The following is a 129,085-nucleotide window of genomic DNA, read 5'->3' as shown; positions in this document are numbered from 1 at the left end:
ATTCTTTGTCAAGCCTATTTGCTGCATGATACCCATATTCATTTTGAACCCATGTGAAGTCAGGAATGAGGAATCTTAGCTATGAATTACCTGGAATTTTTGCAACATTCCTAGATTGACGATGTGTTCTAAGGAAATAAGTCTCCGTATACATTTACTCTAAGAGTATGGAAGTGCCAGGCACTGGCCTCTTTTGTAGAGTAGCAAAGGAGCTGCAGGAAGAGGATATGATACACAGAGATGACTACTAGCCTCTTTGAAGACGTCCTAGCAAGAGAGGTAGACACATGCATGGGTTATATAGGTTGAGTCTGAGAAGTATTTAAGGCATGGAAGTTGTGAAGTATGGGAGCCATACAAGGAGGAGATGGCTTAGGGGAATATATACTGCCTGGTTTTGTGTCAACTTGACACAAGCTAGAGTCATCAGAGAGGAATGAGCCTCAGCTGAGGAGATGCCTCCATGAGATCCAGCAGTAAGACATTTTCTCAATTGGTGTCCAAAGGAGAAGGGCCCAGCCCATGATGGGTGGTGCTATCCCTGGGCCAGTAGTACTGTGTTTTTTTTTTAAAGCAAGCTAGCCGGGCGGTGGTGGCGCACGCCTTTAATCCCAGCACTCGGGAGGCAGAGGCAGGCGGATCTCTGTGAGTTCGAGGCTGGGCTGGACCGATAGCCTCCAAAACAATACAGAGAAACCCTGTCTCAAAAAAAAAAAAAAAAAAAGCAAGCTAAGTAAGCCAGGCAGCACCCTCGGTGGCCTCTGCGTCAGTGTCTGCCTCCAGGATCTAGCCCTGTTGAGTTCCTGTCCTGGCTTTGTTTCAGTGATGGACAGTGAAACTTCAATATGGATGTGTAAGCCAAATTAACCCTTCCATCCCTAACTTGCATTTTGGTCATGGTGTACTATGGCAGCAATAGAAATCCTAAGACAGACATCTTGGCCTCTCTGAACCTCAGATGTCTTTCCAGACAAGGTTGTTGTAGGTGGTGGCTTTAGTGACTTACTTGAGGGAGCCTAGTCTACTGGGGGACAGATGGACGTGACCAAAAACTCTCAGCTAGGTTTACAGAACTCTCACTCCTCTGCTTTTGGTAAGTGCTGATCTTGATTTTGCATCACTCAGGGGGCAGACATAAGAGCGCTCTTCAGCCGGGCGGTGGTGGCGCACGCATTTAATCCCAGCACTCGGGAGGCAGAGGCAGGTGGATCTCTGTGAGTTCGAGGCCAGGCTGGACCGACAACTTCCAAAGACAATACAGAGAAACCCTGTCTCGTAAAAACCATTAAAAAAAAAAAAGAGTGCTCTTCATTCTCCTTCCTAGCAGTATGTCAGACTGAACTACCATAAAGCACAAATCCCTTTTTTCTATAGCAGTCCTCTCCCTGCTGAGGCCAATTCTCCTGGTTTGTCTCATCCCTGCTAAATATATTTTTTCAGATTCATCCATTTCATCCCTTAGAGATTCAGACCAGCAGCCCTCACAGTATCTGCTTATTACAATAAACAGGCTTTAAATTAAATCTTAGGTGCTCCGATCCCCTTTCAATAGAATCGCATCAAATGGAAATGTCAGAAACTGGAGGCTGTATAAACTGCTTCATAAGTGAGGACGTGACCGTGAGCTGAAGGAATTCAAAGTGACTCGCTGGGCCACACAAAAGCTGTTTCTGTTACAAGAAAAACAGTGTAGAGGATCTCTCCACCTCTCCAAAATCAAGTTCATTGTGTTCTGATAAGATCCCATTGACAGATGTAAAATATTCAAACCATGAGCTCAGAGGCTGAATGCCAAGCTTTCTGCTATCTTGCACACCGTCTTTAGCAAAAAAAAGGCAAATAGAATGAGGTTTCTTTCATAAGAAAATGACAAATTTCTTTCTGATCCTTCTGCAATGCAAACTCATCTGACCAGTGGAGGACTGACAACACAATTATTTCCATATATTTTCAAATCACCAAAAGAGAGAGAGAGAGAGAGAGTGTGTGTGTGTGTGTGTGAGTGTGTGTGTAGGTGTGTGTGTGTGTGAGTGTGTGTGTGTGAGTGTGTGTGTGTGTGTGTGTGTGTGTGTGTGTGTGTGTGTGGTCCTATGTCAACTTCACACACAAACTAAAGTTATCTGAAAGGAAGGACCCTCAGTTAAGAAAATGCATTAATGAGATCCAGCTGTAAAGCATTTTCTCAATTTCTGATCAATGGGGGAGGACCCAGCCTATTATGGGTGATGCCATCCCTGGGCTGGTGGCCATGGGTTCTAGAAGAAATCAGGCTGAGAAAGCCGTGGGGAGCACGCCAGTAAGCAGCACCCCTCCACGGCCTCTGCATCAGCTCCTGTCTCTTATTTCTTTCACTTTGAAAGCTTTAAACAGACTGTCTCCAACAGCATCAAAAGATAATCTAAATATGTCTTATGTTTCATTATTAGTACAATTGAGTGTTGTGGTCACCTAGAGAGTAGATATAATTCAAAGAAATGTTAAGTAAAAATTTAAAGAGAGACTTCTAGAATTTATGTTGCAATACAAAATGCTAATGTTAATCTCCATATAATTTAACTGGAAGACTAGTTTAACTTGAAAGATATGTCTTCTCTGTCTCTATCATCTATCTATCTGTCTGTCTGTCTGTCTGTCTGTCTGTCTGTCTGTCTATCTATCCTGCCTCCAGGATCCTGTCCTATTTGAGTTCCTAATGTGGAAGAATAAGCCAAATAAACAATTTCTTCCTCCCAAAGTTGTACTGGTCATGAGAACCATAGTGGGCAAGTGTGTGTGTGTGTGTGTGTGTGTGTGTGTGTGTGTGTGTGTGTGTGTGGTATGAAAAATTTACTGGCTGCATTCCAAGTTGTGTTTTTCAAAGATGTAAGAATTGGTTAGCCCACCTCACCATTATTTTCAAAACTTAAAGAGAAATGTAAGAATTTGGAAATGACCATAGACATCAAATTTTTTCCATTCTGTCAATCATTTGTCACTGTCGCATGTACCAGCAGACAAAGGAGTAAATAGACCAGATCAAGAGTCATGAAAGAGACACACAATTGACAATCACATTATATTTTAATGTGGCGATTATTCTTCAGGAATTGTATGTTTACTTGATATCTCTCTAGAGAAATGACAGAAGAAAACAATGCTCTTTGGAGCCCTTGGAGCAGCTATTCAAATGCTAAAGCATGGCCCTTTGGGCTCAGTGTGACACTGCTATTGTACCATTTTCAGAGTCATCCCCTGCCGTGAAACCTCCATTAAATGTTCAAGAAGGTCCTTTTGTATGTGTGACGACATCTGTAATATGAAACACTGTCCAAAAGACGGGCTGGCTTGGAGGTGCTGGATATTGATGTGAGTTAGACAGGCCATGGGAAAGGGCAGGCAAGGGAACCTCTGAAAGTGAAAGCTGTTTAACAAGCAAACGGAAGGCTGAGGCGGAAACAAAGAGCAGAAAAAGACTCCTAGCTGTACAACAGAGCTAGATACCGCCTGGGCTTTGCTTCGGGCTAGCTGAGCAGGCCAGTGTGTGAGCATCCTTGATGGTTTGATGGGAATGACCCCATAGGCAGGCTCATAGTTTGAATGCTTGGTCATTGGAACTATTTGGGAAGAATTAGGAGGTGTGGCCTTTTTGGGAATGGTGTGACCTTGTTGGAGGAGGTGGGTCACTGAAGATGGGCTTGGATGTTTCAAAGCCCCATGCCAGGTCTGATCTCTCTTTGTGTGGTTGTAACTTGCAGATCAAATGTAAGCTCTCAGTTACTGCTCCAGCACCATACCTTCCTGCCTATCTGCCTGTTGCCATGCTCCCACAATAATGGATAGGGACTCTGTCACTGTAAGCAAACCCCCAATGAAATGCTGTCTTTTATAAGTTCCCTTGGCCCTGGTGTTTCATTGCAGCAACAGACCAGTAACTAGAATAGCATCTAAGTGCCACCTTTGCAAAACAGAATAATAGAGCACAGATCCCTGCAAAGCACATAGCACAGGGTCTGGAACATGGGAGGATCGCAGATGTAATTAGCTGTGTGTTCTGTGATAGCAATTAGTGTCCTTAGGCTCAAGTAAAAAGAACCACATGACTTAGGACACCATCCTCCCAATTTACTGTAGACATTTCAGGGGACCTAAAATGCAAACAATACAATTAGTCAAGGCACACCCATCCTTGATCATTATAGAACTTCTGGCTTCTGTTTCTCTCTTTTGGGTTTCTTCTGAGTCCCCTGTTTCCAGTCTTTGCTACATGGTTGACCAGATGCCCTGTAAAGCTCTAAGATAAATGTCTTTTGGATTTTCTAGGAACCTCAACACTGGTCCTCAGATTAAGAGGTGAGATTGTCATGGAAATTGTTCAGATCAATATGCTGTTTCTTTTACACTAAATAAATAAATAAATAAACCCTAAAAATATTTGTCCTATACCCACAGGTAGGTGCAGTCATTACGTCTCATCAAGGAAACTTCTCTTTGCAACAGAAACCACTACAGAAAACCCTATCTGTCAATATGCAGAGTTGTGAAGTTCAGTAGCAATGAACATACCTTCAAAACACCTCTACCTAAGCTTCAGAGAACATTGTGGAAGAGGGGATAGAAGGATTATAGAGCCCGAGGATCTAGGAGTTCTCTGTGAGATTGTGTCTACTAGGAACACCAGAAGAGATTGTATCTACTAGGAACACCAGAAGCTACACCAATAAAGTCTCTCCAACAAGACTTCCCAAACATGAGTGGACAAGGATGACATGTATTTGGCAAATTGAATGGGGAAGGCCCTTCCAGCCTCAAACCTACACAAAGATCTGTAAACTGAGGAAAGCTGGGAGGCAGATGGGTGGGTTTCCAGGGACGAGTACACCACCTGGTTGCTCAGTGTCAAATAGTCATCCCTGAAAACACACATGCAAGTAACAATGTATGGGCTGAACAGAATATATTTAGGAATGTATGTACATATACATATACCTAGTCTTATATGTATACAATAGCAATTAGTGAAAACAGAGGTCATTAAAATGAAGGCGTATATGGGAGGGTTTGGAGAGAAAAGACAGATGAGAAAAATGTTGTACTTAAATTATAATCTCAAAAAATAAAATGGCTTTAAAAAAAGAAAGACACTCGTAAATATTTTGAATATATATTAATATATATTTATATTAATTTAATATATATTCCTAAATTACAGAAATTCTTTTTATAATAAATTTGAGTCATCTACTTTTTCTACTCCTGGACTATTTTTCTAGCCAAGCCAGAATATTCTCTCCTATCTACACTATTGTAATCATGCCTTGTTTATTTTGCTGTTTTGAATCCTAGCTTACTATTGCCAAATTGAAAACTACAGCAGCCAGACAGAAGAATGCATACAATATGTAGTCATTAAAATGGAGTTGACATACTGATCGGAATTGCCTCAGATCATTCGTATAGACAGAGGTCCTGTAAAGCAGTGTCTTGGGCTCCCACCTATATTAGGGTGAGTCCTTGTAAGATGATTCTATCCATCGTGTTGTCTACCAATCATCTTTTTATTCCTGCCCCTAAGAGAACTTAAAAAATTCAGAGAAAATATATCCATAAAATTCTAGACAACACAGGATAACACAAAGACAAATGATTCCACTCCTCAAATTGTTTCAGACTAAGAATGAGGAATAGGGGATCCTAGACACCCATGGCTCATTTTAGAAAGCACTTTGGAACCTCAGCCAACATCAAAACAGTTTGACTTCAAGATACTATGTTTAGGACCAACTAGTCAGAAAAACAAAAATAAAATGATTCCATAATTTTGTTACTGGAAAAGAATTATTTTAAATAATAGTTACAGGTACTGGTGCGTCATTTCTTTGCTTGATGTTGTGGCCAAATTCACTCCAGGAAGCAGCTATGAGAAAGGAAATGTTTTGACTCACAGTTCAAGAGACACATTCCATGACAGCAGAGGAGGCAGGAGAGCAGGCCCTACCAACCACCATGGCAGGCGAGAGGCTGCTTGCTCAAATCTCCGTGGATCTGGGGGCAGAAGAAGAACAATAAAAGTATTCAATTGCTTTTCTCTTTTCAGCTGTTTTAATATTGCCCAGTACTTCATCCAGGAAGATGGGGAATCCTCATGCCTCAGTACCCCAGGTAATCTTTTCTGGAAACATCCATGGGATTTCCCAACCCAATCACATTGATGATCAAAACTGTCTATCACAGAAGCTAATATGAAGTAGAAGAGATTCTTTCCCATATTTGCTGATCTAAGTAAAAATGACACAACCCTTTGGGACAGCAATTTAGTGAGACTGTGAATAGACCATTTCAGGGTCTCTGGCCATAAGCACAGGGAAAAAATGCCAAGTTTTCTGTCCACAACAACTGGCTTCATCTCTTTTATTTTTCTGTCTTGTAAAATCTTCTGAAAAAAAAACTGAATGAAACAAGAATTATAGTTTAAACTATCCCCGGTGACAGACATAATGGATTTTGTCATATTTGTATTAAAGCTAACATGTATTGATTCTTTACTGAATGCCAAGCTGTGTGTGAAGGCTTTTATATAGGCTAATTCATTTACTGTCCTCTACAGTCAGACAACAGTGAGTAAATCACTTAAGAGTCTCTTGAAATGAGGAAACAGAAGAGCCAGACCACAGAGTTTAACCCGTGAACAAAGTCCTAACAGTGCAAGAAGTCCAGAGGTAGGTGACTCCATGAGTGATTGGTTTACGGCTGTCACTAAGAAAGGGACCACGTGATAGCTCATCGTCTCTTCTGTGCTCAGCAGCACGATCCTTCGTGGCCATAAAAGGTCACAATAGCTCAAAACCTCATATCTAGATGCACTGGATATCCAAAATGCCTCTATGTCTCTTTGTCCAGGAATGCTTTCCGTAAACATTGCCAAACAATCCCTGCAATGGTCTGGTTAGAAAGCATTTGGATGTCGGCTACCAAACTAAGACCTCGGCTATGAGTTCCATGCTTGTTTTATCTGTTTAGCCGGAGAAGCAGCTACGGTGCACAGGCGAGTTCAATGCCTCGCCTGAGCTCACACATCTAGTCGTTAGAAAGGTTAGGGTCAGAAAGGTGTCCCTTTTGGCCCCGGCAGCCATCTTTCAGTAACTCGCCAAAATGGCAACTATAAAGCAAAAGAAGAGACGGGCTTTATGTTCTCCAGGCCTTTTAAGGAACATGGAGTTGTTCCTTTGGCCACATCCTTGCAAACCTACCAGAAGGGTGATATTGTACAGGCCATCAATGGAGAGGACACCGTTCAGAAAGGAATGCCCCATAATTGTAAACATGGCAAAACCGGAAGAGTCTACAGTGTCACCCCTCATGCCGTCGGCATCATTATAAACAAGCAAGCTAAGGGCAAGATTCTCGCCAAGAGAATTAATGTGCTGATGGAGCACGTATGAGAGCAAAGACAGCTTCCTGGAGCTGGTGAAGGAAAATGGCCACAAGGATGTCGAGGCCGAAGAGAGGGCGCCCGGGTTCAGCTAAAGCACTACCCAGCTTCATCCCAACGAACACACTTGGTAAGGACTAACGGAAAGGAGCCTGAGGTGCTGGAGACTATTCCACAGGAATCCATGGCCTAATGTACAAAAAGAAATAAAAGAACTGGATTGTAAGGGGGGAAAAAAGAAAGGTTAGGGTCAGAAGCCAGTGCTGGGGATATCTAGAGTTCACTCACCGCAGTTCTGGTACATTGCTTCTCATACAAACATACATACATGCATACATACAGTAGGCATACGAGCCACAGTACATATATACAGTTCCTTTATGTGTTGCTGTGACCTGATGCCAGACAAGAAGCAACTAAAGGAAAGAAAGGTTTGTTTTGACCTTTAATTACCTGGAAACCAGCCCAACCTGATGGGTTGCAACAATGGAGGGTCTACTGATCACAATGCCTCTGCAGTCAAGATGCACAGACCAATGAACGCTTATGATAAGCTTGACCTTTTTTTTTTTAATTCAGTCCAAGACATCAGCCTTTGGTATGGACTGCCCATGGTTAGAGTGGGTCTTCCTACCTCTGAAGCCCAATGGGGAAAACCTCTCACAAACATACCCAAAGACTTGTCTTCTGGGTGATCCTAGATCCCGTCAAGTTGAAGATCAGAATTAGCCACCACATACATATAAGGTTCTACATGCTCCAAGATTACCCAGAGAAGTCAAATCCTTACTAAAGAGCAGTTGCACACAGTTGCAGAAGTGGGAGATCAGACCTGTGACCTGCAATCTGGACGCTGGAGACTTAAGACAGTGGGGATACCATTCCAGTTAGAGTCAGAAGGCCTGGGAGCAAAGATGCAATAGCCTAGGTATCATTTCTTATAGAAGATTTTAATCAAAAAGAGTGAATCAGGGAGAGCGGCTTCCCCTTCCTCTGCCCTATATTCTATTTAAAACCCCAATGGTATGGAGGAGGCTGACCTACTGGGGGCTGGGGTGGGGACTTTGCTTTGCTTTTTGACTCATGTTCTAATGTCATCCAGAAAGTCCTTGCAGACATATCCAGAAGGATGTTTGAGCAGATGTCTGGGCAGCCATTGTTGAGGCAAGTTGATCCATGGTCAAATGAAACATCACAGCTTCTCGGGAAAACTATTTTCTCTCCCATATTGCACTTCTTGATAGGAATATTCTTCATGAAAAAGCTAAAAGCAGGCCATCAGCCACAGTATTAGAAATGCATGAGGGAGGATGTCAAGCTATTTCCTCTTCACTCTTCCTTCACTGATGCTGAGTAATCCGGGCACAGTTAACCGTTCATTCCATTAATGCACTCATTCACTTATCCAACGTTTAGTGGAATCTTGACCTTCACAAGATATGGATCCTGACTCCAACTTAAAATGCTGACTCTAGACATTTCATTATGTAATAAATGGGTCTAGAATGTAGAACAGCCGTAGAATGATTGCCCATGAGTCCTTGAATTCCATTCCTAGCACCACAGGTAATAAAGTATAGTAGTAATAATAAATGGGATGAGAAAGCCAAGGCTGTCAATAGTCCCAGTAGAAGTAGACACTACCAATTGGATGGAGATAAATAATAATGAGTTATGGTTTCTAGCCCTCTCTTGACGGCTAGAGAGAATTTTTGCATTGACCACTCTTTCTCCTTATTCTCTACTCTGAGTCCTGGGAAGAATGAGGGTTACAAGCAGGAACATTCTGTAATGTCCACTGTTGACACCTGCAATGCCTAATTTAGATCATATCACAGTTCATTCATCTCCTACCCAACATTTCTTGAATGCTTACTGAGTATGGGTAAACCATTGGATCACAGCCCCTATGAACAGAAGTGCCCGAACCTCTGACAGCCTCATGAAGCTGGCAAAAGTCAGTTCCAGAATCCCTCAATATTACATTGACATTGTATCTTCAAATAAAGAGACTCAGGCTTTGGTGATCTATGGAACGCCTGTTACGAAGGAGGTAGAATGTCAAGATACCAAATTTTCATTTTTATGGCTGATCTTCATCTGAGTGACCCCGTCCCATTGTCTTATGAAAACATCCTTGCAGGGACAGTCTGTCATGATGTTCACACTATATGTCTCATCAGATGCCCAGAAATAATGACCACCATATTACTAAGTGCCACAGGTACTACATATCTCTGACATCAGGGCTCATAACCTATGTTCATCTTCAACCAATGAACATGGCCATGGAGGAAGGTGGGAATCAGTGAAACAGGTGCCCTAAGCATAGCACACGGCTCTCCCCCAAATACCAACCTGACTCAGCCTCTGCAAAGAGACTGTCTATGATAGCCTACTGCTTCTGATGGCATGACAGGTACTAGAGAAAGCTTTTCTCAGGCTCCCGGATGCTATGAGGCAGTATGATGAGGGCAACCAAGATCCTGAAGAGGTCTGATGTTCAAAGAGGCTCAATAAAACAGAAAGCAAAGCATATGGAAAAAAGAACAGAGCAGTTCTACTGTGAGTCCTTGCTTGTACTTTGACAATTTCTGTGAGGCTGGCCTGTTTCTCATGCCCAGCCTTCTATGGCTACTCCGTCCCAAGTAGTCAGGGCACTTGGCTTACAGACCTTTTCATCACTAACTATAAAATATAGGACGGTTTTTAAGGATTTCTTTTAATTTTATTATTATTGCATACGAGCATACGAGCCACAGTACATATGCGGAGGTCAGAGAACAGCTTCATGGAGTTGGTGCTCTCCTTCCATGGGTAAGCATGGGCTGCAGGGATGAACAGGTCTCTTGGCTTGCATCACTGAGCAGCAAGAACCTTTACGTTCTGAGCTATCTTGCCTGAAGACCCTAAAAGATTTGATACATTAAAAAATGCATGAGGTAAAGAGTTATACATGGGATCATGGAAATTGTGGATTTCTTATGCTCTCTTTTATTTTTTCCCTTTTTTATTTAAATAAGAAACAAGTTTGTTTTACATGTCATTCCCACTTCCCTCTCCCTCCCCTCCTCCCCTGCACCACCTCCCATCTCTTATCTCATCCCTTTTCTACTCCCCAAGGAGGGTGAGACCTTCCATGGGAGATCTTCAAAGTCATATCATTTGGAGCAGGGCCTAGGCTCTCTCCCATATGTCTAGGCTGAGAGAGAATCCCATTATGTGGTGTAAGCTACCAAAGTCCATTCATGTACTAGGGATAAATACTGATCCACTACCAGAGGCCCCGTAGATTAACCAGAACTCCAAACTGACATCTTCATTCAGGGGGTCTGGCAGAGTCCTATGCTGGTTTCCCAGCTGTCAGTCTGGGGTCCATGAGCAACCCCTTGTTCAGGTCTGCTCTTTCTATAGGTTTCTCCAGCCTGGTCTTGATTCTTTTGCTCATCACTCCTCCCTCTCTGCAACTGGATTCCAGAATTCAGCTCAGTGTTTCCCCGTGGGTGTTTGCTTCTGCTTCCATCACCTACTGGATGAAGGCTCTAGGATGACATATAAGGTAGTCATCAATCTCATTATCAGAGAAGCACATTTAAGGTAGCCTCTCGACTATAGCTTAGATTGTTAGTTGGGGTCAAACTTGTAGATCTCTGGACATTTCCCTAGTGCCAGATTTCTCTTTAAACCTATAATGTCTCCCTCTATTGTGGTATCTCTTCTCTTGCTCTCCTCTATTCTTCCCCTGACTCAGCCTTCCTGCTCTCTCCTGTCCTCCTTTCCCCTCCTTTTCTACCCTTTTCTTTCTTCTAACTCCCTCTCCCCTCCACCCATGTTCCCAATTAGCTCAGGAGCTCTTGCCCCTTTCCCCTTCTCTGGAGGATGATGTATGTCTGTTTCTCTTATGATCCTCCTTGTTTACTAGCTTCTCTGGCAGTTTGGACTGTAGACTGGTAGTCCTTTGCTCTATATCTAAAATCCATTTATGAATGAGTATATACCATGTTTGTCTTCGTGTGACTCGGTTAACTCACTCAGGGTAATTTCTTCTAGTTCCATCCATTTGCCTGCAAATTTCAAGATTCCATTGTTTTTTTTCCACTGAGTCATACTCCATCGTGTAAATGTACCACATTTTCCCCATTCATTCTTCAGTTGAGGGGCATCTAGGTTGCTTCCAGGTTCTGACTATTACAAATAATGCTGCTATGAATGTGGTATAACAGATGTCCTTGTTATATGAATGTACATCTTTTGCATATATGCCTAAGAGTGGAATTTCTGGATCTTGTGGTAGACTGATTCCCATTTTCCTGAGGAATTGCAAAGCTGATTTCCAAAGTGGCTGTACAAGTTGGCACTCACACCAACAGTGGAGGAGTGTTCCCCTTTCTCCACATTCTCTCCAGCACAAACTGTCATTGGTGTTTTTGAATTTAGCCATTCTGACAGGAGCAAGATGTGATATCTCAGAATTGTTTTGATTTGTATTTCCCTGAAGGCTAAGGATGATGAACACTTTCTTAGTGTCTTTCAGTCATTTTAGACTCCTCTATTGAGAATGCTCTAGTTCTGTACCCCACTTTTTAATTGAATTATTTGGTGTTTTGGTGACTAGCTTCTTGTGTTCTTCATATATTTTGGAAATCAGCCCTCTGTCAGCTGTGGGGTTAGTGAATATCTTTTCCCATTCTGTGTGCTGCCATTTTGTCTTGTTGACTGTGTCCTTTACCTTACAAAAGCTTCTCAGTTTCAAGAGGGACCATTTATTAATTGTCAATCTCAGTGTCTGTGCTACTGGGGTTATGTTCAGAAAGCTGTCTCCTGTATCAATTCCTTCAAGGGTACTTCCCACTTTCTCTTCTAAGAGGTTCAGTGTTGTGGATTTATGTTGAGGTCTTTGATCTATTTGAACTTAAGTTTTGTGCATGGTGACAGACATGGATCTATCTGCAGTCTTCTACATGCCAACATCCAGTTATGCCAACACCATTTGTTGAAGATGCTTTCTTTTTTTCCATTGTATAATATTAGGTTCTTTGTCAAAAATCAGGTGTTTGTAGGTGTGCAGGTTAATATCAGGGTTTTCAATTCGATTGCATTGGTCTACTGTCTATTTTTGTATGAAAGCTAAGCTGTTTTCAGGACTATAGCTCTATAACAGAGCTTGAAGTAAGGGATGGTGATGCCTCCAGAAGTTCCTTTATTGTACAGGGTTGCTTTGGCTATCCTGGGTCTTTTGTTTTTCCATATAAAGTTGAGAATTGTTCTTTTGTCGCACCTACTGAGCAGCCTGCATCCGAGAATGTAGCGAGGTGGTCGGGATAGATGACACAGAGACCGGTCGATTGCTTTAAGAAAACTTTATGCTCCCCAAGTCGGCTTAGGAGAACCCCCCAAGAAAAAAAACGCTTCCCTTTTTAAGGACTTTTGCCATCCATACACACACAATTCTCCAACCGAGCTCTCACACACCTCTCACAGCTCTCACAGACTTCTCACCCTCCTGGCTGGTCGCTAATTCTCTGGCACCAGAATCGGGGAGAAACAGCAGGGAGCAGGAAGAAGCATCTAGCCATAGGGGGGATCAAAGTCATGGTGTTTCAGTGAGCAAGCTCTTATGGAGCCCTACCAAGAGCTTTATGACACTGAATTGTTTTCAGTAAACATTGTCTTACAGCTGCCTACTCCCAGGCCGAAGGGGAAGTGGGTCTCTGTTCAAGGTCTGGTGTCCCCACATTCTTTCAATTTCTGTTAAGAATTGTGCTGGGATTTTGATGGAGATTACATTGAATCTGTAGATTGTTTTGCCATTTACTATGTTGATCCTACCTATCTGAGAGCATGGGAGATCCTTCCATTTTCTGGTATCTTCTTTAATTTCTTTCTTTAAAGACTCCCAGTTCTTGCTATACAGGTCTTTCACTTGTTTGATTACCGTTACTCCTGGGTATTTTATGTTGTTTGTGGGAATTGTAAAGGGTGATGTTTCTCTGATTACTTTCAGCCTTTTTATCGTCTGTATATAGTATGGCTACTGATTTTTTACAAGGCTTCAATGTTTACTCTTGTAAAAAAGAGTTTGGCAAAGACCCTTCTGCTTCTATTGTGTAGAATACTTTGAGGAGAATTGGTATTAGCTATTCTTTGAATTTCTGGTAGAATTCTTCACTGAAGCCATCTGGCCCTGGACTTTTTTTGGGGGGGTTGGGAGACTTTTGATGACTGCTTCTATTTCATTAAGGGTTATAGGTCTATTTAAATTGCTTATTTGTTCTTGATTTAATTTTGTTAAGTGATATCTATCCAGAAAAATGTCGATTTCCTTAAGATTTTTGAATTTTGAGGAGTACAGGTTTTTAAAGTATGACCTGATGATTCTCTGGATTTCCTCAGTGTTCATTGTTATGTCTGCCTTTTCATTTCTGATTTTGCTAATTTGCATGTTCATACTCTGTCATTTGGTTAGTTTGGATAAGGGTTTGTCAGTCAACCAACTCTTTGTTACATTGATTCTTTGTATGGTTTTCCTTGTTTCTACTTTATTGTCTTCAGTCCTCAATTTGATTATTTCCTGGCATCTACTCCTCCTGGGTGAGTTTGCTTCTTTGTGTGTTCTAGAGCTTTCAGTTGTGCTATTAATTCTCTAGTGTGACTATTCTCCAGTTTCTTCATGTGGGCACTTAGTGCTATGAAATTCCCCCGTAGCACTGCTTTCAAAGTGCCCCATAGGTTTGGGTATGTTGTATCTTCATTCTCTTTGAATTCTAGGAAATCTTTAATTTCTTTCTTTATTTCTTCCTTGACCCAGGAGTGGTGCAATTGCACATTATTCAGTTTCCATGAGTTTGTAGGTTTTCTACAATTTGTGTTGTTGAATTCTAACTTTAAAGCATGGTAGTCTGATAAGATACAGGGGGCTATTCCAATTTTTTGTACCTGTTGAAGTTTGCTATGTTGCCTAGTATGTGATCGATTTTTGAGACGGTTCCATGTGGTGCTGAGAAGAAGTTATATTCTTTTGTGTTTGGATGGAATGTTCTATAGATGTCTGTTAAATCCAGCTGGGTCATAACTTCTATTCCTTCCTTTGTTTCTTTGTTAAGTTTCTGTCTGGTAGTTCCGTCTAGTGGTGAGAGTGGGATGTTGAAGTCTCCCATTATAAGTGTATGAGGTTTTATTTGTGATTTGATCTTTAGTAATGTTTCTTTTACAAACATGGATGCCTTTGTATTTGGGGCACAGATGTTCAGAACTGAGACTTCATCTTAGTGATGAGTAGGAAATGACCTCCTTCATCTCTTTTGATTGATTTTAGTTTAAAGTCTAGTTTGTTAGATACTAGGATTGCTAACCCCCCCAGTGCATGTTTCTTGGATCCATTTGATTGAAATATCTTTTCTCAACCCTTTACTCTGAGGTAATGTCTGTCTTTGAAGCTGAGATGTGTTTCTCCTATGCAGCAGAAGGATGGATGCTGTCTTTGAATCCATTCTGTTAGCTTGTGTCTTCCTATGGGCAAGTTAAGACCATTAATATAGAGGGATATTAATGACCATTAATCATTCTTGTTTATTTTGGACTTGGTGGTGGTGATGGAATTGTGTGTGGGTTTCCACCCCTTTTTTCTTTTGGCTGTTGCTAAAGTAGGATTATCTATTGCCTATGTTTTTCTGGTGGTAGTTAACTTCCTTGGGTTGGAGTTTTCCTTCCAGAACTTTCTGTAGGACTGGATTAATAAATACATATATTGTTTAAATCTGTTTTTGTCGTGGAATATCTTGTTTTATCCATCTATAGTGATTGAAAGCTTTGCTGAGTATAGTAGTCTGGGCTGGCATCCATGGTCTCTTACTGTTGGTAGAATATCTATCCAGGACCTTCTGGCTTACAGAGTTTCAATGGAGAAGTCAGGCATAATTCTGATAGGTTTGCCTTTATATGTTACTTGAACTTTTTCCTTACCTGCTCTAAGTATTCTTTCTTTATTCTGTATGTTTGGGGTCTTGATTATTACATGGCTAGGGGATTTTGTTGTGATCCATCTATTTGGTGTTCTGTAAGCTTTTTGTACCTTCATTGGCATGTCTTTTTTTAGGTTAGGATAGTTTTCTTCTATGATTTTGTTGAATAATTTTTCTGCCCCTTTGAGGTGGGTTTCTTCACCTTCTTCTATACCTATTATTCTTAGGTTTGGTCTTTTCACAGTGTCCCATATTTCCTGGATAGTTTGTGTTAGGGATTTGTTGGACTTAAATTTTTCTTTGGTTGATGAATCTATTTCTCCTATTGTGTCTTCAATGCCTGAGATTCTCTCTTCCATCTCTTGTATTCTGTTGGTTATGCTTGTGTCTGTGGTTGCTGATCATTCACTCATGTCTTGAACTGTTTGACTTGTTTCTTTCATCTGTTTGATTGTTTTTTCTTGCATTCCTTTCTTTCTTTAAGAAATTTGTTGAATTCTTGTATTTTTGGTTTGTTTTTTCTTTCATTTCTTTAAGGGATTTTCTCATATGCTCTTTGTGAGAGCCTCTATCATTTTCATGTAGTTTTTAAGGTCATTCTCTTCTGCTTCACCTGAGTTGGGTTGTTCAGATCTTGGTGGTGTAGAGTCTCTAGACTACAGAGGTGTCATATTGGTTTTTCTGTTGCTGAGTGTGTTTTTATATCATCTCCTTCCCATTCCTTCTTCCAGTGGGTGCAGAAGGAGTCTCTTCCTCTCCTGGTGGGTATGGGACCAAGGTTCCCTTCCAGAGGGTGCAAGCAGATCCAATACTCTGATGGCTCTCCTCTTCCCAGGGATTGAGGCAGTCTTAGTACTGGGTCCTTGACAGTTTCAGGGTGGGCTGGACTCTGTCGGGATGGGATCAGCAATGCACAGTCCCCAGGCCTCAGGGGGTTCAGCGAAGTGCACCAGAATGCATTCTGCTCCCTTTCATAGCTTTGTTCGCTAACATAAAGCCTAAAATGATGGGGACAGATAAAGAGAGATTCAAAATCAAGTGTCTTATGAGGCATTGCTCAGGATGTAAACAACCACAAGCCTTTCAAACCCAAGTTTAGGGCCAGAGAGATGACTCAGCTGGTAAAAGCACTTTTGTACAGGAATGTCCACCTGAATTATCCCACAGAATGTCAAGAGAGAACCAACTTGTCCTCTGACATCCATACACTCTCCATGGCATTCACACAACTGCATCTTCACACACGTACACACATGCATAATGAAATAAATAAATAAATAAATAAATAAATAAGATACCTATGTAGCTTGGTGAATAGAAATGCTGGGGGCTGGGACAAAAGACCTCTAATTCTCACCTAGAAAAGCAATAGTTTTTTTTTTGCCTTGTAATGTGTTTGAATCTACATGTGACTTTTTTCATTAAAACATAGGATCCTAGCATAGAGTGTAATGGTTAAATCAAATAATAGAGGGGCTGGATCAACAGCTCAGGGGTTAAGGGCAACTGATGCTCTTCCAGATAACCCAGGTTCAGTTCCTTAGCATCCACACGGTAACTTACAGCTCTCAAGCCCAGTTATGGGGCATCTAACACCCTCTTGTGAACTCTGGGGAAAGACATGTGGTACACTTACATGCATACAGGCAAAATACTTGTACACATAAAATTAAACAAATAAATATTTTTGAAAAGCAAATAATGAAGTATGTGATATATATATATATATATATATATATATATATATATATATATATAACCATGTGAACCCAATCCTGGAAGATTTACTAGATGTAAATTAATTGTTCTTATTTCCAGTACAATGAATCATTGAGAATTGATGGTCTCCAAGCTTACTTCAAGTTCTGCTGTCTTGTAGCTCGGGGTCTGTAGTTCACTCTAAGCTCATACATAATTGTTTTGTCTCTTCCCTCATGTGCCCCCCAGCCCCATCTTAGTCTGAGTAATTTATAGACAGTTAATACTGGTTTGTTGAAATGGGTCTGGAAACTGGAACGCCCAAGGTCAGGACACCCAGAAGAAACCCTTTCCTCCTAGATATTGCCCTTGGTTGTCCTCACATAGTGAAAGGAATGAGGCAAAGAAACTTCTCTGGGTCTCTTTCTTTAGGGTGCTAATCAACTCCATGAAGGCCCCAGCTTCTTAACACCATGACCCAGGGAGTTAGGTTCCAAAACATGAATTAGTTGAAAATACAAACATTGAGCCCATAATATCCCTCTAACTTGCAACTGAAAGTAAACATAGCAATGATAATTTGTCAAACACACACAGTAACACATTTCCCTACAAACAGTGAAAGCATTCTAGTCTAGACCCATCTAATTATAGTTTACATTTACATCAGAAAATAGGAGTAACCCAGAATTCCAAGTCCTGCTTTATTAGGTCTGCCTGAGCCATATTTCCATGACTGACTCAGCTCCAGTCCACAATCCCAGCTCAGAGACACATTTCCAAGACAGAATTCTAAGTGAGGCTAGGATTTCTGCCTCCCACTGAGGCTTTGAAACTGAATAGCTGTGGGAGGTTAGAGGTGTCTACAATATTCTCCAGCCTTAAAGAGAAATACTGACACATGCTGCAACATGGACGAACCTTGGAAGCGTGAAGCTAAGTGAACTAAGCCAGCGACAAAAGAGCAAACACCACACGAGTCTTCTTCCACGAGACACACAAAGCAGTCAAATTAATAAAGACAGAAAGTGTAGGCAGCTCCCAACCAAGAGTCTTCAAGCCCAACATTGTACTAAGGCTGAGAAGCCCAGCCTGGGGGAAGCCAGCTGTTTAAGAACTCTGTGTAAGAAGAAGCCACAGCCCAGCCCTCATGACGAGAAATGGACACCCACACACCTGCTAGGAGCAGTTGACTCCTAGCAGGCAGAAAAGCCACAGGCCCGCCCGGCACTGCAAGGTCCGGCACTATTATGGTGAGCAATTATATGGTGGGATATGGGAGGGAGAGGCAGAGAGAGGTTCTTGTTCTGTGGAAACAGACGGATCTGAAGACACGAAGGCGGTGAAGAGCAGACTGATTTGGGAGGCCTGCTTGCCACCTGGGGACAGGTTCTAGGCTGCTGACAAGGATCACGTCTGGGTCCATGGACCTACTGCACCCCTGGTCATGTAGATGTTTTTGGCCTCTGACCGGTCTGCGGCGTGTCAAGCAGGGTCCCAAGGGCCACTCCACAGCGGGGATCCTCCTGATCTGATTGCCCTGGGTTGTCACAGGAGGCCATGGAGTCCTTAGGACTTGATCTACAGTCAGGGGCCGTGTGTGGGTCTGTGGCCCTACCGCAGCCAGGACCTGTATTGATGCCCGGGGTACCCGTCACCATCGGGGGTCCTGTGGATACCTGGGATCTTGGCCCCCACCCTAAACCATGTGGGACCTAGGGACTACCCTGCAGCTGTGGTGATGCTGCCCTGAGGAACTGGTCCTGTGGGACAATAACTGTGGCATCTCCACGACTCGGGGCAACAGCAGGATGTAAAGAGAGGTTTCAGTAAGGGTCCAGTGATGACGGTGCGCCAGAGGGCTTGAACCAGACCAATGACCCATCGCAATGAACAGTTTATGAGCGGGCTGGTTGGACACACCGAAGCTCCGAGCTACTAGGTGGGAAAGACAAAGGTGGGTTTTTTTGCGTGTTTTGTTTTGTTTTTAACTGATGGGGGGGGAGGGATTCTCTGAGGGTGGGCGTGCTGCAGGAGTAAGGGGAAGATATGGAGGGCCTGGGAGGTGAGCAGGATTGGGAGCCTGAAGTGAAATTCCCAGAGAATCAATAAAGGAGGAGGAAGAGGAGGAGGAGGAGGAAGAAAAGGAAGAGGGGAGGAGGAGGAGGAGGAAGATAAGGAAGAGGGGGAGGAGGAGGAGGAAGAGGAGGAGGAGGAAGATAAGGAAGAGGGGGAGGGGAGGAGGAGGAGGAAGATAAGGAATAGGGGGAGGAGGAGGAGGGAGGAGGAGGAGGAGCAAGATAAGGAGGAGGAGGAGGAGGGGGAGGAGAGGGAGGAGGAGGAGGAGGGAGGGAGGAGGGGGAGGAGGAGGATGACTCCGCCTTGGGCTGGAGAGATGGCTCAGTGGTTAAGAGCACTGGTTGTGGCTCAGTGGTTAAGAGCACTGCTTGTGGCTCAGTGGTTAAGAGCACTGCTTGTGGCTCAGTGGTTAAGAGCACTGGTTGATCTTCCAAGGGACCCATGTGTGGGCACCCACATGGCAGCCCACAGCCGTCTGTAATTCCAGTGTCAGAAGATCCAACGCCCTCTTCTGGCCTCTGAAGGTACCGCATATCCATTTTACGCAACGCAGGCAGAACACCTGTGCTCCACAAAATAAAACCTAAAATAGAAAGTTTTTTTCTTAAAAAAAGAGCTCCATCTACCCTGAAATAACTTGATGAGGAACTTGAAGCTAACCAATGCTCTGACCAGGCAGAAAGATAAAATGTTAAACAGACCACACCTGTGCCAGGATTACCAACCCACACACCAGGCTCGTGAGAACGGAGAAATGTTCCAGTCCCTGCAGAATGGATACGAAGAAGAACCAAGGACCAGCCCTACATTCCTACCACCAGTGGACAAACCCAGGTGCCGCCCTTAGTTGGTGGAGCTCCAGCTGTGCCCTCCCATTCATTGGGGGAATATATCATCAGAATTCATAACGCAGAAGAAAAATGTGAGCCCGTGACATGATGGGATTCTTGTCAGTTAGTTTTGAGACAGTTCATTTCCAGTGATAGAGAACCGAATACCAGCCTGTTGATCTCACAGGAAAGATTAACCCTTAAAATTTGGACCTGACTTTGTCAACACTAGGCTCAGGCAACTGGTTCAGATTAATTCAAGATGAAGTTCAGTGGCCCACACCTGTACAATGGAGATGGTAATCACTGTCCTACAAGACACTGAGAAAATTAAATAAGATCGGGTGCTGCAAAACACTTAGGCTAATACCTAGCCTGATAGAGATAGCCACTGGTAAGTTTGATTGAATTTTTATCTCGTTTGTCTTAAGAACACAAACCAAAGATAACCTTTGTCATTTAATTGGACATAAAGTAGTTGTGTCTGAAAAGCCCCACTACTCCCCCAGCCTCATTGAAGGATCTCTTGTAAATCCTTCACAAACAGACCTAGATTGGAATTCTATTCTAATCTTACTATTCTATTCTTACTAATGGCATAATACTTAGTGATTAATATACAATGACACAAATGCTTCTGCCCCCCTCAGAATTCACATGTTGAAATCTTAACCCCTCCAGGTCATGGTATTGAGGATGGGAACTGGTTGAATCATAAAGTTGGAGCCTTCACAGTGATATCAGTGCTCCTAAAAAGAAACCCCAGAGATCTGCCATGTGATGACACAGCAAGAGGGTATTGCTTATCACCCAGAAAATGGCCCTCATGGGACACCATAGCTGCCTGTGCCACGGTACTGGACTCTTCAGCCTCCAGAACTTTGAGGAAGTTTACAAGCTACCCAGTATGTGCCATTTTGTTACAAGAGAACAAGTTGTCACTGTGATCCTGTATTTCCTCCCTTGTATAAGAAGGACAGCAACAATAATAATATACCCATCTCCAGAGGCGGTGTGCAGACTGAATGAGATAGGGATTTCTAAGGCTCCTAACATGGTTTTGGGCACCAAGGATGCAAAGCCCCCTTGTACTCTGTGACCAGTGCTTACCCACCTGCTTATCCAATGTCTAGAAATAACAGATGTAAGGAAACATAGGCACTAATAGGTCCCTTCACAACAGGTATCAAAGGAACTGTAACGTTGAATTGATGCCAAAATAATGAGTGGTAAAGGAAATGCAGACCTAGATCTCCTCTTCTGTAATAACCCTTGCAGCCAGGGAGCATTTTCAGAAAGCCAAAGAGGAAAACCCTGTGACTTTTCCTAAATCAGGACAAAAGAATCTTCTACTGTGAACCTCCAGTCCCAAAGCAGCAGGCCATGCGTCTCTCCAAGGAGCCTACCTACTGCCTCACCTGTCACCTCTTGCTTGGAAAGACAGATGGGACATGTCCATCCAGACACTTCCAAGCTGAAGTAAAGGTATGAAAAGAGCTGATACCACAGTCACCAGTGAGAATCAGCTGTCCCTGAGATGCAACACCTGTTCCTTCTCAAGCCAATAGAGCATTTGTCACCAATGGCCATGCCCTTCTGTCCCCAAGATCCTGCTCAGGTCTCCCTTTGGGAAATGTTCCATGACACCTAGAGTGAAAAAGCTTGGTGCTCAGGAAGGCAAGCAGGCACTCTGTGCCAGAGATTTCCACGGATCCCACTGAGCTCTACAAGAAGAAGAAAAGCTTTTATTTGAAAGATGGGGTCCTCTAAGAGTCAGACCAACTATTTGTTAAAAATGAGCCTCAGATCTGTCCTCAGGAAGATAAAGTTCAAGAATAATGTAGTCAGACAGAAAAAGTAACACACACACACACCATACACACCACACACTGCACACATACCACACACCACATATGCACACACACATATACTACACTCACAACACATACACAAACACACACACACATACACATCATACAACACACACATATACTACATGCATACCACACACACATCACACACACACACATATACTACATTCACACCACACACACATATGTCACACCACTCACACACACACAAAAAAACACATCACACAAAAACACACCACATACATAACACACAGTTATACACATCACACATCATACCACATACACACCACAAATACAGCATGCACACCACACTCATACACATTCAACACATATAACATGCGTATGCACACACCACACACACATATCACCATACAACACACCGCACACATAACACTCATCACATCACATACACTACACACACACACACGTATGCATGTATCACACACATTCCCACATGTCATACACACACAATACACAAATTACCACCCAACTAAAAGATCCGGCTTTGTTTTCTGGATATGGCAGTCTACTTAAAACCTTACTAGTTCTTTTTCTTTAATTGATTAAATCTGTTCACTGACAGTTTCATACAAGTATAAAATGTGTTGCTTACTCTGACCCCCACCCTCTCTTATGTCTTTCCCACCCCTGACATCTTGCCTTCCTCCCTGCAAGACCCTTTCCCACATCCATGTCTTTTTGTTTGGTTTTATGACCCACTGAGTTTAACCAGGGATGTCTGTGTGACCTTGGGTTTGAAACTACCTAGCAGAGACCGGACGGCTCACTGTGGGTTGGGCACACATCTAAAGTCGACGACCATCCCTCCTCCACAATCCATCAATAGCCAATAACTCAGCAAAGAGGAATGGGCTCCCCAAGCACCTCTGCTCTCCATCTTTACTGTTCCCGGGCACAGTGCTGAGCAGGTCCAGGGCAGGCAAGTGCAGCTGTCATAAGACCATGTTCGCAGTAGTTACATCATGCCTGAAGATCGTGTTTCACAGCCCTTCTCCCTGTTTTCTGGTTCCTATGCACTTTCCAGTACCTCTCAGTGATATTTCCTGAGCCTTGGAGCAGGTGGTCTATGTGTCCTATTTAGGACTAAACACTCAATTGTCAACTCTCAAGCATCATAAGCAGCCATGAAATCCTGCAAACACTGCCATTCACGCCAAAGAGTTTCTCTGATTGAGGCTGTGGGTAGAATTTGTCTATGGCTAAACGCGTAAATATTTAGAATGCAGTTTGGTGTCGTGATGACTTAGCTAAACAGCAGCAGGACATTCTCCTGCAGGACCTGAGACCTCCCAGGCATGGGTCGTTCACTGTGTTTACAGTACCAACCATGAATCCCCTCCCGTGGGGTGGGCCTCAAATCCAATCCAAAAGCAGTTGGTTACCCCATAGCGTGAGACCTGTTACTTCTGCTATCTCTTTTGCTTTACAGAACGCCCATTGTTCACAAGAAGGCTGTGCTATGAATGAAACAAACAAAGTAATATTTTGGGCAGCAAAGTATTTCTATACTCAAAGAATGGTGTCATGTAGACACACAAGTTTAAAATGTGAATCCTGTCCAGCACTATCATACTCCACTCGGTGATATTGCTCACTATAGCTTTTTTCTTCATTTGACAAAACATTTTCTTCCTGTGTGTGCATCTTGCTGTTATTTTTCTGATAATATGTAAGCTCCATGCAGCAGCTACTTCCCATCCTGTGTACCATGTTCCTTCTAGTGTCTAGAGAAGTGTCTGTTCCATGGAGACACCCATGTAAGTCAACGGCCAGTCCTGAGACACAACACACGTTAGCTGTTTTAAAAACTTAAAATTGTTATCTAGTCATAAAGCCATGATGTTTTTAGCTTGGTGACTACAACATTAAGGGGACAGGGGTTCCTTTCAAAGTGCCACCTAGAGAAGAGGTTATAATTAATAAAGGTTACAAGGATAAAGGTTAAAATTATTACAAAATAAAAATGAAGAAAAGGTGCCCTGTGGAGCTGAATCCTGCCTCCTGGGAGAAGCTACAGCTGAGGAAGTGCTGTCCCTATTTCCTGGACTAAGAATGCGGAATCAGTAGCGCCAGCTACTCAGGTGACATCTTCAAGATGAACGGTGATAAGGTTATCGGTGTAGGAGTTTTTAAAACTGGATTCCAGTGCTGCTAACAAAGGGTTACCATGTCCACAACATCTTAAGAGGAATTTTAAGCCACCAGGAAACTCCAGGTAGGTAGGAGCCAATGGGAAGGAGTAATATAGTCTGTGGCATTCCAGTCCCAGAACCAGGGGTAACAGTAACCAGGCTTAGATGCAATGATTTAATAAAGTTACCAGTAAAGATTTCCAAAAGTCGTAGAATAAAAGTAAAGAAAGACAAAAATAAATGGAGAAGGGAAGGAAAGACAAACTAAAGCAGACAGAAGACAGGACAGTGGGATTCGGGGTAAGAGCAATACTAGCTAAAGCTATTGACACTCAGAACATGGTAGGCTCTTTACACATGTACCCACCTGTCCTCGGAAAACTCCGTAGTGCAGGGTTTACTATTCCCACCTTATAGATGAGAAAACCAAGCCAGTGAGGAGCAGAGCCACTAATTGCTTGAATTGTGACCTCATCTGTGTTCAGCGTGGAAGTGTGTCTTTTCCCGTCAATACACAATGGCTTGTGAGGCTTGAAAGTTGGTCTTTCTAGAAGACAGAGTCCGAAGGGAAACGTAACCCTGTTCCTGCAAGCTTCGTAATGATCCACGGGTTCTGTGGTGGTTTGGGTGAGAATGCCCCCCATAGGTTCATACGTTTCAACGCTTGGTCACTACGGAGTGGCAGTATTTGAACAGATTAGAAGGCATGGCCTTGTTGGAGGAAGTCTGTTACTGAGAGTGAGCGTTGAGGTTTCAAAACACTGATTCCAAGTCCAGAGTCTCTGCTCTTCCTACTTCCTGGCAATCCAGATGTAGAACTCTCAGCTCATTCTCCAGGACCATGGCTGCCTGCATGCCACCATGCTCCCCACCATCATGATAATGGACTAAATATCTGAAGCTGTAAGCCAGCCCCAACTAAACGATTCCTTATGTAAGACTTGATGTGATTATGGTGTCTCATCACAGCAATAGAACACTGACAAGGGAATTTCATTCTCCATGCTACTGCCCTGTAATGTCATCTTTGAACTTCACCTACACGGGAAATGGAAAAGTAAACTTCACTCGGTGTCCTGGACAGCAGACTTACGGTGAAGCCACGCTGATGACATCAGCACCTCCAGCAATCACCCATGCTAAGGAAACCTGCTTCGGGAAGGAGAGGACACATTGTTTGTGACCCCTCCAGAGCCGCAGGAACGTGTGTGGACTCACCTGAGGAAATCACGCTAATTTACCTCACCAATGGCCAGCTCCGGCAGGAACACATGCTCCAGACCCTGTCAATATCCCAAAATAGTGAGTCTTCTAGTTTGCTTTCTGTTGCCGTGAGAGACACCATGACCAAACTCAGCTTGAGGAGGAAAGGGTTTGTTTCAGCTGACAGCTTGCAGCCCATCATGAAAGGAAGACAGGAGAGGAACTCACAGTAGTAACCTGGAGACAGGGACTGAAACAAAGACCAAAGAAAAAGGCTGGCTTGCTCTAGCATCGTGTCCAGCTACATTTCTCACACACTGGGAACCTTGTATCCAGAGGTGGCACCACCCACGGTGGGATGTGCCCTCTTGCAGCAATCATTAATGGAGAAAATGCACTACAGACTTGCCTACAGGCTAACCTGATGGAGGCATTTTCTCAATCGAGGTTCCTTCTCCCCAAATGACTCTAGCTCGTGCCAAGTTAAAGTAAAAAACAACAACAAATAACCAGTACAACCGTAGTGCTACAGGGGCTCTGGATCCATTCTTCTCTTATTTTTCTCCTCTGAACTCAAGTGTAGGTGAAATGCAACGCCTACTGCTGCTATCATCTTGTAATTATTGGGAGGAGCTACTATCAAAATCCTAATGTCAACTTATTCGCAGTTGTCAGAAACAAGACACTTTTTATTTAAGTCTTCTTTGGATACACAAATGTAACAGTGTTTCAATGGGAAGCATTTGAAGTGATCTGGCTGGTATGGTCACAAGGCTAAGAGCAGCAGGGAATCAGAGGCCAAGTTTTAGACTGTTGTTTTGCATACCTCTACATCAGCTTGTATAACTAGCCTAGTTATGTTCCTGTTTCTAAGATAAAATATTCAGGAAAAGTGAGTTTAGGGAGAAAAGCTTAAATTTGGCTTCCAGCTTCAGAGAGAATGTAGTCATGGCAAGAAAGGATTGCTGGATCGTGGGGCTGGCCTGCCACTCTGTATCAGCGATCCAAAAGCAGAAAAAATACAGGAAGTGGGGCCAGGCGAGTGAACCCCAAATCCCATCCCCAGTGGTGTACTTCCTCCAGAAAGACTCCAACTCCTAAAAGCTCTGTAATCTTCCCAAACAATGCTACCAACTGGGGGTCAAGTTCTCAAACATGTGATCCTGTGGGGAGCACTTCACATGCAAGTTCTCAAGCATTTGACCCTATGGGGAGCACTTCACATCCAAGATCTCAGACATGTGACCCTGTGGGGAGCACTTCACATTCAAGTTCTCAGACATGTGACCCTGTGGGGAGCACTTCACATCCAAGTTCTCAGACATGTGACCCTGTGGAGAGCACTTCACATCCAAGATCTCAAACATGTGACCCTGTGGGGAGCACTTCACATCCAAGATCTCAGACATGTGATCCTGTGGGGAGCACTTCACATCCAAGTTCTCAGACATGTGACCCTGTGGAGAGCACTTCACATCCAAGTTCTCAGACATGTGACCCTGTGGGGAGCACTTCACATCCAAGTTCTCAAACATGTGACCCTGTGGGGAGCACTTCACATCCAAACCACCACAGCACCCAAACACCTAACACATAAGAGGAACTCAGCAAGTAGTCACAGAAACTAACCAATCAATCCATTAACACATATGGTTGGGAACATAGGTACCAGCTCTGCTTGAGAATTACAGGTATTTCTAAAAACACAGAATGTATAGGCTCTATCCCTGAGAAAGACCCCAGCTCAGCAGACAGTCAGAACTATGACACAGAATGACTTTGAACCAAGTGTAAAATCGGTTGTTCTGGAAATATTTCTTTTGAGTTTTCTTATTTCTTTCTTTCTCTTGAGGGAAATTTGTTTTCTGGTTTGGTCATTCTGAAACAGGGTCTCCCCATATATCTCAGGCTGGATTCAACCTCTCAGTTCCTCTCAAGTCCTCCATCTTCGACCATCCCAAGAGGTGGTATTAGAGGCATGTATCACCACACCCAGATGGAAACACCTCCTCTGTTACTTTCCGTTGAATCCTGATTAAGGAACAGGAATGAATCAGTACACTGCACAGCCAATTAAGAATTGCAAATCAACGTGCAATCGAAGGATCCATGCAAGCTGAAATAATCAGGTGCCTCCCATAAGGCAAGCTATGGCCAAGAAGGATGTTGCTTTGTCACCCTGTTTCCAAACCAAAGAGAATAAATCCAAGCTCTATGGACAGAAAATCAACTGTCGTCTTGGATTTTAACAAAGTCCCAAAAAAAAGTTGAGATGAAAATAGTAATTCTAAGCAGTAAGGAATCATAAAGTCAGGACTTGGGCTCTCCAAAGAGAACTAAACTAGAGCAGCCTGGATGTACTCTCTGGGCTCCACCAGGACCTAAGTGAAGAGTTAAGAGAGCATATTTGGGGAGCTTGTAACAATAGTATGTGTTACCCACCTTCCACCTCTGGGGAGTCTGTTTCCCTTCATGCAGAACCAAATGTGAAAGGTTTCACGGGATCCCTGGGGAATGTAACACAAGTGTCACGTAGAATTTGGGGAGTGTGGTAAGACTCTCAGACACAGAAGAGAAAAACCTGAATTCTCTCTTGCTGATAGCAAAATGAAGATACTCTGTGCACTGCTATGTCAACGATTGAAGGAAAGTGAGCATCATCCAGGCATGGGGGATTGATTTTTGCAAAACAGAGTGGCATTTGTCTTTAATTGTGTTCAATCAAAAGCCCACCCTGAAGGGGCTGCATGGGTGGAAGAGAGAAGGATCGCCTGGCATTTCAGGGCTAAGAGGGTAGTCATAGTGACAGTTCAGAAGAGATCAGTGACTGTCTAGGGGACACTGCAGGAGATCACCAGCACCAGGCTCAGATGAAACTCAGAAAAGCTTCCTATAAAAAAAAAACCAGCCCACCATTGTGCAGTGGCCATGGAAGAATACCACTGTGAGGTGACCTTTCTCCAAATGCCCTCTCCCCTGAGGCTAACTGTGGAAGGATCAGAAACAGCGTCTGATCCATAGGAGGCAAGACGAAGCCGGCTGGCATCCTCATCACCCTGCAGCAGTGGCCCAGCCTGAAGCTGGGGTGGGCAAACTTCAAAGAGAATAGGAACGGTAGCGTGTGGATAGCACCAGACTCTACCAATATCATATCTTTGCACTAGATTAAACTGAAACTTTATGTGTTTTTTTTAAATCTCCAAACAAAGAGCTCTTTATTTTCTAACAGCAACTGAAAAAAAAAACCTGACTTGATGCAGCAAGGGACAAGTAATCCAGAAAGTCAGGCTGAAATGAACTCCGGGCACCTGTCCTAGGCGAGTTACAGGTGTGATATCCACGGGGCACCGTTGAGGCTGCCCCAAGAGGCCCTGGTTCTTGTTACCTTCGTCGTTCCTCCGTGCTCTGTGCCACCCACCGTCACATCCTTCATGTCTCCCTTCATGACTCCGTAGCCCCTTCTAAGTCTACTTAGCACATCACAGACTCTGCTGAGATGCTGAGCAGTGCAACGTGCCTCCGGGCTCAAGACCCGGCTCCACCGTTTCCCATCTGAGTCAAGACCCGGCTCCGCCATTTCCCATCTGGGTAGAAGTCCTGGCTCTATCATTTCCCATCTGGATAGACACCCTGGCTCCATCATTTCCTGTCTCAGTGGAAGACCCGGCTCCACTATTTCCCATCTGTGTGGAACACACAGCTCCACCAGTTCCCATCTGAGTCAAGACCCGGCTCCACTATTTCCCATCTGGGTAGACACCCTGGCTCCATCATTTCCTGTCTCAGTGGAAGACCCGGCTCCACCATTTCCCATCTGGGTGGAAGACCTGGCTCTACCATTTCCCATCTGGGTAGAGATCCTGGTTCCATCATTTCCCATCTGGGTAGACACCCTGGCTCCATCATTTCCTATCTCAGTGGGAGACCCGGCTCCACCAGTTCCGATCTGAGTCACATTAAGCTTTGCCCTTTGAGCTCCTTATCAAGCAAACTGAAGTGATGAGAGGGAGGCCATGCTGGGGCACTTGGGTATGTGGCTGTCTCCACTGTTTCCTCACTCACGTGTCTCTCTCTTGTGGATGCTGCGGTTTTTTGTGTGTAGTGTCTCGTCATCGTGGTCTCAGAGTCCCTCTCACAACATACCATAAATGTCTACCCTCTGACTCATCTGTGCCCTAGAAACTCAGACTGTGTGTGTAATGGAAGAGGGCTGAGATCTGGAAGAAAGGCAGGAAGACCATCCTGCAATGAAGAGAGAGGAGACAGGACATCGAGCATCCTGCAATGAAGAGAGAGGAGACAGGACATCGAGCATCCTGCAATGAAGAGAGAGGAGACAGGACATCGAGCATCCTGCAATGAAGAGAGAGGAGACAGGGCATCGAGCTCCCTCGGACACGCCCAAAACTCTACTTTCGCCATCTTCTTGACTTTTCACTGAAGATACGCAATACAAATCTCAGCAACCCGAAGAACTTCATAAAGCTGCTGAATAGTGGGGCTGGGGGCTGAAGAGATGGCTCAGAGGTTAAGAGCACTGGCTGCTCTTCCAGAGGACCTGGGTTCAATTCCCAGCAACCACATGGTGGCTCACAGCCATCTATAATGAGATCTTGTGCCCTCTGCTGTCCTGCGCAGGCAGAACACTGTATACATGATAGATAAATAAATCTTTGAAAAAAATATAATGAGGCAGTACAATGAGTCTTTGTGTGTGTGTGTGTGTGTGTGTGTGTGTGTGTCTGTCTGTCTGTCTGTAGTTCCAAGTTCAACTGCTAACTGATCCTATTCTCATAGACTACAGAGACATGGAGACATTACATTCCCATTCTTCTACCAAAGGTTTTGACAGAGGAAAGAAAATTAAATAAAAATAGAGGAATTCAGGGAAAGGGAAAGGAGGAGAAAGGACAGAGAGAAGAAAGAAGAGTCTCCCTGTCCCCAACATGTTATAGTGGCTGCAGGCACTGAGCCCCTCTCTATGCAAAGAAAAACTGAGAGATTCAACTTCCCTTCACCACCAGAGCAATGGTAATGAGGTAATTTATTCCCCCCAAGAAGCGCTATGATAATAATCCCCTCAGCTGACTGCTCTCACTAAAGCTTCCCCACAAACATATGAAAGCCTAAGCCCAACAATCAGTACACTAATTGAAATGCCAAGATGAAGTTCAATAGATGGTCGTTGCTGGGTCAGAACCATCATTACCAGCCGCTAACTGTTATATGAAAAGGCCCATGAAGAGATGCAGTTCCAGCAGTATACTTTAACCCTTCCCACACCCACTGTGGGAAGAGGAAAAGAAGGACACGCTGGGCAGGGGTGGCTGTGGTCTTAGATGAGGAGAGCAAACAGACTAGTAGTGGAGGCATCCGGGCTCTCAGGGAGCTGAGGGCAACAGCGTCACACCCACTTTCTTCACTGAAGAGTGCTTCATCAGGAGTGTCCAAGACACCGGAGCCAGACCTGGATGCCCAACATGGATGGCTTCAGAATGTTTTTCACACCTATAAAGCAAACGTCATAAAGTTGGGATCTTGGAGAATCATCCGTATGAATGTTAAGATGTGTGTCTGCCATGCAGCAGTTACTGCAGAAATAGATAGAACCATCACCAATAACAGCAAACCAGAATCCCAACCAACAGTCTTCATTGTGAAGTTGTTATAACTGGGAACTGTGTCTGTAGTTCCAAGTTCAACTGTTAACTGACCCTGTCTATTCTCATAGACTAGAGAGACATGGAGACATTACATTCCCATTCTTCTAACAAAGGTTTTGACAGAAGGCATGAAGATGAGCATAGCCTATCAAACTCTTTAAAGATTTATTTATGTAGGTTATGTATATGAGTGATCTACCTGCATATACAACTTTATAAAGGGTATTAGGTGGTGAGCTGCCATGTGGTTGCTGGGAATTGAACTCAGAACCTCTGGAAGAGCAGCCAGTGCTCTTAACTGCTGAACCATCTCTCCAGCCCCTTGGCCTATTAGGCTTAAGTCAGGAGACATTTGTCAAACACTCTGGATTGAGGATCTGTACTGTATTCTGTGTAAGTTAGCACTCAAGTACTCAAGAAAACAAGCACAGACTGAAGCTATTGCCCAGCAAGGGTTAAGAAACAGGAAGTTCAGCCCATTCTCAGGTGTCATTGCATTTCCCCCTAGCACTTGGCCTCCTAAAGTTGAAACACGAGTCATTTTAAAGCCAGCTGCAGAAGGAACAGGTATATCATAAACAAGGCATTTCAGGGCAGGGCACACTCTTCAGACAGGTGAGAGTCCAGGGCTTGAAAGGAAGAGATGCAACTTTCATCTTGCCTTCAAAGATGGGTATAACAAACAACCACAGATTCCGGTTATCTCAAGAGATGTGGTCTCTGCCCGAATCCCAAGATCTGGAACTCCTAATTCAAGTAGATAGCTAAGCCGCATGGATCCTAGGGGTTCCAGGAGTTCCCAGTGATGCTTGGTTTCCATGGCACCATCACTCCAACCTCTGTCCTATACTTAGTTGCTCCTTGCATCTCTGGGTCTTCTCTTATAGAGCCTAGAAGAATGTCATCATAGGATTCAGGGCCCACCTGTGTATTCAAGGTGATTTCATGTCGAGATCCTTGCCTTAATTACACCTGCAAAGAATTTTGTTCAGATAATAGTCACAGGATCTGAGCATTGGGGCACAGAAATATTAGAGGACGAGGGACCACTATTCAATCCACTACAGAACCCCAAGATTCCACCACGTCTGAAACTTCCTCCCATCAATTCTTTCCTCTCCCTGGCCAGCTCCATCAGTCTCTCATTTGTCTGCCCATACCCAAGAGCAAGTTATTGTCTCCTAGACCCAACCCCCTGCAGTGTTCCTCCACACAGTAAATATTAAACATGGAGCTTCAACTTCCTTACCACCCAATGTACAGCAATCCCTTTGAACCTGGCTTCTGCCTGTCCTGGTAAACTAAGCAGTTCTCTCCAAGGCCTCATCTCTCTCCACATCTCCCCTCCCTCCCTCCACCCCAGCCACACTGGCCTTTTGCTGATTCTCATCTAAAGGCTTACATATTTTATGATAGTTCATCCCTCTTCCTAGAACACCTTCTCGGTACTCCAGGGATATGGCACTAATCAGTTAATGCGTATATAGAAAGAGATTTATTTAGGGAATTGGCTCATATAATTATGGAAGATGGCAAGGTCAAAATCTTCAGCATAGTTGTGCAAAGATTCAGAAAGAATCAGTACTGCAATTTGAGTCCAAAGGACTCCCCAGTCAAACATTACTACATAAAAAACCCTCTTATGTCATCCATCTAAAGTAGAGGCTCTGGCTTGGCTTAATTAGTTATTAGGGAGCAAGACTCACTGCCCAAGACTGTCATATCATTTGCATATGCATTGTCTTATTAAGTCTCTGCCATTTCTGTCATCATCATCACTAGCTATGTGATATTGGGGAAAATTTATCTTGATCACCATTATAACCCCACTGGATAAATTATTGCATCACACACAGTAGGTCCTATGTTATCTGGTGTTAGTTTGGAGGCCAAACTTAAGATGGGAGTTCCAACTGCACAACTTGTAAGAGGACATAGCAACAAGAGCCATGGGACCAAAATGCAGCCCCGATTTGTGAAAAAGAGTTACAGGAAGAATCTTAGATTAGAGACAATCCCAACAGATTTTCAGCCAGCCCTCTGGAGAGTCTTGGAGAGAAGTTTTGCATCCTTAGGAATAGTCCTCCATCTGCAGTCACTGACTGGTCACCACTTAGAGACATGTGTCCTCAATGCATGGTTAAGCTAAAGGAAAGCAGCTGGGCTGGTCAATTTCACAGTCAACTCAGGTGAGATTATTATGTGGATGTCTTCTGTCCATGACCTGCTGCCTCGGTCCTGGCTTAAGCCAAGGGTGAACACGGCGTTCCTCTTCCGCCGTCCCTGAAACTCCCTCGGCCTCTGTGTTTGTGTGTGTGTTGCTTCTCCTGGCTCCCCTCCTTCCTCTCTAACTCTTCTTCCTCTCTTATCCTCTCCTTTTCCCCTCGACCCTGAACTAAATGTCTCCCCTGTGGTCGTCTGAATGAGAAGCATCCCGCAAAAGTGTCTGCAGATGTGGTCAAAGGGGACAAGGGTCCGTCCCAGGCTGCTAACCAAACTCGGCAGTGCCGCTGACTCGGTGCTTGGCTTTGGTGGCCTGGCCAATGCAAGAGTAAAGGAGTCATCGATTCTTCCTTCACGTTCACAGAGAGCCACTGAGGTCAGGTGCTGTGTGGCTAGGAGGAGGCCTGGAGAGGGCAAGCGACCCGAGAGGGCATCACGGAACAGTGAAAATAAAGCCTAGGTTACAGTAGAGACCCCCTAATGCCAGAGTCATGAGACACCTGCCAAGAAGGAGCTACAGACAGGAAGCGGAGCTAGCCCAAGACAGAGATGTGTGTTACAGGCATCAAGGTGGAGGGGTAGAGCCTCCATCAGAGAAGACCTTTGAGACTGAAGTCCCAGGCACAGGGCACGGAGCTACAGGGTCTGGTGTCTGACCTGCCGGGCTTCAGTCTTTCCTTGATGCAGTATTTCCTCATTATGCCCCCCACTCCTCCCCTCAGAATGGGAATGTATATTCTACGCCATCGTATGTTGGAAGTGGGTATTTTGCTTTCTGACGTTGCAGGAAAGCCAGACGAACCCTGTTTTGCATTATGATATGGGCCATGGGCCTATGGGGATGCGGGACTGGAATGTGGTGGCTTGGATGTGAAGTGTCCCCGATAGGCTGGGGTGTTTGAATCCTTGGTGGTCGCGTTTGGAGAGGTTATTGGAACTTCGGTGGCATGAAGGCTTGCTAGGCCAAGTATGTCGCTGGGGTGAACCTTGAGCTTTCACAGCCTTGCTCCTCTTCCGGCTCACTCTTCACTTCCTGTGTGTGACAGCTTGAGATGTGATCTCCCAGCTTCCTGCGCTGGCCTCCAGCCACCATACCTTCCCTACCACTGTGGGCGTCAAGCCCTCTGTCACTGTACACCAAAATCAACTCTTCCTTAAGTTGCTTTGGATTATAACAGCCTTGGCTTTTATTACAGCAAAATAAAGGAACTAATAGAGCTCCCAGAATGACCTCCCAGGCCTCCTCCTGCTGCCTCTCTGTCCTGCATGCCTCCAGGCATGTAAGGTTATTATGTGGGTAGCTCTGGCATTATTATTATGGAGCATTCTTTGTGTGCCTGGCCTTACACGGAGTTTTCAATTGTATAACCCACTCATCCTCACTTCGTCCGCGAGGAAACGTTACCATTCCATTCTAAAGACACAGAAATTGAGACTGGGATAGGCTACTTAGCCAAAGCTCGCTCATCTTAAAAACTGCCAGAATTAAAACTCAGGTATGTACAATTCTACAGTCTGTCCTCTAGTTCATTAGAAGACTGACAACGGTCAGCATTTATCCTTTCAACTTGCACGTCAAGCAAAATGCAGCCTGATGAGGATGGGTTTGGCTGGTGTGACTTAGAAGCCACGTATTACAACTCCCTATAGCCCAGAGGTGCCTGGGGTAGCCGAGCATATATCAGGTTCTTGGTGGTCACCAGGGCCACACTTGCCTGTGGAGGCACTGACAGCTCTGAAGGGGTTAACGGCTCCTGAGGAGAGGGCCTGGCTGTGGGCAATCTCTTTTAAATAATAAGCCCCTGGTATCCTCGCTAATGACATTCTCAGTGCGGCAGGTTTTACTCACAGGAGTAATGAATTAATTAGTGAATATGGGTGAGAAGCTCTTTGAAGTTCTGAGAAGCCCACAGTACAGATGCTAAGAAAAGGAACCAAACAGACGAAATCAGATGGCCTGTGAGGGCCGGATAGCTCTTGGTGATGGAGCCCCCGGCTCTCTGTGAGGACAAGGGCGGACAGAACAAAGTAAAAGCGAAAACTCCTCGAAAGGGCACCCGAGACCTGTGCATGCCTTCAGAGACTCCCTGGTCCCTTCTGGAGGCCTAGCAAACTGTTACACAGTCTTCTCGTTCCCATGAATTGGCAGTGCTTCCTGCATGGCTGTGCAGGAAAAAACGTCTGAGGCCTCTGTTGCCACCAGGCTGTGCCTTGCTGAGTTACCCCATGTTACCTAAGACCCTTTTCCAGACTGTGATTTGCCCTGAGAGACAGCGTTTGATTCCATCTGAGGATGGAAGATGACTGTGTCTACCTGTCTACCATCACCAGCAAGGCACACACTGCTAAATAACAGTCCTAAATGGACAGAGGCTGCCGCCATACAAACTTACCAAACAAAATTGAGGCTACAGGAGCACAAAGATATATTAAAATCCTCTCAGGAAAACTAAATCCAATGACTTATCAGACATAACAGACTGAAAACCAGCGTGCAACTCCCTCACCTGGACCCCGTAAAGAGGAAGGCATCTCATACTGCAACGGCCATCACCCACCGACCTGTCATCTCACCTCTTGAATCAAGGATGCAGCAAGGGACAGACAGGCAGAGGATTCCCAGGTGTCCTAGAGGGTTAAGCCTGACCTCTCTGTCGTTGATGCAGCCTGCTTGCGCCTTCCACCCATTCATCCATCCAGACCAGCCTCCAATATCCAGCACTTCACAACAACCAACAACCAAGGCCACATCTGGGGATGACTTCTTGCTGCATCAGCTATGATGGAAGAGAGCACCAAGTAAGAGAATGAGAACTGGGGGAGAGAGGGAGAGAGGAAGAGAGGGAGGAGAGAGAGGAAGAGAGGGAGGACAGAGAGGGAGAGAAAAGAGAGGTGGAGAGAGGAAGAGAGGGAGGAGAAAGAAGGAGAGAGAGAGAAGGAGAGAGGGGGGGAGAGAGGAAGAGAAGGAGGAGAGAGAAGGAGAGAGGAGAGAGAAGGAGAGAGGAGAGAGAGTGGAGAGAGAAAGAGAGAGGGAGGAGAGAAAGGAAGAGAGGGAACAGACAGGGAGAGAGGGGGAGAGAGGACAGACAGGGAGAGAGAGGAGGGAGGGAGAGGAGAGAGGGAGAGAAGAGAGGGAGGGAAAGAGGAGAGACAGAGGGAGAAAGAGAGGAGAGAGAGGGAGAGGAGAGAAGTAGAGGAGAGAGAGAGGAGAGAGAGAGGTAGGGAGGGGGAGAGAGAGACCACACCCTGCTATAAGGAAGCTACTCTTGGGAGGAAAGGCCTTGGGAGCAGGTCCCTGCATGGGAAGCTCTTCTTGCTGCAATCATACTTTTCACAAACACGTGTCTCATGAGACAGCCCATTCTTGCCAATGTTAGGCTTCTGAGCAGAGTGACTTTGATTGTTGCTATGGGAAACAGCGTGACTTGTGGCATGAGGAGCACACTCCTGCTGCCTGGAAAGCGGATCCAGACTGTCCCCGTGGATGTCACCTGGAAAGACAACCAACTCGACCTCCTCAGAGGCAAGCTGATGTGAGGACTGACATCTGAAGGGGCTGATCCCTCCATCTGGAGCTGGAAGGCCAGACTGGGAGTCCAAAGGATGAGGAATATCTCATGCAAGGAGGGGCTAGAATGTGGACCAGAAGTGACCAGACTGGCCTTTGGAACTGGGGGTCCCATTCTGTAGCACTGAATAACCTGGAACTCAATCCTAGGTAAGACAAACGCTGTCCCTACAAAGCACTCAGCCACTCCAGTCTTGAGAAGCTTCTGTATCAGCCATCATCAAGACCCTATCATCCCAACACCCTGGAACACTCTGCATGCCTCAGCCTCCTTCCTGTGGGCTGTACTAGGGCCCATGGAACTGGTACAGCACAGGGACTATGGGACTTGAAGAGAACGGCTGAAACCCATGACCCAGGAGGATGCCAAGAAGGACCTGAGGTCCAGAATGCTCAGGAACTCACAAAGGACCCTCCAACCAAAATTTCACAGTGACAGCGGGAGAGGCAGGCTAGGAGCTCCCAAAACTTGAATTACAGCATCCTGCTGTAATAGCATAAAGGGCTCAATAGCACCACCTTCTGTCCATATGAAAAATTACAAGCAGCCAAACTTGAAATCAGCATTGATAGGATGTCGAGGCCTTCGAAGATCTTTTACTAGGTCAAGTCCCTGAGGGGAAATGAGGCTTACAAAAGTCAAAACAAATTGCTGAGAGCAGGGAAGAGGAGAAACGTGAGTTTGAGATTCCCAGTTTGTCTCTGCAGGCGTCCTATCTAAGACTAAGACAGCAACTGCGTCTTGATTTTTAGGAAGGGAAGTGGAAGAGGGGGAGGGAGGAAATGGGGAAGAAGCTTAACACTGTAATGAGTAGCATGCAATTTACATTAGCAGGGCTCCCACTTTGCAAAAGAGGACCACCAATTGCAGGTCCTGGTGTATTGGGGCACAACGGGTGTTCTCTGGCCACGGGGCACCACCACCAGAGAATCATGAACTAGAACCTGGAGATTCCACTGCAGTCACCTCCTAGTTGTGTCATCAAAATCTATTCCATATGAAGGAGGGAAGGAGGCTGGGGTTCTCCAGAAAACAAATACTGGAGGCACTACAAGCTGGTCACCGTTACCAGTAACAGAGTCATCTCCACCGCCATTTCCAAAGGCAAGCGTGAAGTTTGTTCATGTTTCTTGGTGTTTTCAAACATTCTTACACAACAGTTGAACTGTGGGTCAAGCAGTGTGTCATCTTCCCTGCTTTATGTCCAAAACAGAATTCCACAAAGGAAAATAGAAATACAGGTACCCTACACACACAAAGAAAATCCAAGATACCAGAGATCCACATTCCCAAGAAGATTGCTTTGTTTGGTAGTGGGTTTGTTTTGTTTTGTTTTGTTTTGTTTGAGACATGGTCTATTATGTAGCCCTGACTGTCCTGGAACTTGCTATGTAGACCAGGCTGGCCTCGAACTCACATAGATATATCTGCCTCTGCCTCCCAAACTAGGAGTTTGAAAGCATGCTTCACCATTGCCTAGCCTTCCCAAGGGAACTGCTTTTTAAACCATGTATGATGGAGTGTCCTCTGTCAGCAGTGTGACTTGGGGCTACAGAGAAAGCGTTCTGACACCCACCATTTCCTAGAACAGTCTCTGCATTTAGCTCATTCACCCCAGTTTTCCGGTTCACACAAACTTTATCATTCCTGGATTCTTCACTTATTCATCCTGTATTCATCCCGTATTCATCCTGCCCATAACTTGTGCTTCTATCCAAACTCTGAACGATGTCATTCCCCCAGCCAATCTTCAGCCAGATCCTCTCTGGCAGGCTAGACTTGACGGTGTTGCAACTTACCTGTGTCTGCCAGGAAGACGGACACTCAGTGTGTTGAAGAGCCTGATGTACCTTCTGAGCTCAACAAGCCAGGCTTCATCCTGCTCCCACGCTACACAGTCAGATCCAAGTGGCTGCTGGCATTAATCAAATAACTCAATGATGTCAAGTCCAGAATCAAGACTGCTCTCCTGACTTTTTACTGCTCAGCACTTCGAGCTTTCATGAATCGGTAGGGAAGGGGGAAAGGCATGGCCTGCTGCCCTCTCTAGTTCATTGTTGTTCCCAGAATTATGCATAATTCTTCCAGAGAACCCAACAAACCCAGAGCCTGGTGACAGCCCAGTGCTCTTAGAAACCACGTCCTTTCTCTGTGCTTCTCTAATGCCCAGGGGAGTTCACCTCCTGGTCGTCCCCGGCTCCCAAGCCACTGTCAACAGCCCTGTCCCTGTTGTAGGCTCTGCCTGATGGTGTCACAGCCTTCCTGTGCCAAGAATATGCTTGCTTAGTTTAGTAGAAAGACTGGCGACAACCTGTAGACTAAACCACCAGGGCTTTGTCACTTTTAATTTATTAGTTTATCAGGATGTTCTTACCTGAGCTTGTGCATTGAAATGCACCCCTGACTACTTCCTGTAGAAGTCTGAGATGTTAGGGTCTAACATTGATGTCTTTAACTCATTTGGAATTGGCTTTTTGTGGGGTGAGAAAGACAGATCAAGTCTCACTCCTCTGTGTATAGATATCCAGTTTTCTCAGCATTATTTGTGGAAGACGGTGTGTTTTCTACAGTCAGTATTTTTGGCATCTTCACAAAATGTCAAGTGGCCATAGGTGAATGGACTTATATCTGGGTCCTTAATTCTGTTTCACTGATCATTGTGTCTGTTTTTGTGACAGGATCATGCAGGTTTTAATACTATAGCTCAGTGCAGAACCTGAAATCATAAATGGTATTCCTCCAGCTGTGTTTTTATTGTCCAAGGTCATCTCAGCTATCTGGGGTTTTTGTGTTTCCGTATGACATCTAAGTTTTTTTTTCAATTTGTGTGAAGAATTGCCTTGGAATTGTGTTAGGATTATGTTGAATCTGCAGGTCACCTTCGGTAGGATGGCAATTTTCATGTTGTTAATCCTACCAATTCACAAGCATGGAAGATCTTTGCTCTTTTTCTTTTCTTTCTTCTTTGATGTCTTCACTTTTTTGTGCTTGAATGTTTTCATTGTATAGGTTTGTTCCATGGTGTTTTGCAGCTCTTGTAAATAGAGTTGCTTCTCAGATTTTTCTGTCTCAGGATGTTTGTCTCTGGCACATGGGAATGCTACTGATTTGGGTGTGTCAGCTTTGCTGCCTTCCACTTTACTGAAAATAGTTATCAGCTCTCAGGATTTCCTGGTGGAGTCATTTCGTGTAGAATCACACAGTCTGCAAACAGGGATCTTTAGGCACCTTCCTGTCCTATGTGAATCCCTTTTATTTCTTTCTCTCCTATTTTTCTCTGGCTAACACATCAAGGACTGCATTGAATAAGAGTGGTAAGAGTTCCTCACCTTAGTGGGAATGTGTCAAGTTTTTCTCCATCAAATGATGGCAGCTATAGATTTGCTGTATACAGCATTTATTGTGTTGATATATGTTCACTCCTAGTCTCTCCTGGGATTCTGTAATGGAGATAATTTGCTTTTCCTTCATCTGTTGATATTATCACATTATTTCATTGAGTCCACTTATATGATAAATTATATTTATTGATATACTTGACACTGAATAGTTCCTACATGTACTTATAGCTTCAACCCCCTCTCAATACTACCTTTGTTGTATCCTGCGTGTTCTGTATGTTTTGTTTTCATTTTCATTCTATTCTATTTTGTTTCCTTCATTGTCCCATTTGTCACTATATTCATGACTTTGTGTGTTTTCTGTAGTTCACATTGATTTCTAGCTCTATCCCATTGTGATTACCTATCTATCCCAGTTCCCATATTTGTTGAGACCTGTTTTGTGACCAAGCATATAGTTTATTTTAGAAATTTGTCTTAGTTTCAATTTCTATTGCTGTGAAGAGACACTTAGACCACAGCAACTCTTATGAAGGAAAACGTTTAATTGGGGACTGGCTTACAGTTCAAAGGTTTAGCCCATTGTCATCATGGCATGAAGCATGGTAGCCGGCAGGCAAACATGGTGCTGGAGAAGGGGCTCAGAGTTCTACATCCAGATCAAAGGCAACAGGAAGACAGAAGGGGCCACAAGACCTGGCTTGAGCTTATGAAACCTCAAAGCCCACCCCCTGCCAGTGGCACAGTTCCTCTAAAAGACCACACCTACTCCAACAGGGCCACACCTCCTAATAGTGTCACTCCCTGTGGGCCTATGGGGGACCACCACAAAATGGTCCATGAACTATTGAGAATAATGTGCATTCTTTGGTGTTGGGTAGAATGTTCTGTAGGTATCTTAGTCTATCTGATATATAATGTCATTTAACTCGAGTGTTCCTTTCCAAATCAATATTTCTAATGGTGAAAGAGGGGTGTTCTGTTACTGTGGAAGGCTTAATAGTATTTGCTTTATAAAATTAAGTGAGCCCTTATATTTTTAAGGGATAAAATTTCCTCTTAATGGATGGTTTCCTTGATCAGTACAAAGTGACCCTCTTTCTCAGTTCTGACTAGATTTGGGTTAAAGGCTATTTTTGTCAGATATTAGAATCGCAACTTGCTTCCTGGTTCCTGGTTTCATTTTCTTGGAATATTTTTTCCTTCCATTCAATCTAAGACAGCATTTATCTTTTGATGGGGAGGTATATTTCTTACAGGCAGAAAATATACAAGTCCTATTTTTTAATCCCATATGTTTGTCTGTGTCTTCTGAGGGGGGAAATTGAGAACATTAATATTGAGTTATTATTTAAAGGTACATATTGACCCTGACATTTCGTATATTTTGTGGTGCTTGGCAATTCCTTGGTGTTCTTTTTTTTAATGAGTGACTCAGTATCATTTAGTTTTCCCTCCAGTAGCCTCTTGGATGCATTTATCTTTCTCTCCAATCTGAAGCATCCCCTATAATCACCCTCTGTAGCATGGGTTTCATGGTTATATATTCCATTGGTAGGTTTCTTATTGTAGGAAGTTCTTCTTTTACCTTCAATTGTGACACACAATTTTTGCTAGGTATATTAGGATAGGTTAGCAGTTAGGAACTTCCAGAGTTTGGAACACATCATTACAAATCCTTCTTGATTTTGAAGTTTTTGAATAAAAAGACAGTAGTTATTCTCATAGGCTTGACTTAATATGTAACCTGACCCTTCTCTCTTGTGGTTTCCAACATGCTCTCTTTGTTCTATGCATTCTATGTTTTAATAATGCTGTAGCAAAGGGAGTTTCTTTTCTGATCCTGCCTATTGAACATTCTGTGTATTTCTTGTATCTGGATGGACTCTTTTCTCTTCCTCTAAATTTGGGAAATGTCCTTTGGTGGTTTGGTTTAAACTGTTTTCTATGCCTTTTGTATGAAATTCCTCTCCTTCTTTATGATCATAAATTCATAGATTTTGCATTTTCATTGGGTTCCAAAATTCTTGCATTTTTCAGTAATATTTTTTTAATTTATGATTGATCTTGGCTGAAAATCCAGTTCTCGTGCTTTGCCTTCAAGTACTTATATTGTGTCTTCTGTGTGATCCATTCTTTCAGTGAGGCTTTCCAGGGAACTTTTCATTTTTATCTAATGTTTTTCATTTCTATCCTCATTGATGTTCCAGGCATCAGGCATTGTCTCCAATCAACAGGCACTACCCAATGGTTACCCCACTCTGATAACAGAGTACTAGATGCCTAAAAAACAAACAGTTGTTTGACATTGACTGTTTTAGGGAGTAAAAAGATTCTGAAAATACTGTGAACCATGGTATGTTATTTATTGGGCCATAAGTGGAAGGGCAAGGAAAAGAAAAAGAATTAAGCAATCAGGATGAAATTAGTAAATAGCATTGGATTGCTATATGGGAAGTAGAGAAGGACTTACATGAAAATAGAAAGAATAGAGGTAACGGGGAAAATGAGAGGGAGATTTGGAAACTGCGGTGGTTAGACTAAGTAAAAGGAAATAAAGCTAAGTACTCAGCTATCATAGCCATGGCAGTGTCTCAACTTTAGGAGATGTAAGGAGAAAGAATCCAGGGAAAGAAAAAACAGAAAGTTAAGAGTGAACAAGAGAACATCACAGTCAAAATCACAAACAATAGGGGACAGTGCTGGGCTGTATGACATAGGTGCAGAGGTAGAGCTTGGTGGAGATATATGATGATAACAGAGTCCGAAGCTGAACTGGCCGTCCTGAATGCTGCTCTTCATCTCCCAGGGCTGTATGACACAGGTGCAGAGGTAGAGCTGGGTGGAGATATATGATGATAACAGAGTCCGAAGCTGAACTGGCCGTCCTGAATGCTGCTCTTCATCTCCCAGGGCTGTATGACACAGGTGCAGAGGTAGAGCTGGGTGGAGGTGTATGATGATAACAGAGTCCGAAGCTGAACTGGCCGTCCTGAATGCTGCTCTTCATCTCCCAAGGCTGACCCACTACATCGTCCTCCCAGACCTCCCCCGGGTCTGCTCTTTGCTGATTCTCGCATCTTGTTCCCCTTGTGTGGATTCCTACCTCCACTCCTGTTGGTTCCTTTTAAGTAATGCTTTATTAATTATCTGAGAATTTCATGCAATGTATCTTGAACATGTTTACCATCTCCTCCAATTCCTCTCATAACCACCCTTTCTACCCTCCCTTTCCTTCCCACCCAACATTTTTTAAGCTCCATCAAGTCCAGTTTGTATCGCCCAGCTTGTTGGGAGTGGGCCATGCCCTGGTATGCGGTCACATCATTTAAGAAACCTGAAGTGGTGTCCCCCACTCCCTCCTCTCCTCCAAATCCAATCCCTCAATCTCATTCCCTCCCCCTCTGCTCTATAGACCACCTTCTGTGGCCTCCCCTCCCTCTCTACCTCATTTCCAGTAGATCATGCAGAGAGTCTCCTCCAACATTCCTCCTCGATCACATTTTTGTCTCAGCCCCCAACTTCAGCAGGCATTCCCTGGGAAACCTCCAGCCAAGCAGCCAGAGAAGCAAGAGGGGCAGCAAAGTAAATAAGTAAACTGGAATCTTCACTCTCCCTCTCCTCAAATCCAACCCTCCCCACTCCCAGTCTTGTCCACAGCTCTGGAGCAGATCACCTGCTCTGATAGCTCCTCATTCCCTGCCCCCATCCCTAGGGAACTAAGCAGATGCTAGTGGAACACCCTGCTCTCCTCCTTCCTGGACAGCCCACCAGCCCCCACTTCTAACCCATCTGCTTTCCTAAGTATCAGCTCCAATACCTAGAAACACATTTTAACCCAAACGCCAGTGGTCACACCTATCAGAATCCCAGAAGCTTTTCCTATCAGGCAACACACTCTCCCAAGAACCAGAGCAGGCAACACGAACCAAGGAACAAAGCACCCACCCAAGACAGATGAGAGCAGATATTAGCACCAATGATTACAATAGTTCCAAATACAGATGTCCAGACACCAGCATAGAAAAAAGGCAATCAATAACAATGTCCCCACTAGAGCCCAGAAACCCTACTATAGTAGGCCCTGAAAATGCAACTTAGCTGAAACTCAAGACAGGGACTTTCACATAGCCCTTGTGAATACAACAGAGGTCCTTAAAGATGGAATGAGTAGAGATATTAAGGAAACCTATGAAAACACAAAAAGTGGAAGGAAATGAATAAAGCTGTTTGAGACCTGAAAGCAGAAATAGAATCAATAAAGAAAATTGAGGGAAATCTGGACATGAAAAAAAATCTAGGAACTTGAACAGGAACAATAGAGGCAAGATTCACCAGCAGAATATGAGAGATGGAAGGGAGATAGATGGTAGAGTATTTTCTTAATTTTGCCAAATACAAATAGACTAAATTGTACCTTGTAACTCTTGCTTAATGCCTGTATAAGAAAATGTAATTCACAATGTTAAAGTTAAAACCTTCCTTTTTAGTTAGACAAAAAAGGGGAGATGGCGTGGGACGTCCTTCTGTTTGCTGCAAACATGTGTTGCTTTTATTGGTTGATGAATAAACCTATTTTGACCTATGGCAGGGAAGAACATAGCTAGGCCAGAAATCCGAACAGAGATACAGAGAGAAAGAAAGCAGAGTCAGGGAGATGCCATGTAGCCACCAAAGGAGTAAGATGTCAGAACATTACTAGTCAGTCACAGCCATGTGGTGACACACAGATTAGGTAGAAATGGATTAACTTAATCTTGAGAGTTAGTCAGTAATATGCCTGAGCCACTGGCCAAACAATCATAATTAGTATTAAGCCTCTGGGTGTTTATTCAGGAGCCAACAGGTGGGAGAGAAACCTCCGTCTACATGAGGCTTCCTGCGTTCCCAAGACAAAGCTCACACTGTCTGTCTCTTCCTCCCAGATATGCCCAGAGCAGGCACAAATGCACCCCAGAATAGCAATGAATGTGGCTCAATACAAAACTATAAGCTTAATTAAAATACTGTGTTTTCTTCACTACTCAGTTGTGAAGTTCTTGAGTAAGAACTTTACAGATAACAAACACCATGTCACAACATGAAAAGTTTGGACACTGAATGACACTGCTCCCTTGGCCTGAACTAAGCATCTTCTTTGATTGTTTTCTTTATAGGGTCCCACCCATACTGTAATACTCAGATATATTGCTTATAGGCAGGAGCCATGCTTTCTACTTGGGGAATTTGCATGTAGAAATCCAGTAATTACCTAGAATATAGTAAGGCAACAACTTAAAGAATGAAGACATTATTTCATGGACTATGTGAATGAATGAATTAATTAATTAATGGGTGAGTTAATTAATTAACGAGTGGATGAATAAATCAATGAGTGAATGAATGAATGAATGAATGAGTGAATGAATTTGTCTACCCAACTAGACTGTAAATTTCTCACAAGCTGAAGCTATGCCTTTTGCTTTTCTGGACTTCATAGCAAACAAAAGTGTTAATGATGATGATGACAGTGGTGGTGGTAGTTGTGGCAGCAGTGGTGATGACAACAATAATTCCAGGGACCATCACAATGACCACCATGAACTCTTCGGGTCCTTCACCCCTTACTTCCTCCCAAATGCATCATGCATCTGAGAAACTCTCCAGTCTCACTGATCCATTGAAAGAAGAAAATGACTATGTGTCAGAGCAACACTTGGCAAATATAAAACTTTCTCCGAATGGTTTTACCCCGCAGAGCAATCCCTAGCTTTGAAAGGCAGTGGCTATACAACCACTTCAGCAAAGATCTGTGTCCTGGAATATACCTAGGGCCTTGTCATCCGTTAAAGGGTTTCAGAACAAGAAAACATCCTGCCTAGGCAGAAATACAGTACCTTCAAAGTCTCTGGTCCTAGAGAGGCTGATGGACACTTATCTGACCAAATCCTTCTTCCTCCTCTTACTCAGGACAGGGCACTGGGACAAAGCTCTTACAAGGCCATGAAGCCTTTGTCTTTTCTGCCGGGTGACAAATACCTAGGGGGTTGAATCTGTCAGAGAATCTCCACAAGACTCTAGCAGCTATCACAATCCTGCCCCCAGACTTTAGATCAAACACTGGTCAGCCATGATTCTAGAGAAAGTATTCCCCTCTCTGACCCGAGTTTCCCTTGAACCACTAAGTCTTCCAAGTGAAATGTGTGTTCTGCACTTCTCAGAATCATGCAATAAAACATTCTCTTTCTTACTCATCTCTGACCTCAGTGATCAATTCCTGGTGTGCCTGGATCATTCTGGAAACAATCAAACTACTTAGACTTTTATAGGAGCTTTCCCTACCCTCAGATAGAAACACAGCTTTCTTACACAGTCTTGCATGCTGTTCCTAACTACAGCCCATGCACATTCCCCAAGGCTCTGTCTCTGATGCTCCACAGTACTTGGCATCTTTTAATGTGTTCCCCTTACTTACTTTGCTATCAGAAGGCAAGAAGCTATAAGGCTGGGGGGGAATAGCTGCCTGTCTTGTTCACTATCCTGAACACCGTGCCTGACACATTGTAGAAGCTCCAGGCCATCTGTTAAATGACTACAATACATGTTTACTGAGCATCTACCATGCTTTAGGCTCTGAGCCTAGAAACAGCTTTTAAAGGGCCCACAAAATGCTATCTGCACAAGAAACAAATTAAGAGCAACTCAATCCACTGATCAATAAAAACAGTAGCAGACATGTAGGGATGATGAACTCAATGGTCCAGCAGGAGAGCCAACTCATTGAGTGGGTAAGAGGGAGCAGTGACTGAGAACTACCCAAGGGCCCCACCCTACTCTGAGTTTAGTAAGATAAACAGTACTGTCCAGAGGCGGGGGAGCTGGGCAGCTTCTTCCAAGACAAAAAGAAGGCTCATTCTAGAAAACTTGACAGGCAAGACCCCATCCTTTCCTAGCAGGGGTGTTTAGCCTGAGATTCTGTGTTGAGTGAATGAGTAAGTGATTCAGATAAGAAGAGACAATGCAGACATCTTCTGGCCCTGTGGCTCTCTGGTTATGTGGCTGTGGTCCATGATTAAAACCTCCTTTGTAACAAAGGCAAGTTTGGAAGAGAAAATGTTTCCCTTTGCCCCTAAGGTTCCAGAACTGATTTTATGATAAACTGACAACAGCCAGATTAACATGTAAAAACATATTAACTTCATGGGGGAAAATATGGATGCCCAAAAGAACGGTGAGATTTAGTAGCTAAAAATAGAGAGTAGAGATGATATAGTGAATCAAGGGACAACGTCGATGTTCTTTGGAAAGAGGCCCGTTGGAAGATGGATGGGAGGTATGTTGGATGTGACCGCTGGTGTGATACCGACTTCTGTCTCCATCTCCTGTGATATAAGCTCATCTTCCTTGTTGTGAAGTGTGGTGATATCTTGCTTGTACAAATAAAGCTCATCTGAGGGTAAAAGGATGGAGCTTGTCACTAGCTAACCATAGAGGTCAGGAAGTCTGTACAGACAGACAGGAAGTGAGGTGGCTGGGCCAAAACAGGAAGAAACAGGAAGTGAGATGGCTGGGCGGAGACAGAAAGGAGAAGGCTGCGCAGAGACAAGGGTATAAACAGGAAGAAACAGGAACTTGTTCTCCTTTCCACTGGGAAGCTAATGAGGTAACGGTGGCTTTGGCTTGCTCCATCTTCTCTCTGACTTTCAGACAAGCAAGATATCACCACAGCAAGCTCCCAGGAATGAGACTGAGGACAACAGCACTCCCCCTGGATCATCTGTCCACAGGATGGGGAGGGAGTTCAGAGAAAGCTCCTCCAGGCATTTGTCATTTCCAGGTGCCTTCAGCTCAAAAGATCAATGTCCCAAAGTTGCACACTGAGTGGCATATCCTCAGCTCCTTCAATTCCCAGAGAAAGTTATCCATTTTAACACTTTATGTACAACTTTAAAGAAGATATCCTCACCAGAAGCCTTGGATGAAGCCACCTTTCCGGGAAAAACTAACGTTTTAATTACTAGAACAGATCATTGCATTAAATAATTTAATTTTCAACTTGACATAAGCTGCTAAGGGAAAGCTAGTTGTGACTTTGATGGAGACTCCAATAGGAAGAAGCAGGGGACAGAAAGATGGGGCTTCTGACTTGTTTGGCAAATCTGGTCTGCACCTGTTGGTTATGTCTGGCAAGCTAAGAGTAAGGTTTGTATTTTTAAATCACCAGCATGGAAAAATAATAATAATACTTACTGCTTTGGAACACATGAAAATTGCCCAATATTCGAATGTCCATTTTGAATTTTTTCTGGGATATACACAGTGTGTTCACTTGCTTGCATGTCATCTGTGGATGGTTTCTTTCCCTCACAAGGCCCAGAGGCATACTTATGGAGTTACAACAGACTGCACAGCCCATGCGGCCCAAGTGTTCACCATCTGCACTGTATGGAAAGAGTGTACAAGAACAGTTGGTGAATCCCAACTTCAATGGGACTTCAGATTACCTGGGCAGGTTTACAATGCCTCCATAAATCTGCTCATCTCCCAGAGACCTTTGGAAGCTACCCAAAGTCAATATCACTTACGGCCAGTCCAGCAAGATCTTCATCATACAACAAGAGCCAACGGGAGTTCACTGGGCATTTCTAAACACAAGGCATAACAAGCACTAGGCAGTGAGTTCCTTCCTTTTCCAGCCCTTGTGTCCTTGACAAGTGCCTGAGACCCTTTTCTCATTCTGTCAGTAAAACATAACAAGGGGAAGGGGGTGGCAGCCTGGCATCTCCTTGGCTACTAAAAAGGATTACATAACGTTTAGGAAGTTACAAATAACAGAGCCTCAGGTTTCAAACTGAAAAGTGAGATTTGTGCAGAATCACGCAGAGACCCAGGGAGATGATGATTACCCACAGGCATGCATTTCACTCCTTGGATGCTGCAAGCCCATTTGAAAATTCCTAGCTATTAGGTTCATTTTAATAGGTAAGGGTAGGTGAGTCACAACCTGCAAAAGTTAAAAGTTAAAGCAGGTGAAGCTACTCTCCTAAAAGTTCTCTGCCAAATTGTAGGAAAACACAACTCAGATCAAATAGTTCATGTGACAATGAATTGTGTGTGTTGACTTCGATAGGACCCAGAAAGAGAGTAACAACCTGCTATCTCTCTCTCTCCCTCTCCCTCTCCTTCTACACTTCTCTCTTCCTCCTCTTCTCCCTCTCCTCTCTGCACTGCTTCCTGGGCACTGGTACACATACAGGGATTCATTAGACAAGTGTCCACTAGTGTAAGACTAAAACAGTTCGTGAAACTTGATCCAAAAGCTCAATGAACTCACACTCTCCCCTATTCATCACAAGGCCACTTCACATGCCAAAGTAATATTCCATCAGTCAGAATTAGGTTGCCCTTCCAATTAGCATCAGGCAGCCATAATCACGGTTGTGGGAAGAACCTGTAGACATCATGTCCTGGGCACAGACCCTGAAGACACAGGCTCTAGTTTGCCAGGGTTGTCTCTGAAATGTTTAATTCAAATCGCAACATGTGAGAAGCGCTAATTTTGCTAATGAGCATAGCTTTCTAATATCCATTATGCCTGTTAATAGCCCACATATATTACCAATGAAAACCCACTTCTTAACTCGTTGCACTAATTAGCAAGGCCGCTATTATTAATAAAGGCAAAAAGGAAACAAAGGACACAGAGCAGTCTCCTGAATGTGAGGGTTCTGATTAAATTAGCTGCTGTCCAATCCTGAGACATGAACTTCTGATTGACACTGACTGGTTGCACCTAAGGTGTGATTGAGACTAATTGGTGCATATACGAAAACACATTTTGATGCCGGAGTAACTGAAAGCAAATTACCAACATTATAACTGTGTGGTACCAAGAGATGTCATGTTCCTAAATCCAATTTTAACTCCTCACCAGTTTTCGTAAGGAGACAATCCCAGCATCCAGGGACCCTCTAGCAAGGCCTCTCCTTTGGGATCACAGGAGTCCTTAGCACTGAAGGAATCCCATCAACATTGGTGCAGTTCCTCTGATGGACTCCTGTTAATAGAGTAACTCAAGCCTAATTCCTAGGACCCATGCCGAGGCTGGAAGGCCAGGACCTAAGCCTTGTCTGCATATGCCATATGTTGTGCCCCTCTGAAGCCCAGGACATAGAGCCCCACCCACCACACTACCCCCAATCCCCCCCAACCCCGCTGATCCTCTCAGCTTTCAGGAAACTCCATATGTTTGACCGCCCTCTATCTTCAGAATGAAAAGAACTCAGAGGGCCACTGGGATATGGAGACCATGAAGCAGGGAAAGACTGGACTGGATCACTGAGTATTCGAGAAGGAAGACAGAATGCCTGGGCTTGAGCAAATGAAGGGTTTCCCCAGATACGTCCAATCAAAGATGGCGTCTCAGAATCAATGAGTATAAGCAGTGATGAGGAGTGGGGTTCAAGATCTACAGTGACGAGGGGAGGCCACCATATGTTAAGAGAGAAGGAATCAGAAATGTACTTTTAGAGGCTGGGCCTTGGCTAGATTCTTACTCATGCCGAGTCACAGCCTGTCCACCTTGCTCTCAGTGAAGTGACCCAGAGAGCAACCAGAGCCATCGTCGTCATGTTCAATTCCGAGCAGTGTCACCAGCCATCTAGCCAGCTGGAGAGACAGACTACCCTTTCTCTTCCGGGGACTGTCAAAGTCTGGTTTCCCTCCTGTCACAGACCCTCAAGAAGGCTTAGAGTCCTCCCATCTGTCTCCACGTTTCATGTAAACGTGATGCTCTGTCTGTACAGAAATCTCATGCTGTTGACCCAGGATGAGTACTCACAGGCTGCCAGGCTCTGCGGCCCTCACTTCTTTCTTCCCTGATGCCATATCAACTCTATTCCATGGTCTTGAGCCTTATAACTAGAGTTTCTCTAACCAGCAGTAGAAACACTTGTTTGCAACAGAAACTCTAGCCTGGCTCGCCCGTGGCCATGTGGAGCCATTCTCTCCACACAGAGAAGTAACATTGTCCCAAATGACTCAGTGGTGGGAAAACAGAGCAGAAGCAGCAATTAATGAATGTATTCCTCTCTGCCTGTCACACCACCCGTTTATGTAAGACTGCCTGAGTTTCAAACCATCACGGACTCCCCATGTTTCTATATTTGAACGTCCACGGGGTTAATCTGATGAGTCAACTCAGTTAGGACATGGTTCCCGGATGATCCATTCAACATCAACCTGCAGGTATTTTGCAGATAAGATGAACATCAAAATCAGTAGACACCATTTCCCTCCAGGATATGGGTGGGTCTTGTCCAGTCAGTGGATTGCTTAAGAGAAAACCATCAAGTTTTCTTGTCGCAGTGTGGGTGTGGGTTCACGGGGGACTGCCTGAAGAAAGCTCAGAGACACTTTTAAGAATGAATTTAGCCATTGCAGCTGCAGGGGACCTCAGCTTCGAGGGACTGAAGTACCTTCCCTATACCATACTTTTGTTTTTCTCCATATTTATACTATAGCCAGTTGATTACAATATGCTCAGAACAACTTGAATGAGGCTTCCAAAAATACCATGTCATGCGCAAAGTCTTGATTCATCAGGTACCTCAGTTTTCCAGGTTTTCTGAACCAATTTTTACGTAGGCCTTTGTCTTCTTGGGAAATTCCCAAACAAGGTCACATAGGGGGCCAAAGGTATCCTGTCGACAAAGACTGGATTAGGCCAGGTGCTAGCTCTCAGGAGCTCGGCCAGGTGTCACTCAGTTAGGGCTAGTTGCACCAGGTAAGCAGGATGCCAGTCAACAGGAAACTGCTCCAGAAGAAGGAATCCTGCGTGGAGATGACCTTCGAACTCAAGCTGCACCAGCAGATTTTCCAGCATCCACAATCATCTGAAGTTTGCACAGAAGGGCCCACCTGGGAAAGAGCATAACAGAAGCTACAGGGAGATACCCACTCCTCGGGATAAGCTAGAGACATTTTAAAGGCTGGGTGGCCCAAAAGTTTGCCACTAACTGATTTGTACTGAGAAAAGGACATGCTAGTTGTATTTCCTCCGACAGGAAGAAGGTTCTCGAAAGAATGAGGAAGCTGATCCTTATGACATTGGCCAAATCTAGACCATCATTTGTAACCTGATTTTAGAAAGTAATTAACCAATGAAACTCTGCTGACTAGCTTGGGATAAAAACAACTGCAATCAATGTGTAAGCTCAAAGGAGGGAGGTGGGAGACCAAAGCAGCAAAGGCCATTCCACTTTAGGGAGTTTTTATGAGAATTCCAGGCCTTATCTAATCAAGATGCAGGTTAAAACTAAGAGTACGTGTTAAGATATCAGAAATAGAAAGTCTCACCCAGGTGATTAGAAGAGGAAAAGGAGACTAGAGAAAGTCTCAGCAGAGCTGGGAAGACGGCTCCGTCATAAAGTCCTGGCCTTGCAGGCACGAGGTCCTGAGTCAATATCTCAAGAACACAAGATGCTGCACACCTTTAATCTCAGCAATTGTAAGACTGGAGGAGGCAGAGACAGATGGATCCTGAGAAAGTCATAGGTCAATTAGCCTGACCCATGTGGCAGACTTCTAGGACAATGGGAGACCTTAGCCCAAACAAAAGGTGGAAGGCACCTGGACTCACACTCAAGGTTGTCTCTGACCTCCACACGCTTCACACACACGACATACACATGTGTATCTACACCCTTACGTGTACACAGAGGGAGACAGACAGACAGACGGACAGACGGACGGACAGGCAGGCAGGCAGGCAGACAGGCAGGCAGGCAAACAGGAAAACTGGAAATATGATTCTGAAAGACAAGAAAGGGGATGTAATAACTCCCCATTACCCAAGACCAAATCACCTCACATTCCCATACCCCACTAGTGTATGCCTGAAATGTGTTAGGATAAAACTCTACATATCCTGTGTTTTTCCTATGGAAATGTAGTTGGGATAAGGGTTAATTCATAAATTAGGGAGAGTAAGAGCTCCAAAACAGTTCGTAGAAAAATTATAGCAAGATACAATAAGACAGGTGCTGGTATTATCACTCCCACACTTTGACACTGTTATTTGGGGGCTGGGGAGAGCATCAGTTGAACACAAGGGCTCTGAAATCCAGACTGTGGTTCTGACCACAGAGAAAGCTACTGAGTGACTAATGGGAAAGTAGGATGCTGTGCGCGCGTGCGCACACACACACACACACACACACACACACACACACACACACACCCCAACTGCAATGGGGCTGAACAATAAATATACTATAATGTGAATTCTTAAGTGGTCAATTTTTAAATACTTTAAAGAAATCAACTCATATTGTTTTTAAAACTAGATAAGGTGCAGAAAGAAGAGTCTACCCCACCTCCCCTAAGCAAACAATCTCCCAGAGTAACCAAGTAACTGATCAGAAAAGTCTCCTCTTATTAAAGAAACTTACCTTCCAAATGAGGAAGAGTAATGCAGTCAGAACCATACAAAGAACGGTGATGAGAGCAGTCAGGACGTTGACAACCGTTTTCCCACACAGCAAAGTGTCACTTCAGTGCTCATGGTCACAGAGGGGGATTAGCAGACCAGTGGGGACCCACTGGGTCTCCCAGATTCTGTGTCCCAGAAGAACTGGACAGGGACGTGTGCATAGAACACTTCCAGGGGAGACAGTGGGCCAGACCCGGAAAACCGTCAGCTCTCTGGAGTCTGTATTCAGAGGATCCAGACCTTCAGACCACTTGCATCATATGTGCTTTTCATATGGGTGTTCTGTCACGTGTTGGCCTTGGTAAGCGTGTCTCCAGTCTTTCTGTCTACCAACTGGTGTCTTTCCTACACTGACACTATCCTAGTGTCCGAGGTCTGTGTGGCAGCTGCTCATCTCTGAAAGCAATGCCCATTGCTGCATTCCAGCGTCACTTTGTTTATAAAATCGGGCAGTTAAAGAGAGGTCATGGGCCCTAAGGAAAAGCCTACTACTATTATTTTGCTAAAGGAGCAGAGTAAGAAGATGATTCCCAGTGACATAATGCTGCACCCATAGATTGGAGCATGGCGGAGGCCTCATCTGAGAAGCTTCTTCTGCAGTAAATGGGAATTAGCACAGAGACCCACAGCTGGACAATGTGCAGAGAGTAAAAGACTTCGGAGCACACAACCCAAAACCAGATGTCTTTATCAAATCCATCCCTCAAGGCGTAGGGAACTAGGAAGACTGTAAAAATGGTGAATGACTCCAAGAAACAGTGTCTCCCAGATACAACAGGGCTGATGCACCTAAGAACTCAGCACCCAGAGGACCAACACAGGTTCAAACCAGACAAAACCAGAGCACTGCAAAGAGGAACTGGACACAAAGTATCACCCCTAACCAAGATTCGGAACTGGACACAAAGTATCACCCCTAACCAAGCTTCGGAACTGGACACAAAGTATCACCCCTAACCAAGATTCTACTTATAGGTGACACCTGCTAAGAGAGGGAGGAACCTCTTCCCTCCACTGGAGTGACACTGGGTATCTCAACCATGCCACAGGCCAGGCCCCACGCACATGAGTGATTGGCTCACACAAAGGCTTGGGGCCTTAGAGGTAGACCCTTAGGGTTACAGGCCACTCCTCTTCTGTCCTGGCTCTTCACTTCCTGGTTGACGCCATGTGAGAAGTCTCTATGTTAGTTCCTACCACCACGGCTTCAAGGTGACCCTACCTCTGTGTCTTCTGTACCACAATGGAAGACACCCCCTGAGCCATAACCCAAAATAAAAGTCTCCTCTCTCAAGTTTCCTCTATAAGCTATTTTGTCACAGCAACTAATGATGGGGGAAGTCCTTCAGTGTATATGTTGTTTTATTGGTTGATTAAGTAAAGCACTGTTGGACAATAGGGAAGCAAGATAGGTGGGACTAGGAGTCGAGGAGGATTCTGGGAAACAGAGGCACAGTCAATCAAGATGTAGGATGCGGGACAAGTAAGAGGTCCGGACCCTTTTCTCTGGTGAGAGAAGACCATGTGGAAATACTCAGATTAGCAATTATGGGTTCATAATTAAGTCAGAGCTAGCCAATAAGAAACCAAGCAAATGGCCAACAGCTTCATAATTAATATAGTGTTTCATGTATTATTTGGGGGCCGAGACAGCTCAGGACCCAGGTGACTGGCGGGAAGACTACACGTTACAAACATAAGAATATGGGCAGCGATTAGGCTCACAGGTTACTATAATCTGCTGGCCCCTGTTGTAGAATAGCGATCATCAATGTGAGTTAACATCAGGAAAAGAGAGAGAGAGGCCAGTGAGATGGTTCAGAAGTAAAGGTACTTGCTGCTGAGCTTGACAGCCTGAGTTCTATCCCTGGGACCAACATAGTGAACTGAGAGAACCAAGCCCAACGGTTGTCCTCTGGTCACATGTTCCTTGGCAGGTTAGCGCACACAAGAAAGAGAAAAGGAGGGCCAGAGGGAGGGAGGGGACAGAGGGAGAGGAGGGAGGGAGGAAGTGAGAGAGGGAGGGAGGGAAGGAGGGAGGGAGGGGAAGAGAAGAAAGGAAGGAAGAAAAAAGGAAGAATTTTAAAGAGAGTCAACCAATAAATGACCAAGCACTTCCAAACACAATAAAACTCTTATAAAAAATAAATAAATAAAAAACAAATGAAATCATATTCTGTAATCCTTAGCATGTTGGCAAAGATCAAATGATGAATCAAAATGAAAATGAGAAAATATTTAGAACTAGATGATTACAAAGACACGGATCCACCTACCACATGGCATTTAGACTAAAATTACAGCCTTTAATATTGCATTAGACAAAGAAGAAAGGTTGGAAATTAATGAGGTTGACTTGCAATCACTTTGGGAAACAACAACGGAATAAATCCAAAGAACACAGAAGAAAATATGTAATAAAGACACGGGGAAATGCTACGAAACTGGAGACCAAAACACAAAACCAGGGAAAGGAAAGCTAAAAGCCAAGTATTTGAAAAGAACAATAAGCCAGACACAGCAGGAACTGAGCTACACCCACACTGCAAACAGGCAGGGTAGCAGGAATCAAGACTGCACATTAGAAATGCTGGGAATGACGGATTGTGGAGGTCAGAGAGAAAGCTAATGTTTTGTTAACTAGTGACTACAAAGGGTTGGGATTTACTCTGCGGGTTCTCTTCTCCCAGGTCCTTGCAAAGCTTTGTGCTTTTTCGGAACACACTTTCCATGCCTGACTCCGGGTCACCCTCACTCTGGCTGACAGACTGTGTCTCCCCTGGAACCTTCCCTTTGGGCACCTCACATTCCTGAACCGGCTTTCCCATCTGCAAACCCCACTACCTACAGCCCTATTAACTGCCATTCCTGGCCGCATCCTTGGGAGCAAGAGTTTTCTGTTGCTTCTCCTTGGGTTTCTTGCTGCAGGTCTTCTCCATTCCACCAGCAACCTCATTAACACACGGGAACCAGTGCAGCCGCCTGGTAACCCTGCCCCCAGATTCCCGTCACTTAGCCACCAGGTCTCCAAGGCAACCACAATTTAACTTCCTTCTTAAAAATTAAAAAGGAAAAAAGCCATTCTCTCAAGTTCCAAAAACATCCACAGCTCTTCTCACCTGTCAGACGAAAGCCCACACTAATGCTAGCCAGATTTTAGCTTCCCACTTAACCCCTGACCCCACGTCCTCTCCTGTCTCTGTCTCCTCTCCAGGACATGGCCTTCGTGTGGGCACAGGCAACGCAGCTCTCCTCTCCCTCCCCCTCGTTAAGGACGCCCTCCAGGAACCCTCCTACTCACACAGCTCTCTCAGACTCTCTGCAACTTCACATTCCATGAAGGATCTGGGGGCTTCACTTGGAAACACTTTATGAGTGGTTTTTCCTAGTAATTATTCATCAAATAATTGTTAAGTATGTATACTTGAAGATCTTTATTAGAACAGAGTCACAGATTGATATGTATATATATATATGTATATATACATATAAAACCTAACTATATTAACTATGTTATATATATACATATATATACAGTTAATTGGTTTATGTATAATATATTTTTTTCTAATGAGTGGAGTAGGCCTGTATACCGTGGCCTATGGAATGAGCCATTCCATGGCAGTGAGAATAGACAAACCATCACAATAGTGTGAGTGTGTGTGTGGTGTGTGTGTATATGTGTAAACGTAGTATGTATGTGTGTGTATGTGGTGTGGGTAGTATGTGTGATGAGAGTGTAAGTGTAGTATGTGTGTGTATGGTGTGTGTGATGTGTGTGTAGTACGTGTGTGTGGTGTGTGTAGTTTGTGTCGTATATGTGTGTGCTGTGTACATAGTATGTGTGGTGTGTGTGTGTGGTGTGTGTGAAGTATGTATGATGTGTGTGTAGTATGTGTGGTGGGCGTGATTTGTGTATGTAGTATGTGTGGTGTGGTATGTGTGTAATATATGTGGTGTATATGTAGTATGTGTGGGGTGTCTGTGGGGTGTGTGTATAGTATTGTAGTGTGTATGTTGTGTTTAGTGTGTGTGGTGTGTGTGTAGTGTGTGGTGTGTGGTATGTGTGTAATATGTGTGGTGTGTGTAGTGTGTATGAAGTATGTATGATGTGTGTGTAGTATGTGTGGTGTGATTTGTGTATGTAGTATGTGTGGTATGGTATGTGTGTAGTATATGTGGTCTATATGTAGTATGTGTGGGGTGTCTGTGTAGTGTGTGTATAGTATTGTAGTATGTTGTGTTTAGTGTGTGTAGTGTGTGGTGTGTGTGTCATATGTGTATACAGTATTGTAGTGTGTGTGGTATGTTTAGTGTGTGTGTAGTGTGTGGTGTATGTGTATGTGGTGTGCATGTGTGTGTATGTGCGTGCGGTGTGTGTGGTGTGTGTGGTGTATGTGTGTGTGTGGTGTGAGTGTGTACAGTGTGTGTGGTATATGTGGGGGATTTTCCATGGTCCTGTTGCAGCTGAGGTCTGTGTTGATATCTGTGTTGACTCATTGAAATGCTTGACTCTGAATCCACTACTCAGTGGTGATATTTCAGGAAAGTTCTCAAGATGATGGTTTCTCACTTCCTCTGTTCCCATCTACGACATAAGCATGCACGCACAAGTGCACACACACACCTCCCCCCCCATCCTGTATGAAGACAGCGGTCTGCAGTCTGCTCATGTTTAGAAAAGAGTACAGCAGAGCATCTGGCTTGTGCTGGGTTTGGAGGCCGTGGCTGCAGCTGGTCCAGCAATCTGGTGGCAGCCAACTGCAAGAACAGACAGTGCCCTCAGTCTCGGGCTGTGAAGCACCTGCCTGACCGCGAACAGGTCCCCAAGTCTGTGGTCACATGTGAGAGCCACATCCTGATGCCACGTGTCATTTCTCACCCAAGACGTGAACACAAGCAAATAAACCATCACCAGAAAGGAGACTTGCTGCTACGGGTTGGAGAGCCTCACATCTGCAAGAAGCCAAGATAGCAACTTCCTCCTTCTTGTCCCCTCTCCAAAATCCTCAGACTCCGCTCCTTCTCGTGTCTCCCTCTCCAAAACTTGAAACCCAGTATCGTCCAGCTGTACACACAACTGTCTCTTCTCTCTTCCTGACTTCTTCTTGTCTTGCCAACTACACCGGCTTCCCCTGTCACCTCAAACTACCAACCTCGTACTCACACTCCTGGAACTTTCCATGTACCCTCCTCCTCTGTCTCTATTCCAACGTCACCTTCTCAGAGCCCTGGACTGGCCCCCATAACCAGCCTAAACTGGATTCCTAACCTGTCATTTTCTTTCCCTTTGTCCTGACCCCAGCTGTCAGAAATTGCAAGTGTCCATTATTTGTCTATTTGTTTGCACGCATGTCTCCTTTGTTGGTAGTGTTGTTAATTAAAGTTAGAAATTAGAAGCTAGAAGGGGCGGAAGGAGGAACTTGAGCACGGGTACAGAACCGGGACCGTAGAGATACAGCATGAGCCATGGAGAGTGTGTTAATCATAATTTATTATAGCGAGACCAAAAGGGGGAGACAGACATGAGAGAGAGAGAAAGATAAGGAAGAAGAGAAGATGAGAGAGAGTAAGTGGGCTGGGGTCTGTCCTTTTAAGGGGTCCTTTGCACCTGCGTCCTGACTGGTTCTCATGGAACTCTGGGCTGGCCAGAGAACTGCCTGTGTGTATTCTGCCAGGTAACAGGGGCAGGCCAGCGTAATGCCTGAACCTTTCAGGTAGGCTGGAGACTGTAGAAGAGTTTCTGTCACTCCACCCTGTATCTTCCAGGTCCAGTAAGCTACCACTAACCACCACCAAGAAAGTAGTCAGGATTAAGTGATTCATATCTGATTGATGGATTGATTGATTGATTGATTGATTGACGACTGCCAAGAGAGAGAACATTACCATTTGAATTAATTAACTAGAAGGACTTTTTCCCTTCATCCCAGGTGGTCTGGGAGGTTTGGAAAGCAATGGAAAAAATTATGCTTCTTTTCACAGTGAAAGCTACAGGGGCTGTGTGGGATCAGCCCAGAATTACACAAAGCTTCACTTGCAACACACAAGCTGGATGGACTTTGGAAAATGACTTTCTGTTGATGGAACAAATAAGGCGTGTTTGAGTTGTTGATACACTCAGAAGAAAGAAGGATTAGGAAATTATTTATAGCAAACCGTTAAAGTGCGGTAAAATTCATGAGGCCTGAGTTACGACAGTCCCAGGGCAGGCAAGGAGTGAGGTGTCTGTGCAAAGCCTGTCTGTGATGGGTTTCACACAGATACAAATTCACCGTGACACACTGGGCTGAAGCCTCTAGCCCCCAAATTCATTCCTGTCTAGAATACATGTCTTAGTTGCTTTTTCTCACTGCTATGATAAAATACCTGACAATAGCCAGGCGGTGGAGGAGCACGCCTTTAATCCCAGCACTCAGGAGGCAGAGGCAGGTGGATCTCTGCGAGTTCGAGGCCAGCCTGGTCTACACAGTGAGTTCTAGCATAACCAAGGATACACAGAGAAACTCTGTCTCAAGGGTAAATAAACAAATAAATGGCAAAGGCAACTTAAGGAAGAAAGGCTTTATTCTGGCTCACAATTCAAAGGTGTGGTCCATTATGACAGGGAAATCAAGGAAGTAGGAGCTCGAAGAAGTTGTCACATCACATGTACTATCAGGAAGAAGAGAAAGATGAAAGCTTGTATCTCTCTCTGTCTCTCTGTCTCTGTCTCTCCCTCCCTCCCTCTCTCTCTCTGTCTCTCCCCCTCTCTCTCCCTCTCCCTCCCTCTCCCTCCCCCCCCTCTCTCTCTGTCTCTCTGTCTCTCTCTGGATAAATTCTGTTTTGTTTTTGAGAAATTTCATACAGACCCTCCCACTTCCCTATCGCCCAAATACCCAACTTTTATCTCCTCTCTCTCCCACTGAGTATGGTCTGTGCAGGCTGACTACTCCTGGGCATATGGTCTACCCTGGAGTATGGTCCATATCCCAGAGATCACACCATTAGAGAGAACTGACTTCCCCTATCTCAGCAGAAATAAAATGCTCCCCACCTAGGCGTGGCATACAATGCCCACCTCCCCTGCACCATACTGGGGTGATGTTTGGCTTGAGCTTGTGTAGGTCTTACCCGTGTTGTCACAATTGCTGCGAGCTCAAATGAGCATCTTCCCTGTGGTGTCTGGAAAACAGCTCCCTCGAAGTCATCCGCCATCTCTGGTTGCTACGATACATCTGCTCCCTCTTCTGCAGAGATCCCTGAGCCTTGAGGAGGGGCTGTGAGACAGACATTCCATTTAGGACAGAGCGCTATGAACACATTCTCGTTTTTTTTTATACAGACCAAGATCCCAGCCCAGGGAATGGACCTCCCACAATGGGAGGTGAAGATGGAGAATGGGCCACACCAAGGACACTGGGGAGGGGGGTCGTATGATACTTTATTAGAGAGAGAGAAGTCACTCACATGAGAAGCCGAGAACTGAGGTCAGCGCTCCACTGGTCTCCGACCTCAACGGCAGCCCCAAGAGAGCACGACCCCTCCTTCCTTGAGCTTTATCCCACCTCTGCCCACATACCTGTGGCCACACCTATTTGGGCATGGTCAGTGCTGCAGGTATGTGAGATCTCTACATACATGGTGGTCTTCCCATGGGTATTCCCAAAGACCTTTCTTCCCCGTTAGTCCAGATAGTATCAGGTTGACAGATGAGATTAGCGATGTGTGGCTGGGAATTTAATAAGGAAGAAGGACTTTGCAGGTACTTCTTCTGTTATGATGCACAGGATGGGACTAGTGGAACCCAGTGGAGTAAGTGTGACTTCTTAAGAAGAAATTCAAACAAGAACCAGGTGAGGATGCCACTTGAAGATGGAGACAAATCGGAGTGATGGGTTTACAAGCCACGAACTGCCATCAGACATGAGAAGCTAAGAGGCCACTCTCCCCTTCAAAGAGATCACCACCACGGCAACATCTTAGTCTTCTGGCCTCTGGACCTACAAAATACACTGCTTCTTTAACCGCTGTCCATGGTGCTTTATCTGGCAGCCCAAAGATGTGCGTGAGTATGCTCACACTTGCAAGCCACCCCTTAGAGTATCTACAGGCGGTACTTACACCTCACCTTTGCCCTATTAAGTAAAACTTTGTAACCAAGGAAACATCTCTCCCTCTCAGCTTTGAGAATCTACTAAGAAAAGCTCCCAAAAAATGGTGAAGAACAAAGATTAATTGTTCCTCCGCCTGCTCATTATATGACACTTGTCAATCTTGGTGACCTAGTTCCCTGCCTGCGTGGAATGTCTACCGAGGCCACAGTGGCAGCAACCGCCATTAGCAGCTCTCTCTGTTACCTGATGACTAATCGTCAGTTGGCATCCTTCCTGTGGCACCATTGGAGAAGTTCTAGAAGGTCCCAATTGACTGAGGAGTGAGTAGCCAGGAGCAATTTGATTTGCTTCCCCTAGCATGTGATTCTATGCAGTCAACCAATAAGGAGAACGTAGTCAGTGAAACCCAACAGCCTGTGAGGTTGCTTAGCAACCAGAAAGCAGAGAGGAACGGTCAGCACTCAGTAGGAACAGAAGGGAGGGTCCACACTCCCTGTGATGTGTGAACCATATCTGTACCTGCCTCTGTTCTGGGTGGGAAAGCCTCATGCCACACCAGCTGTCCATGAACACCAATCGTCTTCCAAACACTCCTGTCTCCTTGCCATCTACTCCTTCCTCGTGGAGGTGACTTAAGTGTCCTGGTTCTTCCACAAAAGTCATTTGTCTGCACTCCTCACTGGGGAGGAGACAAATCACCAGTGGTGCTGAGTGAAAGTCATTCATCTTTTTCACTCTCCCTCCCCTCCAAGACTTATGGGCACCAGTGATGCAGGAAAGCATGACTGTTCTACAGAATGAATTTACTACGAGATTAGACCGTGAACAGGAAATAAGCAAGGCCATTTGGACTCTGTCCTACAGTCAATCTCCATCAATTACAAAGGTAGCGTTGTCCCCCACGTGTTCTTCATCTGTGTGACTCCTCAATTTTTCAGGATCAACGTGTTCAGCAAAGGTTCCATGTCCTGGGTTTTCCTGTGTCAGAGGTACAGTTTATTCTCATGACTTGAGGTAGATAATGATCTACAAAATCACTGTAATTGGTGAATGAGAAGGCACTAAATCATTTCTCCTAAGAGAAACGTGTGTGTGTGTGTGTGTGTGTGTTATGTGTACATATATGCACACCCATATAAACTGAAAGTCAGTTACATATCTATATCTATGGAAAAAGAGACTACGGTTTGAATAAATGTTCCCCAAAGCCCGTATGTTAAAGTCATGATCACCCAAATAGGGAGAAGGGATGTTAAGAGGTCAGTCCTAGTGGGAGCTTCTAAAGTCACCGGGTAGTGGAGCCTTCTTGCTTAGCTTGAAGTGGGCTAGTCTATGGCTAGTCCAGACCTTTGAGGTTGGGAGGTGCATATCTTTGACCCTGATATTGAGGCAGGGAGACACACCTTTAATCTGGGTCACACCTTCTGCTGGAAGTCTCCATAAGGACATAGATAAAGGAAACTTTTGCTCTTTGCCTGCTTGTCTTTGCCTTCCTAGATCATATACATGCAATGGTCAACCTTCACTGTCAACCTGACAGGGGCTGCCTATCAGATATTTGCATTATGACTTACAACGGTAGCGAAATTACAGCTATGAAGTAGCAATGAGATAATTTTATGGTGGTGGCGTCACCACAACGTGAGGGTTGCTGCATTGGGAAGGCTGAGAACCAACGCTCTAGTCCTCCATGAAGCAACCCCAAGACAGCATTGGACAACCAGGGGATTCACTACAGGTAAAGGATGAAGGGAAGGAGCATCAGAGAGCGGAGAACCGTCCAACAGGTGACAAAGTCTGGACACCATGAAAGGAGAAACAAAGGGAAGACGGGGAGAAGTCTCCCCGTGCTCAGACAGCATCCACCAGGACAGAGGGAGGTCCCGAAGCCCGGGCTGCCCCTACCCAGTTAACAGCACGCTCCCAAGGTCAGCCACCAGCCAGACCAGCTGGGGTACACAGCTTGGCGCTCAGGGGGTGCCAGGTGCGGGCTGTTATATCAAGAAAGAGATATAAGCAGTGTGGCGGTGCTGTGATCTGCCAGAGCCAGTGAAGGGAAGCGGAAAGTGGGGTGTGTTGGCGATAAAATCCAAGCTACACCCCCCCCCCACGGTCCTTTGCTCGCTACCTTTAACACGTTGCGACAATATTCTCCACAACCATAGCAGTGTTTTATGTTTGCAGGGTTCTCAAGGATAGTATCGTCCCGTCCCCACACCAACAGGCAGAATCAATCCAGGCCACAGTGTTCACTCCCTGCTCCAGAAGACAGATGACACCCAGAGACGAGAAGAGTGGTACCCAGCATCACACCATCAAATGGGGGGCCAGATCCCAGAATCTCTGAGCTCTATACAGGATTAATGAGGAAACAGACGTCCTCGTGCGCTGGGAGGGTCGTCCATTCGCTCTCCATACGTTTATTAAGCATATACTACTAGTTTATTAAGCATCTACTATGCGGTTGCTGCCTCCAGTTCCAGGGAAAGTAGTGAGCGCAGGTGCAGGGGACCCACCCTTGGGGAACTTTGACTCTTTGATGGCACAGCTCACAAACACAGTTCCAGGATTCCCAGGTTTGGTTCTAAATCCTCCTGGGGTTGAACAAGGCCTCTCCCTGCTGTGTGCGAGCTGCATATCCCCCCCCCCATGCCAGCGAGGTCAATTACTCTCTCGCAGTTTTGCCGTAAAGCTTTTCCAGACTCGCGAGTCACTGCTTTTATTAATTACTGTATTAGCTGTTTTACATACCCTAATTATCTCCCCCACGGCACAGACAATTGCCTTTTTTAAAGCTTTTTTTTTCCTTACTCTTTCTGGTAAAAATAGAAAATATGAATATGTATGGATTTTTAACCTTTTTCAGAAAACACGAGCGCCATCTTCTGGACAAAATGAGAAATACCGACATTGATTCACAGTCTCCACTGGAACGACAACTACGGTAATAAAAATATTAATGAGCCAGACTGTGGTGGCACACGCCTTTAATCCCAGAACTCAAGAGGCAGAGATAGGCGGATCTTAGTGAGTTCTAGGCCAGCCTGATCTACATAGCGAGTTCCAGGACAGCCAGAGCTACACAGAGAAACCCTGTCTCAACAAAACAAACAAACAAAAAAATAAATGAAATAAAAATATTGATGATAATAAAAATAATCATATATTTTTAAAACACAAGAGAGTCATAAAATTCCTTTGTGGAGTGTCTTAATTCCTTTAATAGCATAATTAATTATTCTAAAATCTAGCATGAGAACTAGGCACTTGGCAAAACATGTGGGGGAGGGGGGAGACATGGGCAGGTCTGCATTCTGAGTGCTGAGATCAAGTCTGTGATCTCCACAGCCCTACCTGCTGAGCTCTGCTGTTCCCTGAAGTTTAAAGATTTTGGAATGGAAGGAAGGGCAAATCTGGGACGTGACCTGCACAGCAATTTCCTTCAAGATAAAATTTCTACCTTGGGGGGCTGCTCTCTAATACTCAGGATGCTCTAAGAGAAGGTGAAAAGAGTTTGCTTTGCAGGTGTACTCCTTGATCTCGGAAGTCAGCAACCCGAATGCTTCAGGAAGTCCCTGAAGCCAACAGGACCCAATGGAGTCCTACCTCTGCAGACCTGTATAACCCTGAGTACTGAGAGACTCTCAGAAAAGTTTGCCTGTATAGAAGAGGCTCAACCCACTAAGCCACCTAGAGGCAGAGACAACATGAGCTGTCTACAAGACTCTTAGCCGAGCTGCCTGGATCAGGGAGATCAGTTAAGCTAGCTGCCTAGAAGAAGCAAGAGACCATCCAGGATGCCAGGAAGAGGCTCACACCCACTGAGACCATAAAGACCACTGTCAAACATGCTGAACTGCCTGCAGGCTCTGAGGTGTTTGTATGTTGTCTCCCATGCTGGGCTGGGCTTTGGGTGGGCTGTGGCTGTCTTAGAGTTGTTTCTGTTTCTGTCGGTAACACCAACAAAACTCATTGCTTCACCAAATTTCTCTTTGCTGCTGTCCTCGCTTTTGGGTCTGTCATTAGTTATCCATGTCTCCCTGGGTGCCCTAGTTAGTGATTGGTGCTGTTTTGATTTGATTTGGGGTTTTTGTTTGTTTCTTTGTTTGTTTTTCTGACTTAACCCAAACCAAAGTCATTTGGGAAAAGGAAAATTTAATAAAGCAGGCTGTGGGTAATTTTCTTGATTAATTATTGCCGTGGGAGGGCCCAGACTACTGTGGGTGGTACCACCCCTTCCTGGGCAGGTGCTCCTGGGTTCTATTATATATGTATTTAAAAGAAAAACAGACTGAGCAAGGTTCCTGTCCTGACTTCCTTCGCTGATCAACTGTGACCTGAGAGTTGTGAGCTAAAATAGGTCCCTCTTGAGTCATGTTATGCTATCACAGTCCCAGAAAACCAGAGAGCCCAGGAAAAATGTCACACAGCAGACTGTCCCAGAGAGTGTGTGGTACAACCAAGATCTGAACCTCCTTTTATTCCTCCATCGTGTGTGAGTCCAGAACACTGTGGTGGTTCCTCTATTCCAGCTGCATTCCCTTCTGCATCGTTTGCACTTCCTGGATTCCCAGGCCTCACTCCCTCAGCCTGCAAGCAAGCCGAACTTACACACACACACACACACACACACACACACACACACACACACACACAGAGAGAGAGAGAGAGAGAGAGAGAGAGAGAGAGAGAGAGAGAGAGAGAGAGTTAGTATTCAGGTATCTGTACCAGCTTTGACAGGATACGCCCTCAGCTGCGGCCACTAAGAGCACCACCTGTGCACATTCACTGTGTTCCCTTTTAAAAGGGCCCCGCCCACCTCCTCTCTCTCTCTCTCTCTCTCTCTCTCTCTCTCTCTCTCTCTCTCTCTCTCTCTCTCTCTCCCTCCCTCTCCCCCCCTCTCTCTCTCTTTCTCTTTCTCTCTCCCTATCTATCTATCTCTCCCCTGCTGCTCTAGTCCCTGGAAGCCAGTCTCCTCCCTCCCCTTTCCCTTTTTAATGATCCTTTTTTCCTTAATTAAAAAAAAACTCCACTTGAACTCTGCTGCATGGTGTCTTTCTCTCTTGTACCACTTTTTAAAAATTACAACACACACAGACACGTGTGCGCGCACACACACACACACACACACAAACACATAAACACACACACACACTGCCCAGCACTGTCTGGTTCTGCACCTAGCCACTGCTGTGTTTCCTAGAACAATGGGTATCACGTTGTTGAAGACCTCTTGCCTCTGCAACAGCCTTCAACATTCGCTATCAGCATTTCCCTGCTGTTGGGGAAACTCTTAAGATGGAAGGAATCAGGGCTGGAGAGATGGCTCAGTGGTTAAGAGCACTGGCTGCTCTTCCAATGATCCAGTTCAATTCCCTGCACCCACCTGTCTGTAACTCCAGTTCCAGGGTTTCTTGACACCCTCACACAGACACACATGCAGTCAAAACACCAATGCACATAAAAAAGTAAATTATTTTTTAAAAAGGTATCCTGAGACCACAGCCACCCAAGTCAGGCAGGTGAGTTTTCCAACAACTCCACTCGTTCCTTAGGTGTTCTTGCCTCTAAAACGAGGATAATAACGTCGAGCTGTGAAAAGCTCAGTGATAATTAAAAGAACTTCATGTTGGAAGGAGCTCCAACAGGCCTTCACACCTCTAAGTGCTGGGATTGCTCCTACACAATACCATTTTGTGAGCCACAAATCCTCCACCAACTGTGAAGCTAGTTAGAAACTGAGATTTAAAGACTGCTTCATGCTGTGAGAGTATGCCTTGTTATCTTAGTAGACGAGAGAGGTTAGGCTCCCATGGGGACTTTCGACATTCCATTGAGTACTTCCGTGTTCCGGGCTCCACTTCGATACCATTGAACACCACCAGTGTGTTCAGAATACGTCACGGTCCGGCGCTCAAGGCTCTGTCTACACAGAAGAGGGAAGATGATGCCCTTTTCATTTCTCCCACACTCATACACTAGGACCAACGGGAAGTTGGGAAGACGCCCGCCTCACCTCATCATGGACAACAGCAAAAGAGCATCACAGAGCATCGCAGAAACAGCGGCTTGCTCTCCTGATTCTGCATGTACCCTGTGTGTCCTCAAACAAGCCATCTACATCACCTGCCAGGTGAGTGTCAGCCCAGACAATGAAGTGCTAAGCAAATGTCATGCATGGCAAATGTATTGTGAACTAAGGGGGGGCACTCCCGTGTTAACATCTATGAGGCAGACTGACTAATTAGAATCTCTCAGTCATGGAGGGCCAAAGTTTCCACCCAGAACCAAATCATCTCGGGCTAGTGTAGTGGCATCTCACCTTGCCAGCGACTTTGTGTTAGTGGTCATGACCACTTTGGGTGTGACTAGAAGGTGGGGAAGCAGAAGGTCCAACTAGGAGACGAGGAGAATTTTGGGAAAGGCAGGCAGAGAGAGCCTCCAGGAGAGACCATGGTGTGCCAAAGGAGTAACAGGTCTGGGCATTCTCCAGTAAGCCAAGACCACGTGGAAGTACACAGATTTATAGAAATGGGATGATAAGACAGAGCTAGCCAATAAGAAGCCCTAGCCATCAGCCAACAGTTTTATAAGTAACATATGTCTTTGTGTGTTATTTGGGGGCAAATCAGCTTCAGGTCCAAGCTGGACAGAAAAACTCTAGCAACAGGCTAGCTTCAGTCCCTTAATGAGTACCCGTTGCCCACCTCTGTCTAATTTATCATGCTCATGACTATCTCATGAAACCTTTTAGAATGTAGGAACAGACCCACCCCCCACCAATGCCAAAGCTAAGATTTCCCATGGTTGGCCAAATAAAACTCACCTACCAGGGCTCTCGGGAATTACCTCCATTTGGTTCTGTAGATACAAAACCTGTCTTTTGTCTAAGTTGTTCTGGTATCAGTAAAGACTCGGGAGTCAGATATTGGGGTGAAGACCTAATAGGTCAAAGGAGGAGGAGCAGCCAGATGACCTTCTCCCCACACTCTCCAGCCCCAGATGGAAGGAAGAAGAGCTCCAAATTGCCAAGTTCCTCCCTGCTCCTTCCTTGGCCTTTCTGTCTATGTCCTGAGTCTTTCATATACTCTATGACTAATTCTTGTCAACCAATTGCTAGCTCCACCCCCTGATTCAAGGTTAACTTTATTAACACACTCGGGGGTCAGAGTGTGATCAAATACCCCACAACAAAAAACCTTCAAGAAACTGTTACCACCTTGGACCATGGTATATGGGGCAACCTGAATCCGCATTCCCGGACCGTGGTCACTCATTCATATCTGACTCCAGAGTAAACTCCTATTCTCTTTGAGGTGGGTCCTATGTATTGTGTTGACATTGCTGATAAGGCCTCAATTCTATTTCACCCCCTTTTCACATACTGTGAGCAAGGTCACTCAGAGCAAAGCCTACACTTTCCAGATGTTTCCGCAGGTAGGCATGGTCAGGTTCCTCCAATGGAATGTAAACAAAATGGCATGTGATAGACTCCAGGAAATTCTAGGAACCTTTTTAGAGACAGTTGGCTGGCTGAGCTCAGAATCCATTCCTCCCCCCTTCTCTTCCTGGCTGTGTTTTAAAGGTAGATGTGACTACTGAAACTCCATTCTGGGCCACAAAGGACAGTGGCTAAAGTTCACACAGTGACATGGAAAGACAAGATAACCAGGGTCCCTGAGGACTTTGTGGAGTAAGACCATCACAGAAATCCTGGATGGAACTACCTGCGTCTGTCACATGAGGGATGCATACCTACTCAAGCTGCGGTCACCTTGAATTTTCCGACGCCTGTCACCTAACATGACTCTGACACTGTTTGCCACCGCTGCTAATGTCGTGCCAGTACGGCATTCCCTGCAAAGATGCCATGCAAGAGAGCAAGAAGGAAGAGTAGACAGTCGGTGCCAACCACAAAGAGTAGACAGTCGGTGCCAACCACAAAGAGTAGACAGTCGGTGCCAACCACAACCTTCAAGACAGCTCTTATAGACTGGATATTTTTATCCAGTGAATTCCAAGTACCAGCAATTTGGTAGCGTGAGAGCCATGCTCACAGTCAAATTCACCGTAGAAATTAACCACATCATGAATAACTTATTTAATGTTGACTTCAAAGTACCTACTGCATCCTGTAGCATGAATAATAAAAACCCAGAGACAGATGTTGGGCTTCCATCTGAAGATCAGAGAAGCAAAGCCAGCCGGTAGCTCCTACTCTACCAAGGCTGAAACGGAGATCCGTCTTCCCTGTGACTGGAAACTAAATCTCACACAAGACCCTTTGCCTCTTCCTTACATTCTCTCTAGGGCTGGGGTTAAAGATGTGAGCTCTGTTTATTTTTTTAGACTGATTCACTCTCATGTAGTCCAGGGTGGTCTTGAACTCAAAGAGAACCATCTGCCCCTCTCTCCTGAGTCCTGGGATTAAAGGTGTATGCCACCAGTGCCCAGCTTCTATGGGTAACCAGTGCGGCTGGCTTTGCATTCTGAACCCCAGGCAAGCTTTATTAAATCATAAACAACATACCACTACAGCACCCCAAGTGTTAGTCTGTGTGGGAGGTAAGACACGGTCCCAGCCCTCGAGTTTCACAGTCTGATAGAAGATGGAGAAGGTTAAGTCACAGAGCTTGTGGTACAATGGGATCAGGTAAGTGGCAACACACAGGCTTGCTGGTGAGGACCACTGGGAGGAGTCGGTGCAGTCTCTTAAAGCAGATGTTCGAACATGATCAAACACGCAGTGGGCCATCCAGAGAAAAAAGAATAGCAGAACGTGACAGACAGGCAGCTGAAGGCCGAGGCAAGCAGAAGCCACCCCTACCATAGACCACAGAGCAACGCATGGGCGTGGGGGATGCCCGGGTGACCCTGTGGTCTCCCTGGGTTTCACTTGTCTGGTGACTCAAAGGCTGACGTGGCAAAGCGGTGGCCCTGGGGGTGGCCACAGGGGTGGTTTCTAACCACGACACTTCTGCATTTCAGGTCACTGGTAATGAGACATACCGTCCTTGTGGATCGCAAGGGAGAATGCATCAAAGTGCTCATGGCAGGGAGAGACAAGTGTGGGTAGACCTTCAGGAGGGTAGTCCAAACCCCATGGCGACAGGGACCCCAAGGGGGCAGCTGATTTCGTCATGGAGTCCTCTCCAATTTTCTGTACACCGGACACGTCTTGACGTATCTCAACAAGGCTTTCAGTGCCCTGCCCCGCCCCATTGCACCCCACTACCCCACCCCCACAGCCGCGCAGGTCTGCTTTCTCCAAATCTTCTTTGAGCCACTCCCACAAAGCCCCTGGCCTGACTGGAACTTACAGGAATAATCTAGGTCATGTGAAGGATGGCGGATGTCTTGAATACCAGGCACCAAAGTCAATCATTGCTGTTTAGCCTAGTGAATGACCAGAGTGATGCCGCGACCATTAGACACACGGCAGACAAGTAAACGGAAACTCGAGAAAGCCAAGAGTGATGTATCAAACTTCCAGGAACCAGTATGTAGAAGATTTACTTACCAATTCAGTGCTTCTCTGCTATGCCAGAGATCACCAGTGCGAACGATACAGGCCATCTGGGCCGGAATGGCCGGGGGTGTTTTAAAACGCCGTCCCGCACAGTCATGGTCACGACTGGTACAGTACGGTGTGAGGAAAGTGTCTTACCACCCTAGCACAGGGTCTGCCACAAACAAGCAATGGCGCTCTCTGCAAATCACACAGGCTCGATGTGCCTCCGTTTCCTGACATGCGCATGTCAGGTTTTCAGATGCATTAAAACCATGTTTCAATGCGCACGGTAGGCCTAGGAGATGCAGCTAGAATGGACTAGATTGTGGGAAGTCAACAAAGGCGCTTAAAGTGCAGTCGTCACCGTTGTTTTGTGATATGACTCCCCAAGAAACAATGGCACAGAAAGGGGGAGGGAATCTGTCAGTGTCGCTGAAGGAAAAGTCAGAGGGCCGAATCCCAAAGGGCAGGGAGCAGTCGAATGACCTTTCTTGGTTTCTATGCTGGATTTGGTGTCACTGTTATTCCTCAGGAAATGTCACCAGAGCTGTCGTTGGAACAGGGTGTGTCATCTGCTGGGAGTTTGACGTCAGGATTCTCAGGTGAGTGAGGAGATAGTGAGTAACACCATCTTGTTCAAGCTACCAATGCTCTTCTCCAAGAAAGGAACTGCAATTGCCTATAGTGGCCACCAGGGGGAGGCAAACAGGGCTGCATGAAGAAACCAAAGTTCTCACCTAAGGTGATTGGCACTAGACACGTTGTTTTCTCTCATGCTGCTCCCTTTCTTGTAAATGCCTGGCTCTAGCCCTTTAGCCAATTGTCGGCTTCCCAAATGACTTCTTTGTAGTCTAACCAACGTAAACCCCAGAGGATGGGAGAGCCATGGACAGCAGCCCTGTGCTGCTGACCTGAAATGATCCTTGACTCCCGGGGTCTCCACCCTGTTTCTGCAGCACCGCCATCCATTCTGTGACTTCCAGATAGACCTCCAGGCTTACAGCCTCCCTCCGCAGCTTGCACAATGGCTCCCCAATCCTGTTTCCTCTTTTCCCCGGGCACGCAAGACCACCGGATCTCCCTCGCAGTCAGGTCAGGAGAATTGTGGCCAATAGGGAGCTCCTCACCGCCTCTGACCTATTGCCACACTTTCTCTTCCCCTTCCACAATGACTTCAAAAGCTCCTTGGTTAAGGCGACAGTCACAAAATGGAAGGGGACAGGTCCTCAAGTCCTGCTTGTTGAGAAGACACACTCCCAACCACCACCGCATACTTAGCATCAAAGCAAACATAAGTGTCAGGCCACCAAGAGTGGAGGGGGGTTGGCAGCAGAGTCTGGAATCTACCACTTAGACTGACACCATTAGATTAACACCAGCCATAACCCCTGGCTAATCCAATTCCCATCGTCACTGGCACTGCTGTCACCGGCATGATGACCGTTAGTACCGTGGCTGTTCAAAGAGTCTCAGTGGTAATGTTATGGGATGAAGACCCAACGACCACTCAGCCTGACCAAAGTTCGAGTTGAGAATCTGTATTGCACAGGCTGGTGACTGCCTGGAGAGAAACACTTCCCACAGAGCATGCCCAAATGCTGAGCAGAGGGGACTTTTAAAGACAAACAACACGGGAAAGCTAGGTGCTGGTTGGCGGTTGCAGGGGGAAGCAAGCCGATTAACAGGAGACAAGAACACGCAGTTAGCTGGGACGTTTCTGTCTGAGTTTCCAGAACAGGGTTCTGTGCCTTCCCACTGGAATTTTCTGGGCAGCGGGTAGAAACCAAAGATGGCTTCAGCTGAGGCGAGATGGAGGGACCTTTGCCCTGCGACAGTGGTGTGTCATTATTAAGGCATTGGCTCTTGAACCTATGAGGCACCTACTTCGTACTGGGTGCTGTCACTGGGACATTTCTGTGGCAGCTCCAGTGTTTTATAGAATGATGCTGCAGTTGCGTATGACCTGTGCACATTCTCCCGACTTCCTTAAGTCTCCTCTGGATTGTTCATTGCACCTAACACAGCGTCAACACAAGGAGCATGGCGGTGACGCTTTGCCGTTTAGGGAAAACGGGTGTTCACCACAAATGCCGTGCCCCCCCCCCAGCATTTTTGATCGGTGGCACTGTCAGCATATTTGGAAGGCCGCCTGTACTGGAGACCTCCATGGTTACAGTGAGACGATTCAAGACAGTCAAGGGTCTGATTCGTGTGACACTCGGCACACAACACAGGGAACGGTGCTGCTGTTGGGGTGCATAGTCAGTTGTGACGAAGATTGTCCAATGGCGTGACTCCGGGGTACAGAGGCTGTTTCCTTGACCTCCACTCCTCTCTCTTCAGGAATTCATAGGTTTTCCTGATCTCGCCACACCCTGAAATCCTCACTGAAAGCTTGCACCCATTAGGATAATCGATACCGTTGTAAACGCCAGCCTCCACAGACACAGCTAAAGCAATGCGCATGCTCACTTCTCACTCCCACCCCAGCACCCGCCTACAAGACGGAAATGATCACCCCCGCCTCAGTGTGAGGCCTGAAAACAAATCCGTTCACGGAGCAGGCTCCTGAACAGAGCCTCTGTCCCTTCTCATGACTTCCCTGACGGTAGGGCCAAGAGGGACAGCCCAGCAGAACATGGAGCACGCAGCTGCTGCTGCTGCTGTCTCTCTCAGGCAGGATGGGAACTGAGAGTGTGGGAGAGAGGTGTGTCCCCACTTCTTGATCTACAGAGACACCCTGAGGAGTCAGGGGCCAGTGCAGACTCGCGCAACCCAACGGCAGAGATGCGCTTGTGATCACTCTGCGTCATTAGCCATCTTCTAGGGAGCTGGGACACAGTGGTCCCCGGCTTTGACACCTACAGCTTCTGTAATGTTTAACCGTTTATCTCTTAATGTCTTCCAATGTTCAGTATTCCTTCTTAAGACTACAGTTGGCCCTCCTGGTTTGTGCCTTCCGTATCTATGGACTTTAACAAGCACCGCAGAAAATATGGGGAAAACAATTATGTCAGTACTAATACGCACTGGAGCTTCTCACCTCTACCTCAGGCTCTGAATGGGCTGGCCCTGTCTCTCTGAGCTCTCACCAGGTCTCAGACTGTCACCTCTCCCTAGTGTGGCTGGAGAATGAGTGCATCATACTGAGACCTTCCTTATGTCTTACATACTTCCCTAATGCTGGGATTAAAGGTGTGAGCAAGAATTCTCTTTTAGACTGATTCACTCTTGTGTAGATCTGGGTGGCCTTGAACTCACAGAGATCCGGCTACCTCTGAATCCGGAGTCCTAGGATGAAAGGTGTGCACCACCACCTCCTAGCTTCTGGCTGCTGGGAGGTGTGTTTCACCACTGCCTGATCTTCATAGCTTGAGGCTGACTTTGCTTTCTGAATCCTCAGTCAAGCTTTAATAAATCATCAATAATACATCATTACACACTAGTGTTGTGGGAACTTGGCCGTTCGGTCTAATGACCAATGGAATGGAGTAGGTTGGCCCTATGGGTATGGCCTTCTCTGGCTGCGTGACTGGATAAGAACTGAGGGCCAAGGGTTGCACGCTCTCCTGGACCACGTAAGAGCTGGCAGAGCTACATCTTGGTTTGCATCCTCTTTTGGAACAGCGCGGTGGTGGCGGGAACGGTGACGGTGTGTTGGCTGGACCTGCAACAGCAGCTGTTTTGTTCCGTCCTGTGACTGCAATGCTTTGACTTCCCGACTTGTCTGTCAGTAAACCACACTTGACCCTGTGCGGATCGTTGCTTTACACTGGCCTTTTGCTTGTCACTACACTTTAAACGAGCCAATCGAAGCACTGTATAAAGTGGATGGGTCACATAGGTATTATAAGTGATCTGGAGATTAAAATTTAGATGAGGATGTGCATAGTTTATGTGAAAATATCCCAGCATTTTGTGGGAGGGACTTGAGCACCTGCAGATTGTGGTTTGTGAAGACTGAGAACACCCCTCCATGGGTGCTGGGCGATGACTGTACTTCCTATCAATGCCATAGATGGGAATATGGTGAAGGAGAATAGGGCCAGATGAGGAACAGAAAATTGTCTGAGAGAAATCCCGTCTCTGCTCCTTGGCACCTGGGAAAGTCTGGACAGCTTATGCGGCCCTTTTAAATCTGCACGTCTCAATATGTTTCACCAAGGAAGAAAAGAATCTACTCATCAGGCAGCTGGGAGGATCAACACCCAGCACACAGTAGGCAACCAACACATAGTAGGCAGGTAGCTGGGCGGATCAGTGCCCAGCACAAGGTAGGCAGGCAGCTTCGAAGATCAGCACCCAGCACAAAGTAGGCAGGCAGTTTGGAGGACCAGTACCCATCACACAGTAGGCAGGCAGTTTGGAGGACCAGTGCCCATCGCACAGTAGGCAGGCAGTTTGGAGGACCAGCGCCCATCACACAGTGGGCAGCTTGGAGGATCAGTACCCAGCACATAGTAGGCAACCGACTGGGAGGACCAGCACCCAGCACACAGTAGGCAGGCATCTGGGAGGACCAGCGCCCAGCACACAGTAGGCACTTCATAAACGGTGGTTATTCTTATGAATGAACAAACTTGCTACAGACAGAGAAGAACCACAAAGACTGGGGATGGAGCTCAGCTGGGAGAAAGCTTGTCTTACATGCATGAGGACATGTGTTTCATACCCAACACACACACACACACACACACACACAGAGATAGACAGACAGACAGACAGACAGACAGAGACAGACAGACTGTGCATGAGCCGTTGACAGGCCACACATTCCACACTGACACACACACACACACACACACACACACAGACAGACAGACAGACAGACAGACAGACAGACAGAGAGACTGTGCATGAGCCGTTGACAGGCCACACATTCCACACTGAGACACAGAGAGAGAGAGACAGACAGACAGACAGACAGACAGACTGTGCATGAGCCGTTGACAGGCCACACATTCCACACTGAGACACAGAGACAGACAGACAGACAGACAGACAGACTGTGCATGAGCCGTTGACAGGCCACACATTCCACACTGAGACACACAGTGATGTAACCCATGCCAAGCTGTCCTATTAAACAGTACACTGAAAGGACAGGCGACCTTGGAGGTCCGGTTAGCGCGGCTCCGGACTTGAGGTCACATTAGCACGGCTCTGGACTTGCTTTCCCATCTCTTGTTTGCCTGAGAGCTGAACTGTGCAGGGAAGAGCGATGTCCTAACCCCCTGTTTTGGTTCCTCTAGAGGCAGCCAGAAGATGCATGCCTGCCCAGAACTCTTCTGTGGGAAATAAGGCTACTTCTCAAGGCCGGTTGCTCAACCCCGGGCTCATTAACACTTTCTTCTTCTTGAGGTTTGTTTATCTACAGATCTCAACGTGCCTCAGAACATTCATTACCGCTCCCAGCACCCTGTGTGCCCGGAATCACAGTCCCCATTCTGCAGATGGGGAAAATGACAGAGGATGGGGCCATTAAGTGAGCAGAGAATGAGCTGTGGCAAGAAGGAACACAGTGACTCATGATCCACTGGGGGGATGCCACCCCACAGACCAGGTGTCCTGGAATGGACCCACAACGGCATAAGGTCACATTGTTCCCTCTGCTCGTACCGGGCAAATCCCTGCGCTCTGACGGGCATGGTATTTCCTACTTTTTTGTTGTTGTTGTTGGCTGGAAAGCCGGGGAGGTTCCCAAAGGACCATTTCTCCTTCCCATTCAGTGGCCACCAGAGCAGATGCCCCCAAAGGTGTTTCCAGTTCAACCAGATTTGACTAAGAGATTACAGCCCAGAAAAAGAAAGAGGTCTGTCACCAGCGTAAGGTGGCTAAGAAAATCGATGCGACACAGAGACAGCAAGATGGAGGACAGCAGCAGAAGATGGGATAGGAGGAGCCACAGGAGCTCAAAGCTTAGACCGGGAAGACATACAGAGAATCTTCAGAGTTCAGCAAACTTTTGAAACCCGTCCAAAACAAGGAATTAGAGCATTTGTGTGAGCCCTCAATTTACTGATCAAAGGGTCACCTCTCCACCGTTGCTCTAGGGGTTAAATTCTAACACACAAAGTTAGGGGTACATCCAAAACCCTTCAGTGTCTCAGTGAAGCCATCAAATATCTTTAAGAAGCTTAACTTCATGAAGAAAAATTCATGATAAACAAATTAGGGACTGGAGAAATGATAACTACAGTTAAGAGGGCATACTGCTCTTGCAGAAGACCTGGGTTCAGTTCCCAGCAACCACATGATCACCCAACCATTGGTAACTCAAGCTCCAGGGAATCCAATGCCCTCCTCTGGCCTCCAAGCACTAGGCACACATGTAGGTACACAGACATACCTGAAGGTAAGCACTCATAGTCATAAAAAATACATAAATCCTTTTGAGCCAGTCCTTGGTGGGATCACCATCCGTCTGTACCCTATCTCTGTGGGCCACCCATCAAGAATACCCTCAGGGCACATCTGACTTCTGGAAGATGTTCAGAATCATGCAAAAGAGACAGAACTATTAGTAACAAATAGGCATTCACACTGACCATGGTGAGCCTTGATTGCGCTATTTCAACCAAAGCATCCCAATCTGAGGCACACACAGCATGTGAGAGAGCCACTGTTCAGAGGTAGCATGCTGTGTGGGTTACACTGAAGAGAACATTACCTATCCTCTATCAAAGTCTGTCATTTGGCCAAGAGGGGAAAACAATAACCCTTCCAAGAGCCGTAAACCACTCAATATGTTGCTCCTACACTGGGACTCAGTAGCCCCAGATTTCTCTGAACAGGACAATTACCTGACGCTCTATCCACAAACTCGATTTGTTTTCTTGCTGATTTTTGGAGAGCTATTTGATTGCGTATTATGAGCTGTTTTGTTTGTGTCCCAGAGTTGCTCACTCCACCTCTGAGCTCACTGTTTAAACCTGTGTTTACATTCAGCCAGCCTCCAGCCCCAATTTCAGAGCCCAGGGAAACAGAGACACACCCAGCTATGATTGGGAGCTAGCCTTTGGCTCATGACATTTTCTCTTTGAAGCAATGGCTCATTGTGTGACCCAGGCTCCCCTCTATCTCTTCATCCTACTCCCTCCTCTTCCCAAATGCTGGGATTACTGGCATGAGCCACCATGCTTGACTGGCTCCTGACTCAACCCCACTCCTGAGCATAATTTCATCTGCCTTATCAAACATAGAAAGATGACAGAGAGGGAAAATGTGGAAGGCTGTATGGTGGCAGCAGCATACGCCTTTAATCCTAGTTCTTGGGACGCAGACACAGGTGGATCTCTGTGAATTCAAGGCCAGACTGGTCTTCAGAGTTCAAGGACAGGCTCCAAAGCTACAGAGATACCCTGTCTCAAAAACAAAACCTAGTGGAAGAAACATAGGTCATCATCACCTTATGACTGTGCTGGTCTATTGTTGCTGCTGGATTTAGTCTATTGTAAGAAGTTGTCTGTGTCTTGGGACAGCTACCAGAAACTTCCACCAGCATCTGAATCTCCAGTAAGTATGAATTTGAGGTGTATTTGTAGCACCTCTGAGTCAGTCAGTGCCATTTGTGTACACAGTGGTGAAGGACAAATATCCCGGAATCACTTTCGACTTAGGGTCTTCAGTGACCCAGGAAAGAGCACCCCACGGGCCTACTTAATGTATCAGACCCTTGTCTTCTAAGCTCAAGCCTAGATTGGAGTCAGTCTCTGAGAGCACGGGCCAACGCTGAAAAAAATAACAGTCTTCGTGAAGATTCAAGTTCTGCCACCAACAATGAAGAGCGTGGGTTTAGCATTTCTAAAGGATTTACAGGTTTTCTAATTAAATCCAAGAGGTCTATCCTTTACCTGTTCCCCTCATCCTAAATCCTCCCCAGACCCCAAATCCATCTTTAAGGCAGTGGACCATTGCAATTAAGGGATTCTTTAAGGGCTTTTGAGACAAGTTGGACAAAAAAGGAGATCTATACCAGGTAGATCTGGTTTGAGTCCTAGTTCTGACTCTCGCTAGCTATAATACAAACTCCCTGGCCTCTGTTTTCTGTTAACAGTGAGAGTAGGAATCCCTACCTGTCTGATTAGTCAAAATGAAACCTGCATGTAAAAATGCTAGAACCTTGCAGACAGCATGCTGTGTGCTCAGCTAGTAGTAAAAGGCGTCAGCCATGTGCTGGTCACAACCCTAAGAGCTCTCCATAACATGAGTAGAGCACTGGCTTTGCTCTTCATATTTTATTAGATATGGAAATAGATGCCCAGAGAGGATAATGGTGCGCCCTGTGCCATGAAAGCACTAAATATTACACCTGGAACTCGAGCCCAGGTGGTCTGGCTGAAGCCTAGGCTTTTCTCAAATACCCTCCATAAGTTAAGCACAGGGATTACAAAAACTAAGATCTAGAGCCTTCTCTGGGGAACATGAACATCAGTTGGAAATCCAGGCACACAAGCATTCAACAGCGTCATATAAGGAAGGGAAGGCTACACACAGAGCGTTTGAGGGGCTTGCGAAAAGCACCTGGATCAGGCAGGCACCCTCGGGAAGGACACAGCTGAACGAGAGGAGCAGAAGAGATGGTTTATGCAACAGGTGGGTCATTGTGTCTCCAGGAAACCATGGGAATTTGGTGCAGCCAGGACTTGGGGGGAGGAGGAAGAGTCATGCTGAAGAGGCAGAAGGTTGCTCAGGGGCTTGGTGGGAGAAACAGGAGAAACAGGCATGCTAAGGAGAGACGCCCAGAAGAGCTGGATCACAGCTGGAATTCCAACACTGGGGAAGCTAAAGCAGGGGGTCGCTCTGATTTGGAGGCCTGGACTACACAGTGAAACCTTTCTGCTTCTCTCTCTCTCTCTCTCTCTCTCTCTCTCCCTTTCTCTTCCTCCCTCCCTCCCTCCCTCTCCCCACGAGGAGAGACAGACAGACAGACAGAGATAGAGACAGACAGACAGAGAGACGGAGACAGAAACACAGACACGAGGAAATACTAAAAGAGCTCCCTCGCTCAAAACCAACATAGCCAGCACCTTGACCTCGAGTTTCCCAGAACAGATAAGAAATAAATGTCCATGGCTTAAGCTGCCCGGGCTATCGCCCCTTGTCTTAGAAAACTGTGCAGGTTATGGTGGCTCCCAGGAACACAAAGACATCGAGAGTTAGTCTAGAAGTCTCCACTCAAATTGGCTCTCAGTTTCACAGTGTAAGGGTGCGGAACAGTCTTTAGGTAAACAGTCATGGCTGCGACTTCCCTTCTCTAGCTCTCTCAGATTCATCGCATCCTCCACAAGGCTCCCTTCCTGGCAGCTCAATGATTATGGTACTTTTGACATTTGCAAGTATCTCTCTCTCTCTCTCCCTCCCTCTCTCTGTCTCTGTCTGTCTGTCTGTCTCTCTCTGTCTCTCTCTGTCTCTGTCTCTGTCTCTGTCTCTCTCTCTCTCACACACACACAGTCTGGAAAGTGAAGGGGTCAGTGGGCAAACCATATAACTTACCCTGAGCCTTGGTTTCTTCATGTGTAAAGTCAGCCTAGCTGAACCTGCCTCCCATACTTCTTGTGAGGATTAAAGGAGTGAGTTCATACACCAGCACCTCACAGTTAACAAATGCCCATGTCCCTTCCGGCCGCCCTTTAACAAGTTAAGAAATGGCAGCGACATCAAGAGTAAAGAACACCCCCAGAAACCACCGTATCAAATCTCATCACTTCCTCTCTCAGATACCGTCCATGGGTCCTCACTGCCTGAGTCACAGAACGCAAACACCAGGTCACCCTCCAACCTTATTTCCTGGCCCTGTGGATTGATCTTTCTACTCCATTCCTGAGTGGCACTATTTTCACAATGCCCTTGCACCTTGTCACTCCTCTCTGTGGCTCCGTGGTTTAACCAAATTCATATTCATGTGGAATGCTTATCTCCCATTTGTCATTCTAAGCCTGGGTTCTGGCCCTCGGGATTCATCTGTGGTCTGAATCTGTCAGTCAAGATGATTTCTCATTGCTCCAGGGCATCCGCAGGTTATCTCTGCCATCTACCAAGCCATTGTTAAAGTGCAGAATGGCACAGGGCAGGGATTATTTTCTCAACATCTAAGCCTCAGCAGATATGCTAATCAACTCTTAGAGTACATGCTTAGAATCCGTGTAACATTTTCACCATCTATCACCCATGACCTCAGCTTGCCCAGAAGCAATCTCAAGCTGTCCATGGAGCCTGCCATGGAAAGCCACGCAGCAATCCAGCCACTCTGCTCCTGAGGTTGTCTTGAGGCATGTCACCTTATCACTGTCCCCACATTATAAATGGACTTAGACTTAAACATTGTTATTTTTTTCAGGGTTAGCCAGCTTCTGCTGCAGCGACAAGTAGGTCAGTATGCTAGTTATTTTAACTGTCAGCTTGACACAGCCTACAATCACTTGGGAAGATTCTTAATGAGAAAACGTCTTCATCAGGTTGGGCATGTCTGTGGGAGACAGTATTGATTATTGGTGTAGGAAGCCCCAGGCCAGTGTGGGCAGCACCACTCCCTAGGCACACGGGCCAGTGTGGGCAGCACCACTCCCTAGGCACACAGTCCTGAACAGTGGAAAGGGGGAGAACCCAAAGGCAAGCTAGGAACAATGCAATCATTCTCTCTTTCCTCTGGACTGTTCACGAAATGTAACTAGTTTGATATCATACTTTAATATCCCCCAAACGATAGGCTGTAACCCGGGATTATAAGCTAAAACAAACCCTTTCTCCTCCAAGTAGCTTTCTGTCAGGATATCTGCCACATCAACAGAACCGAAACTAGGGCAGTCAGGAAATGTCTGCAGCTTAAACCTCAGCGACTTCATTCTCCGTGCATGCGCAGTGCAGGGAGGGTCAAACAGAAAACTTCCTCATGCTATGTGGTCATCTGGAACGGTGTCCTCCAAGGACAGGGCTGCACGAGGCATTCGCACAGATAGTCACATCTCCAAACTGACCCCAGGGCACCGCACCTGCAAAACCGTGAAACTTGAAGATAAAAGTGAGTATTTGGTGGCACTAGCTATCTCTTGTAATGCCTGGGTGTGTTGGTGTGACCTCATGGTGACATCCCCCCTTCTCTGTGTCTAGAAACCCGTGTCGTCCGCCTTAAACACTCAGCTGCAGAATCATGCATGCTGACGCTTTGGATGGAGTCCATTAACATCAGCCACTGTAGTCGTAAGTGCTGGTCCAACAACCTAGATGTTCCCAAATATTGCTTAAGAAGTCCCTTTCATGTCTAATCCTCTGGCCAAGGGAGGAAAAGAACTCTCCGTTCGGAACAGCCTGCTTGATTAGTCTGATTAATGAATTTCTGAAGTTCCTTCGGTTGGTCCTCCCAGCCTTGACGCCACAGCTTGCCTGTGGCGACTTGTGTGTGGATTAACAAGGCTCGCAGCAGCTCATGGAAAGCGTTCATTACCTTAATTACCCACACCTTCCACTGAGGGCAGCGCAGGCTGTCAGGGCACAGCAGAGTGTCTGCGCCAGAGAAGAGCCTTCTCCACCAGTGACGCTGTCCCTGGAAAGGCAAGAAGATGAGGAAGTGGGGGAAAAGTGGATGGATAGTCAGAGACAACATCACAGGGAAATATTCAGTGTGAGTACCTGATTGCAGGCTGGATGCAGCCAGAGACAACATCACAGGGAAATATTCAGTGTGAGTACCTGATTGCAGGCTAGATGCAATTAGTAAGCTCCTAGGACAGCCTGTTGAGGCAGATGCCTTCCCATATGGCTATCTGCCTTAATCTTTATACAGCTCAGGGTTTAATCTCTCCTAAATCGGCTCGAACAATCAAACAACGAAATGCCAAGTCTGTCCGCCTCCTGGACGCATCTTATGTCTCATTTCTGCACCTTGGACTGAGACTCAGTGGATTGGAACCTTCCCAGGTACCTAAGAACAGTGAGTGCCTTCCCTCCAATGACCCACTCCCCGGGGACCTAGCCTGATGTCCGGGCTAACCTGGGGAGGAAACCTCTACTGTCCTCGCTGCCCCTCCACACCAAGATGCCTGCTGCTCCTCTCAAGTGCACTTGTGCAGCGCTCTGCCCACGGAGACTCCCGATTGTTGTTCCAGATGTGGGCATGCGTGCACTTTGACCTTCCCCATCACATCCACCACTTCCGCCACTTCCGCCACATCCGCCACTTCCGCCACTTCTGTCACTTCCTTCCCTTCCACCATTTCCTTCATTTCCACCACTTCCTTCACTTCATCACTTCCTTCATTTCCACCACTTCCTTCTCTTCCTTAACTTCCTTCCCTTCCATCACTTTCTTCCCTTCCATCACTTCCTCCACTTCCTTCACTTCCATCACTTCCTTCACTTCATTCACTTCCTCCACTACTATCACTTTCTTCCCTTCCACCACTTCCTTCATTTTCACCACTTCCTTCCCTTCCACCACTTCCTTCACTTCGTCACTTCCTTCACTTCCACCACTTCCTTCACTTCCATCCCTTCCTTCCCTTCCATCACTTCCTCCACTTCCTTCCCTTCTATCACTTCTATCACTTCCTTCCCTTCCATCACTTCCTTCCCTTCCATCACTTCTATCACTTATGCCACTTCCACCACTTCCTTCACTTCCATCACTTCCTTCACTTCATTCACTTCCATCACTTTCTTCCCTTCCACCACTTCCTTCATTTTCACCACTTCCTTCCCTTCCACCACTTCCTTCACTTCGTCACTTCCTTCACTTCCACCACTTCCTTCACTTCCATCCCTTCCTTCCCTTCCATCACTTCCTCCACTTCCATCACTTCCTCCACTTCCTTCCCTTCCATCACTTCTGCCACTTCCTTCCCTTCCATCACTTCTGCCACTTCCTTCCCTTCCATCACTTCCTTCCCTTCCATCACTTCCTCCACTTCCTTCCCTTCCATCACTTCCTTCCCTTCCATCACTTCCTCCACTTCCTTCCCTTCTATCACTTCCCCCACTTCCTTCCCTTCCTTCACTTCCTCCACTTCCTTCCCTTCCATCACTTCCTCCACTTCCTTCCATCACTTCCTCCATTCCTTCCTTCCTCCACTTCCTTCCCTTCCATCACTTCTGCCACTTCCTTCCCTTCCATCACTTCCTTCCCTTCCATCACTTCCTCCACTTCCATCACTTCCTCCACTTCCTTCCCTTCCTTCACTTCCTCCACTTCCTTCCCTTCCATCACTTCCACCACTTCCTTCCCTTCCATCACTTCCTTCCCTTCCATCACTTCCTCCACTTCCTTCCCTTCCATCACTTCCTCCACTTCCATCACTTCCTCCACTTCCTTCCCTTCCTTTACTTCCTCCACTTCCTTCCCTTCCATCACTTCTGCCACTTCCTTCCCTTCCATCACTTCCTTCCCTTCCATCACTTCCACCACTTCCTTCACTTCCTCCACTTCCTCCACTTCCTCCACTTCCTTCACTTCCACCACTTCCTTCCCTTCCATCACTTCCTTCCCTTCCATCACTTCCACCACTTCCTTCCCTTCCATCACTTCCTTCCCTTCCATCACTTCCTCCACTTCCTTCCCTTCTATCACTTCCTCCACTTCCTTCCCTTCCATCATTTCCTTCCCTTCCATCACTTCCTCCCCTCCCGTCACTCCCGTCACTTCTGTCATGCCCGTCTCTCCCATCACAGAGCAGCAAGCAGCACTCCCTGCCGGCCCCTGTGGCACAAGGGCAGTTCATGACACTCAGGCTCAACCTCAGAGGACAGTCATCACAGGAAAGGGGGCTCCAGCATCTTCCGACTCCTTTTCCTCTGAGAATCCCCGGAACCTTCCAAATTACAAGACTCAGACCCTGGCAAACAAATTTTAAGTTGAGACCTAAACGTTTCAACACACACTCAGGAAGCTGTTATTCTAAAGTAAATTTGGAAAGCACAGGGAAATGACCCTATGTCCACAATAGTAACTATTCATTAAGTTTTTATAAGCTATCTGAGGCGTGCGTGTGTGTGTGTTTGTATGTATGTGTGTGTGTGTTCGTGCGCACGTGTGTGCGTGCACACATGCGCACTAACGCCTCACCAAGTCTTATGGGTGGATGGTAAACGACCACTCTAACATTGGAAAAACTGAGACCCAAATCTGTTGATTAATTGTTTTGAATCAAACAGTAATCAGTGTGTAGCAAAGCCAAGATTCAAAGCTTCCTCTCCCCGGCCCCTGGCCCAGTCACCTGAAAGAACCTGCTACAAAAGGCTACACAGCAGGTAGAGAGTGATGTTCACGAAAGAATCAATGGCTCAGCTGACAAAGTGTTTGCTGCATAAGCATACAGACCTGAGTTCGATTCCAGCACCCACACAAAAAGCCAGGCATACTTGGAATCCCAATACTCCTGTGGAGGAACCCTTCTGTACCCTGGGATTGTGTATTACTCTCATTGGTTAATAAAGAGCTAACTGGTCTATGCTGGGCAAGAAGAGATTGGATGAAAGACCCAGACTAGGAGGATTCTGGGAAGAAAAAGGGCGGAGTCTGGAGTCTCCAGCAGACGCAGGGAGAAGCAAGATGGGCATGCCGTGCTAAGAAAAGGAACCAAGCCACGTGGCAAAGCGTAGATAAGAAATATGGGTTAATTTAAAACTTAATGCTTAACCAGTAATGAGCCTGAGGGATCGACAGAGCATGTATAATCAATATTAAGTCTCCATGTCGGTTATTTGGGACCTGGTGGTGGGAAATAAAAGTTCGCCTACACAGTACAGAGGAGACAGAGACGGGCAGATCCCGGAGGTTCACCGTGGCCATCCATTCTCACCTACATGTGAGCTCCAAGCCAATGAGAAGCCCTGTGTCAAAGCACAGGGCGGATAATTCCAGAGGAACAGTACCCTCTGGTTTCACATGTATGCAGGAACACATGTGTGCCCATACATAGACACATGCACTGGCATATGTACATACACATGCATTAAACAAAATTTGCAAAATGGGGATCAGTGGTCTCTGGGTAGTTTATGATTAGTAGCAATAACAAAATCTTAAGCAGTCTCTATATGTGTTTTCCGTTTTCAGTCTCTGTATGCAGCTATTCTAATATATAACTGATATCATAAAATGTAAGGTAAGCAGCAACTTTTAAGAGGTAAAACCCAAGATGAATTGAACAATTTTGATTACTTTAACTTTATATAACAATATCTCTACAACCTCTTTGGCTTCCCATCCCCCAAATGACAACAATGAAAATTATTTTACTGCAGGCAACCACAGCTGCTAAAATGAGTTCATGCGTGCAATGGCCCTGTTATGTCACACTCCAGTAGATGGCCCTACATCATACATATGAACACAAGGAAATGAAGTTGGAGAGATGACATGACGTGTTTGGGGGAATCCAGGAGGAGTTGGAGAGGCGGGCTAAGGGATGGACATGATCAAAATATAATGTCTAGATTTATAAAGTTTTCAAAGAGTAAATAAAAATTATTTTAAAGAGTTCACACATCATAAAAAATTATTGTACTGGTAACAGTGTGTTTCTGAATAAGCCTTCCTAGTTTTCTCCAGAGGGATTTAATCCTGATGACACCGTAACTGATGGTTTCATTAAATCCAGAGTTTTTGAATTTACTCTGAATGGCTGTCACACCTGAAAAAGATGCCTCAAAAGACACCAGGTCTTAGTGTCACACATACTAAGTGCCAACACGAATGAGTGGCAACACCCCCCCACACTTAAATTCCACCGACCAGTTATGCAAAGGCTGTGGGGGAATCTGGCTGGCAAATTTCCAACTTTCCCAATGAAACTCTGACTTTCCATGCTCTTTATCAGAGAGGCTTCTTCCGGCAGCTGACGGGAGAGACCCACAGGCAGACATTAGGTGGAGAGAGAACCCAAGTGGGTGATCTCCACGGGGTCCTGCCCCTCAGAGTTCAGGGAACCCCACAGAAGCGGAGGAGGAAGGATTGTAGGAGCCAGAGGGGTGGAGGGCAGCAGAGTAGACTACAGCCCACAGAATCAATTAAGCAGGGCTCACCGGGGCTCACAGAGATTGACGAGGCAACCTCGGAGCCTGCATGGGCCTGCACTAGGTCCTCTACATATATGTTACGATTGTGTAGCTTGGTGTTCTTAGGGGTCTCCCATCAGTGGAGCGGGACTGTCTCTGGCTCTCTTACCTGACTATTGGGATGCTTTTCTTCCTACCTGCCATGTCGCCTTGTCCAGCCTTGATATGAGGGTACACGGCTAGTCTCCATTGTATCTTGTGCCGTGCCCAGTTGATATCAGTGGGGGGCCTGCTCTTTTCTGAAGGCAAATGGGTGGGTCTGGAGGGGGCGGAGAACTAGGATTAGCGGAGCGAGGGGAAACTGCAGTTGGCGTGTATTATATGAGAGAAGACTAATTTTTTAAAGAAGGACAGTGACTTCGATGTGCATGTAAATATTCCATCTGGAAGTTTAAAACAGGCTACAGGGGCTATTCCAGACTGTTTGGGAGCAGATACAGAGGTAAGAAGCTAGGTGTGGTCATTCCAGCACTCAGGAGTCTGAGGCAACCTGGGATAGAGAGCTAACCCTTGTCTTTAAAGGTAATACAGGGTGTAACACAGCTTATGTTCACCCTGCATTGCATCAAAGCTGTGTTCAACATCGCTAGCCAAGAACGGTTCCCATCACCAATGCTCAGAGTCTTCAGAAAACAAGCAGCTGATGTGTTTTTGTTGGAGAACCGTGCGTATACGCCCGAGATGCTACCCAGTGGCACAGAATTTGCTCAGCAGGCACAAGGCCCCTAGTTCAGTCCTCATGGGGCAAGAAAGAAGAAAGCAATAGTAGCGTGTATGAAGAAAAGTGTGCATGTTCCAAGAGGTGGGTGTGGTCTCAAAAAAACCCACAACAGTCTCTGCTGCGATCCTGCCTTTGCCAGCCATTCCTCAACACACACACACACACACACACACACACACACACACACACACACACACACACACACACACCTACAAGGAGAACTGCCTTCTTAGTGTTGCTCAGTTGTTATTTAATCATTCATTCATTCATTTATTCATTGTGGAGCTGGAACCAGGTTGCTTTCCGCTGAGATATTTTATCCCAGCTCAGGAAGGACCCACAGAGCCTGCACCCGTGAGGACAGACGTCTCTTCTCTGTAGACTGGCCAGTCAGCTCAGCCTGCTGCCCGCCACTCTGGAGTCAGCCAGCGGGAGTCAGCCACACTGCTTACACCTGGGGGACTTGAGCAAGGGTGTGTCTCTAGAGCCTGTGTCCTTGGAACTCTCAGCAGCAATGCTTCCTTGGTGGGTTGTCTAAGGCCTAAGTGAAGACATCAGTGACATGGAGGCATTCTAAGCCCAAATTCCGGAACTAGCCAACGGGTCCCTATTCCCGTGATGCACCGGCGGTAGGTCTTAAGTAATGTACTGTGCATTTCTGTGCTTTAATCTCCTGTAAAGCGGGGATGATGCTACCAACCCTTCGAGCCCATCACGACGGTTAGAATGAGCCAGTGTTCACGGAGTATTTAAAACAGTGCTCTGGGAGCAGCTGTCAGATAAAATCTAGCTGAAGAAGCAGAGTGCAGCAGGACACAGAGCTGCTCCCAGCACTGACGGGGCCAAGCTTGAAGGCAACCCAAGCTACATAACAAGACCCTGTCTCATAATAAATCAATACAATATATAGATCCTGGCCTCAGCAAACAAGGCGAATGTGCCTGAGGAAGAACACTCAGAGCTGTCCTCTGGCTTACACACACACACACACACACACACACACACACACACACACACACACACACAAACACATAAATAAATAAATAAATAAATAAATAAATAAATAAATAAGAAGAGAGGACAAGAGACCAAGGCACATAATATGCATATATGAAAACATCACGGTGAAACTGATTATTTTAACTTTTAAATGTAATTTTTAAAGGGGAAACACTTAGCAGGAAACAGCATCTTTGGAAGGGCAGGCTTTTTCTTTCCATGTCACAGAAAAGGTGTCTCAGCTGCTCCGGAACTTTGTGTAAGGCTCTGAATGCCTCGTGTTTTGCAGAGTCGGTTTTAGCCAGAGAAACATTTGCTTTTCTGCTCAGCTCTCAACTCCCAGTTTTTGCCCTGTCTCCCTCCCGTGCCTGGGCAGGTGGATAGCCAGTTGGGTGAGAAGAGTAGGACCCTAAGGGCTTCCCCGTTTGGCCGCCACAGCGCCGTCTGCTGACGCTCACCTGCGCTAGCACTGTGTGAGGGGCAAACCCACGTCAAACCCCTGGCACAGAACAGGTATTGAGTAAGCCCTTCCTGTCTCCACGTGCCTCCCCTCGGAAGATTCAGATTATCCCCGGCCTGGAAGCAGGCTTCCTCAGGCCATGGCCACATGCCTAGATGACTCACACCTAATTCCTGTAAGACTGATCAGCAGGGCTCCAGCTAAGGCCAGCTGATCTCTGAGTCCTCCCATCCCTCCTGACAAATATTAGTTAAGACTAACACTGAACACCTGGCATGTTTCAGGCACTCTGCTGCTAGGCACCCGGGACACAGCCGTGAACTAATACGGGAAGGAGATCTGCAAACAGAACACAACAAGTTCTGTTAGGTGGGATCACCGGGGAGACATCCCAGCTCAGCACAGGGCAGGGACACGAGGAAGGAACGATTGCACAACACCGGCTGTGTCGTAAGCACAGCTCCATGCGTTTCTTTTCATCAACACATTCAACCCTTACCACCATTCTGTCACACAGGTGACGTATTCCCAACTCACAGTCAAGATAAATGACGAGCAGAGAGACTCAGAAACCAGAGACGCACACCAAGGACACAGGGGACTCAGTGTACACACACAGTGGCATTCCAGAACCCACAGTGGCTGTCCACCGTCCCCCAGCCTCGACAGCAGGCACTTGCCTGGAAACCCCACACTTTTCTCCTTAGGGCTCTAATTGTTGAACTCTAGGAGTGAAGACCTCCTAGACTGTCAACGCCATATTCCTGTCAAGGACCAGGAGAGAATCTCACTTTCTGGGAAACTACTATTCTTCAAGGTCGCTGCTACTTGTAGGACGATCCTCAAGGGCGCTGGCATCAGTCACAATGTGACTACATACAGTCCATTGAACTGGGGCCTAATATGATCAGATCTTGCACCAAATGCCACATCCCATCTCCACCCTGACTCGAGATTTCAGCTTCCAAGACCCAGCTTCAGAGACGAGAAGTACAGAGGGTCACAGTCCAGAGTGCTAACCAATATACAATCACAGCGCATCACTCGGGGGGGAAATCTCCCAAGAGGGGCAGAAACACTGTAAAAGCCAGAGGACCTGGATGCCTGCTACTAGGTAGTGTCATCTAGATGTGGCAGCAAAGATGCATCCTGTAGTTGGAGTTTTCTTTGGGCTGCCAGCCAGCTCCCAAATAAAGACACAGAGACTTATTGATTATGAACGCTTGGCCTTAGGTTAGGCTTGTCCCACTAGCTCCTCTAACTTAATTTAACCTGTTTCTATTCATCTACACTTTGCCTCCAGGCTTTTTACCTTGCTTTCATTCTGTATGTCCTACTTTCCCTTGTCCTCCATGTCTGTCTGTCTGGCCCCTCGCAGCTCCCTGTCATCTCTTTTCCTTTCTTCCCCAAACCTAAATTTGTCCTCCTCCTTACTCTCCTCACCCAGAAGTCCCGCCTATACCTCCTGCCTGGCTATTGGCCATTCAGCTTTTTATTGGACCAATCAGGTGCCTTAGGCAGGCAAGGTAAAGCAGCAACACATCTTTCCATAGTTAAACAAATGCAACACATCTTTGCACAGTTAAACAAATATTCCACAACAGGGCCCGTGAAATCTCAACAATATGGTTGCCTAAACAGAGCCTGCATGGTGACAACTCCAGTTGGCACACCAGGGTAGTTGGGGAAATTTCACAAAGTCCCATCCTTAGATAGGAACAGTCCCAGCTGTCAGATTCCAATCGGTCATCCCCAAACATCTGTCCATACAAGCACCACTAAATAGACTCAGAAAGCTTTATCTGTATCTGGCCCCTTTTCTGTGGTGTTCCCTCAGCCCTGGGGGTGGGGAACAGCTTGGTGGAGATACCCCATCTACGGCTGAATTCTCTCAGTCACATATTCCCAGCACTCGACTACCACCAACTGCAATAAGGAGTTTCTCTGACCCAGGTTGGAGGACCGGGAGGGGTGCTGTGTAGTGCTATCCTCTGGTCACGACATGTGTGCCGCAGCCATGAACTTACAGCAACTGTGGTTACTTTCATAAGACCAGAAGCCAGTGAAGAATCCCAGCACGGTTGTGGGAGGGACTCCCAAGGCCCCGGCCCTAGCTGATGAGCTATTGGCCATTAATGACTCTTGGGGAGATGGGGAGGTGTTGGGGGAGGAGCCATATGCTTGAGAGAGGCTCACTGGTAGGTTACCATGCTCCCAGTGGATAGCCCTATATCTGTACACAAAAGGGCAGGCACCAGTTGGACTCAATGGGCTAAAACTATTAATGAAAACTTGAAAAAGAGAACATGATATTGGGAGGGGGATAGGTTAGAGCAGTGGTTCTCCGCCTTCCAAATACTGCGACCCCCAGCCATAAAAATTATTGTTGTTGCTACTTCATAACAGTAATTTTGCTACTGTTATGAATCATAACATAAATATCCATGTTTTCCAGTGGTCTTAGGTAACCACTGTGAAACAGTTGTTTGACATGCCCTCCCCATGGGTCCTGACCCACAGGTTGAGAAAAACTGTGTTTTAGAAGATTCTGAGGGGATTGGAGGCAGAGGAAGGAGCAGATAGGATTAAGATACATTATATTCAAGTATGGAATTTTTAGGGAGTAAATAAACATTGTCATTAAAAACGAATACACCTCATAGAATGTAAAACATGTAGATTCATTGTGTGATCTCATAGACATGATGCTGAATCTAAAAAGAACCCTGAGCATACTCCCCAATATTCATGCTCACACGCACACACACATGCATACACACATGCACATGCACGTACACACACTTCCAGTCTCCCTTGGAAGTGCATTCAGGCCATGTGACTGTTTCCAGTGGACCATGAATGGAAATAATATGGAAACTCAAAGCTCATGTATCTCTTTCATCTCCTTCTTGCCCTCCTGCAAGGGCACCAAATGCTTTGTGTTCTACATAACACAACTAAAAATTAACAGCACTTCACATTCTTCACTGTGCTTCGGTAGAGTGAGAAACGCATGGCTGTGTGGAGTAACTGAAGTGTGCGTGCGTGCGTGCGTGCATGCGTGCATGTGTGTGTGTGTTGTTGTTGTTGTTTTGTTATTGAAGCACAGCATAGCAGAACCTGACTAACACCTAATCGGTAGGCCCTTGGGCCCTAAGAAATACTTATGTGTCTTTTTCCCTTACCCCTCCAAATCATGTGAACACTTTTAGTTTGCTTTTGAGCGTTGTTGCTGCTCTTTTGCTTTCTACATAATCGGGATTGTTTTCGACATGCCAGTCAGTAGCTTAAAATCCTTTCAATTTTCATGCTCTTTTCTCTAGATTGGTAACCCCAAACTGACCATGACCACCACCCCCCAAATAAACCTAAATTGCAATATAATGGGCCCAACTCCTCCCAAGTCTATTAGTAGGGGTCATGTCAGTGTGCTGAGGAAGGAAGAGCTGTGTCTGTGTGCAGGAAAAGAGGAGCACAATGGTGGCATGGGGAGGGAGGAGTCATGAGAGGTGTGTTGGGAAGGGAGGAGTCATGAGAGGTGTGTTGGGAAGGGAGGAGTCATATCAGGTGTATTGGGAAGGGAGGAGTCATGAGAGGTGTGTTGGGAAGGGAGGAGTCATGAGAGGTGTATTGGGAAGGGAGGAGTCATGAGAGGTGTGTTGGGAAGGGAGGAGTCATGAGAGGTGTGTTGGGAAGGGAGGAGTCATGAGAGGTGTGTTGGGAAGGGAGGAGTCATGAGAGGTGTGTTGGGAAGGGAGGAGTCATGAGAGGTGTGTTGGGAAGGGAGGAGTCATGAGAGGTGTGTTGGGAAGGGAGGAGTCATGAGAGGTGTGTTGGGAAGGGAGGAGTCATGAGAGGTGTGTTAAGTTAGGAATTATGACACATATGTTAGAAAAAGGGAGGAGTCATATCTCATGTGCCAGAGGAGAGAGGAGACACATCAGGCATGTTGGAAGAGGGAGGAGTCATTACAGATATGTCAGGAAGGGAGGAGTCATGACAGGTGTGTTGAGCTAGAAATTTTGACTGTGTGTTACAAAGGGAGGGGTCAGATCTCATGTGCTGGAGGCAGGAGGAGTCATGACAGGCATGTTGGTGGTGAGAGAATGCTGTGAGTGTGTTGGGGGAGGAAGGACTAGTATCGGATGTGCTGGGGAGGAGGAGATTGTGGTAAATGTGTTGGGGAAGGGGACCTATGATATTGGTACCTTCGTAGCCCCCAAAGACTCAAATCTCAAGTATGCATCACAGATGTGCTGCTAAGCAGATACAGCCCTTGCGAATGTTTGTTTTCTCGTTTATTTTTCTGAGACAGTTTTTTGTTTTGTTTTGTTTTAGTTTGAGGAACCCATGGTCCTCCTGACTCAGCCTCCTGAGTGTTGGGACGATACACCATTATGCCCGGCACAGTTGGTTGTTAATGAACCACAGGGTTCTAAAGCCTGGCAAACCAAATGAGCCCCATTGTAGGCTGGGAAAAGACATTGAGCCTGGAGGAGAGTGCCCCCATGAGCCTGTGTTAAACTCAAACCCCGTAGATGAGCCCAGGCATTCATGTCAACATCCCTGAGTGACAGTGTCTTGTTTTGTCTCAATTCAAAAGCCTGCACTCACCTTGAAATGTTATTGTGGGGGTTAAAGGTGAGACATCTCTAGCCGTCAGCCTCTTAGGAGATGTTGGGACTAAGTGAGACATTTCTCCTCCCTTCTCCCATCAGGCACCAATCCTCCTATAGAAGCTGATCCCATGAGGTACTACACACAGACATTCAGATCGCCGCATTGTTTAAATGTTTTGTCATAAGCTTCTGAATCAGAGGTTGCCTTGGCGCACGGCTCTCACCGAATATTAAAGTCTTTAACTTGAATTAAAAGGATCCAAGTGTCTCCACTCACATCCGGGAAGTGGGACTCAAGCAGCCTCAGTGCCCAGCATGCATGCCTGAGTTTGGGGACCACTGTCCAAGTGCCACACCCTGCCCCAAGCCCTGGAAAGGACTCCCACCCCACTTTATCCTCAAGCCAGGATGCTCGTGGCGGTCAGGCCTCCCTGCCCCACGTGCCCTCAAAAGTGGAAACTCCTGCGTTCAAATCCAGGCACTTTAGCTACCCACCATGTGATATTCCATCTCCTTGTGAGAAAACAGAAGTTTGACACACTCTATCTAGGCCAGCACAGATCCCCAAAGATGGGCCCATGCTTTTCCAGGAATGAAAGATGAGAAGCCCTTCAAAGTCTCTGTCTCCATGCAGATCACGAAATGGCTTCCAGGCTGGCTGTTTTGCAATAGATCTGTTAGCAATGAGAAGAAACTGAGATCCCAGGGCCCCAAGTCAGAAGGAGGAAATCGTAATTTAATGTCAATTGTATCAAACATAAAAGAGCAAGACAGGTCATCTCGTCCCCAGACAAGCACTAACCAGGTTACATCCCAAGAACTGAACCATGAAGACGCTCTTTGTCTGTGGCTAAGAGTAGAGGTGGGGGGGGGGGGAGCAGTGGCGGGGAGGGCGTCACCCTACCCAGAGTTGCCTGGAACAATCCCAGGGAACAAGCCTGCCCAGGAGAGGGTCGAAAAGGCCTGGTGCTGACAACCGGAGCTCAGAGCTCCTTGGGTATAAAATGATGGTACTTTCCTGAAAAAAATTGAAAAAGACAAAAAAACCTACCTTCAATCCTCAAACCCCGATTGAAGTTGTTGTGTGGTTGTGTGTGTGGTTTTAATTAGCAAAAAGGCTGGTCATAAAGCAATCACGTCTCTTCTTCTGCCAACAATTCTCCCAGTTCACTTGCAGCAATTAAAGTATAAGAATAAAAGTGCAGGGTGCAGATGGGAGTGAGTTCCAGAAGATCCAGGGGGGAGAGAGTGCCATGCCGGGTTCAAGTGTGAATTCTGCATAGCGAACCAACACAACCCAGTGAATACAAGCCCTTCCTCAGAGTCTAATGGAACACTTCTGTTCTTCCCTCAAGAGAAGGGCAGGGAGAGGGGAGAGAGGAATGGCCAGCTCCAGCAGGGCCATAAATCCACAGTCAGAAGAGGGAGCACCTGTAGAATATTCCCACCAAATCACCCCAGCTCTAAAATCCAGAGACACACTCTTACCTTATCATTCTCCATGCACGTCCCCCTCTTTACTCATGAAAGCAACACATACCCCAGACATGCACAGTGTCCCCAAGAGCCACAAGGAGTTGTAGGGAAAGAAACTGGGTGCCTTCCTCCTCTCGGGAGAACATCATGGCAGAGAGTGCAATCCCAGCCCAGAAGGCTCATGTGATTTCTTTTTTTTTATTTATTTAAGTTAGAAACAAGCTTGCTTCACATGTCAATCCCAGCTTCCTCTCCCTCCCCTCCTCCCCATCCCTCCCCACCAGACCCACCAAGCCCCCCACCCAATCTCCAATCTGATCCTCAGGGAGGGTGAGGCCCTCCATGGTGGATCTCCAGAGTCTGTCATGTCATCCAGGGTAGAGTCTAGACCCTCCCCCAAGAGTCCAGGCTGAGAGAGCATCCCTCATCGTGGCATGGGCACTCAAAGTCTGTTTGTATGCCAGGGATGAATACTACCCAAGGCCCCATAGATTACCTAGGCCTCCTCACTGACACCCACATTCAGGGGGTCTGAGTCAGTCCAATGCTTTCCACACAGCCATCAATCTGGAGTCCAAGAGCTCCCCCTTGTTCAGGTCAACTGTTTCTGTGGGTTAAACCAGCCCAGTCTTAACCCCTTTGCCTATCAGTCCTCCCTTTCATGAGATTTCATGTGCTTGATTGCAAACGGCTTTGTTTACAATAAGAGTGAGTGCTGCATGGGGAGAGTCAAAGGGATAATCAGACTAGAATGGCTGCCACTGACCATGTTTGCACTCTGCAAACCATGCAGATGGGCGGGCTCTCGCCCAGGCATCCAACACTTCCTCTGGGCCCATGGGAAAAGTGAGGCATCCCTCCCCCCACCCAGATGCTCTCCCAAGGTGTTGCAGCAGAGTAAATGAAGGAGGAGGGCAACTGCTGTTTATTGAGTGTTAAGTGGGTGCTTTACTTAATCCTCAAATTATCCCATGCAATAAAAAAAACTCATCACCCCCACTTTATAGATGAGACGACTCAAGGTCTCACCGATAAAGCGACTTGTCCAAGATTACAGAACGACCGAGTGGGAGGACTGGATCTGGAAGGGGAAGCCTGAAGACTACATGCTGTGGGGAGCATGGGTAAATATTCCAGGGTGGATGCGGCCTTTCGGGCCAACGGAGGAAATCAAGCGACACAAGGCAAAAGGTGACAAATGGTGACAAGTGAGCAATGACTACGGAAGCCCAGAGGGACAATCTGACACCAGCAACTAGGACACCACCAAAGAGGCTGCATCAGAAGGGGCCGTAAAAGGTGGACAGAGCCACACAGAGGAGGCCTGCGGGGGGAAGGGGAGGGGAAGTGGGGGAGCAGTGGAAAAAAAGACTCAGCGAAGATCTGGGTGTCCCAGAGTACCTGAGAAATGAGCAAATCCGTGAGGCGATGACCACACCACCTCCTGAACTGCGTCCCTCTTCTTTAAGATGACACTAAGGCCTCTTCAGAGGGTGCACTCACAGCTGCCCGTGCCCTCTTGAAGTCCTTCTAGCTGGGGTATGGTGACCATGTTTCCCTTCCCGCTCCTGGCCCTGGCATTGTGTCCCACTGTATCCCATCCGCCCTGGAGTGACAGGGCTCTCACTGTCACCCCGGGCCAGTGTGGCTCCTCTCCAATGGATCCCGGGAGGTAGTTCCGTCACCCCCCCATACGGCACTGAGCGGCCTGCAAGTCACCCCAGTCTATGTGTCTGTAGCTCCCACAAAGCTTTGCTCGTCTGGGAGGAGGGGCATCGTTTCCTTCCCCGGGAGCTACACACAGCACTTGGTACACACATGGGAAGCAGTGAGCAGGAGCGAGCAGGGTGGCTGCCTGAAGAAAGGAGACAGAGGCAGAGGGGAGAAGGGTGTGGGGAGGAGACAGGATCAGACGCTGCATTGGGAAAGAAGGAGGCCAAGGACACCAAACTGGTTTGTCCAGTAGTTTTATGATTCATTTCCAAATTGTGCGCACACGTGCGCGCGTGTGCATGTGTGTGCGTGTGTGTGTGTGTGTGTGTGTGTGTGTGTGTGTGCATGCACATGCAGACATGCATGGTGCATGTATAGAGGTCACGGGCAAGCTTTCAATGGTCAGTTCTCGCCTTCTATCTGTCGAGGCAGAGTCTCTAAGCTGCATGCTCCAGGCAGCTGGTCCATGAGTATCCAATGGTTCTCTTCTCGGCTTCCCATCCCACCGTGGGAGTTCTGAGCTTACCAGTTCACACCACCACATCCGGCTTTCTTCCCTGGCTTCCGGGGATCAAACTTGAGTCATCAGGCTTGGACAGCTAGCATCTTTTACTTGCTTTTACCAGCCCCTTGTTCAATGCTTTCAAGGAGAGAAGTGATACCTCGTTGATCCAATGGCAGTGAATGAACATGGGGAGAGAATTGGTGGGAGAGACAAGGTGACTCTTCAGATACATTTGGTGACAGTAGAGACCAGAAGTGAAAAGACAAGAATACTGCTATTTCAGTCCAAAAAAGAAAAAATGTCCCGGGGAGGGGATAGAGAAAGCACTTCCAGACTGTTGGAAACGCAGACACACACTCTTCCTAAAGCCTCCCGGCATTCCACGAAGACAGAGGTAACTGCTATGGGCAGGTCCGGGGAGCGGTGAGACACTGCCATGTGCTCATAGGAACTCTCCAGAAATACTCCATAAATAAGCACTGGCAAGAACACCCCAGGGAAACCGCCTATTACATGACTAAGGATCTGAGAAATCTCTGCCCATGGCCAGGCAGAAACTGTGACAGCCAAATCTATCACTGGGCTTCTGGGAGCGCTTAGATTATGGGCTGTGGGAATCTTTGGCCATAAACTTTCGCCCAGCTGCTGCAGTACCTGGCTGTGCAATTAAGGAGGAAGCTTTCAGGCACATCAAAGGGCTCCATGGGGTGATCTCAGGAGGCTTCCTCCTCCCTGTGAGGCGGGCAGGAGTCAGGTCTCATTATCCTTATTTCACAGATGAGAAAAGTAAGGTCCCTGATGACTAAGTCCCTCGCCTCAAGTCAGCCAGCCAGCCAAGGGTGGGACCCAAAATAACCAGATCAGTCACCAGAATGGCAAGACATCATCATCCAGAGCTCCCCGTGACACAGCAGGTGGTTGTTGCTGGGAAGTCTGGGTCATGTATTGGGGGGGGGGATCCGCAGGGACTCTGCAGCCTCTCGGAACACACAGACCCTTCCCTGCACACTCATAGATCTCATAGATTCACACACACTTCCTGCACACTCATAGATGCACAGACCCTTCCCTTCACATTCATGGATGCACACATAAACTCCTCCTGTCACACTCATGAATGCACACACAGACTCTTCCTTGCACAATTATAGACGCACACACACTTTCTGCACACTCATAGATGCACACATTGACTCTTTCCTGCACACTCATAGATGCACAGACTCTTCCCTTCACATTCATGGATGCACACATAAACTCCTGATGTCACACTCATGAATGCACACACAGACTCTTCCTTGCACAATTATAGACGCACACACACTTTCTGCACACTCATAGATGCACACATTGACTCTTTCCTGCACACTCATAGATGCACAGACTCTTCCCTGCACACTCATGGATGCATACATAAACTCCTCATGTCACACTCATGAATGCACACACAAACTTTTCCTTGCACAATCATAGATGCACACACACTTCCTGCACACTCGTAGTTGCACACACAGATCCTTCCCTGCACACTCATAGAAGCGCGCATGGACTCTTCCCTGAACACTCACAGATGTGGTTGGTATGTGACCTCCTCAACAGCACATACTGACAGCCTTCACATGGCATTATCTTATGAAACCGAACACTCAGCGGACAGCCCTAACCAGCTGACTCCTGGGTTCGCACAGACACAAAGCATTTCAGAAAGTGCACACAGTCTTAGTGGCCACCCTGTAGAACATCCCTCAACTTGAATGATGTGGTTGCCTGTAAATTGCGGTTACGTCCTTGCTATTCCCGGGACACAAATGACTAGAGACTAGCCCCATGTGAGTGAACTGCAGATACTCGGAACACCTCTTTCTTGGAGCTGCTGTGAGCATTCAAGGATGTAAGCAGGCCACATGCATAGCATGTAGCAATCACACATGAGGCATAGCATGTAGTAATCACCAACAGGCGTGTTAGCAGTCAATATCCAAGAGCACTGATCACACAAGTGATTCAAGTTTGAACAGTGATCCATCCACAATCTCATCTCTTCACAGGAGATTGGATGCGAATTTTCATATTTTACCAGTTTTCTCTCATCCAGGCCAAGGAAGTTCATTCTTATTATTTGTTTTTAATAATATTTATTTATTTTTGAAATTATAATGCAATACATCATTTTCCTTCCCTCCATCCAAATCTTCCTGTGTGCACCTCTTGTTCTATTTCAAATTTCTGATTCAAATTTCAAATTCAAAGCAATGATATATATATGTATACATACATATATATATACATTTACATATGTATATATATTTCTAAATACGTCCTGCTCAGTCTGTATAATGTTACTTGCATGCATGTTCTCAGGAATGACCATTTGGTATTAGATAACCAATTGGTGTTCTTTCTTTGGAGGAGACTATTTTCCTCACTCTCAGCATTGCTTAGATTCCTGTATAAGAAAAAAAAATTAAACACCTGGAAAGGAAAATACAGGAAATGTGGAACACTGTAAAGATCAAACACTCTAATTCATGACCATCTCAATTATCTATCATGTTTGGAAAAAAGATGACTTATCAGGCTTGATCCAAAGGACACTTGGCAGAGCAAGAAGCTTCAGAATCGCAGCCATGGGTCCCGCTTATGGGGGCTTTGAGGGTCCCTCTAGGCCTCTCTCCAAAGGCAATCTAACACACAGCATCTTTGTCCAAGTATTGTTACAGTTTTCTGACCCCCCTGCGACCCCCCATTTCATCTCCTGTCACAGACCGTAACTCCCCTCAGATATTAGGCTTGCACCGTGTGTGTCGATATTTGGCCTTCATCCCAACGGCCCATCCACGTGCCAACTACAGTCGGGTGGTCATTTGCTACCTCTCCCTTCTCTCCCCAAGCCCCTCTATCTCTTCATTTGAGGTCTTTGTCACTAGAAAGGGTGTGGGAATCTCTCATGGAAGATGGGGGAAATAATGTTTCCAGTAGTGACACTGACTAAGGAAGGACTAAGAGCGAGCATGACGATCCTCTAGAGCACGAGCCCTCTCGCCACCAGGTGGGGGTGATTCCAAGATAGCAACTCTATTATGCCACCATGACTGCTCAGTATAATTAAGTCCCAGGAACCCACAGCATCAGCTGACTCGGTCATACACCCTCTACATGGCTCCTCATCTCCTCACTGGGACTTCCTAAGGTCACCTCCAAATGAATTCCTGCATCCCTGCTCAGGGTCTTCTTTCTGGAAAATGCAACCCAAACGTGGTCCTTGTGTGTTAGACACTCAGATAATTTAAGTGTTACGCAGATGTTGACACACGTGTGGAGAGCTCTCAGAGCAAACCAACTGCCAGCTGTGGCTTTCCAGTCACAGCTCAGACTTCCTTCCAGTTACCCACAATGCTCCAGGCATGACAGACTTTCTCCTCAGCTCTGCATCTGCCAGTGGCCTTCTGGCCCATTAGCTGCTGACTGGGTCCTAGCATTGTGGGTGCTGTCTCCCTGGAAAGACAAACAGAATTAGGGAAAGGCTCACTAGCCAATCTGAACAAATACAAGTTTGCATCATGTCTTTATTTAAACTTCGATGATTTGTTTATTGCCACCAACCACTGGCAACCATTACTGAGTCATGCTAACACGATCTGCTCCATCCTTGTTTGGCATAAGTTTGTGAAATTATTTGTTGTTTCATGTTACATTGAGGCTGAAAATCAGGCTTTATGCATGCTAGACAAGTGTTCTTCCCGTGAACCATAGATTCAATGTTAGACTTTTTTTTTAGTTACTGAATTAAAAAGTATATTTATCTTGATGGTTGGATAGAGGATGTGCCCAGAGTACTGTCTTGAGTTATCATACTATTGTTGGCCAATTGGAATGTACTGGTAGAACCTGAGTCCTACAAGAGTATGTGACAAACCACAGCTAAGAGTTCAGAAACAGATTAATTAGGCTCCCCAGTGCTAAGGGGGAGCTGACCTTTGATTGGCCCAGTGTCAACTGTCCACCATGCCCTCTGACCTTTTTCCTTTCAGCTCACAAACTTCAAGGAAAGAGTAGGTAAGGCACACATAGTCCTCAGAAACCCTCACAATCCTCATCTGAGGTGAAGCACACACACACACACACACACACACACACACACACACCCTGACTTGTTCCCTTAGTGGTCTGACCCTCCTACTCACGAGGATCTTCTCCATCTCCGAGTACAACTGAGCCAGCCCTACAGCTGTTGTGTACTTCAAACACAGCCAAAGAGGGCTCTCCCAGGTTCCCACTCAGCCTTCAACTCGCCCTGGTGGCTTTTTATCCTTCAGAAAATGTTTATCAGTAACGTACAAAGATAATTTTTTAAACAAAAATGTATAGTCAAACTTGCTGTGTCTTGAGGTGGTGTGGATGTCCCCATGTGCCTTCTGGTCAGGGTGTTTGATCTCTTCTGTCGTTGTCTACCTCATAACCAACCACAAACCTGGAGGTTTAGTACAGCACACATCTGTTTTCCCAGTTTCTGTGGGTCTCTTTCAGGTATGATATAAGTGGGTTCTGTGCTTTGTGTCTTGCTGAGCAACAATCAAAATGTCTGACAGGCTGTATTCTCATCTGGAGACTCGGCTGGGAAAGAATGGCCTTTCAGGCTGATTAGGTTATTGATAGACTATAGTTTCTTATAACCATTCCATTGAAAGGTCCTGGCTTTTTGTTGATGGTTGCTAAAGGCCATCCTGGCTACTCAAGTGTCACCTGAATTTCCTTGGGCTTCATTTCCCAACAAGGCTGCTAGCTTTTCCCAGTCCTTAAGAAAGCCTGATAAGGCAAGGTCTAATATACCATAACATAATTACCTGAGAGACACTGTGGCCTTTGGCATGTTTTGGGGATTAGGAACAAGCCAGAAATCCTTCAGTTGATCAAAAAGAGGGACTATCACAAGGGCGCAAACCCCAGGACGTAGAGATCACGGGGCCTAAAGTATGTCCCCACGTTGAGGGTAGCCACTGTGCCTCAGTCTTTTCCAATACAGTTCCATCACCAGCAGGTGACAATGACTTCATACTCCTCCCAGCCCAGGTAGGGGAAGGGTCTGGCCCTAGGCACAGCTGTACTTAACCACAATTGTTTCGCAAGTGTGTCTCATTACCTCAGAAATGTTGCAGTGTTTCTGTTAAATTACACACTGTATCCCCGTTTATTTTATGTAAGGATAATTTTTCAAATATCTGATGGTTAAGAATTGACAAGTTTGAAGCCGGGCTACGATGGCACACTCCTTTAATCCCAGCACTTGGGAGGCAGAGGCAAGCAGAGCTCCGTGAGTTCCAGGCCAGACTGATCTACAGAGCGAGTTCCAGGACAGCCAGAGCTGTTACGCAGAGAAACCCTGTTTTGAAACATGCCCCCCCCCAGAAAAAGAAGAGTTCATGTCGCCCCAGTCAGAATGGACATGATGAAGGAAGAGGGTGACAGCAAATGCTGGCAGATGTGGAAAAGGAGGAGCCCTTATTCCTTATTCCCTTCTGGTGGCAATTAAAGGTGTACAGGCACTATGGAACCAAGTAAGGATTGCTCAAGAAACCATAAGGGGAACTATCGTGTAACTCAGTCTACACGAGTCCTGGGTATATACCCCAAAGGCTTTAAGTCAACACACCACAATGACACTTTCACCTCCGTGTTGATTGTCACACTGTAGGCCTGGAACCAGTCTGGATGTCCCTCAGCAGATGAAGAGATAAGGAAAATGTGGTACATTTACATAATGGAATTTTATTCCATTAATTATCCTCCATTAACATTTTCCGATCTGATATTTTAATTTGCTCCCAGTGGAGCTGCTTCAAACCACCAAGCATTGTCTCACTTATTATCCAACAGTAAACAGCTCAGTCTCCCTTGACCTGTGGTCTGTGCCCTGTGCCCTGGAAAACACCATCGAAACTCGACAGAATATAAAGCCTTTTCCCATGGGGTGGGCAGAATGGCTGTGGAAGACAGAGGGTTAACTCGGGTGAGGGAAGTCTACAAAAGATCTGGTTCCGGCTCTCTCTCCAGAGCCAGCAGCTGTGTGAACAGAGTGAAATCATTTCCCGTTCTCTAAAGTGGAATTAATGATAAATGCCTTTCTTACATCACACTGTTATTACGAAACTCAAATTACAGAACCGGAGTGAAAGCTTTGTAATATGTGAGGTTATAGACCAAGGCAGGGATGGAAATCACCAACGCTATCATCATCATCATCTTTACTGCAGGCTGTTATAAGGGAAAACCAATAAAAGTTATAATGCATCAGGCAAAGTCCAGCCAAGTCAACAGAAACCACTCTGAGTACTGGGAACCACAGGAAATTCAGGTAGAAGATGAGAAGGAAGGGAGAGTTGAAAATGGCGAGCAACCCAGGCAGGACAGGAAGAGCTGCAGCCACCCCTAACCCAGACTGGCAAAGCAGCGAGGCAGGACCAGAGGCACCCAAGACCTGGAGTCACTCCCAAAAGAATCCCCACAGAAACAAGGCTGTCTCGGTTGATGGTTCCCAGGGATCAGCAATACCTACTAAATCCACAGTGTGCAAAGAAAGGAGACAGAGCTCTAAGCTGATAAGAAACTGAGGACCCGATGAGCCCTTTCTCCCAGGGCCAACCAGAAGAACTTGACTCCCAGATCTGCTGCTGGCTTAGGACGGCCCTGGCTCCAACATTTAGAACAGCAAGCACCGTCCCTTCTATAATGTAAAGAAAGACAGGGACTCTCACCTCAGCCTCCACTGGGGGCAATACAGAAGGATGTCCTTACCAGACTTATTCACATTGTGACCAAACAGGCGCGGAGAAGGTGCCTGTGGCCATCTGTAATTTATAGAAAGCTATGAGGCCAAGGCTGGACCCTAACATAAATTTAACTGTGAGACCAGCTGGTTGGGCCTTTGGGGGGGGGGCTGGACCTCAGGTTGTCTCCCTTTCTGTTACAAATTATGTTATGCTGTTACTCATGTCTTGGCAGAGGAACATGGCATCTTTAAAAATGTCCCATTTTTGAAAGAGAAAAGAGTTTTGGATTTTGAGGGATAGATTTCCCTTACCCCATTGTGGGCCTGGCAGAACTCTGAGGTAAGTCTGTCTCTATTAAGCACGTAAATCTGTGTACATGTGCCTGTAGGACACGCACACAAACAGTGTCCTTGGGGAGTGAAAATATTCAAGGAGAAGACAAGGAGGGCAAAGGTGTTCAAAACCCTCCCAATGTAGCACTGCCCTTTGTGTAAGACACCTGCGTGTGATGGGGCCCTCTTGTCTAAAGACGTCACCGTATTCCTTAAGCCACACCTGATCTTCTCTCTTTTGATGTGACACCTACAAGCTGGTGTGCTCTCTTTGAGGAAACACACACACACAGAGGCACACGCACACGAACACACACACGCACACACTCACATGGAAGTCAGACATTGACCCCAAAGAAAGGAGAACAAAGGCAGGATTCCTGTGAAGTTAGAAAGAAATGCGATCTAGTAGCTAAGGAAGAAATGGAAACTAAAATAGCTGTCCTTCCCTACAGCTCAGAACACAGAGACTCATTTCCTCAAAACTTGACAGCAGCCCTCCTGCGAGGGGGCCAGAAACCGGTCTTCATGATGCTAGGATCCCCAGGGCCCTGAGATGTAGAAGCTCCCGCCCTGTAGAGGCAGACTTGGGTGTTCTCATCTCTTGCCTCTTTGAACTTGGTGGTGTTTCTAAGGGACTCTGTGTCTAAGGCACTCATGATGCACTGCACACACCAGGAGGGGCCACTTCTACCTGTTGGTGTGACTGGATCCTTCCCAGAGTTATGGAGTGCGCCTACTAAAACACATTTACCACTTGACTCTATGATGCTGACATCTACAAGGCCATGATTCTACCTGAGTCAGTCCCTTCTCTGTCCCCAAAACCTTGTTCAGTAACCAGAACCTCAATGAAACCCTCAGAATTAAGAAGCAAGAAGTTGGAGAAGACGGCCTGTACCCCTCTCAGACACCGAATAAGCAAACGTTAAAGAACAAAACGTTTACGAGAAAAAGCCTACTTCTCGAGTTAGCCCTTAGAGAAGATGTGCAGCATCGAAGTTGACATCTCTGGTTCTGAGATACAAAGGATCTGGGTTTGGACCACAGCGCCACCACTTACTGGGCCACACTGAGCATGCTCCCAAGCTACCCTGAGGCCAAATCTCCTCAATGTGAGAAGTCAGTGAGATGAAGCCCTCAGGTAGGGCCTCGCACGTGGGGACACTTGCTCAACGAATCTCAGCCGTAGCTGAGAAGTTACAGTGTCAACTCAACAATTCAACAGTCATCCTTGAGAGCAAATCTTGTCCACCCAGACTTATTATCCCAGGAAAAAGACTATGCCCAAGACCTATGACGTGCTCAGTAACAGATATGGAGTGGAGGGAAGGAAAAAGAGGAGGAGGAGGAAGAAAGAGGAAGAGGAAAGTGGGGTGATGGAAAAAGAAGGGTGATGGAAGGGGTCAGAGGGGTTTATCTCCCATTCTGCAGTCTCTGCCTTGCAACTCTGAGCTAGTCCGTCTCTCCGTCTCACTCTGTGATACTTTAAGATGAAAAACCCCTTCTGGCATGTCAGTCCAGTGGGGCACAGAGCCCAGGCTCTTGGTTCCGTTTGCAACACTCCCCCTGGGCCTGTAGGTGGTGCTACTGAGTTAGGAAGAAACCAGTTTCTGCACACTCGGCTTCCAAGCTGTGCTCCCAGCAGACAGGCTCTAGGGAAACCTCCTGCTTGTTGCTGCAAAACACCTGAGGCAGTGAATGAGCTCCTTCCCTGCCTACCCAGCTTCTCCCGCTGCCTTCGAAGCACTGCAGATGTGGGGAGACATCTGGCTCTGTCACCCAGGTCCTGTTTCCGGCTGGTGACCTTGTGCAAAGGCGTCTTGCTCTCTTTCACACTGTTTCCAGTCGGCACAATGAGAATTATAATTCTGGATGTGGGTAAGCATAGCAAAAAGCTCACGTCAGTTGCAGAGCACCGTGCCAGGCGCCTGGCAGGGACCAGGACGGACAGCTTCCCGACCCTCCAGGCATTCAGATGGATGCGGTTAACACGGGATACTGAACAGGGTGCATTGATGAGTGAAAACGAAATGACTCTAGAAAGACTGTGGCACTGGGCGCTTCCGCACATATATGCTGCAGGGAGCAGACAAAGTCCCGAGTGAATGTGTGGGTGTGGCCTCTGCAAGGACCCCAATGCCTCAGACTCTTGGCAAGGACCCCAATGCCTCAGACTCACAGGAGTAGTAAAGACCTCCCCTGGTCCACGTGTGGATGTCAACAATGTGTGCAGAAAATGCCCGTGGAGGCTTGCTCCTCCCCGGGGTTTACAGCCTGAGAGTGCTCCCCAACAGAAACACCCACCAAGACCAGTTAAACCACCATCTTCTTCAGCTGTACACAACAAACCCACCCCCTCAACGCAGAGGAATAAACTGACGAGTTCCGCCTGTAACTAGTGCATGTCCATCGGCGGGCATGACCCTCCTGACCTCAGCTTTCCTGTGCCTGTGTCTGCCTGCCTTTTCTTTATTCCCAGCTGCCCCAGTTAGATCAGCCCCTAAGCTGTGCAGATCATGGCAAAAGGACACATTGTTGCCTTATACTTCCCTGGTTTCCCAAAGCCAGATGCAGCTATCCCCTTAAGGAATGCACGGTGCAGAGGTTGCGTCATCTTCCCTCTGCCCTTCACTAGGCTCCTTGTGAGCTACATCTTTTCATAAACACGCGTGGCAGCCATCTTCCATGTCCAGCAACCAAGGCCCGCATGCACTCAGTAAACGTGTGTTTACTGGGATGCAGTCTACTCGGTGCATTGAGCACCCTCTCTGCACACGACAGACTAGGCAGTATTGAACAAATGCAAGGTCCTGGAGGCGTGGCCGGGGCTCAGGTCAGATCATCCCGCTACGTAGGATGCACAGAGTCATGAGAGCGCATGAATACATCCAGAGAAGACTCAAAATCCTAGAAAAACAAGGCAAAAGACCATTGTACGACGTGTTCACCACGCTCGTCTCCCAAGTGTTCTCTGCCCGTGGCCACTCCATCTGTTCAGAGAGCCGGGCATCATTACTGGTCTCCCTTCACAAATAGAGACACTGAGGTTGGGGGGAGGGGACTTACCAGGGCGGCAGTGCCAGACAGAAGGCCCGGGTGCGTGGGTCCCCTACTGCAACGGGCCAGTCTCGTGGGAGTGGGTCCTAGGGAAGAAGCAACTGTGGAAATGAAGACGAGACCCACAGTATGAAAAATCATGAAGAGCTGGCTTACGCCACGTGACTCTGGAGCTCCAGGCCTGGGTGAGGCTGCTGTTGCTCTGGTCGCACTTCAGAGCTTTTAAGGAACAAATTGTCACGATCATTACGGTATACTTGAAGAAACGCAAGGTCTCTCGGGACATGGCTAGGGTGCGGGCCACGGGTCACTACACAAAGCCTTGGAAGCACAAGGCATGGGCTCTCAGCACTCCCCGGGGAATGGGAACCACACAGAGCACATGTGAATGTCTTTAGCACTAACAAAACGTTCAAAGAGCGAAGGCGTGTGATTCAGTGGTCTCAGGTGGATGACACAGAAGTCTGTGGAGAAGACTGAGAAACTGATCTGCCCTGTGGGGCACTGAGACTAAAACCCATCTTCAAAGCCTCCTCCCCCAGGAGACCACACAGTTCTAGAAGGCTCCCTCCCGGGGCAGGGAAGGTCACACCAAATTTCTAACCAGGGAAAGGGAATGTCCCGGCCACTTCTCCATGTAACCCCCAGCCCTCGGGAATCTGGGCCACCACAGAAAGACCCTCAGGCTTGGCGTCTTATTAATGAGCCTGTGGAAGATCCTTCCCAGCTCCCACAGAGCGTGGAAATAACTCATGGTGACAGAGCGTGTTTACGTGGGACGGCTGCCAAATGTTGGTTTCTTCAGCCTCAGTGCTCCCTCTCGCTCCACTGACCAAGCAGGGCCTGGGAGGAATCTGTTCGCCATGGCAGGGGCCATAGAGCACCCCAGATGCCGCCCCCAACTGCCAGCAGCACCTGTCCCAAGCAGGGTCTGTGAGGTCATCACCATGGCAACCAGGGAGGTCATTTCTCCCTCCTAAGCTCATGAAGGCCTGAGGGGGCTTTCAGGCCCCTGGTACATTTCTCAGAAATATGCTAGAGAGGCTTGGCATGAGCTCAGGGAGAAAGCTTGTGAGTCAGCCTGCAAGTCAGTCAGTCCAGCATCTCCTTTCTCCCTCATCTAGATCCATGACGGAACCTCAGTGCCCGAGTTCTCACAGAGGGATCCGAAGAGGCAGTAAGGAGCCCACCATCCCTGCCTCTACCACAAAAGACGGACTCACCCATCAAACGCAGGACAGGGTCAAATACATCACAGATGGGGCAAAGACAAGCCATCGTCTCCAATTTGAAACCGTCTGAGAGCCTTGTGACACCACCGTCAACACAGTGTGGCATCCAGCTCTGCAGGTGGTAAGCTTGCGTCTAAGCCCAGTTTGTGAGCGTTTTGGTTTTGCTTTTTAACTCAAGCGTGTGTGGAGGTTAAGAAACAGCTCACGGCATTTGCTCAAATGTAGGCAGCAGAGGGGTTGGCTAAACTGAGGACGGGTTGCTATCTGACAGGACTATATAAGAACGCTTCTGAAGATCACACAGACTGTGAGGTTCACTCCGCTCTTGCAAATGGACGTCATCTTGTTAAACACAGCTGTTATACTGAGAAATGATACACTCAGGAGCAGCTTACAGAGGACATTAGCGATGTTCACATCCACACACTTATGGGCATCCAAGGACATGCATCTTAAAACACGAGTGTGTGTGGTCAGTCATTCCTCGTGGAAGTTATGTTCCATAGAACTGCCATGAATATTTTAATTAGCGAATCATTAAACCATTGCTCCAAGGGGGAAACAGAGAGCTAGACTCCCCGTAGCCTCCGGTCATAACATTTCATCAACCCATCCAAATGCATCTTTATTTTATGTGTTTTCATCAATGGCGTCTTATTTAATAGATCCGATGCATTAACACTGACTCCACGGGCAGCAGCACTGTCTCTGGCTGGAAGAAGTTCATCTAGCACACACATACTCACTCTGAAAGGTGCATTGCAGCTTCTTCATGCTTAGGAACCTCAGACAGCACTTGTGAGGGCCACCTCACCCCCAAAAGAGAACACAAAGGAGTGTTCAAAGCGTGGAGCTACATGGCCCACAGAAAGAAGGCTTGACGGTAGGAACCAACGCGAGAGGCCTGAACACTGCCTTGTTCTACGTCCCCAGGAGCATGGGTGTTGTGTGAGTCCAAATCTCGCTGGCCTGCTGAAGCCCGTGGATGGCTGAGAAAGCGATTTGAGAATCTATTTGGGGGACTACATATAAATAGTAGCACCCAGGAGACTTTGAAAATAGAGAATCTGTGCATAATAAAAATTGTATGCATGGGCATGTATTTGTACACATATAATATTCTATATGATTACTATATGAGTATTAAATGCATGAGTGTGGCCCCAGGTTGCAGGCTCCCAGGGACCACCTTCTCCGTCTGTTCTAGGAAGCCAGTGGCCCACTGAGTTGGCCTTGGTGGCTCCAGAGGGCAGATCCAGAGAGGTGTCCCTTAGCAGAAGCGTTGTCACCAGAGCTCATACAAGAAGCACTTTGTGAGCTCCGCCCCCCCGGGAGTGGGTGGGGGGTACGTCCAAAGCACCTCGTGATTACCTTCTACTTGGAAGTCATCCTTCCAACATCCTTCGAATCGGTGTCAGCGAGGTCCTGTCCACAGGTCACCCGGTGCCTGCTCCTTAAAGCCCACCCAGGCCTCAGCCTCTGACCTCGCTCTTCCCACAGCCTCACTGCTGCACACAGAAGATGGAAGCCACCTATCATGCATCTCTCTACCTGGGTTCTGAGCTCCAGCCCAGGACTCAGCGCCCAGAAGCCCTCTGAACACAAAACCACAGAACATTAGACATGGCCCAGTCGGGGCTCCTCAAAGCGAGGGCCCTGAACAAATCATTATGGTCAGAAATGCAGGTTCCCAGACTTCTCCATATTTCTGCTGAATCAGAACTTCTGGTGTGTGGAGGGAGGGGGTTGACATTCTGAACTGTAACAAGTTTTCCAGTGTGTTCTAATAACACCTATTATAGTTTCAAAGCTCTGTGTCAATTATGAACACCTCACCACACTTTTCTAGATAGGAAATTCAGCAATAGAACCTGTGTCCTCAAGGTCACACGGATAGCTAAGGTTAGATGTGGAACCAGAGCCCATCCCCCACCTAACAACCCACGACAAGGAGGGCTCTCACAGGTGCCTCCTGGAACTCAGTCTTATATAATGTATCTCAGGTCTCTCACTCAGGGCTCCCTCCCTTCCTCTTCTCTCCTCCCTTCTCTCCTCTGGCTCCTTCTCCTGTCTTCTGTCAATCCTTTCTTCCTCTTCTCTCTCCAAACCCCATCTTGAGGAAATAGCTTAAGTTTTATGTGAGCCCAGTTCCTTCACATATGAAGTAGGAACACACACACATATACAGACACACACATACATAGACACAATGCACACACACACACACAGAGACACAGAGACACACACATACATAGACACAACATATGACATTCACAGACACAGAGACAGACACCCACACCCACCCACACACACACACACACACACACACACACAGACTTACATACACACAAACATTTAACAGAGATGTGCCCACACACAGAGAGACACACACATACACAGAAATGCACACTCACACACAGAGACACAAAGACATACACACTCAGACACACAGAGACACGGACATACAAACACAGACCACACCACACACACACACACACACACACACACACACACACACACACAGAAGCTCAGCTCAAGTCAGAGAACCTGTCGCTGCCAAACAGATGTCTGTGGGGTCTTGAACTGGGTGATTTAGAGGAAAAGAATCGAGAATGAAACGCACCCCCCACCCAGGAGTGACACAATCCTTTCCAACTTTCTACCATTAACCTCCTGAGACTGCAGCACCAGCATGAAATATCTCTCTCTCTCTCTCTCTCTCTCTCTCTCTCTCTCTCTCTCTCTCTCTCTCTCTCTCTCTCTCTCTGCACTGGGCAGAGTCACACTCACTAGGTGGATGTTCTGGGAGGCGGTCAGGGTTTCTCAGAATGAGTCATTTTTTCAAAAATAACAAAACCTCTCGACATCACTTGATTTCAGCCTCCTCTTGTAACCTCTTTTGCAACTGCATTCCAAGCACGCCTGACTTCTTTCTCAGGCCCAGGGCAAGGCCCACTCCCTGCTGTAAGCCTTCGCTGGCAGACAAAGAGCTGGAGCCCAGGCCCAGAGCCCAGACTCTGCAGTGGGGGCTGCAGAGGGGACAGAGAAGTCTGGAGGACACAGGGGCAGTAGGGGGAGGGGAAGAAGGACAAGAGATGGGGAGACTAGCGTGGCCTGGACCCACAGTGACTCACTGGACTTTGACAGACCTCGCTCTCTGTCTGCCCCGCCCTAATTGGGATTGACCAACCATCCTGAGAGCGATACATTTGCTCAACAACCACAGTTTCACCCAGCACGGTGCCCTTCTCCGCCACGGTGTCAGATGTGCGTATCCCAAGCTCCCAGGCACCTAGACATGCTCGACCCTGACGCTGACAAGATGGCTGCCACCATTTGCTGAGCCGCGCACTGAGCTGATTGTACCACATCTACCCTTTATTCATTAGTGTCGGTACATAGCTTATTCCACTCTTTCCTAGATGGGAAAACCAAGGCTCAGGGAGGCTAAGCAATTTCTCCAAAGTCACAAAGTAAGTGACAGAGCTGTCACTGAAACCCCTTTGGGTCTGGCCACAAAGCTTACATCTTTTCCCAAGTGTGGCCTGAAGACACAGCTCTCAAGGCCCCTGCACATTCCTCTACTGGGCTTAGCATCGAGGAATGCTTGCCCGCCTGGATCCTGGGAGCTTCTCGAGGCATGGAGAGTGGTTTGTTTCCCTGGACACTCAGCTTGTAGCTTAGTAGGTAAGAGATAAACACAAACTCACAAACCTGACCTCCAGCCCTGAGACTGCAGACCTGGCCGTGCCCCCGCTCCCCTCACACACACACCCTGCCCCCCTACACACACACACCTTAAAAATGGTGGCCCCCAAGCAGCCCCTGTTTCAGCCTAACGCCTGTAATCCCCACCCCTGGCAAAGCCTCTTCACTCTTGGGCTTCAATTTCCCATTTCTGCAAATGCAGAGTTGAATAGGAGAAGCTGGGCAGCCCAGGCTCTTAACACTAATGGTTCTGGCCTGGCACATTGTTTTTTCAGTTGAATAATATATGTTGTCTGAAATGATGAGGTAAAGCCCATTAACCTGATTCACATCATTGACCAAGCTCACTTTTGCTCCAAGGCCCTTGCAAAGCAAGCTGCATAAATCTTAATTCTGCATGGATAAACCAGATATGAAAAAGGTATGCTCCTTCTGTCCTTTTTTGTTTTGTTTCTGTTTTTTGTCTGTTTGTTCATTTGCCTGTTGCTTCAATTAAAAAAATTCCCTCCAAAAAGCAACTCAGGGGAGAGAGGGTTTGTTTCAGCTCGTAGTTTAAGGACAAAAGCCATGATAACAGGGATTCAAGACAGCAGGGACTTGAAGCAGATGGCCATAGCACACCAACAATCAGGACAGGGAGCTAATGCTTACTCTTTCTCTACTTACATAACCCAGGATCCTAGCCAGGGGACATCCCCACCCATAGTCAAGATGGTTGTCCCCCTGTCAGTTAAGATAACCCCTCACAGGCATGCCCCGAGTCCATCTGCCGGATGATTCTAGACTTTGTCAAGTTAAGACCAGCCTTCACACTTACACACCTTACATCTATGGCCCTTCCCCGTGCTCAACTCTAGTGCCCATCACTTTCATGTTGAATCTGCCTCCATACTGGTGTTGCCTGGGCAATGCATGCCTTGTTTGTGTGTCTCCCTCGGTTAACCTCTGCTCCGGGTGGCTCTCAGCATCTGAAGACTGATCAAAAGTCAGCCCAGAGCAGCCAAGGTGACAGCATGACTTCACAGATCCCATACTATGAAGAAACCCTCTCTCCTTCTTGGGGTGCATTAGCATACACCCTCCCTGTGGCCCACTTTATTTACATAAAGATCCGTGACAGTAGCAAAATTAGAGTTCTGAAGTTGCAACAAGAATAATTTTATGGTTGGGGGTCACCACAGCATGAGGAACTTGGTTAAAGAGGATCACAGCATTGGAGGGTTGAGAACAACTGCTCTAGACAATGAGAATCTGACAGATCATGAAGGCCACTGTTGTGATTTCAATGTGGGATGTCCCCCATTGGCTTTGAGGTATGATAGCCTGTTGGCTCTCTGCTTTCTGACTGTATCTCTTCAAACTGTGAGCCTTCCTCCCTTAAGTTACGCCTTTCCGGGTACTTGGTCCCAGTAAGGAGAAAAGCAACTGCTACAGATACCTCAAAACAGAGCTCCTGAAAAACCACTTTGAGCAAAGGGGTGTTGTGGCTCCTTCCTTCAGTGAAATCTTGCCAGAATGACAACAGAAAAACGGTAAGAGGGGGGAAATTACAGGAACTTAACATCTGTCTGGTCAGTCTCTCACCCTGCCCTTGGGAGGCAGGGAGACCGCCTGATACCAGCCCACTGAAGCAACATGGGGTGATGCATCTTGGAGAACCTCAGGACCAGACATCAACCAGCCAACAGCTATGCTTATAGGTCCCCTGTAACAGCAGCTTCTGCTTTCCCAGGGTCACAGAGGTGGTTAATCTTGGCTCTCAGTCTGGCTGGACCTGGAATCAACTAAAAGTCAACACAGTGGCTTTCTGGACACGTCTATAAAACCCACACTAAGAGTCAGTGGCACCTTCCAAAGGCAGTTGGATAAAGAAGATGGGAAAACACATGCTTGCACATGCGCACACACACACACACACACACACACACAACAAGAATAAAATGATGTTGTGGGTGTAGCTCGGTGGTAGCCCACTAGCCTAGCATGTGCAAAGCCCTGGGATCCCTTCCCAACCCCACAAATACAAAAAAAACTTACATAAATAACTCCCAAATATCCTTTGTTCTCTCTGTGGCTGTGGTCACGTTCCTCTCTTTTCTGCTTTAGTTTTCCTATAACAAAATATGACAAATTATACCCATCTCCTGAGGTTGTGAAAATGTATCTATACATTTATACACTCCACACACACCATACACACACACACACACACACACACACACACACACACACACACACACCATACACACCACACACACATAACCAAAGGAAAAGAGTCTACTAATGTGAGGTGTGGCATGGAGGAGTTGGGGCAGTGGATTTGGAAAGGACTGAAGGGAGAAAAGGAAAGGGGAAAGAGACATAATTACATTTTGATTAAAACAAATTAAGTAAATAATTAGGTTATTAAAAACAAATGCCATTGACCCTGCTAAGCACTTTCTGACTTCAGTTGAGAACCATGAGCAATGAGAACACAGTGGGCACCCCCACTACCTCCATCTCCACAGCAACTTCATAACAGTGAAATGTGAGAAGAGACCAAAGTTCGAGTCCCTCCAGTTCATCCTAAAAATAGTTTGTTTCTCTGCTCATTCTACAAGCTCAGCAAGTAGTCTCTAAGGGAACTAGGGGATTGTGAAAGGCGATTTTTCTAAACTGGGGTCAAATGTTCTTTACCCAAAAGGAACTCACAAGGGTGCAGGACTGGTCCAGGGAGAGGTCTTCCCATCAAGCCCAGCCCCAGTCTAGATGCCTCAAAAGCAGGAGGACACTGGGACAACATGTTTGTCACAAAGGGTGACTGTGTCCCTCATATTTGTTCATTCAACTCAAATTGTCTGGAAGCACTGGTGGAAAACTAGACTTCAAAACCAGTAGGGGCAGAGGATTCAAAAGTAAAAGAGTTCTCTTGGCCAAACTGTAGGACAAAGTCCCCATTGTGCTTCAGAATAGATACATGATTGTGATGGTGGTGATGGTGATAGTGATGGTGATGGTGATAGTGATGGTGGTGGTGATGATGGTGGTGATGATGGTGATGGTGGTGATGATGATGGTGATGGTAGTGATGGTGATGATGGTGGTGATGGTGATGATGATGATGATGGTGGTGATGGTAGTGATGGCGATGATGGTGGTGGTGGTGGTGGTGATGATGATGGTGGTGATGGTAGTGGTGATGGTGATGATGATGATGATGGTGGTGATGGTGGTGATGATGGTGGTGATGGTGGTGATGGTGGTGGTAATGGTGGTGGTGGTGGTGATGGTGATGGTGGTGATGGTGATGGTAATGGTGGTGGTGGTGATGATGGTGGTGATGGTGGTGGTGATGGTGGTGGTGGTGGTGATGGTGATGGTGGTGATGGTGATGGTAATGGTGGTGGTGGTGATGATGGTGGTGATGGTGATGGTGATGGTGGTGGTGGTGCTGAGCCACCACATTTTCAAAGCTGCACCTCCATTATTCACTCTTAACCTTACCTTAAGCTAATAAAGTCAATATTTGCCCCATTCTGAGATGGGAAAAAAACCAGTTATCAGACAGAGTCTTCAGAAACTCTCTACCTAGACAGATTGCCACAGGTGCTGGATGTTAGGGAAGCGATCTTGCCTGTAAAAGGTCTCCAGCTGTAAAAACTACACGACACTAATGCTCCTGTCACTTTAACAGACTTTCTCAACTTCTCCTCCCTCACAGAGTTCCCTCTCCCTCAGAGTTCTTTCCTATCAACTTCTCTGTTTCTACTTATCCCACAAAATCTAACGCATTTGGCCTTTCTCTCAAGACAAGGCAGCCCCCTCCCAGCCCCACGTCTGTTCTTGCCACTTTCTTACAAATTTACTCCTCCCTGGATCCTCAAATTCTACCAGCGAATTGTTCTGATTGGCTGCATTTTTGGCTTATTCTAATTGACTACATTTTGATTTATTCTGATTGGCTTCACCTTTCCTTATTCTGATTGGCTGAGTCTTTGTCGTCACTAATCAAGGGAGCTCTCCTCCAAAGCAAATGCTTCAATCATCTCTCTATCTCCAAGATGAGGAGAGAGAAGTAATGACTCCTCTGGTGAACCTTGGGAACCCTGAACCCACCAGTCCTTGCTTGTAGCAAGCCTGTGGGGTACCTGGAAACAATGCAGAGCAGAATTAAACATGGAAGTGACTGAGACACAGCAAGAAAACTAAAACCTTGCATGGCAGCAGAAGCACCCGAGAGCATGCCGCAGAGACCGTGAGCAACCACAGCCAGCAGGAGGGACAGCCTGGGCTTTCTAAGATCTGAAAGTAGACCACACTAACTCTGAACACAAGCTGCCTATCCTCCCTAGCGCACTGCTGGATGACCCAACTGCCACCGAATGGGGACAAAAGCGGGAGTCTTGTTTTTGTAACTTTGTGAGACTTTGCAGGGGAAACCAACAGTTTCTATCACACAGCTTCTCTCTGTGTTCTCTCCTTCCTGTCTCCTCTCTCTGTGATCTCTCCTTCCTGTCCCCTCCCTCTGTGTTCTCTCCTTCCTGTCTCCTCCCTCTGTGATCTCTCCTTCCTGTCTCCTCTCTCTGTGATCTCTCCTTCCTGTCCCCTCTCTCTGTGTTCTCTCCTTCCTGTCCCCTCTCTCTTTCCTGTCCCCTCTCTCCTTCCTGTCCCCTCTCTCTGTGTTCTCTCTTTCCTGTCCCCTCCAGCTTTTCTCTCTCACCCAGAGGAGGAAACAGCCACCTGTGTCTCTTAAAAAGTGTGTCCCTTTCAGAAGCACAAATCAGGCAGCAGAGATTTGCTTTCTCTGAAATCTCCACTTTAGAAATCACTCACTGGTAAATCACTGTCTGGGAGCCACAAAGTGTGTTTTCTGACTTTTCGCTTTGTTTGTTGTTGTTTTCAGAAACCTGGTTTGCATTGTTTTCTCCTCTGAACATTAATGGTTATTAACCTGGAACAATGGTGTGAAACAATAGAGGACCAGCATCTGAGGTAAAACTAGAGAAGGGCCAGAAGGCTAGAGCTACTCTGAAGACATGGCCCCTTCCCACCCAGAAGGCCTCTCTCTACAAATGACTATCACAAAGTATGTACCTTGAGATGGTCCACCAAATGTAAAGAGTCCTCATGGTCAAATGATGCCCTGCCCTGCTCTTCAAGATCTTTATGGCTACTAAGTTATTCAAGGATTCAACATAAAGCAGTTAGTTTAGCTTTATTTTTCTTAATATGTTTAAGTGTGGTGTGTGTGCGCATGTAGACAAATATGTGTGTGCAGGTACCGGTGTGTGCGTGTGTGCGTGCGTGCGTGTGTGTGTGTGTGTGTGTGTGTGTGTGTGTGTGTGTATGCATGCATGTCTATATGGAGGCCCAAAGTTGGTTTCAAGTTTCTTCTTCTTCAATAGATTTCTCTTTTATTATCAAGGCAGGTTCTCTTTCTAGCTCACCCTGGAATCCCCTGTCTCACCTTCTGAGTGCTGGGATTACATGTCACCATGCTTGCCCAGCTTTTACATGGGTTCTGAGGATACAAACTTCGGTCCTTATGCTTGTGTGGTAAGCATCTTGACTACTAAGCCATTTCCCCAGCTCCTGGTTGACCTTATTTAATCCCCTTTCATAAACTTACATTGTAATCAGCCTGTCAGGAACAAATATATTCTTATGTTCCTCACTTTGGCTATTAGACTATTGAAACAATGGACCCTAAGAAACTGGAATTCCCCCAGGAATCACATGCTGGAGGAGGGGAAAGCCTGAAGCCTGGACCAGTCAGAGGAGGCACCAGAAGGAGATTTCCCATATTGACAACTTGTTAGATCACCTTGCTGGAAAGCCTGGAGCCCAGACAGTGATGAACAGGACCACACTTTGACCAGGGCTGCTTAGACTTTGGTCCTCTACTAAAACCTCAACCTCACTTTAGGGCCCCAAAGATAGACGGGAGGATCCGTGGATCTCTTTGGCCCTCTTCCAGTGTGGCTACATGGAATAAATTTCCTCATTCTGCTCTTCACTGTTAACTCAGCTGCTTTGGTCCGCTTATTGAGGACAGGCAGCTGAGCCTGGCTTCTTGGGGAACAGTGACTCTCAGTCTGGTATGAGTATATATAAGTATGTTAAGAGTTCAGTGAGTACAATATGAGTGTGATGGGGCCATTGTCTCTGAGACTTCCTAAAACCATACAACATAACACTTCCTAGAAAGGCTTAAGAAGGACCAACAGTGAGGTATAAGCCTACCCAAGAATCCCAGACCTAGTGTATCCAGGTGATGATCTAGACCCAAGCCTCTTTTGGCTAACAAGGAAATAGAACCTAGAGGAATAAGGTTGGTCACCTGGTAAATGACAGGTGAAGAGTAAGGGTAGCCTTACGACAGTAAAAGTCTGAGTTCACAGGCTCCTAGGGCTGGACCAACAGCCTCCAAAACAATATAGAGAAACCCTGTCTCTTAAAACCAAAGAAAAAAAAGATTGACAGCAATAGAGGAAGACACCTGAATGTCCTCTTGAACTCTGCATGTGTGCTCACAAGTGTACACACACAGAAGGAGAGGTACATATACTACATGGAAAAGGGAGGGAGGGAAGGAAGGAAGGAAGGAAGGAAGGAAGGAAGGAAGGAAGGAAGAAAAGAAGGAAGGAAATACTATGACTATGCCAACATTTGGGAAACGGAGTCAGGAAGATTGCATGTTTAAGGCCTATTTGGAGTCTATAACAAGAGATTCTGTCTCAGAGGGAAGGGGAGGAGAGGGGAGGAGAGGGCAGAGGAGATGTAGGGGGCAGGGACTCCAGTTCCTCAGTTTTCAAAGCCAGAATGGTCCACCATATCTTTCTCGCGTTACATTTCTGCCCCGTCTTCTCTGCTGACACCTCCCACCCTGACCACAGGAAGTGTCTCTGTATTTGAAAATCATGATTAGACTGGGCTTCACCAAGGTGCTTTCTACTGCATCATGTCCCCACAGGGGCCAGGGACTCAGGTGTGGGCGTGTTTGGGAGGCTTTCGTCCTGAAACGACCTTCACCAAGGCCCACGTTGCTGGTAAGGTCCCCTTCTGAAATCTGCAACCCTTGCCCAATTCACTTACCAATGGTTCCAAGACAGTCATTCATCCATCACTCAATGGAGCAAATTAGACAGCTAATGAATCAGCTCGCGTGGTTCTCACCGAGCCAGCCACACCCTGGAACAAGCAGCAGGGATGCATAGGAAGAGAGGGCTTGGAAGATGTCAGGTCTAGATTTGAGTCCCAGCTCTGCCCTTCACCTGGGGCAAATTGCTCAACGTTCTGCAACCTCCCTTTCCTCACCCGGATGCACATGGGATGGTTTCCGTCTCACAGGGCTGTGGAGTCCAAACACCAAACGCACTTCTCACAGGACTGTGGAGTGAGTCCTCACAGTGCTAAAGAAAACACACTTCTCACAAGGCCCAACCGCAGCAACTCCAGAGCAGTCACGGCTGTTATCACCCGCTGCTCGCCCCCCACCGTGGCACGTGGGCGCCGGAGCACAGGGAGATGTGCTTGCACCTCCTGAGGTGAGAGAGATAGACTGCAGAGCAAAATGGATTGTGGAAATGTGGCAGCAACAAGAGTAGGAGCCTGGCCTCCACCGGTCAGGGGGCAGGAGGCTGAGGTCTCCCTGCACCCAGAGAAGGGGGCCCTGGGGTCCCATTGTCCACCCAGGAGACGCAGACCTGATGTGTCTCTAGGTAATACTCCAGATTTGGGGCTGTTTTGTGAATGTTTATAGTCAGGTGGGCAAAAATTGGCCTCGGTTTCCTAGCCCAGAAGATGGGAATAACAGTTGTTAACTTTCCAAGAAGGCCGGGCGTTGGTGGCGCATGCCTTTATTCCCAGCACTTGGGAGGCAGAGGCAGGCGGATCTCTGTGAGTTCGAGGCCAGCCTGGTCTACAGAGTGAGTTCCAGGACAGTCTCCAAAACAATACAGAGAAACCCTGTCTCGAAAAACCAAAAAGCAAAAAAAAACAAAAAAACAAAAAAAAAACCACTTTCCAAGAAGAGGACAGGCCCGAGCAAGGCAAACTTTTCTGGTGCTCCTACAGGCAGACATTGCCAACTCCATTTTACAGCAGAAGAAGCTGAAGCTAAGACCCAGAAATCCACTTCCATAAGTCCACAGGGATAACACGGTGACGATGGTGAGGTCGATCATGAGAGCAGTGACAATGGCCCCTTGAGAGAGAGAGAGACGTGTGCCTCTGCCCTGGGCTTCGCTGTGGTCTAGTAGAAAGGTCCCTTCCTGTTGTCCTGCCCACCCCCTCCACTCCTGCCCCCTCCAGTTCTCCCCAACAGCCGGGGTAATCGTGGCTTCTTCGCCACCTATCTGCTCCTTGCAAGGCCTCCTCTGTCACCCAGAAGACTTTCCAACGCTGTCCCCACAGCCTTCAAGGCCACCCCGGGTCTGCTCTGCCCCTCTCTGATGTCATCCCCTCCCCTCTGGACATTTCTGGAGTGCACGCACATACCTCCCGGCCTTGCCCAGCTGCCCCTCATGCTGGTCCCCTCAGCTGTACATCACCGGGACCTAGTCCCCACTCGCTCCGAATCCCAGGCCTGATGTCACCTTCTCCATGTCGTCCTCCAAAGCCACCTCCTATAAACAACCAATCTTCCTTTAATTCTTTTTTTTTTTTTGAGACAGGGTCTCATGTAGCCCAGTCAGGTCTTGAACTTACAACATAGCAAAGGATGATCTTGGACCTCTGATCTGCCTGCCTCTGCTTCTCGTTTGCTGGGATTACGCATGTGCACCTACCCCACTGAGTTTACACTGGGCTAGAGATTGAACTGGGACCTCCCAAATGCTGGACAGGCACTCTATGGCCTGAGCTACAATCTGAGCACCGCCCCCAAGCCCACCCTGCCAATCTTAATCTCCTTCTCTTACTTCATTTCTCATCTAAACATGAACGGTGTGGCCAATGAGGATCTGGCACCTCTCTCTGCTTGATGTCTCCCCTCCCCACCCCACCCTCCATCCACCAGGCAAATGTAAGCCTATGTCCTGCCTTCCTCACTGCCTGCCCGGTTGCTGAGAGCAAAGCCAGCCCACAGCTGACCCATAGCAGGTGCTCTCTGCACATAGCAGGTGCTCTCTGCACGGTTGCTGTGGAAAGTGTAGGTTTCCTGGCTCCCTGGGTGCACCATGGGGCAGTGGGGGAGTTCAGGAGCCACCCAGCTGATTACAGTGGGATGGCGGTGGGGTTGAGCTATTCTGAAGAAGGAACTAGAATGGTTGCTGACAGCTGCCTCAGGCCCCTGGAGGACACAGCTAGACAGACAGACATTCTGCATCCTCCTCCAGGAGCAAGCAGAAAGCACCAAAAAACTGTGTGCACTGAACCCCATCCAGATTAGCAGGAGTGTGCGCACTGAATCCCATCCAGATTAGCAGGAGTGTGCGCACTGAACCCCATCCAGATTAGCAGGAGTGTGCGCACTGAATCCCATCCAGATTAGCAGGAGGCCCAGGAGCCCGGAGTGGCGTCTTCACAGCCTGCTGCCATGGCTGACTTTATGCAAATTCTGGGCTGGCAACCTACTCCTTGTAGAAGTTCAAGACTACAGTAGTAGACAGAAGAGGAAGACAGCAGGAGCAGCAGAAGGATGTGGCAGAAGTCAGAACACACACACATACACACTCACACACACTCTCACACTCACACACGCTCACTCACACACTCACACACTCACACACATACTCACACACTCACACACACTCACACACACTCTCTCACACACAGTCCTGAACACACAGGCACATACACACACTCACAAATACACACATACTCACACATACACACTCACATGCACACACTCACATACACAGCTGTGTGCACACACAGGCACATACACACACTCACAAACACATATACACTCACACATACACATATGCACACACATAAGCTTATACACACTCACACACACTCACACACACTCACACACAGCTGTGCACACACACAGGCACACAGACACACACATATATAAATGTACACACATACATATGTAAATACACACAGGCATACACAAACACACAGGCACATACACACAGCTGTGAACACACACAGGTACATATATACACACACATAGTTGTGCACACACACAGGCACATATACACACACATACTTACACATATACACACATATATACAAATACACACACACATATATATATACACACTATATATATATAAACACATGCACACACTAACCAAGACCAGGGAGCTGAGAACGCAGCTGGCACAGCTCAAACCGAGTCCCATGGACTGGATCCCAGTGACCCCTGGGAAAGAATAGTGAAACACTGAAGTGCATGTAGTGATCAACTTTAAGAAGAAAAGCTCAACAGATGTCCTGAACCAGCACGACTCCCAATGTTCCCACAACCTGCTCACACCACAGTAAGCACCAGCAGAAAGGTGCTTAAGTCATTTCACACTCTCTCTCACACACACATACACACACACACCTCACACACCTCTCACACTCGCATATATATATACATAAGCACATACATACTTGCACTCATAAACGCACACTACCATATTCAGGCACACTGACACACAAACACCCTGTGTTAGTCATTTTTCTCAACTGTGACAAAATGCCCGACAGAAACAACTTCAAGGAATTAAAGTTTGTGCTGGCTCACGCTCTCAGAGGGGTTTCAGTTCATCCCTGTGCATAGACGTGGCAGCCCTGCAGCAGAAGGAGCAGAGCTCTGCACAGGGCAGCCAGGCAGAGTCAGAAGCAGAGATACCCTTCGGAGGGTAAAGACGGTCGTCTGCTAGCTACACCCCATGTCTCAAAGGTCCCACCATCTTCCAAAACAGTACCACCAGGCAAGGACCACAATTCAAACCTACGACCCCATGGAGTGCTTCCCATTGAAACCAAAACACACACTTCACAATTCACACACACACACACACACACACACACACGCATTCACAATCACACAAATACTCTGACACAGTCACACACGCTGTTGCACGCACGGCCAACTCTCTTGCACACTTATTTACCCATCTGCACACACATGCTGACACCCTCACTCTCAGACACACACTCACAAGCAGACCACACACCGTGCATCTGAAGGTCAATTAGGAGCCTCCTTCCTGTGTTTCCCAAACACCCATGAGTCATTTGTCTGGACCGCCTCTCTTGATTGGGAGAAACCCGAGGGCAGGGACAGCCCTGTGATTACTGAAACGTGTCAACACGGCCTCAGCATGTCAGTGTCCTGTGATTCCAACATGAGGTATATCCTGTACATCTGCCCCACATGTTGAGCTGCAAATAAAGTCTTCTCAGTCATGTGGCATAGGAACTGGAATCCCTGTCTTCCAGAAATGGAAACTGAGGCTGAGATAGGTAAACACGTGTCTCAAGGTCACACAGTGGGAAGAAAAGCAAGGACTCTCCAGATAAGCTTAGCTCAAGAGCCCCAGCCTTCGCTTCCAGGTGACGCTCTGAACCCAGGCCTGCAGGGCACTGGGAGACTAATGAGAATTGGCCAAAATCAATGCTCCCTATGGTCTCCATTTTGGAGGAAAATTAAGAGCTGAGACCCAGACATCATATATATCCCATCTAAAACTCAAGGGAGGAAAATGGGCTTATATAGTAGAACCCCGCAAGTCCACAAGAAGATAAAAGGGTAGATGCCTACCTCTGGAGAAACTAGGGTGTGTGTGGTTCCCTCCTTGTTCCCTGCACACCTACTCATGTGCACACAGATCACACACACCCAGATAACACACACTCGTGCTTGCACCACACACACTCATTTCTCACTTATATTCACGCACACAGACCGACCACCGCATGCTCACACACTCACATTCAACGTATGCACAAGCTGTTGTTTATTTTTATTGTCACTGCGTTAAGGGTTCCCTCAGTACCATCTGAGCCAGGTGCCAAGTGAAGATCTGTGGGTTGCTTTTCCTGTGGTTACAGTATGGAGAACTGGTAAGGGGTCAGGGGGACGGGGTTCTTGAAGAATCCAGTCTATTACATGCTCAGAAAATGAACCGAGAAAGGACGCAGCCTTGATGGTGCAACTCTTGTTTGCCTACCATTTGACTTCTCACAGGAAGTATTCTGAAGGGTATTTTGTCCCCTTGCTGGCCAGTTCCTCATTGAGAAATTCTCTTCTATTGATGACACTTAGCCATCTCAGCTCCTAAAGTGATGATGGGACTGTTTTTTTTTCAATATCCACTTCCAGGTTTTGCTTAAACTTCTTCATTCGTTTGGAAAAGCAGAAAGGATTTCCAAATACTTAGCAAACATCTCTTCTGAGCCTTGAAGACTGTCCCCTATCCCCGACTGTTACTTCTCAAAGCCACCTAGTGCAAAGTTGAATGCCTGCACCTCCTCCTCCTCTCTCCGACCCTACTTACCCACTCAGCGAGGTTTACAAGCCCCTTAGGGTTCCATTAGATATGAAACAACACGGTAAACTCATTGGGATTAGGGAGGAAAATAATGTCAACCCATGGCGATACTATGTCAACCCCCAGAAGTTAATGGAGTAATCACAACACCAGAAACGTCTTTATACCATAGCCTGGGGACCAAAACAGAAGACACCATCATCTGTTATGGTGACCCTGGGAGAGGCCGCTCAACCTTACATCCTAGTTTATCTTCCAGGTCCTCTGCCTTCTGTCCTTTCAATAACGATGGGCCAAAGCTCCTGCTCCCTGCTGGTCCCCTCTTCTCCTCTGTAATTCCTGGCTCAGCACCATTGAGCTCCCATCATGCCTTGCACAAGCTGAGCCGTATCGTCCCTACCTCTGCCTATGTTCAACTTTTCCCTCTGCCACCTCCTACTTAGCATGAGTACCCGCAAAGCCCCAAGCTGCACAGTGACCCCGAGGAGCCCCGTGTTCCACGCCTCCACTTGGTACCTTGAGGTGGGCAAACATCTGTTGACCACTCCACCCCCACAATGGACTCTGTTCTGAGACGACACAGACACTGGCTCCTGTCCCCGTGGTCCGGCCCAGGACACGGCAAGGTGAGTGCCCGGGGAAGCATGTTCTCAAGCCTGGTTTCACACCCTTCCTCTGTTCTCTCGCCTGAGTGAGCCTATGGGCGCTCTCAGGCCCCACCCAGAGAAACGGGATCCAGAGGTAAGTTCGAAGTGACTGAATCTGTCAGTCAGACGTTGAGGGAATGGCAGGTAGTGGGTTGGAAAGCATAGCATTGGGAGCCCCCAAAAGAGACGGGTAATGGGAGTGCCAGCATGAGATAATTTGGGGGAAACAAGCGGCCTCTGTGTGGCCCAGGATCCTTGAGTATGCATGTCTGATGCCCCACACCATTCCTCTTACTGGAAATTTATCAGAGGAGAGCTTTCCCGGAGGTGGGACTCAAAACCTGGTTCAGTAGAAAGCCTGGTGAGAAGTCTTTCCAAATGGTCTACAAAAGTAGTACAGGGCCTGAACCAATGACCTCACCTAATTCCATAACAAGTCTGTGGAATTACTGTCCTCACCCACACTATATGGATGAAGAAATTAAGTAACATAGAAGCTACATAAACTGCCCCAAACCCCACATCTGAGAAACATAAAGGCTGCAATGCAAAGCCCCTCTTGTCACCAAAATATTCACAGTGTCCACTGGAGGGAGGGGGAGGCATTAAGTGGGAACCAGGAAACCTGCCACATGGCCTGGGCCTGGTCATCATTGTCCTGGCCCTTGGTTTCTTCATTTCCCTCTGAGCCCAAGTTTACTCATGGCTCAAGGCAGTTAACGTCACTCCCTCTCCTGAGTCGCTCCCAACAGCTACATGCCAGGTCAGTACAGAGCTCACCCGCCTTTCCTTTATACCTTCCTTGGCTCTCTTGCCATAGTCCCTATGTATCAGTCAGTCAGTGCTGTGTAACAAGCTGCTCCAAAACTCGTGAGCACATCTTATTAAAGAGCCAGAGAGTAAATATTTGGGGCTGTGCCCATCATGTGCAACGACTCACCTCTGCCTATGAAACCCAAAGGCAACTGGAGACAATATGTAAATAAATGGGCACAACTATATTCGAAGAAAATAGATAACTTGTGCTCATGGGCCACACTTATCCAGTCGATGCTGCAAACAGTGAGCATTTCCCACAGTCCTGAATCTGTAAGCCAGCTAAACCCTCGGCTGGTCTGCCACAGAGTCTACTGAACATGGTTGAGGTGTGGCATGTTCCTGTACCCACCTGGTCAAGTACCCAGGGTTGACTGGCCTAAGATTTTATTACGTAGCTGGCAACTATCTTCTTATCAGCTAAAGTGACAGATGATTGAGTCTGGGTGTGTCATCAAGGCAGTTACTTACGTTTGTTCTAGAACCAGCAAGTGTTCTAGGTACGGTAGAAGCAAGGACAATTGAGGCTCTAACACCAAACTTTTCCATTCTCATTTCTAGCACAGTTGACAAAAGCACATGGTGAAACCATTCCAAGTGTTAGAGAGACAGATTCCATCTCTCGGTGGGATGAGCCAGAAGTCCTATTGCAAAGGATATAGACATACTTGCAGAGTACAGTGATGGCCATTTCTCATTTTTCAGCACACACTGCAGTCACCGCTGTGCATACGTCTGTGCTACTGGGTGTCTCCCTCCTCTCAGGCACCCTGAAGAAGGGCCTCTAAGGGTGATCCATCGGGGTACCCCCAGAGTTCACTTGGTACCTGGAGTACAGTCTCCAGGCCACCTGTCTCCATCGGCATCCCCTCCATCTTGGCTCAAAGCATGGTCCAGCCTCATCCACATCCACAACCTTCTGACTTATCTATCTACAGCCACTCCTGTGTCCTCAAAGTCAGTCTCACCGCAACCTCCAGGGGGCCTTTAAAGACCCAAGCCCAATTATGTGAACTCCTTACACACTGTCCCCAGTAAACGCCCCAGTGGTTCCCATTTCTTTCACTGCACCGTTAGTCTTTAACGTGGCACCAAGGGTCTTGTACTGACCTCTGCCCGCCCTTCCTGCCCTGTCTTGTACACCATCCCCTCTGTCATCTCACCCACCCCCCAGCTTCTGCACCGCTGTCCCCTCAGGGTGCTCAACCCCCTCAGTCTCTCTTTGATCACTGCTTTCCAGATCACAGCTCAAGCATCCCTTTCTTGAGTAAGCCTTTCCTAACTCCCAAGTTGGAGTCAGCTTTCCTTACAGCTCACCGTCCCAAAACCTGACTCATTTCCTCTGATAAGATCTCATTTGTAGCGCTCATTACAAGGAACCCGAGACTGCTCTCCGACCTCTCTCACAGGTTCCAAACTCCACTGGGCTCACCGCACGACCATGCCCTTCACGGCCAACACAGTGAGGACTCTCGGGCAGGCATTCAACAAGCCTCTGGGGACCAGAGTGGCTGTGTAAACGGGAACTTCTACCCATGCTGTGTTTGTGGATGCAGGCGGGGCTCCAACTACAAGTCCCCAGCGGGGTTGCAGGATGGCTCTGTATAGGCTAGGTCCTGGAGAGGCGGTAGTAAGGCAAACAGGTTGGGTAGGACAGGTGTGGAAGAGCTCTGGGTGCCTGGAGGTGAGGGTAGAGACCTGTAAGGGAGGAACCTGAGGGGAAGCCTGGGGAACCAGAGACTCTCACCCTGATTCTGCTGCTTCCAAAACCGGCACAACGGTGCTGGCCAACAGGGGCAGGAAGCCAGCAATGGGAACCAGCATAGCACAGCCAAAGTCCTAGGCTACAACTCTGGTCTGTTTGCCTGAATTTGGGGCAAGTAACCCCTCTAATGCTTCATATCATAATCTGTAAAACGGGGACAAAAATAGGCAATTCCCTCACCACATAAATATAAAATGCTAAAGGAAAGAGCTGACGAGAAAAAAAAAATGCTGTAGTAAGAGCCAGCAGTCACGTGTGCCCATAGAGGCTGCAAAGGACAGGGCTACAACAATCTCCCCATTTTCCAGATTAGGAAGTCGAGGTTCAGAAGTAGTCCTTGGAGTGTGGGTAGCAGAATGGGGACCTGGGATTCCATCTGGATTCTTCCAGATCCATTACCACTCAAAGAGAGTTAGTCACCCAGGGAACAGGGATATTGTGTTCGATTTCCCGTGGTGACTCTCCCCCGAAATCAAGACCAGATATGCCTTCTGCCTTACTCCGTCTCATCCTCCCGGCCAACTGGCAAAGCAGAGCCCCACGGCCGTGTCACACCCCTCACATCACCAACCACTGCTGTTTCTTCTCTTCCTGGTCTTGAGCAAGAAAGGTCGTCTTCCTAAAAGTGTGGGGTCTCCCTTTCCATAAGACAGGCTGAACTGTCACACCTCCCTGCCGGGGACATCAGGAGGAACAGCTGAGGCACCTGAGACACCACA

The 129,085-nt window shown here is 46.7% G+C and overlaps 3 long non-coding RNA genes and 1 pseudogene across 4 annotated transcripts; 1 reads left to right on the top strand and 3 right to left on the bottom strand.

The window, feature by feature from the left end:
- Positions 1-7,163: 7,163 nt before the first annotated feature.
- LOC101834046 lies at positions 7,164-7,601 on the top strand (annotated as a pseudogene).
- A 34,782-nt stretch (positions 7,602-42,383) lies between these two features.
- LOC110343291 lies at positions 42,384-48,413 on the bottom strand. Its single transcript, XR_002385531.2, has 3 exons — positions 48,229-48,413; positions 43,447-43,545; positions 42,384-42,914 (listed from the first exon to the last, which is right to left on the bottom strand). It is a non-coding gene; the product is annotated as an uncharacterized LOC110343291 (long non-coding RNA).
- Positions 48,414-60,019: 11,606 nt separating this feature from the next.
- On the bottom strand, positions 60,020-73,579 carry LOC121133738. Of its 2 annotated transcripts, XR_005870713.1 has the most exons (4): positions 61,810-61,845; positions 60,920-61,452; positions 60,584-60,729; positions 60,020-60,124 (listed from the first exon to the last, which is right to left on the bottom strand). It is a non-coding gene; the product is annotated as an uncharacterized LOC121133738 (long non-coding RNA). The 2 variants fall into 2 exon arrangements; XR_005870714.1 differs by lacking the exons at positions 60,920-61,452; positions 61,810-61,845 and adding an exon at positions 71,087-73,579.
- A 26,221-nt stretch (positions 73,580-99,800) lies between these two features.
- Positions 99,801-115,587, bottom strand: LOC110343281. Its single transcript, XR_005870661.1, has 4 exons — positions 115,414-115,587; positions 114,757-114,830; positions 107,789-107,880; positions 99,801-107,629 (listed from the first exon to the last, which is right to left on the bottom strand). It is a non-coding gene; the product is annotated as an uncharacterized LOC110343281 (long non-coding RNA).
- Positions 115,588-129,085: the final 13,498 nt, after the last annotated feature.

Source organism: Mesocricetus auratus, unplaced genomic scaffold, assembly GCF_017639785.1.
Source record: "Mesocricetus auratus isolate SY011 unplaced genomic scaffold, BCM_Maur_2.0 Super-Scaffold_100023, whole genome shotgun sequence".
NCBI lineage: Eukaryota > Metazoa > Chordata > Mammalia > Rodentia > Cricetidae > Mesocricetus > Mesocricetus auratus.
Note: the sequence above shows the minus strand (reverse complement) of the source record. Positions and strands in the feature narration are given on the sequence as shown.